At 38.0% G+C, this 121,896-nt stretch overlaps 1 protein-coding gene, 1 non-coding gene and 3 pseudogenes across 7 annotated transcripts; 3 read left to right on the forward strand and 2 right to left on the reverse strand.

Annotated features, from left to right (window-relative positions):
• The first annotated feature begins 13,205 nt into the window (after nucleotides 1-13,205).
• LOC110194208 (large ribosomal subunit protein eL20 pseudogene) lies at nucleotides 13,206-13,718 on the forward strand (annotated as a pseudogene).
• A 4,563-nt stretch (nucleotides 13,719-18,281) lies between these two features.
• Nucleotides 18,282-121,498, forward strand: NDEL1 (nudE neurodevelopment protein 1 like 1). Of its 6 annotated transcripts, XM_078155672.1 has the most exons (12): nucleotides 18,285-18,658; nucleotides 32,452-32,542; nucleotides 36,001-36,053; nucleotides 36,559-36,873; nucleotides 66,581-66,678; nucleotides 83,569-83,722; nucleotides 85,620-85,768; nucleotides 95,965-96,101; nucleotides 98,235-98,408; nucleotides 102,294-102,385; nucleotides 104,036-104,187; nucleotides 118,654-121,498. In XM_078155672.1, exons 5-12 carry the CDS (start codon nucleotides 66,593-66,595, stop codon nucleotides 118,742-118,744), a joined length of 1,035 nt encoding a protein of 344 aa, XP_078011798.1. In that variant the 5' UTR covers nucleotides 18,285-18,658; nucleotides 32,452-32,542; nucleotides 36,001-36,053; nucleotides 36,559-36,873; nucleotides 66,581-66,592; the 3' UTR covers nucleotides 118,745-121,498. The 6 variants fall into 6 exon arrangements, with proteins under 6 accessions (XP_020822096.1, XP_078011798.1, XP_020822095.1 ...); XM_020966437.2 differs by lacking the exons at nucleotides 32,452-32,542; nucleotides 36,559-36,873 and adding an exon at nucleotides 110,230-110,264 and having other exon boundaries at nucleotides 18,282-18,658; nucleotides 118,654-118,747; XM_020966436.2 differs by lacking the exon at nucleotides 36,559-36,873.
• LOC144458080 (small nucleolar RNA SNORA68) lies at nucleotides 24,147-24,233 on the reverse strand. The gene has a single exon (XR_013487632.1). It is a non-coding gene; the product is annotated as a small nucleolar RNA SNORA68 (small nucleolar RNA).
• On the reverse strand, nucleotides 87,895-89,430 carry LOC144457962 (kinase suppressor of Ras 1 pseudogene; annotated as a pseudogene).
• LOC110194250 (large ribosomal subunit protein eL19 pseudogene) lies at nucleotides 89,681-90,392 on the forward strand (annotated as a pseudogene).
• Nucleotides 121,499-121,896: the final 398 nt, after the last annotated feature.

The raw sequence follows: 121,896 nt of genomic DNA on the forward strand, positions 1-121,896 counted from the left end.
GCGCAGCTGACAGATGACCTTTTGCACGGAGCTTTTCCTGATACCATCAACTGCTAGTGTTTTCCTGCCCTGCTTCCTCCCACACACCAGTTACCTCCTATATAGCACACTGTAGTATATTCTGGATTTACTTATATATGTATAACATTGTGGGTCCACAAAGACTAGGGTACTGCATCTATTCCTTCTTTTGTATCTTACCATATAGTTTGGACCAGGTTCAATCCCAGGAATCCTAGCACCTAATGAAAGGGGTGGGGCTAGGCTTCTTTCTTGTTCTAACACTCTTTGGCTCATTAAAACTTCCACCCCAGTTCCTCAGGGATAAATTTACTTATAATTTTGGCTATCGCTTGTATTTATAGCTCCCTCCCAGAGGGAAGGTGGAGACTATGTACACTATGAATCAGGCATGAAACAGGCCATTTATTCCTACCCACACAGGAAATGCTAAGCATAAAAGACTGACTGACAACATGCATCAACCAATTGACTTAAAACAGAATTCAATAATCTTTAATTACTGCTACAATTTACTGGCAGGCTGATACTTAAACCTCATCAGAACATGAAGTAGTTTCTCAAAAACGGCCTCAGACACTAGACACTTACTAGCTGTGTGACCCTGGGCAAGTCACTTAACCCCATCGCCTAAAATAACAACAACAAAAAAAAGAACAGAAATGTTCTTAAGTATCCAAAGAACTCTCAGTATGTTTGCTGGTAAAATAGCCAGCCTTTGGCAAATTCTTTTATTGGTGGCCATTATTTTCAAGAATTCTGGAGTAGTTGCCGGGGGACTATTTCCCCTCCCTGCCTTCTAGCTTCCATTCAGCTCCAATCCAATGGGAATCAGGACCTGTCATATCTCATATTCACACAATTGGCTCCAAGCTTGGTCCATCTCTAGACAGATATTCATTCACCTGAGATCAGGTGAATCAGGAAAGAACAGACAAAAAAATGGGGGGAAACCATCCAGGGTCCCAGTTGCAGTCTTGCCCATTTGAATCTCTCTGTACTAGCTGTCATGTGGTCATGGTCATCATTCTGCTAGGGTGGAGAAAGGCCAATCCTTCCCTACCTTTAAAGTCCAGGGTAGGGACCTTGAAAGTCCCAGGACTAGCGGCATCCTGAGTGCTAGGGCAGCACTCAGACAGGAATAGCCCAGGCAAAGGGAATTCAAGAGTCTCTAGCACTCCGGCCTAAGATGTCATGGAAGATCTTGAAGATCCAAGTCTCTGAACTTCAAAGACCTAGGAAGGCCTAATTCTTGGGCCTCAGTATCTAGTTTGTGGTACATGTATGGGGGGATCATTTACTTTGGGACAGGATCTACAACTAAATGGTGTGAGCAGAGCCTATCTGGTCCTAAGGACAGTGTCTAAAATTAGGTCCCTCTTTCAAGGGTTTCTGGGGCTGCTCCAAGGCATCCAGGTAGAGATCAAGCAAGGCCAGCCACCCTGCCCAAAAGAACAGCAAGAGGTAGAGTCTGGCTCTGGCATGAAACGCTCATTAAGAAATTAAAGCCAGAGAAATGAGCGACTCAAAAGAAATATAGACCCCCATAAAAAGCTGTAGATCTAGCAATCCCTAAAGAGGAGTAACTCTATAATGATTCTACTTCAGACTTGTCAAATTGGTAAACTGGACCAAAAAAGGAAAATGACGGATGTTGGAGGAAATACAGGGAACGGTTTCCATGATGTGGGAAAAACACAAATACTGATGCACTGTTGGAGTTGCGAACTCGTCCCATCATTCTGAAATGCAATTTGGAATTATGCACAAAAAATTTACTAAACTGTGCCTATCCTTTGACCCAACAATATCACTAATAGATCTATATCCCAAAAGAGGAAAAGGATCCATCCATACAAAAATATTTATGTCAGCTGGCAAAGAACTGGAAATTAAGTTTGCCCATCTATTGGGAATGGCTGAACAAATCTCACCTTCTCCAGGAAGTCTTTACTGGTCCCCTTTCTCTCTGAGATTACCTTCAATCTACCTTGTATGTATTTTGTTTGTATATAATTGTTTTCATGTTGTCTCCCCCATTAAAATAAAACTTATTGAGGTCAAGGGCTGGTTGTTTTTGTTTTTGTTTTTCAACTTTCTTTATATCCTCAGAGTTCAGTACAGTGCCTGGAATATAGTAAATATTTGATAAATGCTTATTGATTAGAACTGACTGGAATATTCTTGTGCTGTAAGAAAAGATAAATGAGACAGTCTCAGAGAAACCTGGGAACTGACACAGAGAACAGTGAGCAAAACTAGCAAATAATTTATACAACAATGGCAATATTGTAAAGACAAAAAACATTGAAAAAAATTAAGAAGGCTGATCAGGGAAGAAGGCAGCACGTTAGGATGTAGAGAAGCCCAGATTCTCTGTGGGGTTTAGAAATGCACCAGTTTAAAAAGAAATTTAGATACCATACTGAAGACGAAGCAAGCTCTGCTCATTCAGTTGTAGATCCTGTCCTAAGCAAAATGGAAATAGAAGGAGACGGGGACAAAGGAGGGGCAGAGAGTAGCTTAAGATGGAGTGTTAAGCTAAGTAAGGAAATAGTCATAGACAAAACAAACTTAAATATCTGAGAGAGAAAGGTGAAGGAGAATTAAAAGGAAAAAAAGAAAGGGTAAAAAACCTGGGTCAAGGATGAAGAAAGGGGAAGATAAGAGCTGTAACAGAAAAAATAGGCCATTTCATGTATAGGTACGAGGCAAACTTTTGCTATATTTTTTATTGTAAAGTTGGTGATGATAGGAAAGAGAGGAAACTCTTTTTTTTTTTACTACATTTCTCTCCCTTATATTTCTTATTGTAAAGTTGGTGCTGATAGCAAAGGAGGAAACTTTTATTTTTACTATATTTCTCTCCTTTATTATATTTCTTATTGTAAAGTTGGTGATGGTAGCAAAGAGAGGAAACAGTACTAGAGGACAAGATGGAGAAAATATACATTTAATAATCATAATTATGAATATCAATGAAATGAATGCACTCATAAATAGCAGAATGGGTTAAAAAACAGAACCTGACAATGCGTTGTTTATAAGAAATACATTTGAAAGACAAAAATTCGTATAAAGTTTAAATGAGAGACTGTAGTAAAATCTAGTATGCTTTCACTGAACTTGCGGTCATATATATATGACATATATGTATATATATGTGATAAAGAGATAAGGAGGGAAATAAGCTTAAAGTGATGCTTAAAGACACAATAGATATATCAAATTTCAATGCTTAATATTTATGTATCTAAAAGCATAGCATCTAAATAATTAAGGGGAAATTAGAGGAAAAAATAGATAGTAAAACTCCAATAGTGGAAGACATTAATGTAACTCTTTTAGAATTAGACAAATCTAATAAAAATAAAAACCATAAAAAAGAAATTAAAGATCCAAATAGGACTTTCAAAAAAATTGAGATACCTCTTTAATTATTACTAAATGAGGATAGAAAAAAATTTATATAATGAACTGCTGAGTCAAAGAACCAAATTATGGAAAAATAGAAAATTTAATCAAAGAAAATGATAATAATGAGATAGCATATCAAAATTTATATGATGTAGCTAAAGCAGTTTCTAGGAGGAAATTTATATCTCTAAATGCTTTCATTAACAAAAAAACAAGTCAATGAGTTAGGCAACTAAAAAAACTTGAACAACTAGCAACAAAGTAAAAGTTCTGAAAATTAGAGAAAAGATTAATAAAATTGGAAACTCCAGAACTAGAATGTGTTTACAAGTAAATTCTATCACAGAACAATTAATTCCAACACTACATAAACTGTAATAATAAGAGGGCCACCTTCAATCTCATTCTATGATAGAAATATGATCTTGATATCTAAACCAGGGAGAGATAAGACAGAGAAAGTTACAGATATCCTTAGTGAACATTGATGAAAAAATTTAAATAAAATATTAGGAGGCAGACTACAACAACACATTAGATTATACACTATGACCATATTGGCTTTATAAGCAGGGTTAGTTCAACATAAATACAATAAGACACGTTAATAATATAAATAAAAATTATGGGAGTGTGAAATAGTTTACCTGTCAGATCTATGGATAATGGAATAACTTATTATCAAACAAGAGATATCAAGCATTATGGGATGTAAAATGGATAATTTCTGATTATATTAAATTTAAAAGTTTTTGCACAAACAAAACTAATGCAGTTAAAGGAAAGCAGAAAACTGAGAACAATTTTTTACAATAAATTTTTCTGATAAAGGCCTCTTTTGAGTCAAATTTATAAGAATATGAGTCATTCCCCAATTGAAAAATGATCAAACTACATGAACAGGCAGTTTTCATATGAAGAAATCAAAGCTATCTATAGTCATATGAAAAAATGTTTTAAATCTCTACTGCTTAGAGATTAAATTAAAACAACTCTGAGATACCACTCCGCACCTATCAAAGGAAAATGATAAATGTTGGAGAGGACATGGGAAAATTGCGACCCTCGTGTATTGTTGGTGGAGTTGTGAACTGATCCAACCATTCTGGAGAGCAATTTGGAACTATTCCCAAAGAGCTATAAAACTGTTTTTTACCATTTAGTTTGTTTGTTTGTTTGTTTTACCCTTTGACCCAGCAATACCACTACTAGGTCTGTATCCTAAAGAGGAAAAAAAAAGGAAAAGGATTTGTATGTATAAAACTATTTATAGCAGTTCTTTCTGTGGTGGTAAAGAATTAGAAATTGAGGGGATGCCCATTGATTGAGGAGTCGCTGAACAAATTGTGGTATATGATTGTGACGAAATATTATTATGTTATAAGAAATGATGAGCAAGATGCTTTCAGAAAAACTTGGACTTACATGAACTGATGCAAAGTGAAGTGAACAGAACCAGGAGAACATTGTACAAAGTAACAGCAATATTGTGCAATGATCAACTGTGAATAACAGCTATTTTCAGCAACATAAAGACCCAAGACAGTTTTGAAGGACCTATGATGAAAAATGCTATCCACCTTCAGAGAAGAACTGATGGTATCTGAATGCAGATCAAACCATACTGCTATTTTACTTTCTCTATTTTTCTAGTTTGTTTTTTTTTTTTGGTCTGTGTTTTCTTTAACAACATGACTAATATGGAAATGTTTTGCATGACTGCACATGTATAAGCTTTATCAAATTGCTTGTCTTTTCAATGACAGAAAGGGGAGGAGGGATGGGAGAGAATTTGGAACTTAAAATTGTAAAAAACAAAAGTTAAAAATTGTTTTACATATAATTGGGAAAAAATAAAATATTGAATTTTTAAAAAGAAAGTTGTGCCCAAAAGGGAGGGGTGGGGGGAAGCATTGTAGGTTTTACAACCCCCACCAGTCCCACCCCCTCTGATCTTCAAAGTCTATTTCATGACTGAATGGCAGTGGGAGGAATTCTTTTTTTTTTAAATTAATTAATTTATTTTTAGTTTTCAACAATCACTTCCATAAGCTTTTGAGTTTTAAATTTTCTCTCTCTCCCTTCCCATCTCACTCTCCAAGGTGGCACATGATCTGATATAGGCTCTACAAATACATTCCAATTAAACATATTTTCATATTAGTCATGTTGTAAAGAAGAATTAGAACCAATAGGAGGAACCACAAGGAAGAAGAAACAAAACAAAACAGAAGAAAAAAAGAGCAAATAGTATACTTCAAACTTCATAGTTCTTTCTCTGGATGTGGATAGCATTTTCCATCAAGGGACTTTTGGAAATGTCTTAGATCCTTACCTTGCTGAGAAGAGCTAACTCTATCAAAATTAATCATCACACAACATGGCTGTTACTCTGTACAATGCTCTCCTGGTTCTGCCCACTTCACTCAGCATCAGACCATACAAGTCTTTCCAGGTTTTTTTGAAGTCCACTTGCTCATCATTTCTTATAGTACAATAATATTCCATTACATTCATATACCACAACTTGTTCAGCCATTGCCCAATTGATGGGCATCCCCTCAATTTCCGATTCTTTGCCACCACCAAAAGAGTAGTTATAAATATTTTTGCACATGTGGGTCCTTTTCCCATTTTTATGATCTCTTTGGGATACAGCCCTAGAAGTACTATTGCTGGGTCAAAGGGGAGGAGGAATTTCTTGTATCAGAGAGAATGACAATTGACAGGAAGAGGAACCCAAACCAGACCCTGCTGGTCAGAACACCTTGGAGTTGCCTGACTTTTCTGTGTGGTCTTTTTTCACTTTATCAGTGTTGTAGATCAGCCAAGGGCAGTGACATTCTGGCCTAAGATATGGGGCAATATGCATTCAACACTAGTGAGGGATGGGGGCAGGGGAGAGGTATGTAGCACCAGGCCTGCCTAGCCCAGGGAACATTGATAGCATGAGGGATAGAGATCAGGCTCCAGAAATAGGTACTATGGTCCTCCTGACTGGGGAGAAGTGGCATGAGTCCCCTCAGCCGGGTTCAGGACCTAGCATGAGAGGAGGGAGAATTGCTTAGATTCTAGTATAGGAGAATATCACTTACTCAGTCCAGGAAAGGGAGACAAAGTCAGGCCCTAGCAGTGGCAGTTCCTGGTGCAAGGAAGCAGTTGCAGTATCCAAAGCCGTGCTGGCCTGGCACAGGAGGTCGGTGCTATGACCTGTATGAAATAGGGAGAAGAGTCAGGTTCTACATGGTGACACCTGCCCAGCAAAAGAAGGCAGTGGCAGTGCCCCTGTCAGTGCTCAGGGCTATAGTGCTAGGCACAGGTGGCAAAGGCAGTGTGTGTGTGTGTGTGTGTGTGTGTGTGTGTGTGTGTGTGTTGAAGAGGGGAGCCCAGAAGGAAACACCACAGGCTGCAATAGCAGTGGGCAGCAGCAAAGCTCCAGCAGCAGTGGCAGCAGCGAGCAGTGGGTCAGGCCCTGGTGGCAGTGGGCAGTGGGCAGTGTACAGGCCTCAGAGGCAATTGGTAGAAAAAGCAGGCCATATATAGGGCATACCCTAACAGCAGCAGAATGGTCAGAAGTGTGGGCCCTAGAAGAGTAGGCCAAGTGGCAAAAGACAAGCCCAATATAATCTTTTTGCTTAGGGTGATCCAGAAATGATGAGGCCCCTCTATGTTGTTACCAGTACACTATCCAGTGGCCATTGGACCCCTTCTTCCCCAGGGAGAGCTTGAGGACCAAGGGGCTGGCATTCATTGTTGGGAAGTGACTTACTTTCTTGGTGAAGGGGAATCTGAAACTTTTTGCCCAGCCCCAACAGAAGAATGGAAGTTATCTTCTTATTCATCCTCCAAGGAGGTCACATTTTTTCCCTTCCTATCCCCACGTCCCCTTGCCCCTCCCCTTTCTCCCAGAGAGAAAGGAGTCCTGGTTGATGGGCCAGGGAATACTGGGTAGTATTACAGGGTGATCCCTAATTATAGACCCTCTGGTACATGATGCATAAAGGAGGGAAACTGCAAAAGACTGGCATCAACCACCACACATAGTAGCCAGAATGTTTTGATCTGAAACTCTGTCTTTTCAAAACATGTTGTTTGGGGGTAGGAGGAGGGGAGGAATGCAGGGATTGATGTTTCTGGTCTTTTAAGATTCTCCCATAGTTGGCCACAATTAAGCTGATATTTCATTTCTTGTCTTTTGTTTCTGCTATCTTTCTAGTTTTATTTTTCTTTTCCAGGGCTGCCTATGCCAGGTTTCTTGCATTCCTTAGATTAAGGTTGTCTAGTAAAAGACCTAAGGCCATTTAAGTGGAAGTGTCAAACACGTGACCAGTTGGCAGTAGAAGATCCCTCAATAGTAGAGTGAACCAGATTACAATGTAATTGGGGAATATTTAACAGAATGAAAAATACAATAAAATATAGATAACGTTAATACTTGGTTTTCTAAGTCAATATATAGGACAGCTAGGTGGCACAGTGAAGAGTGTGCTGGGCCTGGAGTCAGAAAGACCTGAGTTCAAATCTGGCCTCAGACATTTATTAGCTATGTGACCTTGGTCAAGTCACTATATTTGCCTCAGTCTCCTCATTTGTAAAATGAGCTGGAGAAGGAAATGGCAAACTATTCCAGTATCTTTGCTAAGAAAAAGCCAAATGGGTTCAGAAAGAGTTGGACATGACTGACATGACTGGCATATGGCCTGGAGGGATCCTTATGTGGGGTTTCCATTTTAGTTTGACATCATTGCTCTAGACAACTTTTAAGAACTTGCCACCAAGGGGTGGGATTAATAGAAAGCTCTCTACTGAGATGGGCAAGGCTCACTTTTCTTTCTTTCTTTCTTTCTTTCTTTCTTTCTTTCTTTCTTTCTTTCTTTCTTTCTTTCTTTCTTTCTTTTTTTCTTTCTTTCTTTCTTTCTTTTTGTTGTTCTGTTTTTATTTCATAATCATAAACTTAACTCTGAAGTCTAGCCAGACTTATAGAAGGAAAAGGGAAATGAAATCCAAAGAGAACTGCATCAAGTGAGATCACAAAGACTATAGGATATAAAGAAGACAAGATTTGGAAGTGCTGTCCCCAGCTACAGAAGCTAATGGTTTGGTGGTTAAGACAAAAATCAAACCAAAACAAAACAAAATTTCACAGTCAGCAATGCTGATCTTGTTGGTCGTGTCATCTTGCGATCTGAAATGCTTGAGGACTTCCATGATGTTCATGCCTTTTTTCACTTGGTCAAAGATCAAGATACTTGCCGTCCAATCAGTCTGAGCAGTTCAGATGAAAAATTGAGAGTTACTTGTTTTGGGCCCAGGATTTGCCATTTGCCAAGATTCCAGGACCAGCGTACTTCAGGATGAAGGTCTAGTCAACAAATTTCTCTATAAAAGTCTGTAGACGGTCTTGCCAAGAGCACCATTATGATGAATGAAGTTACCATCCTAGCATATGAACCCAGCAATGTGAAAGTAGGATCCTTTGTATCCAAATCTTTTCTCTTCATTGCTCTCATAACATGGAAGTTGTCTGTTGTTTTCAGACCTTTGTCTTCAAATAGCTCAAAAGAAATTTGGTCTAGGGGCTTATTATTTCACACAGGTGTCAAAAGACATGATGGAGTTTGCCATGGCCATGGCCATGGCTGGGCTAGGGGTTGCAATGTAGACAGCAAGGGAAGGGGGAAAGGAGGGGGATGGTGGCAATCAGCACACTGACCAAGTGAAGCTGAGGGCTCCCAGTTGCAGTGTCTGTGAAACTAAGCTAGCTTTTCCTAAGGCTCTATCCCACAAAGGCTAAAAGTGGAAACTTAAAAGGCATTGAAACTGTCCCAGAGAACTGATTGGCTAAGATGACTAAGGCTTAGCTTCCTGGTCTCTTTAGTATGTAAGTGAAGAGTTGCTTCCTGAGACTTCGGAATAGCAAGCTCAGATGAATCAATGCTATGTCCTACCTAGATATCCTTTTCCTTCTATGGCTAAGTAAACCTTCTGTTAACTTCTTAGCAAGGACTATGAAGTGTTTAATTTTGTTAAAATCTGGGCTCTAAGAAGTGGTTTTTTGCCTTATCTCACCAGGAACCAGGCTTCTTCCTCACTTCCCAGGCAACAGTTCCAAATCATGCTGCTTTTTGGGTATTCCTCCCTCAGCCCCTTATGTGCATCCACACTATTGCTTGCTTGTATTTGTCTACTCAGTGCTTAGTACAGTATCTGGCCCCTAAGTGCTTAATTAGTGTTCTGTCTGTCTAAGAACTCTAGATGTAGGGATGAGAAGGACATGAAACTAGGTAGAATGATAGAAGATTAATACTATCTGCTGGAGAACTATGGTCAAAGATTGATGCTGCATGATATAATGGAAGCAGAATGACTGAGGATAAAGAGAGAGAGCGATGGTGACACCCTCATCTGGTGGGAGCTCCAGATAATTCCAGGCAATTTGATGGACGATAGCCATATGAACATGCCTTAGTAGGAGAGAGACTAAGAGTGTGTCTGAGGAATGTACTGAAGAGTCACACTAGACAGAGCACTTGCTGGGGTCCTTCTGAAAGGACATTAGTGGTGAGGTTGCTCAGTAGCTAGGTGTTGTCTTTTCCCATAATCACTACATACATTTATTTGTCTGGTAGACAAACTGGTTCATTCTCTGAGCTTTATGAACTAAGCATGAGCTTGTAAAGGTTACACCCTGGGTGGTTTTCAAGTAATGAAATACTCAGACTGTCTGGGTGGGGACAAGGAGCCTGAGGTTTGAGAAACATCTCAAAGTATACGAGGAGGTTGGGGAAGACTTTTGTTTCAACTTTTGATTTTGTTGGGGAAGACACAAGGGTTACATAATCAATACTTACCAGCTTACTAAGGAACTATCAGTCAACGTTAGAGGGTGGGCTTACCTGATATCAGCACCCTCTAAGTTCAAGGTTGCGTTTGGGATGAAATGAAACAACTATTAAGTCATTGAACAATTGAATGAACAAAAGGAGGTTCACTTTGCCCTAAAACAGAAGGGGTATGTAACAGGGATACAGTGGCACTTAGCTTTGTAATGACAAAGTTCCCTGTGTCTTTCTTTGGAAACATATTTGATCATCTGGGCAGGTCCTGGTAACTTGAGTGTTCCTCAGATATCTACCAAATTGGAGAGGCCCTGACTCCATCTGGGTAAGACTTTTTATGCCCTTGAATGACCAGGAAGCTGCATCAAGGGAGACAGGGGCCAATCAGGTCCCAGGGAAAGTTTTGTGGCCTTTTTGGGCAAGTTAGGTGGCATAGTGGATAAAGTGCTAGATCTGGAGTTAGACTTGATTTTGGATTCAGTCTAAAACAGTAAGCTGTGTGACCTGGGCAAATCACTTAACCTCTGTTTGCCTCAGTTTTCTCATCTGTAAAATTAGGATAATAATAACACCTACCTTCCAAAGTTGTTATGAGGATGAAATAATATGATTGTAAAATGTTTTACAAATCTTAAAGTGCTATGTAAGTGTTAGTTATTATTAGGGTAAATTAATCCCTGTTGTGGGGAAATAAGAGGATCCCTTCTGTCATGTGCCATATCAGGCTGGACTCTGAACCAAGCAAGCTAAATGGATGCTGCCCTTTGGAACAATGTATAATCTTGTGGGAATTGTGGGAATGGAGTGAACCACATTGTCTCCAAGCTTGGGGGGAAAAGTGCTGGAAAAATCCAGGGAAACTTGAGTTACATTCCAATTTCAGAAATTTATTAGCTATGTGATCTTAAGCAAGTTGCCTTATCTCTGTTGACCTCAGTTTCCTGATCTGCAAAGAGGAAAATAATAATGGTGTCCTTTCCCAGGGCTGTTGTGAGGATCAAAATGATATAATGATTGTGAAGTGCTTAACACAGTGACTGGCATGTGGTAAGCACCATACAGATGTTTGTTATTATTTCTTTAATTGGACTCTATAATGGAATTTTTTATGTGATTAGTATAAAATGCCAAAGGGGTTAAGATTAATCATTTTATATTATATTAATAAGACAATTTGGAAATGCATTAGGCTGAATGGATGTTATCTGACTGGCAATAAGTTTTATTTCATGCTTTAAACATATGATTTTGTTTATATTATTATTGTGTTTCTAAATTCTCTTACATTGTGAAAATTGGAAAATTATTGTATCAGAAATGCTGTTAGAAAAACAATTTTTGTTGGTCTGGGTGCTGTTAGATTATGAATTGAGCTGTTAAAAGAATGTGGTAGCTATATTTGAAAATTGTTAAATATTTAATGGGGTATATTTTGTTCCAAAATATATAATAATAACAAAAATTTACTGTTTGGGTAAAAAGCTGCATAGACCCTTTAAGATATTCTTGTCTGTGAGGACCCTTGAGACTTTGTATGCAGGCAGGGTCACGAGATCTTATCAAACTTACTGACTTTATGTTGCAAAATCCAAAATACTGAAGTTTGAGGATCTACAGTTGAGAAAATAGGATCCCCTTTCCCATTTCTTGTTAAAGGAGGGGAATTTACAAGTTTACTACAATCAGGAGTTTTCATTTGAAAAATTTTGGCTACCATTTATAAAAATAATGCAAATATATAGGGCGGTTTAAAGATATAACTTCAATACACTAATATGAGTCAGGTATTTGTTCTATGTTTGAAACCCCAGAATGTGGTTAGTTTTGATTTATAAAGGATAGGGAAACATGAGAAAATTAATAATATCCAAACCACAAGCTGTGATTAGTGAAGTTTTGCTATTTGAGGTAAAACCTCTTAGGACTATAATTTGATAGTGTTTTGAGTTTTTGGTTACAGAAGCCAATAGTAGAAAAAGTCATGTACTGCAGTCTGAGAATAGCTACAGGTGGATGTCTGTCCCTGGGTAAAGTTGAGGGGAGAACCTTCATGTGGCCTAAGATAAAAGCCTCTTGACTCAGTTTCCCCACTGTGCTATTTCCTTTCTAAACAGGAAATTTCCCCACCTGAGCCTGGTTTTTGATACTCCGCAAAATGTGGAACTTTACTACATGATTGGCTGTCAGATATGACTACTGTTTGGAATCAAACACAGCTAAGGGAACTTTTCCCATGTTATGATACGTGTCAGGGCAGTCTACAAGCTTGAGAGGATGAATCTTGACATTGTTATAACTATGTCCCTACTTTTCTATAATCAGGGCAGGTGAGCAGTAGAAGTTTTATAAATATAATACTAAATCCACTAAATAATAGATTATACTGGAATATTTCTAAATTATGAACAGAATGCTAGTATAAAAAAACTTGCAATTATAATCAGTATTTGTGGTCAAATTATAATATAGGGATGATATCCTCCTGGGCAGGGGGGAAGGGGGGATTAGACAAAGTAATAAGACAAAGAGATAATGTAAAAGTTTTCTAATTAAATGGGATAGTAAAATTTGAGAAAGCAACAGGATTAGACTGTTTTCTCTAAGAACTACACACACACACACACACACACACACACACACACATATGTATATGATTGGCTTCTAAATGTCTGGTATGGAAATTCAGGCTTTGATTATGTTTTAGTAATTAAGTTTTCAAAATTGGATTAAGGATTTTTGCATGTAAAATTGCATTGATAATTGTAAAGAAGGTGAAATTACTTTCTTGTTTTAAAGTATTTGTCTGATAATTTTAAAAGACAGAAGTGTTCATTTTACAAGTTAGACACTCATGATGTATTTAAGATTCTTATATCAGGAGAGCATTACTTCCTTTTGCAGGTTGGCAGGGAATGAGGTGGCAGCACCATGAGAGAATATAAGGCAGTTGGACACTGCCTGCCTACTCCCAAGAGTCCAGTGCTGCCTCTTTATCAGCTGCGGATCTTTGCTCCTAATCATGTTGTAGCAAAGTCCTGATTCTGGTACTTTGTTTCCCAGCTGAAAAGATGAAAAAGTCTCCTGGAGACATTGTATATTGTGGACAGGTCTTTGAAAAGTCCCTTCTTGGGGTGAAAAACTTTGGCATCTGGCTGCACTACAATTCCAGGAGTGGAACCCACAACATGTACAGGGAGTACAGGGACCTGATCACTGCTAGTGCTATCACTCAGTCCTATCTAGATATGGGAGCCCGTCACAGTGCCTGGGCCCACTCTACCCAGATCATGAAAGTGGAAGAAATTCCTGCCAGCAAGTGCTACCTGGACTGCAGTCAAGCAGTTTCATGACTCCAAAATCAAGTTCCCTCTGTCCCAGAGAGTTCTGCATGGCCAGCACAAACCATGCTTTACTACCAAGAGGCCCAATACATTCTTCTAAGTGCAGAGAGAAGGAGGTACCTGCTTTATTTGATCTGTTTAAATAAATTTCTCAATTGGAAACCCTCCTCCAAAAAAAAAGATTCTTATATCAGGTATAGGGTTTAAAGATTAGAAACAGCAAGTGGTTATATAAAAAACTGAAATTCTCTAAAAACTCAGGTGAATTATGGTTTCTAATTTGATGTCCTTCTCATAGCTCTGTGGTTAATAAGATCAGAACCATAAGACTTGAGCTGGTTTTCACCATATGAACTAGTTATTGGAAAATCAAGTTTAAGAGATTGTACTAAATTGTATTACGGTGGTCATATATATTGTATATTGTAGTCTCGTTTGTTGTTCGGTCATTCAGTTGTGTCCAACTCTTCATGACCCTGTGAACCACACTCTTTCCATGGGATTTTCTTGGCAAAGATACTAGAGTGGCTTGCCATTTCCTTCTCCAGTGGATTAAAGCAAACAGAAGCTAAGTGACTTGTGAAGTGTCTGAGGCTGCAGTTCAACTCAGGTCTTCATAACTGTAGGCCTAGTTTGAGCCACCTAGTTGTCTTTTCCAGTCTTGTTACTGACAGATTTTAGCAGAATTAGCTAGGAATCTCTACAAGGGATTTAGAACAAGAGAAGCAGAGCCTTCTTCAGAACTGTTCTGAAAATGAGGCCTACTCCAGAATGTCCAGAAGACATTTCCAGGGATCAGATGACTACATGGGAAAACTGGGACTTAAGACAATATATGATGCTTAAATGGACATTGGAAGTGGATTACTAGGATACAAGAAAAGGGTATTATTTAATATTGACAATCATTATTGTATTACTTTGGCCTTTTATTTCATGGTGTTTAGATCTGCTGAAGTCATGTCAATGATGCAAATCTCTCCTTTCAAAAATTAGTCCATCGTGAGCCCTCTTTGTAGTCTGATCTGTAGCCTGACTTATATAATTCTGATTATGTATATATGGAAAACTTTATAGATTTGGCTTATAGATAAATGATTCATAGGGGAGGGTGCCAGCCCCCTCCCCCAGGAATCAGAGGAGGAGAATTGTGGGAATTGAGTGAACCAAACTGACTCCATCTTGTGACACAATTCTGGATCTACCTTAGCTTCCTTTCTATTCAATTATGGATCTAGTCCAATTTCTGTCTTGTGAGAAAATTTTATTCAATTATGAGAATGGTGAGAAAACATTACTTCATTGTTTGAAATTAGCTCTGCATGGTTAGGAAGCTGGACTACCCCTGCCTGTGGCTGGCTTAGAGACCTTTAACTAAGGACCTAGGTCATGCTGATCAGAAACCAAGTCAGATCCAAGGATTGATCAAGGAGTTTTCTCACAATTCTTCATCTTAAGCAACCCACGTGTCTTAACTGAAAACTGGCCTGTACTGGGCAATCAGTTACTGTTCTCTGGTTCCTTTGATTGAATACAGACACTTGGGGGGGAGTGGGACACCTCTTTTTTCTCTGATTTCAGGGAATTGCACCTGTTCATTCTACCCCTCCCAACTCAGAAGCCTTTGATCTTTCCTTCAGTTAGAAATCAGATTATCTAATCTTGTATCCTGGCTTGTATCCTGTTGTTTTCTTTTAATGCATAAAGATGTCTCCCCCTGTATTCGGGGTCCAGTGCCAAGCTGAGGAGGCCTGGTTCCATGGAGGCATGTATTGCTCAATAAATCAATATGCTTGAAACCTTGAACTTTTGTTTCCTCTGTTATTTCAGATTTCACCCATCACAATATGGAGGTGGCCAAATTTCCATGAACTTGTGAATGATGCATGCTCATCTTCAGTAGTTCAGTGTAACTTCTGCATGTCACTTCCAAGTGGATGACTCCTGAATTTCTTTTTTTTTCTTTTTTAGGCAGTTGGAGTTAAGTGACTTGCCTGTGGTCACACAGCTAGTAAGTGTCAGGTGTTTGGTCTGAGGCTGGATTTGAACTCAGGTCCTCCTGACTTCAGGGCCGGTGCTGTATCCACTGTGCCACCTGGCTGCCCCTGAATCTCTTTTTCTTGAAGGTTTTTTTTTGTTGTTATTTTTTATTGTGTTGTTTTGTTGCAATAGGGGTTAAGTGACTTGCCCAGGGTCACACAGCTAGTAAGCTGAATTTCTTTTTCTAGTTCTTATCTTTCATCTACAGTCCTATAATCAATAGTTGTCTAATAGATGTTCTGCTCTCTCTACTCAAATTCAGTCTTTTCTGATAACTGGCTTTGCTACTTATCAGCTGTGTGGCCTTGGCAAGGTAATGTCTCTCAAAGTCTCAGTTTCTTCTTCTATAGAATTAGGGGGTTGGCTCAGACCTTAAGGTTCATTACAGCTGTAAATTCTATGTCCCCAATTAAACTCATTATCTCCCACCCAGACAAGTTATCCCATTCAGCTTCCTGATTTCTTGTCAATGAGTCACTGTTGTGTCACCCAGATTTAAAACCTTGGAGTCATCATTGGACTCCTTCCTTTTTCTGTCATTCAAAAGTCCCCATAATCTTGCTGTACCCTTCCTCTCTCATATCTAATCTTGAATTCCATCCAGTCAACCTGATCTCACTGTCCCAGAGGACACACCAAACTCATTCTTATCTATTGCTTCCCCTGCCACATACTAGTACTATCTTCTGTGTGGTCCAGAGGAAAGAGGACTGGAATTAGAACAAAGCCCAAGGTTCCTCATGTATAAAATGTGGAGGTTGGACTAGAGTCTCTTTTAGCTGCATGATGAACAAACTGAGGCCCAAAGAGGACCAGTGAAGTGAAGTAATTTTTTTTCCCCCTTTGCCCTAAAAGTCTACTGCTCTTAAAAGAGAAAGACAGACTCTGAGGGGGAGAGAGTGGTTTCCAGATAACTTCCACACAGGGGGGTTGGGGAAGCAGACTTGAGCACTTAATCAGATGGTCAGGGAATAACTGACAGCTCAGCTTGCTGGTCTGGTAGTAAAGGGCATATTTCACTTCCTCTATGATAACTTTTTTTTCCTAGCCACCATAGCCTATCTTAATGTCTCTCTCTCTTTCTCTTTTTTTTTTAACTCCGATAGTACGTAGAGTACTTGATTATATGCTGCCTTGCATTATCTCCTTCTTGTTATTTCATATTAACTATTATCTTTCCTGCCAGGTGTGTAAGTTCTTTTGGGTCAAGGAGTCCCACTCCTGCATCTAACTATACAGCCAGAAATGAAGTAGGCATTTAACAAATCCTGCTTTATTTTTTTATTGGCCTGTCCTACTGAAAAGTGACAGCTAATTCACTGATTCATTTAATTTATTTTGTACCTACTATATTGGAAGCTAATATTTTGCATAGTGAAATTACAAGATTCCCCACTGCTCTGGATAGGTTACAACCTATCTTAGGAAGATAGGACAAGCTAGACATTTTTCAGGAGTTGAGACAGATTATGGATGTTATAAATCATTGTCAAGCCTAGAAGCAAGGCAGTCCTCTGCAAAATTTCATGGATATTATAGATATCAGCACTTATAATGAAAACTGTTCCTCTGATAGTGTTTTCTAGTTAAATAGCTTAATTTACACATTAGTCTCGTAAAAGTATTTTACCTTGGGTTTGATGGAGGGAAACATCTTTAAGGCCCAAGTCCTCTTTGCTCCTAAATGCCTTCTTTTCTCCCACACCCATTTTCTTCCCTTTTTGTTAAATGCCCATTATTCCTTACATCTAAATAGTAACCACATTCTGCTGCTGTCTTCCTTTGAAATGTCCCTTGCATCCATTTCTCTCATTCTAATAATCCCATTGCACGGATAAATCGAGTCCCTCTGTTCGTCCTCTCCAGCTTTTCTAAATCAGGTTAAAATTAGCTTCAAGGGCCGCTTTGAAAGTGAAAAGAAACTATAAAAGAACGCAGCATGAAGAAGAGAGTTTTTGGGTGACAGGCGGGGTGCACTTTTAGGCTTCTGTGATTTGCAGGACAAGGAAACCCTACACAGAACGGGCTAGCTCAGGAGTGGGGAAACTGCGGCCTCGAGGCTGCACGGGGCCCTCTAGGTCCTCAAGTGCGGCCCTTTGACGGAATCCAAACTTCACGGGTTCCCCAGCCGTGGGCAGCTGTAAAGGGCCATACGGTCCAGCGGTTCTCGTAGCGTGGTTCCTGCGGGTCCCATAGATCCTATTTTCATAACAATACAAAGACGTCTTAATTTCGAATACGGTAAATATCATAAATAAATAATTCACATAAACAAAAGCTCTATTTTTTTGGGGGGGATATCCCCAGTAATTTTTAAGAGCGTAAAGAGGTTTTAAGATTAAAAAAAAAGTTGAAGAACCACTGATCTAGATTCTAGGATAACTCCCTCCTTTTACAGATGAGGGAACTGAGGCCGGGGACTTGAAAAGGGCTTTGTCAAGGTTACATAGCAGGTGAGCCAGGAGGGAGGACCGAGCTCGTTCACCGTGCCCACGCAGCGGGGGGCCAACTCTTCCCCAGGAACCGCGGCAAAGGGCGGAGGAACGGGGCGGGGCTCCTGCGCTTAGATCTGTGCGGCGACCCTCCGCGCTTGCGCAAGAACTCCGCCACGCTCTCCCACTCCTGCGTGGCTAAGGAAGAGAACGCCCCGGCTGGCCAGCCCCTCACCTTCTTCCTCCCCTCCCCATGACGCCATCCTTCCCCTCCTCCCTTCGGTACGGGGAGCCGGGACGCTCCGAACCCACACCCCCCACTCCGCCTTGCGTCACAGAGAGGCTTGTGACGGCCCCGCCCGCCAGAAGTATCGCGCGCGGAGGTCGGTGCTGCGCGTGACGCGGCACTGGGGAGGAGGAAAAGAGGGCGAGCGCGAGCGCGGGGGAGCGCGAGCGCGAGAGCGAGCTCGCTGGGGAAGGCTGGAGAGGAGGCGGAATCGAGGAGCTGAGGAGTGGGTCCGGTCCGGTCCTGGCTGGTCCGCAAACATGTCCGTTTGACACTGTCCAGGTGAGACTGACGCGCCGAAGGGACCGGAAGGGCCCGGGCTGGGCCGGGGTGTTTGGGTCCCGGCTAAATTCCATTTCAGCCGGCCTGCGGCCTCGGGACTTCGGGCGGGGCCGGGCCGGGCCGGGCTGCGCTGAGCTCCCTTGGGCCGCCGGCCCATCGAGCTCACCTGCAGGGGCCGCGCCCGGGCCGGCTTGGCGCTGTCAGTCAGTCAGCCCTGCGCCCGCGCTGCGGGAGTGGCCGCGCCCACCCCGTGCTCCGCACCCCGCTCGGGAGATGGCGGCCCGGGCGGGGAAGACGGTGCGGGAGGGCCGCGCGCCGGGGACTATCCGGGACGTGGCACGGCGGGCACCGGGGCTCCGGCTGGACTTAGAGGGTGGGGACGCGGATGTGGCTATGCCACCCCTCGCCCGTGCTCGCCCTTCCTTAGGGGGAGGCCTTGGGGTCCGTTAAATGTCACCCAGCTGTTTTCAGGTTGCTTCTGGAGGGTGACAAATGAAGCATTGACATAGCACCCGTATTTTTTTCCTAGAGTTAGAAGGGACCTCAGGCTGTCTAAGTCCAGTTTTTACAGATGAGAAAACTAAGGTCCAGGGAGGTTAAGTGATTTGCCCAAGGAGACACAGGTAGTATCAGAGGTAGAATTTGGCCTAGGTCCTTTGACTCCAGGGCTAGTGCTCTTCCCACTGTGCTAAGCTGCAGGTTACTTATTCTTTTTCCCAAGTATGTAATTGAATGATGATACTATTTTGCAATTCAGTGACTCTTCCAAAGCACTTTGACATGTATTCTGTTTATACCTTTAAGTCCCAGCAAAAATCCCACCACGGACAGGAAGCCTTCCCCCAGTCCCCCTTAATTCTGTTGCCTTCCCTGTATTATTTCCTGTTTATCCTGTTTGTAGTTTGCTTTGTATGTATTTGTTTGCATGTTGTCTCCCCCATTATATTGTAAACTCCTTGAGGGCAGGGCTCCTCTTTTCCCTCTTTTTGTATCCTCAGTGCTTAACACTGTGCCTGGCACGTAGTAGGCACTTAATAAATATTTATTGAATTGAATTGAATTCGAACCTGAAAGTGGAGCTGGGACTCCATCCTTGGTTGCCATACCTTTCTCACTAGATTGAATGATCAGCTGCTTCAGTTAGAGTCAGTCTGATTAGCTTTCTTCCATTCTAATTTCTGACTTAAACTCTGGGGGAAAATTGAAGTCAAATTAGGGAACTTTCAAAAATAAATAACAACTTAGAATATTTTTGTTTTAACAAGAAGGTTTAAAAGAATATATGACAGACATGTTGGCTGCTAGAGTGTAGTTAGTGACAACTATAGTTACAGTAGCATAAAGCTTTTCTAAATATTGTACTCAGATACAAAAATAAATTTAGGCTAGGATGAGGTGATTTGATAAGCTGACTGTTGCAAGAGATGTCTACTGATTCAACTTCTTAGTCAGTAGCTATAACGGTATGCCATGTGCAATATGATAGTGCTTGGGTCAGATTTGTGGTAATACATCCAGTCCAGTATTCGGTCTCTGATCATGGTGTTCAGGGATCCAACCTTGAGCCTTAGGCTTAACTGATCCAGACTTTTTATTGAACCTTAGGGCATTTACTTTTTACCACATTCTAAATCTTCCAGGTCACGAACCCTCACTAAAGGCACTGTGCCACTTTTTTGTACCTTCCTGGGTCACTGAAGCAAAGGTTGGTCATTTGGGTTCATAGATCTGCTGCAGCTGATCCCTTATTTGTCGTTATTAAGGTGTTGCCACCAAGAACCAATTGTTCTCTCTTTTACATCAGCTTCTTTTTCTCTTTTTATCCTGTTTCCACTTGATCATGTGACTTTTTTTAAGGATTTGTTTACAAGGGAAAAGAGAACATGGGAATTCACAAATGATTCCAGGACAAGGTAATTAGAAATATATTAATTTCAGACTGAGTGACACCTAAACTTTTTAACCTAAGCCTTAAATAAAATCCTCCCAGCCATTTGGCCAGTAACCCTCTTCTGGCCTGGTAATGTCACGCTGCCGTGGCTGGCTCTCTCATGGCTGCATAAAAGAGTATTATCTTTGCTACTAGAATGCTCCCAAGATGATTTTGAGGTTCCTCACTTGGGTGTGCTGGATCAAGCTCTTTTGCCCATTATATATTCCCTGGATCTCTCTCAGCCAATACGAGAGTGACTTGATGGCATGACTTTTGGTCCTTCCTCCCACTTCCTATCTAATCACTTTCTATCTCCTCCCCCTCCAGATAAATACAAACAGACAAATACTGTAGTGTTTGCATCACCTCAAAAATCAGAATGATTCAACCCAACAAATAAGTTACTCCAAAATATACAAAAGACAACTCCTTTCCTTAAATTGTGGTACCAGAGAATAGTTTATGGGAGGAAATGTTTGATTTCCCTTATGCCAACCCCAAAAGTTTGGAGAGACCATTCTTCCCTAATCCTTGTGTCCTTTGGCAACACTTTAGTATCTGTCAGTACCCGTGCTCTTTTTTCTATTATCTTTTGAGAATCCAAAATCAAAGAATATTGGAACTGGAAGTGAACTTAGAGATCATCTAGTCCAAATTCCCCACCCCCTTATTTTACTGTTAGCCTTTTTGGCTGCAGTAGCACACTGGAACTTCAGGAAGCACTCTACAATGACTCTTAGATACCTTTCTTGGATTACAGTTGATAGTTTGGAAACCACCGTCTTAATAAATGGAATTTGCATTATTTTCCTTGCTTTCCCTGCTGTGAAACTCATTTTCCATTTTTCTGCCTATTCTGACAACATCCAAAGATCTATTGCTTCCTTGAAAAGTTTAATTTTAGCTGCATATTAGTAAAAATTTCAGATAAGATCTATCTAAGCACTGATACCCTGGGGGAATTTCAGTTCTCCGTGTGGGAAAGTTGTGCATTTATCCCAAACTGATATTTCCTGACATTAATTTTGACAACCTCACTTTCCACCTTTCCTTCCATCATAGGATCTTAGGTTTAGAGCTGGAAAAAAGGACCCTTAGAGGTGCTTGAGGCCAACACCACTCATTTTACAGATGAAGAAATGAGCCCAGAGAGGTTAAGTGAATTGTCCTACTAGGTCATGCAACTAATAAATGTTTGGAGTGGGATTTGAACCTAGGTCTTCCTTATTCTATCTGTCTAGCATTCTGTCCACTGCACCTTGGTGACTTAAAAAATGGTCTCTATTTTGTGTAACTTTTATTAATTAAATAAGTTATATTGCTTTCTTTTTCCTTGTCTTCATGCTTTTTTTTCTTTTATCCCTTTAAAAAAACTTCATTAATCAAGCTTTGATTTCTTTTACAAAAAAAGGTTACTTTTAATAAGTTGTTTGCTTGAGTGTTTTGATCTTATGTTTTCTTGGAGATCTCTGTTATATTTCATTTTGCTCAGCATGAGTCTATTGTTCCCATAGGGTCCTTTTGAAGCATTTTTTATGGATGGGAGTTTAAAGCATAACTTTCTCCACTTTTGCATTCCTAACTTCTTGAAGAATTGTAAGCAAACTTTTCATCTCCTGAGGATCCTAGGTCTTGCCTGCCTGCTTCTCTGTACAGCCACTATCCACTTTAAAAAAAATTGAATTCTGTTTTTCTGTAAACTGGTGGTGTCATTTCAGTAATGTTCCTAGGAATGAGCTATATTTATTAAGGAAGAAGTCAGTTTGAGATTGGCATTAGTGCTTGGCTTGTAGGTAAATGTCTGAGTTGAGTGTGTGTGTGTGTAAGTTTGTTGATGATTTTTGGCATTATTGTCGGTTTTCAATACTCCCACTTCACATAGAGCCCTTTCTTCCAACAAAGAGAAAGAGTTAAGCAAAACAAATGGACACATGGACCATGTCTGAGAGAATGTGTAGCATTCTCTGTGTTTCTAGACTGGAAGGAGATTTATTATTTCTTCTCTAGGACCAAGATTGGTTATTAATCAATTTAGCTGCTTTTTTTTTTTTGGTGAGGCAATTGGAGTTAAGTGACTTGCCCAGAGTCACATGGTTAGTGAGTGTTATGTGAGTGAGGCTGGATTTGAACTCAGGACCTCCTGACTCTGGGGCTGGTGCTCTGTGCACTGCACCACCTAGCTGCCCCCAATTTAGCTGCTTTTTTAGTGTTTCATTTGTATTTTTGTAGTCATTGCTTATATTTTTCTCTTCATTCTATTTTCTTTATTCTGTATCAGATAATCTCCCAAGTTTCTCTGAATTCTTCATATTTGTACATCTGTAAGTATCTTACAGCATATGTACACAAAGTATTTCTGGATAACAGTAGAGGGTAAGGAAAGCTTGGAAAGGCCTCTTGCAGAGAGTAGGATTTGAAGGAAATCAGAGATTTCAAGAGTTTGAGGTGAAAGCAAAGAGCTTTCCAGGCATGATGGGACAGCCAGTGAAAAGGCAGACAGGAGATGGAACATCATATATGAGGAACATATAAATAGTCTAGTATGTTTGGACCATAGAGTGTGGAGAGAGTTAATATCTAAGTAGACTGGAAGGGTAGGAAAGAGCTATCTTACAAAAAGCTTCAGATGCCAAACTGAAGTGTTTTTATTTAATCCTAGAGGTAATAGGGGATCTCTGGAATTTTTATGTGTGAGGGTAACATGGTCACATCTCTACTTCAGAAATCACCTTGTTGATTGAAGTGGGAGAGGCCTGAGGTAGAGGAACCAAATAGGAGGTTGTTGGACCTCTCTCCCTCCTCATCTCTGCCTCTTCACTTTCCTGTCTTCCTTCAAGTATCAGCTCAAGTCGTTCATCCTGCAAGAGGTCCTTCACAGTCGTCCTTAATCTTAGAGCCTTCCCTCCAAGATAATCTCCAGTTTATACTGTATATTTCTATATCTGTTGTCCATAGTTGTTTGCATTTTGTCTCACATTAGACTTTGAGTACTTTTTTGGGGGGGGGCGGTTTCCAATTGAGAAATTTATTTAAATAGATCAAATAAAACAGGTGCCTCCTTGTGTCTGCACTTAGAAGGTGTCGGCCTCTTGGTAGTAAAACGTGGTTTGTGCTGGCAATGCAGAACTTTTGTGGGGCAGAGGGAACTTGATTTTGGAATCGTGAAACTGCTTGACTGTAGGCCGGTGGTACTTGCTGGCAGCAACTTTTTCCATTTTCATGAACTGGATGAAGTGGGCCCGGGGCACGGTGATGGGGTCCCATATCTCAGTCTGCACTTATTTCTTTTGCCTCGCTCCCCCGCTCCAACCACTTGCCAGACTGTCAACTATATAAGGACACAGACTAGGTCTGATTTTCAATTTCCCTCAGCACAGGGCTCTGCGCATAGTAGGCAATTCACAGGATTCTCAGTTGATCTGCAGGAAAGATCTTTCCAGTTCTTCCTTCTTGGAGATGGATGCAGGAACCAAATTTCCAACAATCTTGACTGGGACAAATGCTGCCTGTGTGCCACAACCCTGGGGTCAGCCCCAAAGTGCTATGGCCTCTTAAGAGTGTAGAACCACCATTTCACTTTCTGGAGCACTTTCATCAGCTCGAGAAAGGTGATGAGGCCCATTTACTGTCAGTATAGACTTAGAGCACCTTGAGAGGCATGGACTATTCCCCCCCCCCCCCCCACCTTTCTTTGTATTCTCAGCACTTAGCATAGTGTCTGGGGCACGTTGAATGTGCTTAATAAATGCATGTTGACTGACTTGACACACTCTATATAAGCCAGTGAAATTGGCTGTGCCTCATATGTGACATTCCATCTCTGTGTGTTTTCAACCCCACTCCCCCCTCCTTACCAATGCCTGGAGTATATTCTTTACTCATTTCTTCATCTTAGAATACCTTCAAAACTCAGGTCAGAATCTGTCTTCTTTATGAAGCTTTCTTTCATCTCCTTCGTTCCACATTCCCCTAGCCACTAGTACCTTCTCTGCCCCTATTACCTTCTGTTTATCTTGCATGTACTTAAGTGTGCATGCTTAAGGGACTGTTTCATTTTTGTTTTTATATCTCTAGCACCTAGTACAATGCCTAGCACATAGTAAGCTTTTAATAATTGCTTTTAATTGATTGCCAATTTGGGTATGAGATGAAACTTCAGGTTGTTTTAATTTGCCCCTTCTCTTTAATGATTTGGAGCATTTCCTTGATGTCAGTCAAATTCCTTTTATGTTCCAGGTGCTCTGGTAGGGATACAAATACAAGTATGTATTAAGTGCTGGGGCTGTAGTTCCTTGCCTTTAAGGAGCTTTACATTCTATTTGGAGGATGTATGTTCATGGATATGAGTGTACCAGGTGCACTAAACAAAAATACAGTGATTGGAGTGGGGTGTTGGATAGAGATAATTATGAGGACAGCTAGAATCAGGAGAAGCCTCCTGAAGGAGGTTGCATTTGAGAAAAGAGCTAGGCATTGTAATATCTGTAGGCAGAAAGGATAGTTGTGCAAAAACATGAAGGTGGCAGGATATTGTGTATGGGGAAACAGTAAATAGGTCAGTTTGAATGGAACATAGTTTATGAGAGGAGTAGTGTGTAATCAGCCTGGAAAGGTAGTCTGCTTTAATTTTTATAATGTACCGTTTTTACATTTAGGTCAGGTATTCATTTGAAGCTTATGTGGAGGTATGTGATATAAGATGCTGGGCATATGAGCCTAATTCCTGCAACACTACTTTTTAGTTTTCTCAGAGTCCTGTCCAGTAGGGACTCCTGTCAGTAGTGTTCTTGAGTTTATCGAACACTGGGCTACTGTGTTCATTTACTTCTAGGTCTTATATTGTCTTTTCTACTGATTTACTTTAAGCATTTTTAAATCAGTACCAAATAGTTATAAAGTTTCTTTTCCACTAACCTATGTTTCATATATCACAAAACTTACTGAACTTCGTTCCCATCTTCTACCTCTGTTTTTTTCTACCTTTGTCTATCTGGAGGCATTTGTAGATATATGAGAGTTAGTGGTTCTCTTGTCAGATTGGGTAGTAATAGTTGTTTTCCTTTGAATAGTTACTATATTAGCCATATGATAAGACTGCTGGCTCCAAGTGAAATTTCTTTCATTTCATTTTATTTAAAGAAAATTTTTTTTAAGGCAATTGGGGCTAAGTGACTTGCCTAGGATCACATAGCTAGTAAATGTTGAGTATTTGGTCTGAGGTTGGTTTTGAAGTTGGGGTCCTTCTGACTCCAGGGCCGGTGCTCTATCCACTGCACCACTTAGCTGCCCCTGAAATTTCTTTCAAAAGAAAATATAAATATAGGTAAAGACTGAAAAATAAACACTAAGTATAGGCCATAGGTTTTGTACAAGTGAGATTTTCAAGGGAAAGTGTGTGATCTGTATTTGGACCAATATTCTGTGAAGGGCGATTTATTTGTAAGAGTATTGGATGAAAAGTCAGAAGATTTCAGTTTTGGTACTTGCTCTTTAGCTTTGTGGCCCTAGGTAAGTCACTCAGCTTCTGTTTTTCTCACTTGCTATATCTGTAAAAGGTAGGGCTTGATGATCTCTAATATTTCCAAGTTCTGAAATTCTGTGATGCTGTGTTAATGGTATCTACCTTTCTCTGTATATATCTTTTCCCTGATTATTTTTTGTTTCAGTTTAGCTATGTGTAAGGTACTATGCTAGGCATTGGGGAGATCTACCAGTAAATGTTTGTTAAGCACCTACTATGTGTCAGGCTTGTCCTCAAGGAGCTTATGTTCTGTTGGGCGAAATAGCATGTACACATAAAAGGATGTGCAAAATATATACAGAGTAATTTCAGGGTAGAATGAGACACTAGCAATGCAGAATCAGAAAAGGCCTCCCACAAAAGCTGTCATTTGAATTGAACTTTAAAGAAAAATGAGAGATTCTAAGAAGCATGAGTGCTCTTCTGTCTTAAGAGAGAACATCTTATGTAAGGCAAAAGAAGGCTGGATATTTTGGCTACACTATAGAATTTGTGAAGGGGATTAACACATCTCTTGCATCTGCCCCCTACCTCAGGTCTCCACCTGTCCAATCTATCCTTCACAGAGCTTCCAGTGATATTACTACAGCACAGATCTATGTCACTTGTCAACTCAGAAAACTTGAATGGCTCCTTATCTCTAGAATAAAATATAAGCTTCTCTGTTAAACATTTTGAGCTCTTCATAAGTGGGCTCCAGACAATTTTTCCAGGTTTATTATGCATTAATCCAGGAATTTGGGCAGCTAGGTGGCACAGTGGATAGATAGAATGGCAGGCCTGGAGTTAGGAACACCTAAGTTCAAATTCAGCCTCAGATACTTACTAGCTGTGTGACTTTGGGCAAGTCACTCAACCTTGTTTGCTTCATCTGTAAAATGAGCTAGAGAAGGAAATGGCAGACCATTCCAGTATCTTTGCCAAGAAAACCCCATTGGGGTCATGAAGAGCTGGACACTATTAAAACGACCTAACAGCAGCAAAGACAACAACACAGGGGATTAATGTACTGGAACTGTATAGTACTCTGATTACTCTAAATGTGGCATTAGACAAACTGGAAGCTGCAAGGTTAGGAGCCTGTTTGATATAGCCTTGAGAGGCTGTAGGGTAGTTAGTGGCTGTGGGGAATCAAAAGATCATAACTCTAGAATTGGAAGGAACCCTAGAAGAGGAAATTGAGGCTCAAAGTCATGTAACTTGCCCCTTATCTAGTGTCATAGAGGTATTAAGCATCAGAATTGGAGTTGATTTGGCAGGCTATGACCCCAAAGATAGTGCTCTTGCCATTACATTATTCACTGAAAAGAGGGGTAAAGGATGCAAAGATAGTGCAGGAAGATATCTGTTGGAACTTGGCCAGGTAAATAAGTTAACTGGGTTTGTAGCCTATGTATATGTAGGTTTTAGGTCAGAAATTGGAACAAATTAAGACTCCTGTAATCTATCTACTGGTTTAAAAAAAAGAAATTTTACTTAGCCATATCAAAAGAAGGCTGTTGAGATCAGGGAAGGAGAATGGCCGGGATTTTCAGCTGAACACAGGTTCCTATTCTAGCTCTTGTTTCTGGTCTGTTGTCCGAAGCCTTAGGGAGGGGCTGGATGTCATGCTATTTTTTGTACTTAGGTGACCAGAAAGCTATGTCAGCGGCCTGAGCTCTAGTACCCTGAGCCAATCAAATCTCAAGGACATTTTTAAAAGAAAAACTAGCCTAGGTTTTTTTTTTTTTTATTGAGGTGGGGTAAGAGGGTTTAGGATAGAGGTTCTAGTACACCACACTACTTGGTGGTAAGTCCTTAAGGCCTTTTAGAGCAGAGGTATCACACTCACCGGTAATGGCTGGCAAAATTCCCAAATGTTGCCTGAATCAAATTAAAATGTAATTGGGAAATATTTTTAAAAATTAATAAAATACAGGGCAGCTAAGTGGCACAGTGGATAGAGCACCGGCCCTGGATTCAGGAGGACCTGAGTTCAAATTTGGCATCAGACACATAATACTAGCTGTGTGACCCTGGGCAAGTCACTTAACCCCATTGCTTAGCCCCCCCCCAAATTTAATAAAATACAGTACAACATAGATAATGTTAATGTATGTGTGTGTGTATTTTAAGTCATTATGCTGCCCACAGGGATTCTTTTCTATTTGAGTTTGACATCACTGTTCCTCCTCTGCTTAACTTTAGTGTTGTTACAGGTCAACTCTGACTTGGGGATAGGAGAAGCCACACGTGAATGATTTCCATTGTCACCTTTGCCAGTTTTCTGGGTGTGATGTTAGTCCTCAGAACTGTTTTGATATTTGTTTCTCTTGTTAGTGTTTTGGAGCATTCTTTCATTTGGTTATTAAAAGTTTACAATTCTTTTTTTGAGAATTTTTTCTTTATCTCCCCTGACCACTTGTTTATTTGCAAATGGTTTTTGGTTTTCTTTATTTCTTTATGGATACCTTGGATATCAGACCCTTATCAGAAAATAGCAAAAACAAAACAATGATCAATAGCCCCTTGAAGGGGGTGACTCTGAGTATGAGAGAGCCAAGACCAGAGAGAAACCCAAGATTTCATCCTGCCGTTCCGATTGGAAGGACTGAATCCTGGATCTAAATAATACGGTTTGTGTAGTGAATGTTGCCAACTCTTTACAATTCACAATGGATCTCTTGATGTAAAGAAATGACCAATGCAAGAACAATACAAAGAACCATCAGGACTACAATGAATATAATGATACTTTTCCTGTTTGATCAGGATCATCATCACAAGTCAGGAAGAATTGTCCTATACCACCATTCACTTAGTGTTCTGTGACCCACCATCCAGAACTTTCTGCTCCCTCACAGTTCCATGGAGGGTCCGGGGTGGGGAATACCAAGTCTTTGCCCCATAAGAAGCCTCTGAAGGACTGCTCCCCCCCCATTCTGTGTTTGCTGGATTTTTACTTTTTCCTCCCACTTGTCAGAAAACAAGTTGCCTCCTAACAGTGCCACCTCTTGGTTTTCCAAGTCCTTCCTGGGGAGCAATCTAGAAATTGAGCTCCATATTATAGTAAGCAAATGACTCCGTTGGACTTTCTTTGCCATTGCTCACCCCAGTGTCTGTGTTGCTGAGACCAGTATTTCTACCTGTTCTTCTGCTGCCCCAGCACGGCTTTTTAGTCTTCTTCCTCTACATTCAGCATCTGTCTCAGTTCCCATTGCTGCTAGAGCCCAAGGTACTGTCCACTGCATCCCTGTCCCATTGCTTCTGCCTCTACCTCTGCCTTGGGGGCCTCATTTCAGCACACCCCAGTAGGCAGTCACTAACCACCACTAATTTTCTCTTCTCCTGACCCGTGAATTCTCTTCTGACAACTCATGGACTCATAGCATCATTCTTTGGAGGACAAATAGCTGCCACTTCTTCAGAATGTACAGGCTCCCTCTTTTCAAATAACTTTGTTTTTTTAGCTCCAGATGTCCAGTTCCAGGGGTCCTTCCCTTTTACTCTTGTTTAATATTCAATCCTTTAATAATCTGATACAGGTCAAGATTCCTTTCTGTTTTTCTTCTTTATTTTTACACTGAAGCCCTTCCTGGTTTTTGTCATTTGTTTTGTTTTGTTTTTGGAGCATTCTTTTTTTAATATCTTAGAGAATAGAGAGGCTTTCCTTAAGTCTCTTTATGTTCTCATTTGGAAGGGATAGCAGCCTCCATATTGAAAACAGATGAACAGTCATTTGGCCATGAAATATGAGCATTGCATATTCATTGTTGATTACTGCAAGCATCTTCCTTCCTTCTCTGACCTACTGGAAGTGACAGCCTCAGTACTTACCTTTCTTCCTAGTAGCTGCCCTGTACCCTCATCCTGTTAACCTATGTTCAGGTTCATGAATCCTAGGCACTGCTTGGGCAGTATTCTTATTTTATCATAAGCCTATTCTTGTTTTATTGATAATTTTCCACTGTCATATTAGTAAGATAGATCTATAGATATGTAAAATGCTTTTGGGACTCAAAGTTGTTTGCATGCTTAAATTCAGTATCAGAAGTCAACAAATACAACTTGGTAATTGATTAGATGTGAGGTATGGGAGATGTCGAAGATGAGAGCCTGAGAGAATTTTGGTACCATTATTTTATCCTAAGGAAGACAGGAAATAGGGCAATCTTGAAGAAAAAATGGTAAGTTTAGTTTGGTATATTTAGCAGTTTCAGGTGCTAATGAGATGTCTGTTCCAAGAGAAATGCTCAAAAGGCAGTTGAAAGTGGAGCTCAGGGGAATTGGGGCTGGAAAAGGAATACTTCCCCTTTCTTCCTTAACTTACTTCAATATGAAGAAAAATTAATTTGGATGTAAGTTCAACTTTAGTGGCTCATCCATAGTATGGAGATAATGGTAGGTTTTTGAAAGTTATATCAATGAAGCATAATCTCTGGTAGGTAGGTTCTGCCAACCTTGAAAGGTTTTGAGCATGTTCCTAGTGAGAGACTGAATTTACTGTCTGAGGACCAACCTAGAAAAATATGGAGAAACTTAGCGGTGGAATTTTTTAAGCACCTTTGTGCTTAGGACACTGTACCAGGTGCTGTGGTGATGAATTCTTTACCACTTACTGAGTAGAGTTTTATGTTCTCTGTTCTTAATTGAAAAAGTAGGTGATTTCCTGCAAAGATTGTAATGTGTAAGGTTCCAACTATTCCCATCTCCCCATAGAAACTCCCTACCAAAGCTGAAAAAGAACACCATATGAAGCAGTGATTCATTAAAACAAAAGGGAAATAACATCCAATCTAGGACTTTACAAGAAGCCCAGATGCAGCTGATATTCTTGTTTTGGGGACCCTTCAGAGGACCTGAAGTCAGTGGAATCATAACCGCAGCTTGTCAGAGCAACTTCAGGAAACAAAGCCAACTTCAAGTGGATTACTTACTGCACAAAGAGACTAAAGGACTTAGGAGCCCAGGTAGTGCCCATCTTGGGTACTTCAGGAATTCTACAGCCACCCTTATCTCCACAGTCTGCTTTCTGCTGAATTAAACAATCAAGTTAGAGAACTACAGAAGCTGAGGAGTGGTTCTATTTGCTAATCTGGACATTGGGGTGGGTGATGCAATATTGTGCTGGATGCAGGACCATATGATTCCCCTAACTAAAGATCAGAGAGCTATTCTAGTCCACTTGGGTTCCATGTACCGGTTGCAACACCCACCTAATGCAAGTGGCTCTCGACCTGTTCCTCAGTTGGCAAAATTTCACTTTTATCCCATCTCAGGGCAAGAAGTTTGCCTCTAGTGATCATCAGGTACATCATCATGCATCTGACTGCTCAGGTTAGGTGTCCAGTTGCTAAGAAACCATGTCCATGATGAATCATTGCCACCATAGGAAGAGAAAGGGTTCTCTGGCCCAGCAGTTTCTTGGTTTTGGCCTCCAGGAAGACTTACCTGGTTAGAATGAATTGCTTTTGGATATAATCACCCTTCCTTATTTCTTCCCCTGGAGCAGAGATCCTGCACCTTAGAGCCTTTACTCTTCTCAAAGGGCTTCATAATGCCCTGGAGAAATAGCTTAAGTTTCTCTCATTTGGAAGGCTTTGTTTCCTCTGGGATGATTCAGACAATTTCTTTCCAGAAGAGGCTTGGAGCAACCAAAGGGTAGTATTGTTGGGAGGTGTCTTGTTTTCTAAGAGTGTGAGGAAGTTATGTAGCTATGGCAAATGTCTGTTTACTTGGAAGAAAGGGGATCGCCCTAGTCTGATTTGGTAGTTATTCTGAATCTCTGGATAAAGGTTAGGGAAGAGTCCTTATTTAGTTCCCATGGGAAAATGGGGCAACCTTTCTTCAGAGACTTCTAAAGGGGCAGAGTTTTACTATCATCCTCCTGATATGGTTTTCAGGGAGAGAGATGTTTTGGTTGGGTGAGCAAGGCAGTACTGGGGGGAGGATTTTATTTGGAGAGCTTCAATATCAACATAGATCCTGGAACAGAATCTGTGTAAAGGGTCTGCCACCTCTTAGTCACTTTACTACAGCTGATCCTGATGTGTGATAAAAAATTATTGATTGTGTTAGAGGTGTCTTCATTTGTTCTGTGACCCTGATGTTCCTGTTGCTGCTTCTGCTAATGATCACTACCTTGCCTTGTAAACTGATTTGGTATCTCCCAACACATGGATTAGATTGTTGAGACCTAAGACTTGGTCCTTCTGAAAGGAGGAGGAAAATCTTAGGATTTCTGCTTTTGTTCTCCTTGGGATTTTTTTTCTTTTTTTTCTGTATGGTGACTTTGTCATTGTTGTTCTGTGGCTGTTTTGGTTTTGCTTTTTTTGATTTATTTTTTCATTTTTACCATAGGAAGATTGTCCAGTAATTTAAAAGCATTTAAAGCTTTTAAATGCTAGAAGGTCTTCTAGAAGAGCCATAGGATCTTGCCCACCATAAAATGGTATGTGATAGAACCAATGTCTTACCAGGTTAATCCTCTTCTTAAAAGACAATAACCCTGTCCCTAGGACTTGACTGGCTTATACTATGCTGCTTCCTGGTAGCTTCTGGTAATGTTGATGTGGCTTCCTGGTCACCATTGGGCATAAAAGTTCCACCCCTGTGGGGGGTTCAGGCTCTTAAGACTTGGTTGTCCTAAGATACCTTCTCCTGCTGACCAGTTTCTATATGGAGATGGGGTGGGATGTCTGCCTGAGCTAAGTACTGCTATATCTTTTTTGAGATCTTTTCTATGTTATGGCCAATTAAATCTTCCTTTTCAACTGTTAAATGACCTATGAGTATCTCATTTTGTCCCATCACTAAACTAGAACTAACAGAGTGTCAGTGTAGATTAGATCTGTCCTGAACAAGGGGGATTAAAAGGAAGGAAAGAAAGGGGAAAAAACAGTGATCTAGGTCTGGGCTTTGTGAAGAGAGGAAGTGCAGAGGAGTGAGATTACATTTCAGTTATGATTGTTGTCCTTCATTCTGTAAGGGGACTAAAATGACTGTCACTGTGGTTGAGTTCAGAAGGCTCTACCACAGTTTGGGCACAAATAGTCATATTTGGAGTGAAGATGTCTCTAAATTTGCACATTGCACATTTCTTTTCAGCTACTGCAAGGTAATGGTGGGTTTTTGACAGCAACTCTCCCTCTACTTTAGTCTTGGCTTGTAACCTTTTCAAGTTAAATAATTTAACCTCAGTGTGTAGCTGACTTTGATACTGTTTTTGTCCTCATTGAAGGCATCTGACAACATTACTGAAAATATAATGCTAAAAATTAGTATGGGAGCAAGTATACACCCTTACTTTGCTCCATTGGTGACTGGGAAAGTGTGAGAGCAGCTTCATCCATTATCTGGAACCTGTATGGGCATGCTGTCATGAGACTGATGTACAGTACTGATGAACTTCTCTGGACATCCAAATTTTAATTTTCCACAAGCCCTCGTGACTGACAGTATCAAAGGCCTTGGACAGATTGGTGAACTGGTTCTGCTGCTGGCACTTCTGGAGTTATCAGGCAGCAAACACTGTTATCACCTGTTCCTTAGCCTTTTTTGAAGCCACACTGTCTCTTAGGTAGATGACCATCTTGCAAGGTGAAGGATCGGCCTATTTTTTAAAAAAATATTTTATTTTTCCCCAGTTACATGTAAAAATATTTTCTAACATTGACTTAAAAATTTTTGAGTTCCAAACTTTCTCTCTCTCCCTCACCTCCCCCTTCTCTGGGAAAGTAAGCAATTTGATATAGGTTATACATGTTTAATCGTGCAAAACATATTACCATATTAGTTATGTTGTGAGAGAAGACACAGAAACAAAGGAAGAAAAACCCATAGGAAAAAATACAGAAAGTGAAAAATAATATGTTTTGATCTTCCTTCAGGTTCCATCAGTTCTTTCTGTGGAGGTGGATAGCATTTTTCATCATAAGTCCTTTGGAATTGTCTTGGATCATTGTATTGCTGAGAATAGCTAAATCATTCATAGTTGATCATTGTTCAGTATTGCTGTTACTATGTACAGTGTTCTCCTAACTTTGCGTCAGTTCATGTAAGTCTTTCCAGTTTTCTGAAATTATCCTGCTCATCATTTTTTATAATACAGTAATAATCCATTCCCATCATATACCACCACTTATTCAGCCATTCCCCAATTGATGGGCTTCCTCTCAATTTCCAATTCTTTGCTACTAGAAAAAGAGCTGCTATGTATATTTTTGTACAAATAGGTGAAGGATCAGTCTATGAAGGAGGACTCTGGTAAGAATCTTGCCAGCAATGACTAAGAAAGACATTCCCCCAGCCCCACTTGTGATTGTCATAGGACAGTCTATTTCCTTTACCTTTATAGAGTTAGACAATGGAGGCATTCTTGAACTCCTGGGAGAATAACCTCCTCTTGCCACATAACCTGGAAAATTTCAGTCAGCTTTTGTATGAGCAGTGGACCCCCTGCCTTGTCAATCTCAGCTGAAATAGAAGAAGCACCAGGTACTTTGCCACATGAGAGGAGCTTAATGGTATCTAAAACCCCCTTCTTCAGTTGGAAGTTCAGCTAGAGAGGGATTAACTTCAACTTGAGGTATACAGTCAATGGTTTTAACATTGATTGATGGATGACATTGAGAACATTGTGAAGTGTTCAGCCCATCTCTCCAGGATCATGTCCTTATCACTAATCAATGTGGCTCCATCAGCACTGAGTAGTTGACATGCATCATAGGTCTTTGGCCAATAAATAGCATTCAGGAGGGCATCATAAAAGTGCTGTGGATTGTTACTATCACTGTACAACTGTTTTTCTTCTGCCTTCTCACTGCATCTCTCTGAGTTTTGCTTGCACTTTCCTTTTGATGGAGATAAATGCTGCCTTCCTAGAGATGGATGGATAGTAATCTCTGTGGAGTTCTCATTTTTCATTTATCAACTTCAAAATTTCCCCATCATTTTCATCAAACCAGTCTTGATGTTTGTGAGAGTTCTGGCCCAGATGAGTAAATGCAATGCTGTACACCATATTTCTGAAAGCTGCCCATTCCTTTTCTGATCCACTATGGCCAACTGTGTGTTGGCTCAGCTTTACCTCCAAGTTAGTAATGAACTGTTCCTTCTTGGAGAAGCACTCTAATCTGTTGACATTGTCTTCTGGTAGTCATCTTGCCTGGGGCCCCTGCTTTTGTTGAATGTGAATATTTAGTTTGGAAAGGATAAGTCTGTGATCAGTCCAGCACTTTGCATCACATGTCGCCTTTGTCACTCTCACATCCTGTGGGTCTCTTCTCCTTACAGTCACATAGTCTGTTAAATGCCAATGTTTGCTGCCAGGGTGCATCCACAAAGTTGTATTGTGTTTAAGCAAACAGAAGACAGTGTTGGTGATGAGAAGGTTATGAGATGCACAAATCTTAAGTATTAAGTGACTATTATCGTTGCTGTTTCAATCTGCATTCCTCCCAAGGACTCCCTACCATGTCTGGTAGTCTGTGTCTGCTCTTACATTAAAGTCACCCAGAATTATAAGCTTGTCCTTTTTCTAGCATATTGATGATGAGGGTCTCCAGGTCTTCCCAAAATTTTTCTTTGACCTTATCAGGGTTCGTCGTGGTAGGAACATAAGCACTGGTGATGGTGGCATGACACTTTCCTCAAGTGGCAGTCTCATCATGAGCCTGTTGTTCACTCCTTTTGGTAGACATACAAGCTTGTTGACTAGATTATTTTTGATTGCAAAAGTTATGCCAGCTTTATGGCACTCCCTTTCAGTGTGGCCACTCCAGAAAAACATGTATCCAGCTCTGTCTTGAATAAGCTGGCCTTCATTTGCTAGCCTTATTTCACTCATGGCTGCTATTTGGATGTGATACCTGTTGAGTTCTCTTGCAACAAAAGCTGTTCGTCTTTCAGGTCTACTGGATTTCGTGTTGTCCATAAGCGTGTGCACATTCCACGTATCAATGGTGAGTGGAATCATCTTTGCAAAAATTTTTGTACATCTTGTGTGTGTGTGTGTGTGTGTGTGTGTGTGTGTGTGTGTGTGTGTGTTTCTACCGCAGGGTGGGATCCTTGCCTGCCGTGGTGAGCAGGCCAGGGTTGGGTGAAGCAGACAATTTTTAGGGCCCCTTTCTAGGCCCTTCCTCACAGCAGGAGGTGAGCAGCATGAGCCTTTGAAAAGGCTGCTTAGACACCCAGGGGGCTGTCAAATCCCACTGCTGCTTCAGTCTAGTGAGAAGATAACTCTTTGGCTGGGGCTGCCTGTGTGCAGGGTTGTGACTACAGCTCCCAGTATATCTATCAGCTCCCAGTGTATCTGCACCTGCTGCTTCGTCACTTGCCTGTTGCCACAGGACTTTGAGGTAGGTAAAAATGATAAAATGGTGTAGATAATGTCTTTAGCTTTGCACATAAATTGGATTTAAGTGAGGCAGAGTTGCTTGACTTCTTAGGCCTCACTCTCTCTTCCAGAGTCATCAAAGTCCAGTGACAAGACAAAAGTCAAGACGACTGACGATGGTTCAGGATTCGGTGGATGACCTTGGTGTCTTTGATGTCTAACCAAGCTCTAAGCACTTTACAGCACCTGCATGGCCTGTTGGAACAAATTTGTTCTCGTCTGCCCATTCCACTGGACGAAGTCTTCACATGCTTAGGGTAGACATCACCCTAACTTACCAAAGGGTTTGAGACCCCTCTGTTACCCTCAACCTGGTTTAGCCTCTCTGCAAAAAAGGTTTACCAGGGTGTGGCCGCTGTGCATGCTATTGCTTCTTGGAGCCACAGGTGAGAGTTTGGTGAAGCAGGTAGACACCAAAGGTGGAAAGCAGACCTGAAGAGGGCTTGGCAGCCCTTACACCAGAGCTGCTAGTCCTCCCTGAACACACCCTACACCCTCACCCTGCTTCAGTTGTATTTTACTAGTATTGAATCTGTTCCTTTTATCTCTTCACCTTCTTTGTGAAAGTACAAGAAGCAAAGAGAGGGAAAAAAATATAAGATATAATGGAGGAAAAATGGTGATCATAACTGTGAATGTGAGCTGAATGAACTCACATAAAATAGGAGGGTAGCAGAATCAACAATAACATGTTTACAGGAAACAAACTAGAAAAATATTTGGAGCTTACATTATGGGCTGGAGTCATATTATTGCTTCAGATGAATCAGAAAAAGCAGGGTGCGAATCATATGATAAAGCGGTAGTAAAAAAAAGAAATGCTTAAAAGAGACACACAGGAAAAAGGTATAATAAACTGCAGAAATTTCCCCCAGTATCAAATTTAAAATCCTGTTTGGCTTTATCTGTCTATCTATCTATCTATCTATCTATCTATCTATCTATCTGTCTGTCTGTCTGTCTGTCTGTCTGTCTGTCTATCTATCTATCTATCTATCTATCTATCTAGTTAGCTAACTAGCTATTTTTAGTTTTCAGCATTTACTTCCACAAGATTTTGAGTTCCAAATTTTCTCCCCATCTCTTCCCTCCACCCACCTTTTGGCAGCAGGCATTCTGATTACCCCTTTCCCTAATCTGCCTCCCCTTCTCTCAGTCTCCCCCTTCCCCCCCTTTGTCTTATCCTATTCCCCTTCTATTGTCCTGAAGAGTAAGGTAGATTTCTATACCCTATTGCCCGTGTATCTTATTTCCCAGTTGTACGTAAAAACAGTTTTAACATCTGTTTTTAAAACTTTAAGTTCCAAATTCTCACCCTTCCTCCCTCTCAATCCACCTTCATTGAGAAGGCAAGCAATTTGCTGTAGGTTTTACATGTGTAGTCATGTAAAACACTTCCATAATAGTCACGTTGTGAAAGACTAACTATATTTCCCCCCCCCACCCTGTTTAATTTATTCTTTCCTTTGACCTTGTCCTGCCTCAAAAGTGTTTGCTTCTGATTACCTCCTCCACTAATCTGCCTTCCCTTCTATCACCACCCCCCCCATTCCTTTTCCCCCCTACTTTCCTAGGGGGGTAAGGTTGGGTAAGATAGATTTCCATACCCGATTGAGTGTGTATGTTATTCCCTCCTTAAGCCAAATCTGATGAGAGTAAGGTTCACTCATTCCCTCTCACCTCCCCCCTCCTTCCCTCCTCTGTAAAAGGTTTTCTTGCCTCTTTTATGTGAATTAATTTACCCCATTCTACCTCTCCCTTTCTCCTTCTCCCAGTACATTCCTCTCTCACCCCTTAATTTTATCTTTTAGATATCATCCCTTCATATTCATCTCACCCTGTGTCCTCTGTCTATATATATATATATATATATATATATATATATATATATAGTGTGTGTATATATATATATTGTGTGTGTATATATATATATATATGTGTGTGTGTGTGTGTGTGTTGTATATATATAATGAGAAGGGTCTCATGAGTTACAAATATCATCTTTCCATTTAGGAATGTAAACAGTTATACTTTAGTAAGTCCGTTATGATTTCTCTTTCCTGTTTACTTTTTCATGCTTCTCTTGAGTCTTGTATTTGAAAGTCAGTTTTTCTATTTAGCTCTGGTCAAGAATGCATTAAATTTCTGTACATCATTGAATATCAATTTTGTTCCATCATTGATTACACTCAGTTTTGCTGGGTAGGGGATTCTTGGTTTTAATTCTAGTTCTTTTGACCTCTGGAATATCATATTCCAAGCCCTCTAATCCCTTAATGTAGAAGCTGCTAAATCTTGTGTTATACTGATTGTGTTTCCACAATACTTGAATTGTTTTCTTTCTAGCTGCTTTCAATATTTTCTCCTTGACCTGGGAACTCTGGAATTTGGCTGTAATATTCCTGAGAGTTTTTATTTTGGGGTCTCTTTCAGGAGGTAATAGGTGGATTCTTTCAATTTCTATTTTAGCCTCTGGTTCTAGAATATCAGGGCAGTTTTCCTTGATAATTTCTTGAAAGATGATGTCTAGGCTCTTTTTTTGATTGTGGCTTTCAGGTAGTCTACTACTTTTAAAATTATCTCTCCTGGATCTATTTTCTAGGTAAATTGTTTTTTCAATGAGATATTTCACATTATCTTCTTTTTTTTTCATTCTTTTGGTTTTGTTTTATAATTTTTTGATTTCTCATAATCATTAGCTTCCATTTGCTCCATTCTAATTTTTAAGGAATAATTTTCTTCAGTGAGCTTTTGGACCTCCTTTTCCATTTGGCCAATTCTACTTTTTAAGGCATTCTTCTCCTCATTGGCTTTTTGGACCTCTTTTTTCATTTGGTCTAGTCTATTTTTTAAAGGTGTTATTTTCTTCAGTATGTTTTTGAGTCTCTTTTAGCAGGCTATTGACTAATTTTTCATGATTTTCTTGGATCACTCTCACTTCTCTTCCTAGTTTTTCCTCTTATTCTCTTACTTGATTTTCAGAATTCTTTTTAAGCTCTTCTGTAGCCTGAGACCAATTCATATTTGTCTTGGAGGCTTTGGATGTAGGAGCTTTGACTTTGTTGTCTTCTTCTGAGTGTATGTTTTGATCTTCCTTGTTACTAAAGCAAATTTCTTTAGTCTGAGTTTTTTTTCCCATTGTTTGCTTATTTTCCCAGCCAGTTACTTGACTTTTTAACTCTTTGTTAAGGTAGGGCTTTGCTTCCATTGTGGAGGGTGTATTGTCACAAGCTTCAGGGGTTTTGTGCAGCTGTTTTCAGAGATACTTCCAAAGACCTGTAAGTTTTTAGTTCTTCCAGAGTGATGTGATCTAAGGAGAGGTGTTTACTACTCTCCTGGCCTGTCCTCTAATCTGTGAGTGACCACAGGCAATCTTTTCTGCCCTGGAACTGTGAGGAGGATTCCCACTGCTGCCACAAACTCTGCTATGCCAGTGCTCTTACTCACCCCGGGACTGTGACCCAGATCCAAGTATGGGCAAAGCAACAGAATCCTGCCTCAGTGCCAGCAAAGAGACCCCTGTAATCTCCTTCTGATCAGTAGTTTGATCTCTTTACCCTCTGTGGGCTGAGAGCTCTGGAAGCAGGTGCTGCTGCTGCAGCTGCCACCACACCAGAACTGTACTGGGGCCAGGGCTTGACTGTGCTGCTCTCTCACTCAGGTCCAACAGACCTTTCCTACTGACCTTCTAAGTTATCTTTAGAATTTGTGAGTTCAAAAGGCTGTAAACCACTATAGCTGTCATGATTTAGTCCTCCGAGGCCTGCACCAGGTTCACCAGGCCTCTTTCTGTACCGGTATGGCTTATGCTGGACTGTGCTCCTCTCTCGCCCTGGTGCAACAGACCTCTCCCGTTGATCTTCCAGGTTGTATTGGACTAGAAATTTGTTTCACTCTGTCTTTTTGTGGGTTCTGCCACTCTAGAATTTGTTTAGAGTCATTTTTCGAAGGTGTTTGGGGGGAGAACTTGAGCAAATCCCTGTCTTTACTCCACCATCTTGGCACTGCCTCCCCACACCCCTTTTTGACTCTTAAAGCCTTTCATAACCTGACCCTGGGAATTTGTTCCATGAAGTTTGGATTCAGTCAAAGGGCTGAACTTGAGGACCTACAGGGCCACATGTGGTCTTGAGGCCTCAGGTTCCCCATCCCTGTTGGCCCCTTCCTACATTTCCAGTCTGATTACACTTTATTGCCTTCCACGTAACTCTGTGATCCAGTGTCACTGGTCTCCTTGTTGTTTCTCACACATGACACTCCATCTCCCAACTCCCAGCATTTTCACTGGCTGTCCTCTATTCCTGTAACACTTTCTGTTCTCATCTCTGCCTTCTAACTTCCCTGGCTTCTTTCAAGTTCCAGTTAAAATCCTACCTTCTACAAGAAATTTATCCTAATCCCCTTTACTGATAGTGTCCTCCCTCTGAGATTACCTCCAAGTTGTCCTGCTCAGGTCCTGATTACTGCAAATAATGAATCCTGCAAAGTATTTGCATATTTGAATTTGCATTTTTCAAAGTTATAAATATCTGTAAATTGGGCAGTTGGTTTTAGCCCAATGGAAGTATGCAATGAAGATTTTTAGAAAATAAGTTTTAAAAATATTTTCTTAACATAAGAGTATAATAAAAATGTATTTCTGATTCAGGTTTATTACAAACAAGGTAATAAAGTAGTTATAGAAAGCAAAATTTAAAAAAAATAATTACTGAATATTATATCCAAAGGGAGGAAACAAGTACCTACCATGTTTCAGGCACTATGCTAAGAGCCTTACAAATATTATCTTACTTGATCTTCACAACAACCCTGGGAGATAGGTTAAAGATAAGCCTGTACTGATATGTGATGAAAATATCTTTATTGTTTAAAATATTTTGGTGATGTACTCTAGCTATTTTCTAGTTCTTTAAATTTTCATACCTTTGCTGGTAGGTGCAGAGAGCTTTATTTAGATCTTCGCAGACTTACATGCTCCATTCTCGTACCATAAACCAAGTTACCAGGGGCATTATCAAAAATTAATAATTCTTTAAAAAGATATTGTCCTTGAAGTATTTTTCAGCAGTATTAGAAAATAGCTTTAGTTACTTATGCTTTATTTGACCACCAAAGAACTGGAAGCAATAGATGATTGTAGTTTCTCAGAGTACAAGGATTTCAATATATAAACAAGCATTGGTTTTAATTTAAATCCCCTAATTAAAATATAAAATATAAATACCACAATATTAATTATAATAATAATAAATATAAAAAATAAAATCCCTTAAATTACCTCTTAATAAAAGTGTTGGGTGATCCTTAGACACTTTAAATTAAGGTGAGTTTTTCTTTCTTAGAATTGTAAGTTCTGGAAGGCATCCTTTTCACAGAATAAGTCTATTTCATCCACCAAATTAAAAATTTATTGATTAATGTAACCTTATTTGATTATTTTCTTCAAAAAATCAAGACAACTAACTGCCATATCCTCATCTGTACTCTGGCCACCTCTCTGGTAGTTTTAACGTTATGTATTATTTCCTCATTATCTACTTTATTTCCATTTTCTTTTACTATCATATATTTGATACTTTTATCTGAATGGGTGCTAAAAGCAATGTGTTTTGATTATGGTTTTCAATTCACACAGCTAAAAGATGTGCCGTTTCCATCAGTGTAACACTCTTGTTCCTTGTAGTTGTTTGCAGAGTGCAAAAAACTGATGCCCCTTTTTTTACTTACATGTTATATAATATTCCATACCATAGATTCAGACATTACAAAATTTCATTCTGTTGTAGTGTTACCATAGGACCATATTCATACCATTCAGTTACATCAGATTTTTGTTCTAATGCAATAACAAGCTTATTTTTTGTGAAGGCAGTGTTTCCACCTGAAGTATTCTTCCTTTTGTTCATTTTATTAAAGCTGCCACTCCTCCTTCCCCCCAACTTTACCCCTTTCTCATATCTAGCCTGGTTGTACTCTCCTTGATTTCATTATGCTTTCTGGAATTTCATTGTATTGTAATATAACGTCAGTCCTGAAACTCACATTTCTTCAGTGGTCCATGCCCCTGGGGTCCCTTCCTCCCTTTGACTGGGGAAGGCCACACTCTTTTAGACTTGATGATGCCCTTTCCTATACCTGGTAATGCTCTTCCTTACCACCCCCACTTCAGTTTCTTTTATGTGTTGTCTTCCTTTATTAGATTGTGAGTTCCTTGAGGGCAAGGACTGTCTTTTGCTTTTCCTTATATTCCCAAAGCTTAGCCAGGTAGCTAGCACATAGTAGGTACTTAATGTTTATTGACTGACCACTTTGAAACTGGCATTTTTTTTATTGATGTCGTTATCATGGATTTCTTTAGTATCTCTTCTTCTCCCAGGGGACCACTCCGTATACAAATAGTATTTTTTTAAAGACAAAAAAAAGGAAAGAAAAAGTAGAAAAAATAACTACAATTGATCAATACATTAAAAAAGTCTAAAAAATATGATGTGTAACACCTGTGGACCTCCCACCTCCTTAAAGGAGTGGATTGAAAATGTCCTCTTAAAAAAAATGTCCTTTTAATATCATTTCTTTAAGGGCTCTTTAAAAAAAAACTCCCAACAACACAATTCTTGTTAAATAGTACACAGTAGCACATCATATCCACGATCCACTATAGGCAGGTGTAGACTGACAAGTTAGTGGCATGTTAAAACCCTTGACTAGCTTGCTTCTATCACATTAATTGAATTTTGACTTACATTAAATGTGATCTGGTATTGTTTTATAATTCTCACTAAATTGGATTTTGCATTATTTGAACTTAAATTAATTGTGACCTGTGTATATCTTGCCTATACATAGTTTGCATGTCGTTTTCCCCTTTAGACTGTCAGTTCCTTGAGAGCAGAGACTATTTGCCTTTTATCCTCAGCATTTAGCACACTGCCAGGTATATAATAGGTAATTAATAAATGCTATATGACTGACTGACAGTACTCAATATATATGCCCTGAATGGCATAGTGTTTAAAGATAAAGCTAATTGAAATATAGGGAGAAACAAAGCAAACCTATAAAACTTGAAGAACTCATTGTGTTCTTTTTAGACCTAGACAAAGCTAATAAAAACATAAATAAGAAAAACTTAAGGAACTGAGTAGAATTTTATAGATATTAGCTGTCATAGACTTCTGGTGATTATTGAATGGGAATCAAAAGAAGTATGCATATCTTTTAACTTTGTATCACACACTTTACAAAAGTGACCATGTTCTAATGCATTGCAAACAAATGCGGAAAAGCAGAAACTAATATCTTTTGCTGCCGACTATACACACACACACACAAAAATGCAATTAAGGGTATTTGAGGAAAGGATTAAAAATTAAATGTAGCCTGATACCCTAAAGAATGTATGGGTCAAACAATTATAGAAATAATAGAAACAATAATTTTATCAAAATGACAACAGTGAGGCAACATACCAAAACTTTTGAAATACAACCAAAAGGATCCTTGTTGGAAATTTGTGTTTCTAAATATTCATCCATAAAAGATAAAAAGAACAAATAAATGATTTAGAACAAATCACCTCCCAAATAAAAATCAGAATAGAAATTCTGAAAAATAAAAGACGAGAGAGAAGCAAAAAAAATGAAAAAATGATTTACAGCTGATGAAGAAATGAAATTATTTTTAAAACCATGTATATTGTTTTCCTGGTTATGCTTATTGTGTTTCTCTAGTTTTTGTCATAGCCATCTTTTCCTGTGGTATAGTAATATTCCATTCCATACCACAATTTATTAGCTGTGCCCCAGTCAGTGGGCATCTACTTTATTTCCAATTCTTTGCCACTACAAAAAGTGCTGCTTTGGTGTAAAAGAGCTTTTCTTTTTGTCATTGTCGTCCTCGGGGTATATGCCTAGTAGTGGAGTCACTGGGACAAAGGGTATGGATAGGTCATTTTCTTTGCATAATTCCATATTGCTTTCCAGAATGGTTATACCAATTTATAGCTCCACTAGCCATGCATTAATATACCTGTCTTTCTATAGCTTCTTTAGCATTGACTGCTGCCATCATTTGTCTTTTTTTGCCACTGGTTTTCTAGCTTCAGAATTGTTTTTCTGTGCTCTTAGTAGTGTTTTTGAGAATGGCTTTTGATTTTACATATTTATCGTAGTTGTCTGTATGTCAAAAATAGTGATACAAAGGAGTTTTCCTCCGATTGACCACTTCCGTTTTTATGCTGAATGAATTAATTTTGTTTATACAAAAGCTTTTAATTTAATGTAATCAAAATTATCTATTTTATCTTTTGTAATTGCTTCTATCCCTTGTTAGCTACGTATTCATCCCCTACCCATATCTGTGAAAGGTTTATGATCTTCTCTTCTAATTTTTTTAATAGTATGATATAATTTTTTTTATGGTATGGATATTTAGGTCAGTGTCTATTTTGCATTTATTGTGGAATATGGTGGAAAGTGTTGGTCTAAGCCTAATTTCTCTTTGACTACTTACCTTTTCTCAGGTGTTCTTTTCAAATAAGTTCCTTCCTAAATAACTTACATAGTTTATTAACAAACTGTTAGTTTATTTGATTTTTTAAAAACAAGGAAAGGCTAAATCTAAAAAATAAAAAGAATTTATAACAAATAAGAGGAAAGTGTTAAGACTTTTTGCCTAATTGTGTGGCAACAAAACTGAAAAATGAAATGAATGAATAAATACAAAAATGTTAAATACCCAGATTAACAAGACGAGAAATAGAGACTCTAGGTGACTTGATATCAAAAAAGAAATTGTGTAAGATCCATGTATATTTACAATGATCAGATAATACGTGAGCAGTAATTCCAGTATTGCATTAACTTGCTTACAAAGATAGCAAAAGATGATGTCATCCTGTTTGTCTCTTTTTATACAAACCTGGGAAAAACAAAGCGGAGAAAGAAAATTATAGAGTATTGTCTAATAAATATCCATACAAAAAGCTGAATAAAATATTAGTAAAACTGATACAGCAACACATTAAAAATTATACAGTATAGCTAGGATGGATTTATACCAAGAATATAGGGTTGGTTTAGCATTAAGGAAACTAAACATGAGACTTTGCTAATTAAAAAAAAAACCCCATATAAATCACATGATTATGTCAATAGATGCAAAAAAAAACCCCTTTTGACAAAATATGCCTTCCACTTATATACATTTAATCACCTAAAGAACATAGGAATAAATGGACTTTTATTTAATATGGTAAATAGTATTTGTGTAATAGTAAGAGCAAGAATTATATGTAATAAAGAAATGCTAGAGGTCTTTTGAAAAAGATCTGAAGTAAAGCAAGGATGTTCATTTTTATCACTTATGTGATGTCATCTTGAAGTAGTGGCTTTTGTAACATGTAGGATAAAGAAATTGTAGGAATAAAGATAAACAAAAATTATTTTTTGCAAGTCTAGTTTACTTAGAGAACCCTAGAGATTTGACTAAAAATCAATTGAAACAATTTCAGTAAAGGAGCAGCATATAAAATAAAGTCATAAAAATAATGTTTTTCTTTTTATCATTAATAAAACTCAATAGGAACATCATAGAGAAAGAAATTCATTTAAAATCATCTCAAAATGAAAAAATATCTGGGAATTCATCTCTCAAAACACATTCAGGATTTCCATGAATTCAGTGCTAAATGTTCTTTACTAAATGAAGACCTAAATATTAATTGCTCCTGGTTGGACTATGTTAATATAATGATTAGCTAAATTAATTTATGAATTTAGTGCCATGCTAATCATACTGCCAAAGGATTACTTTATAGAACTTGAAAAAATTTAATTCATATGGAGGAACAAAAGGTCTAGAATCTCAAGGGAAGCCACAGGAAAAAGTAGGATTGAAGGGGGCCTGCCAGTATCAGATCTCAAACTATATTTAAAAAAATCATTGTGGAATAAAAACCTCAATACTCTGTATTTTGGCACAAGCTTCTCAGAGACAAATTTGTTAATTAAAATGATTTTAAGTCTTAGTATCTTAGCAAAGAGATAGAAAAAGAGAGAGACATTCAGAAATCCAAAGGAAGAGAGAGATCCAACATCTCTTGGAAAATCTCTCCAAACCAAGCCTTTTACTTTGTAAAATCTATAGGTTTCAAAACCAGAGACTAAACAAAATTAAACTTGAGTATGAAGATTAGGAAACAGTTTCAGTTTAGAAAAAAATAAAACAACTTTTGGTGTACCTTGGAGAATCATCTTCCCAAAATTATGTAATTCTTCTTTAACTTTCTCAAAAGTCTGTCTTCTTTCGAAGGTAAATTTATAAATATTTCTATTAAGTAAAATAAATACTTCTATTAATTAAATTAATCAAAGACTTTTCTTTGAGTTGGATAATGTCCTAATCAGTTTTGGGGAGGAATCTTTCCTGGAATGATTTGTCCTCTTCCTTTAGAGAATGGATAGGTTTTTAGTAAGAATGATGCAATAAAACCAAAACTCACTACTATTTGTAGTGGTAGCAGCAGCATGTTTCACAAGAAGTTCTCTGCTTCCTGCCTCAGAAGCAAAAAAGCAGACGCAAGAAAAAGGTGAAGAGATAACCCTACTAAGCCCATCTACCTCACAGCCTTGGAAGGGGGTGTGTACTACAAGGTCACGTACTACATGTTCAGAAATTGGACAGGACTGGCTCCAAGGTGAACAAGAGAGAAATTGTTGAAATGGACACCATAGAAACCTACACCTTTCCTCTCATGGTCATTGAAGGCATTGTGGGCAATGTACAAATCCCTGTGGCCTCCATATATTCAATACTGTATTTGTCGAGCACATCACTCCTGAGTATAAAAGGTGATTCTACAAGAACTGGTACAAATCCAAAAAGGCCTTTATCAAGAACTGCAAGAAATGGCAGAATGATGGTAAGAAACAATTGGTCAGAGACTTGAGCAGTATGAAAAAACACTGCTAGATTATTTGGGTCATTGCCTACATCCAGTTGCATTTGTTCTTTCAAGGCAGAAGAAACCTCACCTGCTGGAGATCCAGGTAAAGTGGTAGTGTTTCTGAAAAACTGGATTGGGCCCAGGAGAAGCTGGAACAGCAAGTACCTGTTTTTACTGTGTGTGGGCAGGAGGCAGTGATTGTTGTCATTAGGAAAACAAAGGGGATGGTAGAGAAAATGCAGCAACTCAACTGAGCTCTCCCCCAGACCCTTCCAAATACCTTTAAATAATGCCATAAAGCAATTCCTGGAGCAGCAGAACCTACAAAAAGACAGGGTGAAATAATTTCCAGCCAGAGACAGCTTAGAAGGTTAGCAGGAAAAGTTTGTTGCATTTGGGTAGGAGTGGAGCACTGTCCAGTGCAGGCTGCACCAGCACAGACTTGGCCCCAGCAAAGATCTTGGAGCAGGCCTTTAGAGTCACTGAATCCGCAGCAGCAGCAGCAGTTGCTTCTGGAGCTCTCAGCTCACAGATGGTAAGGGGGTTGAACAACTGGTCAGATGGAGATTACAGGGATCTCTTTGCCAGCACTGAGGCAAAACTCTGTTGCTTTGCCAATTCTTGGATCTGGGTGGCAGTCCCAGGGTGAGGAGGAGCACTAGCACACTAAAGCTTTTGGCTGCAGTGGGGCACAGACCCTTGTCACAGTTTCAGGGCCGAAAAGAGTGCTTGTGGTTACTCACAGACCAGAGCACAGGCCAGGAGAGTAGTAAACACACTTCTTCTTAGAAGAACTGAAAACTTACGGGTTCCTAGAAATATCTCTGAAAACAGCCACACAAAACCCCTGAAGCTTGGGACAGTGCATCCTGCACCCTGGAAGCAGAGCCCTACTTTAGCAAAGAGTTAAAAGTCAAGAAATAGGCTGGGAAAATGAGCAAGCAACAGAAAAAAAAATCTGACCATAGAAAGTTACTGTGGTGACAGGGAAGATCAAAACACACTCAGAAGAAGATAACAAAGCTCCTACTTCTAAAGCCTCCAAGAAAAATATGAAATGGTCTCAGGCCATAAAAGAGCTCAAAATGGATTTTGAAAATCAGGTAAAAGAGGTAGAAGAAAAATTGGGAAGAGAAATGAAAGTGATACAAGAAAATCGTGAAAAAAGAGTCAATAGCTTGGTGAAGGAGACCCCAAAAAAAATTGAAGAAAATAACACCTTAAAAAACAGACTAGGCAAAATGGTAAAAGAGGCACAAAAAGGCCTTGAGGAAAAGAATACCTTAAAAAGTAGAATTGGCCAAGTGGAAAAAGAGGCACAAAAATTCACTGAAGGGAAAAAAAAAGACTTCTTAAAAAATAGAATTGGCCAAATGGAAAAGGAGGTACAAAAGTTCACTGAAGAAAATAATTCTTTAAAAATTAGAATTGAACAAACGGAAACTAATGACTTTATTAGAAATCAAGAAGCAATAAAACAAAACCAAAAGAATGAAAAAAATAGAAGACAATGTGAAATATCTCTCTGGAAAAACAACTGACCTGGAAAATAGATCCAGGAGATATAATTTAAGACTTATTGGACTACCTGGAAACCAGGATCCCCCCCCCCCAAAAAAAAAGGGTCTACACATCACCTTTCAAGAAATTGTTGTGGGGCAGCTAGGTGGTGCAGTGGATAGAGCACCGTCCCTGAAGTCAGGAGGACCTGAGTTCAAATCCAGCCTCAGACCAAACACTTGACACTTACTAGCTGTGTGACCCTGGGCAAGTCACTTAATCTCAATTGCCTAAAAATGAAAAAAAAAAAAGAAATTATTAAGGAAAATTGCCCTGATAGTATAGAAACAGAGGGCAAAATAGAAATTTAAAGAATCCACCCATCACCTCCTGAAAGAGATCCCAAAATGAAAACTCTCAGGAATAAATAGGCAAATTCTAGAGTTCCCAGGTCAAGGAGAAAATATTGAAAGCAGTTAGAAAGAAACAGTTCAAGTATTGTGGAAACACAATCAGGATAACACAAGATTTAGCAGCTTCTACATTAAGGGATTGGAGGGCTTGTAATATGATATTCCAGAGGTCAAAGGAGCTAGAATTAAAACCAAGAATCACCTGCCCAGCAAAATTGAGTGTAATCAGTGAGGGGGCAAAAATGATATTCAGTGATGTAGAGGTCTTTCAAGAATTTTGATTACAAGACCAGAGCTGAATAGAAAATTTGACTTTAAATATAAGACTCAAAAAAAGCATACAGAGGTAAGCAGGAAAGGGAAATTATGAAGGACTTAATAAGGTTAAACTGTTTACATTCCTACATGGGAAAATGATATTTGTGACTCATTATTAGGGCAGGTGGAAGGAGTGTATATATAGACAAAGGCACAGGTGTGAGTTGAATATAAAGGCATGATATTTAAAAAAAACCTAAGGGGTGAGAGAGAGGAATGTACTGTGAGAAAGGGAAAGGGAGAGGTAGAATAGGGTGAATTATCTCACATAAAAGAGATAAGAAAAAAATTTTTACAGTAGAGGGAAGGGGGGGATAGGTGCATAGAACTCTATCTTATCCTACAAGAAAGTAGGAGAGGAATGTGATAAGAGAAGAGAGGGAGGTGATAAAAAGGAGGGCAGATTGAGGGAGAGGATATTTAGAAACAAAATGTTTTTGAGTAGGGACAGAGTGAAAGGAGAGAGAGAATAGAATAAATGGGGGGAATAAGATGGAAGGAAATACAGTTAGTAATAATAACTGAAAAAAAACACTTTGAAGCAAGTTACTCTGATAAAGGCCTCATTTCTCAACATACAGAGAACTGAATCATATTTATAAAAATAAGAGCCATTCCCCAATTGATAAATGATCAAAAGATACGAAGTTTTCAGATGAAGTAATGGAAGCTATCTGTAGCCATATGAAAAAATATTCTCATTGTTGATTGGAGAAATGCAAATTAAAGCAATTCTGAGGTACTGCCTCATACCTATTAGTTTAGCTAATAGGACAGAAAAGGAAAATGACCAGTGTTGGAGGGAATGTGGGAAAAATGACATATTAATGCATTGTTGGGGGAGTTGTGAACTGATTCAACCATTCTGTAGAGCAATTTGGAGCTATGCCCAAAGAGCTATGAGACCATGCATACTCTAACCTAGTAATACCACTACTAGGTCTGCATCCCCAAAGAGATAAAAAACAAAAAGGAAAAGGACCTATATGTACAAAAATATAGATAGTTTTTTCTGGTGGCAAAGAATTGGAAATTGAGAGGATGTCCATCAATTGGGGAATGTTTGAAAAAGTTGTGATATGTGATTATGATGGAATACTATTTTGCTGTAAGAAGTGATGATCTCGGAAAAACCTGGAAAGACTTACATGAGCTGATGCAAAGTGAAATGTACTGTGTACAAAGTACAGTAAGATGATTGGCTGTGAATGACTTAGCTATTCTCAGCAAAACAATATTCGAAAACAACTTTGAAGGACTTATGATGAAAAATGCTATCCATCCTCAGAGATAGAACTGATAGTGTCTGAATACAGATCGAAGCATTAAAAAAAAAGGATAACAAAGGACAAGGGTTGCAGAGGCATCTCTAGCCATGAACACACTCAAAGCCCCCCCATAATGCACACCAATGCTTGTGCAAAGTGGTCTATATTGGAGATTGATATCCTGCCCATCTGTGGCCTGAGCTGATCTGAAGGGCTACCACCAGTACACTAAGATCTTCAAAAAGATCCAGAAGACTGGCTAAGTGGTACCATATTAAGGGTGATCCAGAACAATATAGCTCCTGATTATGATCTGTCTGATAACAGGGTTTGTCACTGTGGTGAGAAGACTGGTAACTTTTTCATGCTGTGTTTTAGGGACCAACATGTTGTTTCTCACCCTGTTAAAATCTGCCAATACTGCTGAAATATCATACCCTAAAGATTGACTTGAAGTTTATCAGTACTACCTGCAGATTTGACCGTGGCTGCTTGTAGATCATAGAGGAGAAGAAAGTGTTCATGGGACATACTTAAGAAGGATTATATTGCTGAAGAGAAGGCTGTTTAATATAATGCCTAGCCAGTCAGCTGGGAGCTGCTAAACTCTTAGTAAAATTGAAGTTATTTTTGAAAAATGATATAGAAAGGACTTCATTGTTCCAAAATTGATAGTTCATGAAAGACTGATATGTTTCCTCGTTCAGATTAGACCAGAGACCAAGACTAAAGTATTGTCCTAATATTATTTTGTAATATGTACTCTAAAGCAAGAATAGATATTTGGGGTGTGGGCTAGTATGATGATTATAGCAGTTGTTACAAAATTTGTTTAGTACTGCTTAAAAAATGGAAAAGTTAATCACTAAAACAGATTAATAAACAAGACTCAGAAACAGTCAAATAAAATAGCATAGGGTTTTGTAAGCCCAAGGACTCCCTATTAGACAAAAACTACTGGAAAATAGACTCTCAGAAGTTGAATTTAGACAAACATCTCATGTTTTGTACCACATTAAGCTCCAAATGGATAGATATGTCATCTACATAAAGATTATATATAAACTAGAGGAGCAGGGAAGGAGGTGATACCTTTCACAAATATGGATAGGGGAAAGGGCAAACAAGGAATAGAGATGATCATAAAATATAAAATGGACAAGTTGGATTATATAAAATTGAAAAACTTATGCACAAGAGAAACCAATAGTTAAAATTAGAAAGGAACCCTTAGTTAACCTGGGGGAAAAATTGTTGCAGCAAGTTACTCTGATAAAAGTCTAGTATTCAAGTTCATAGGGAATTAGTGTGAATCTATAAGAATAAGCCATTCCAAAGTAAGATAAATAAAGGCAGTTCTCAATGGAAGAAATCCAAGCTATTATCATATGAGAAAATGCTTTAACTCACTAATAATGAAAAATATAAATTGAAATTGTATTGGCACAAATAAAAGGACAATTGTTGTGAGGTTATAAGACAGGTACACTAAAAAGCATTGTTGGTGGAGCTGTGAATTAGGCCAGCCATCCTTTAAAGCAATTGGAGCTATGTTTCAGAGGTTACTAAAGTGTGGATGCCTTTTGCCTCATTGACACCATTATTAGGCATCTAAGAGATTAAAAAAAGATTAAAAAAACAAAAACAAAAACGGAGGGAAAGGATCCCTATATGCAGAACTCTGTATAGTAGTACTTTTTGTTGTAGCAAAGAACTGCTAGTTGTATAATCAAAGTGGGTGCCTCCAGGGTTCAGCTAAACATATTAATATAGCATAGTAAAAAATGTTGAACATTACAGATTCAGAGAAATTGTATGAGCTAGAGTGAAATGAGCAGTACTAAGGGAATAATTTACACGATGACTACAATAATGTAGAGGAAAATAACTTTGAAAAACTAAAGAACTTAAGGACCAGTCATGACTTCAGAAGACCTAGTTGAAGCATGCCTCCCAGCACTTGGTAGAGGGGTGTTGAACCAGACATTTAAAATGAGACAGTGCATTTACAGACAAAGGTTAATATAGTTTTTTCCTACTAGCTGAGCCTATTTTGGTAGGAAGGGCCATTTGAGGGGGCAGTGAGTGATGTAAAAAAGAGGAGAAACAATAAAAAACATGAAAGGAGACATAGAAAAACACAGTTTTATAACTTTTGACACATTTTTAATACATACAAAAAAAAGGCACAACATAATTGACACTCACATTTTCATATACCAAAACCTCTCAAAACAGAAAGGTATATATTTCCCCTTAAAAACAAAACTAGATTGAATTGTGTTTCTTTTTAATTGATATTTTCTTTCACTTGATTTTCCCCCTTTCTCACCCTGCAACGGTTAATGAATATTAATTTTAAAAGATTTCTAGACCTTCTTTTGATGTTGACCATTTTCATTATATTAGGCACATTTGATTATTTTAGGTGTTTGTGAATTGTAACATGACTCTAGTAGACTTATTTCACAATGAATATATGTTACACTTGAATGAAGACACCCTGAACATGTTGCCATATTCTTCTTGTACCTGAGTTTCCTCATGCCTCATGTCTGAGTAATTGTTACTTAGCTACCTTCTGAGAGCAACAGTGTCTAGTTTCTAGTTTTATGCTTAAAGCAAAGAGCTTATAAATTCCTTTAAAATTAGATATACAAATAAATTCATCTGATTGTTTCCCCATCCTGCAGAGGTAAACTCCCATTCATTCTATTCCTATGATTCAGAGTTGCTGTCTGTGAAGCTGAAAATTCTTTCATTTGCTCCCTTTCGTCCTTGTCTACTATGTCTTACCCTCCCCATAGCCCATATCCTCCTTTGTCCTTTATTTTTGTAGAACAGATGATATAACAGATCCCTTTTCTCAAACAGGTGAGGGACTGTAGGTATAGAATGTTGCATATACTGTCATATTTGATCCTTTTTGTCTTTTGCTTTTGCCTGTCTTTGTTGCAGTCTTTTGCTTTCCAGCATTTCTTGTTGCATGTGATCATTGATTTATATTTATTTGGTTTACTTAATTTCTAGGGAGCACACTACTTTGGTACATTTTAACACTTTAAACTTTTTTTTTTGCCTTCTAGTTCTTTCAGGTCTTTTATTTCACTAAAAATTCTCAGGTACTCATATAGTTCTTATGGAAAATCCATGTTTTCCTTCAAATTTATGCTTGATACTTCTTGTGGACTATCTTCTAGGTTAGATTTTTTATTATCTTTGGATTTGTAATAATTGTCTGGATCTGTAATAATTATAATTCTAGTGGTTGGTATCTTAGTGGTTTTTTTAAAAATTTTTAAATTTTTTTTATATCTTCGTTTTTTATGTGCTATCTCCAGCCTTGGTTCCTGAAGTAGGACATTGTGCCAAGGGGAGGTGTATGCATCAATACGTTTTTGGATGATTAATCAGTTTCCTTATTCTGAATCTACCTGCTGACCTTCACCCCTCAGAAATGTCTGTGATAAAAATGCTGGTAGGTTTTAGGTCCTCCTGGATCTTTGAGATTTAGAACACTGGATTTCAGAACCTTCTGTGGCATCTTAGGACAGAATGCTATGGAACTCAGAACCCCTAGGCCTGAGATGTCCCAAACTGAGTGCTACTACATTTGTACTGGTTGCTGTGGTTTACTTACAGCATTCATCCTGTGGGTTTCCAACCACTTTGGGACTTTGTTTTAGGAACTCTATGCTTTTGCTTTCTCAAAATTCAGAACCCTTCAGATTGTTGATGTGCCTGACCCGTTTCTAGTTGTGCTGAGAGACTTTCCTCTTGTTTGCTTGCATTGGTACTGGCTTTTCTGTTGGACCCCTTTTACTATTGTACTGTGAGCTTTTGTTGTTTTGTATGGTGGTGGGATGGATTAAGTCGTTCACTGTAGTTAATTGTGTTTCTTGGTCATTATTTGGTCTGACGCAATATTTAGATTATTGTTGGAGTGGATGTATGGGAGCTGGGCTTCCAGCATTCTGTTCAGGCAGTTATCTTAGCTAGAAGTCTTTTTTTTGGGCTGGGGGAAATAGTTAAAAGGGAGGTGGGAGGAAGAGGAGGCATATTGGAAATCAATTGTGATTCTAAGGATACTCTTATGGTGTATGTAGATGTTTCTTATAAAATTTTAATAGACTTAGAAAGTATGTATAAGGGTCGGTAATTATTAATATTCTCTGTTGCCTTTTTTTTGTACTCATAAAGATGTAACTTCTTTGCAAATACTTGGTCTAGTCCAGCTGCATTTCCCATCTTTGTTTTCTTCACTATTTCTACTTTGTTAAGAAGCACATTTAGGACACTGGTATTTGAGTCCAAATATGGTACTTCCACTGTCAATGAAGAAAAGAATTTTTTATAAAAATATAGATACAGCATTTATATTTTCATCTCTTTGCCCTTCCAGTTTCACTCCTAAGTACCCTTGGAATAATTTTTGCTTTGTCATGTCTCTAACTAGATTTTCTTTTAACTTAATTTCTGTTCCATTGCATGTATGAGGCAACTACTGCTCACAATCTTCCCAGTCAGTCAGACAACAAGCGTTTATTAAGTTCCTTGTATGTGCTTGGTGCTGTGCTAAGTGTTGAGGAAGCCAAGGCTAAAATGTAATAGCCCCTGCCTTCAGTTAGTTTGCATCAGAAAAATAGCGTGTAAGATTTTACAAATGAGTTTATATTTTAAAGCATTGGTGTCAAACTCAAATAGAAATGAGGGGATGGGGTGCTACTAAACAGTACATGAGGATCTTTTCAGGCCACATATTGACTTATAAAATGACATATTAACATTATCTATGTTCTATTTTATTTTGTTAAATATTTCCCAATTATATTTTATTCAGGTTCCGCCACACTCAAGAGTGTTGCCACTGTCATTGTTGACATCTCAATTCCAGACCATTATTACCTTTCACTTCCATATACCTTTGTTTGACAAATAAATAGTTTGTTGGTGAGGTAGTTTTTAGGTGATCTCATTGTGGTAATTAATTTACATGGGTTAAGCTTCTTGTGAGTAGGCATTGTTTCATTCATTGTATTTGTGTTACCATTTCCTAACATAGTAGTGGCACATAGTTGATACCTTAATAAATGCCTATTTATTGAAAGGTTATCTTTCCTCAGGAAATATATGTCTGTGTTAGTGTCTATTTTATCCATTTCACATTTTGGAACATCAACAGCCAGTTTAAATAGGTTGGATTTGTCTCAATTAAGTGACAATAAATATATTATTTTAGTTTGATTTTGATTTTGATTTTTGCCTGAAAATGTCCATGGTCTGATTGTACATGGATGGATGGTTTAGAAATGACTTCAGTGTCATACAGTAAATGTTGTGGAAGCAAAATTTATTTCTGTCTGTTATGTCAGTTTCATTTCTGTGTGATTTTATTCAGTGCTCACTATGTCTAGCATCTCCTGAATGTTTTCTAGAAGAAAGGTATTGAAGCTATCTAAGAATGAGGCCTGTATATTCTAGAAGTTGTTGCCCTTAATCATTTTTTAATCCTGAGGGGTGTGTGTGTGTATTTATTTTTTTTTGGTAAGGCAGTTGGGGTTAAGTGACTTGCCCAGAGTCACACAGCTAGTGAGTGTTATGTGCCTGAGGCCGTATTTGAACTCAGGTCCTCCTGACTTCAGAGCCGGTGCTTTATCCACTGCACCACCTAGCTGCCCCCTGAGTTATATTTTCAAACAATTTTTTCATTGTGCTGTTACCTTTGTATGTTACATTTTCTTATTGGAGATATTTCCCAAGGCTCTGCTCTGTCTTCTGTCCTTTTTTTTCCTCCCTCTCTGTCTCTCTGTCTCTGTCTCTGTCTCTCTCTCTCCCCCCACTCTTGGTGATCTCATTATCATGGGCTTAATTATTTATCATCTCTATGCAGATAACCCCAAAATCTACACATCCAGGCCCAGCCTCTTCCCTGAGCTTTTGTCTTATATTAGTAACTGCCTATCAGGCATTTCTGATTGGATGTTCTGAAAACATCTCATGCTCAATATGCCCCAAAGAGAACTTACTGTCTTTCTCTGCCAAACCTAGTTCTTTTCCAGACCTTTCTATTTCTATTGAAAACACCACAGTTCTTCCGGTCTTCCAGATTTATAACTTGAGTGTTATCCTTGACTTTACTGTTACTCACCTCACATATCCAGTCATTTGCCAGATTTTGCTTCCACAACATTTATTGTATTCAGCATAGGCACCACCTTAATTCAGGCCCCCATCACCTCTCGTCAAGACTATTGCAGTGACTTCCTAATTGATTTTCCTGCTTCAGATACCTCCCCCATTCCAGTCCATTCTCCACACAGTTGCCAAAGTGGTTTTTAAAAAAATACCAATATGGCCATGCCACTGCAATGCCTTCCTGTTGCCTCTTGGATAAAATATTGGTTTTTAAAGTTCTTCATCACCTGGTCCCCAGCTTTACTTTCCAGCTTCTTTATTTATTTCTCCCCATCTTATACTTTACAAGGCAGCCAAGCTGGCCTCATCTGTTTCTGACACAGTACACTCCATCTCCAGTCTCTGCGCTTTTGCACTAGCTGTCTCTAATGCCTTGAATAAACTCACTTCATCACTTCCATCTCATAAAACCTCTTGTTTCCTTCAGGACTTAATTCAATCACTACTTTTTAACATTTAAAAAAAATTTGTTTCATTATGAATGTAAATAACATCCCTCCACCAAGAGTTCTATACACACAACAGGATTCTCTATGAAACCATAATTCTCCATTTCATATCACTTGCCGTCTGCACATTTCAAAATTATCTTGCCTGTCTTTGCTTTCTTCTGAACTCTTTTTGGTTCTCTTCTGTGAATTAAAAAAAAAATTTCAATGACCCTCTATTTTGGCTTCATTATTGCTAACTTCCATCCTCCTTAGCCCTTTATCCCCTGATTAATCAAGTGAGGAAAAAAAGCTGCCTCTACCCCCCCCAAAAAAAAGAAAAGAAGATCCTTGTAACAAGCATTGTCAAGCAAAACAAATCCATATGGTTTCTATGTCACTGTTCCTGTACCATATGTCCATCTACTCTCTATCAGACAGTAATTATTATGTTTTATCATAGGTCCTTTGAAGATGGATGGTTATTACATTTAGCTGAATTCTTAAGTCTTTCAAAGTTGTTTTCTTTACGGTGTTGCTGTCCTTATGTAAATTGTTCTCCTAGTTCAGCTCACTTCACTTTGTATCATTTCATACTACCCAGTATTCTCTGAAGTCATCTCTTTTGTCATTTCATGTGGCCCAATTATATTTCATTATGTTGATGTGCCACCCTTGTTAAGCCATCCCCTAGTCTGAGTCACCTCCTTAGATTCTAGTTCTTTCTTTTGTTTCCCTTTTATTCCCTTGTAATTTTTGCTCCTGCTAACTGTGGGTGTTCCTTAAGATTCCATCCTGGGCCCCCTTCTCTTTTCCCTCTAGACTATTTCACTTGGTGGTCTAATCAGCTCTATGGAATCAATGACCTTCTCTGTGTAGATGATTCTCAGATAGATTTGTCAGCCCTAACCTCCTGACCCCCGACCTTGAACCGGATGTCCTGTCAACTACTTAAACTGAGCATTGTCAAAACTGAACTCATCTTCCTCCCCACCCCATCACACTCAAGTTCTCCCCTCTTCCCAACTTCCCTACTACTGTTGAAAGTACCACTATCCTTCCAGTCACCTAGGTGTCATCAACTCCTTTCTCTCACCCCTTATATTCAGTCAGTTGGTAAGTACTGTCTATCTACTTTCATAATAAATCTAGTATATATTTCCTTTCCCTTTCTGGTTACTCACAGGTCTAATCCTACTCTGATTAGTTTTATTTGCTCTGTATTATGACCTGGACCAATTATCCCCTGACCCCCCCCACTCCCTGCTCATAGGGCTCACCATTAGTGCCAGACTTAGTGTGCACTACTCTATTGGCTTAGCTCACTTCAGTGCAGAATTCCTAAGCTTAAGAGATCTACCAGTCTTAGCCTTCTTGTTAGCTGGGATTATAGGCATATGCAAGCACACTGAGCTACTCCATGCATTTTCACTGGCTGGCCCCCTTGCCCAACTCTCTCTCTCCTCTTTTTTTTAAAATAATTTTTAAATTTAATTTATTTTGAATTATCAACAATCACTTCCATAAGCTTTTGAGTTTTAAATTTTTCTCCCTTCTCTCTCCACCTCCCTCCCCAAGACGGCACACAATCTGATACAGTCTATATATATATACATTCCCATTAAACATTTTTTTACATTAGTGATGTTGTAAGTAAGAATTAGAACTAATACCTCCTCATCTTTGCCTCCTGGTTTCTTTAGTTTCCTTTAGGTCCCAGCTAAAATCCCATATTCTGCAAGGTCTTTCTTCATCCAGTTAATCCTGTATATATCTTGTCTGTACATAGTTGACTATGATCATTTATAGCTTACTAACAGTACATTAATGTACCTGTTTTTCTATAGCCTCTCTAGCATTTGTTATTTTCCTTTTTTATTGGCTTTGCCAATTCAGTGGGTATGTGGTAGAATCTCAAAGCTGCTTCAGTTTACATTTCTCTCATTATTAGTGATTTGAAGCATTTTTATTTTCATATAGCTACTGGTAGCTTGGCTTTATTCCATATATTTCATTTTTATATACTTTCATTTTGAATAGTTCCCTTTAACATCTTTGTTTTATTTTAATGTGTTTTGGTTTGAATTTGATTTGTCTCATTTTTGTAAATTGGTGGTGGCATGATAAATTTCAGAAGATCCTTTCAGTTTCAGTCTTTCTGGGTTAAATATATTTCCAATAAATAATGTATTGCTGAAATCTCTTTTAAAATTCGTTATATTGCTCCTTTTATTTTAATGTAGCTTTTATCCCATTTACATTGTGTTATTATTTTCTTCAAAAAGCCCCCATTACTTTTTTAAAAAAATTATTCATTTTATTAGAATGTGAACAAATTTTCTAACACATTTTTTATTCTGGTTTCTGTTTTTAAACTAAACTTAAATCCACACTAAATAAAATTCTTCTGCCTTATTAATCTTCAAGTATCTATTAATGCTATTTGATATGCTGGGTATTGGGAATACAGATAAAAAAATAGAGATAATTCTTGCCCTTTGGAGCTTACATTCTAATAACAGGATATGCCAGGTTCTCACATGGGTGCTTAAAGGATATATAAAAAACAAATACACCTTGATTTGAGGGATAACAAATTGGGGGAATCAGGAAAGGACTCTTAAAGGAGTTGACTCTTGAGCTGAGCCTTGCTAGGGGTTCTGAAGATAGATTTGTAGAGGAAGAACATTCCAGATTTGAGGAATAGCTTATGCAGAGTTATGGAGGCCGAAGATGGAATGTTTTCTATGGAGGAACACCAGTGACTTTGATCAGAGCATGGAGTGCCTAAGGGGGAGTAATATGTAATTAGGCTGGAAGGATAGGCTGGAGCCAGTTTATGAAGGGTTCAAATGGCAAACAGAAGAGTTTGGTTTTAGCCTAAGAGCAATGAGAAGCCACAGAAGCTTCTAGATCAGAGAAATTAGATGGTCATATCCATGCTTTCAATGTCAGTTTGGAGTTGGGTGGAGAATGGATTATAGAGGGGAGAGATTAGATGTAGGAGATGAATTAGGAAGCTATCGTAGTAGTTCAGGTGAGAGAAGATGAAAGCCTGTAGAGTTGTTATTGAGTTAATAGAGAAAAGTTGACAGATGTGAAAAATGTATTAGATGAAATAAATGAGTCTTGCCCACTGAATGGACATGGGAGCAAGGAGGTGTAGGGTGAGAGTCTGAAGAGTCAGGAAAAGCTTCCAGGTTGCAAACCCAGGTGTTTGGAAGAATGGTGCTCTCAACAGAGATATGGAAGTTATGAAAAGGAGTGGGTTCAGGGGGAAAGATAATGAATTTTGTTTTGTACCTGTTTAGCTTGAGATGACCACGATCCAGGTACATGTAAGAGTAGGAATTGTTTCATTCTTTGTATTTGTACATATAGTGCCTAATATAATGTCTAGCCTATGGTAGGCACTTAAATAAATACTTATTAATTGATTGTAAAGTCTGGAGCTCAGGCAAGAATAGAATCTGATATTTAGATTTGGGACATTGTATAGAGCTGATAGTTGAATCCTTGGGAGCTGATGAGATCACCAGGAGAGAGAATAGAGAGGAGAGGGCTGGGAAAAGAGCACTAGGAAACACTCATAGGTAGGGGGTAGAATATGGCTGATGTACTGCCAAGGAGACTTGAGTAGGTTCAATTGGCTCTGTCAAATGGGTATGAAGAAAACGCCATAGATATGACAAAATTGTGATCGAAAAGTGAGGGAGGAGAAAGTATATAGGAAGAAAGAGTGATCAGCACTATCAGATTATAAATAGGAGTTAAGAACGATGAGGACTGAGAAAGTGACCTCGAAATAAGAAGTAAAGAGATCATTGGTGGTTTTGAAAACAGTCCTGTCAGTGGAGACAGAAGCCTCATGGCAAGGGTTGAAGGAGTGGAAGGTGACAAAGTTGAGGCAATAAAGATGGCTTTTTCTAGGAGTTAGGTTGTGAAAGAAAGGATATAGGATTATAGATTTTAGGTAGTACTCAGGTAAAGTGAATATTTAATAATTGATAATATCTAGGTATTTATATAGCTTTTAAGCTGTGCAAAGCTCTTCACGAATATTTTATCCTCACAACAACTTTGGGAGGTAGGTGCTATTATTGTCCCTATTTTACGGATGAGGAGGGTGAGACAAACAAGTTAAGTGATTTGCCCACAATTTTCTGAGAGTTCTCACATTTTGTTAAACGTTTTATTTTGATTTAAGAAATGTGATTTTTTGTGCCTAAACAAGATTTTAAAAACACTTATTAATAATATCTTTTGTTTTTTATCACCTTCATTTACAAATTTCTTCCTCCCCTCCCCACCTACCTAGAGTCATCTCATGACAAAAAAAAAAGCAGAGCAGTTCAGCAAAAGTAACCATCAACACAGACTGATAGTTTACACACCTATACCAATCTCCGCCCCCAAAGAAGAGGGAGAAATAATTTTTTTCATATCTTTTTTGAGGCCACATTTGATCACTATAATAATAATAATTTTTAAATTCAATTTTATTTTTAGTTCAAAATTCTCTCCTTTCCCCCTACTTATTGAAAAGACAAGAAGAACAAAACATAACAATTATGACAGTTATGTATAGTCAGGTCTTTATAATTAGTCTTTTTTATTTTTGGAGGCAGTTGGAGTTAAGTGATTTGCCTAAGGTCACACAGTTAGTGTCTGAGGCCAGATTTGAACAGATCCTTCTGACTCCAGGGCTGTTACTCTATCCATTGTGTCGCCTAGCTGTGCCCAGATAGTTTTTTGATTGTTGCTGTTGCTATTGTTCTTTCATTTCCATTGTATATATGTATTATTTTCCTAGTTCTACTTATATCAATTTGCACTAATTCCTGTGTTTTCCTGTGGTTCTCTGAATTTTTCATATTCATTCTTATGGTGCAGTAATGCTTTGTTGTATTTGTGTGCCAGTTGTTTAGCTGGTCCCCATTCAGTGAGCATCCAGTTTGCTTCCAGTTCTTTTTCACTACAAAACATACTGTTATGAAAATTTTGGTATAAATGGGACCTTTCTTTTTGTCTTTAATTTCCTTGGGTATATGCCTACCAAAATGGTATTGGTATTTTAGTCACTTTCTTAGCATAATTCTAAATTTCTTTCTGGATTATTTAGACTACCATGAATTGTTTTAAATACCCTTTAGAGTTGGAGGCTAGACTGTTGTTCAGAGACTTTATCGAAGTATATAGGGCCTTTAAATTTTTCAGAGTCTAAATGGTTCTTGAGAATGTGCTCTCTCTGTGTTCTTCCAGCATACTTAGTTTTGCTGATTAACTAAATTGAAGTTCATGACCAAAGCTGCATAATTTCCTATACATTATATTCTGGTTTCTTCAATTATAACTTACCTTCTTTGGGAAGTCCACTGTAATCTTGATTGTTGTAACTTAGTGTATTATCTGTCTGCTTGTAGCTTGTGGTATTTTTTCATTATCATGTACAAGTTTAATGTGTCTAGGAAAATTGAATCTTGAGTTCTTCCTTGTAGGGGTCCATAAAATCGTAGAATTAGAGCTGAAAAGAGACGTTAGAGGTTTTTCTCAGTTAGATTGCTAGAAAAAGCTGTACCCTTACTTGTCCTCCCTTCTCACTTTTCAGTTCTTTGCAGTCTGGCTTCCAACTCATCTCTGAACTGAAACCTTTCTCTTCAAAGTTACCAGATATTTTAATTGTCGGATATAATCATCTCTTCTCAGTCCTCATCCTTCTCTACATGTCCACTGCATTTGACACTGTTGATTATTCTCTCTGCCTGGGTATGCTCTCTTTGGTTTTTGTGATACTGTTCTCTCCTGTCAAATCACTTCTTCTTTATCTCCTTGACTGGTTCATCATCCATGTCATGCCCTCAAACTGTGGATGTTCTCCAAGGCTCTTCTCTTTTCTCTCTATATTCTCTTGCTGACCTCATCCTCTTCTGTGGGTTTAATTATTATCACTATACAGATGACTCACAGATCCATGTATCCAGTTCCGCTCTCTCTGAGCTTCAGTCCAATGTCACCAGTTGCATATTGTACATAGCACACTGAATGCAGACATCTATCCCAAACTGAACTCTATCTTTGCCCCTAAACCCACTCCTCTTCCAAACTTCCTTATTTCTGATAATGTAGCCTTCGTTTTTCTGGATGTCCTGTAGTCATCTCAAACTTAATACGGCCAAAAACAATTCAGTTTTCTCTCCCTAACTCTTTCAGTCCTAACTCTTCTGAATTTGCCGATTTCTGTTGAGAGCACTACCATCTTTCTAATCACCCAGGTTTCCAAACTTGGCATTATCATTGACCCCTTTCTCACTCACCCTGTGTAGCTAGTTAGTTGCCAAACCTTGTTGTTTCTTCTACCTCTGCAACAACTTTGGTGTTCATCTTTTTCTTTTTAACCACCCTTCTAGAAGACCTTGTCATCACCTCTTGCCTGGACTTTTTCTGTAGCCTTCTTATTGGTCTCCCCTGCCTCATCTATCTGCACTCTACACCATTTTCCACACAGCTCCTGAAATAAAATTTAAATTCTTCTATTTGACACTTAAACCCCTTTGCAACCTGACTCTAACATATATTTTGAACCTTATTACATATTATTCCATTTCATATATTTTGTATTGAGGTCATTCTGACCTTTTTAAAAAGGATCTTTTTTTCATACACATCTTTCTCATACATATCACTCAATTTCCCATCTGTCCTTTTGTACTGGCTATCTCCCATGTCATGTGGCACTGTCTCCTCATGATAGCTGCTTTTTTTTTTTAAGGCAATGGGGTTAAGTGACTTGCCCAGGGTCACACAGCTAGTAAGTGTCAAACATTTGGTCTGAGGCCGGATTTGAACTTAGGTCCTCCTGACTTCAGGGCCGGTGCTCTATCCACTGCGCCACCTAGCTGGCCCCATGATAGCCTCTTAAAATATACTTGGTTTCCTTCAAAATTAACCTTAACTGACACCTACATTAAGCCTTTCTTCATACCCCTAGCTGCTAATGTTCTTCTCATTATCTTCTATCTATTTTGCATACATCTAATGCACACATTTTCTCCTTGATAGAATAGAAGCAAGCAAAGTCTGTTTCTTTTTTGCTTTTATGTCTATCACAGTGCCGGCCATGTAGTAGATACTTAATAACTAGCTACTTGTTGATTGATCAAAGATGTCATCCATTCTGATGGTTTTATAGGGACTTCATCTTTATGAAAATTGTTTCTAAATCTGTTTATCCAGTTCTTACCTCTTACTTAAGCCCCAGACCCATGTCTCGAACTGCCTCTTAGACAATTTTACTTCATATGTTTTGGTATCTACTCAAAGGACACACCAGAGGTTATCTTCCCCTCCAAATAGTATCCCCTCCCAGCTTCCCTGTGCTTATATTGGTAGTGGTGCTATTCTCTTGTCCTCCAAGTTTGAAATCTTGAATACTCGTTTACTTCTTTCTCTTTCATCACTTATATCCATGCAGCTAAATCTCTCTTGTACATACTTCTTCTCTTTTAACAGTGTACTACTCTGATTCAGGCCTTTAACATTTCATGTTTTAGTTATTGCAGCAGTAAAAAATTGGTCAAAACATTTGTGAGAAACTGCCTTTGTTTATTGATTATTTCATAATGTTCCTAGTTCCATGATTTTCATGTAGATGAAAGATGAGACTATGTTTATGTTTAATGCTAGACAATCAGGCAGTTGATTTGTAGAGGCATAATGAAAAGAAATCTGGGAGTGCCATGAAGACCTGAGTTTGAATTCCATTTATGACATTTACTATGTAACCATTTTGATAACACCTTTAATATCTAATAGGCCTCATAAGAGATCAGAGGATGTTTAAAAGACTATCTGCTTCAGCTCTTATTATTGATGTTTCCCAGAAATTTAGTTGTTCAGTTTCTAGAAAGGATAACAAAACAAAGTTAAATTGAGTGTATTTTAGTAAAGTTCAATTTAATTTTAATTTTTGAATTGGTAACCTCTCTTAGACCTCTTCAATGTGCATTTGTTATCTAAGCTGTAGCTTAATTTGAGACTTTTCATTTTCTGAGTTGGCCTTAATAACTGACTTGCCTGTTGTAGGTTAATTTGTGTATTTACCCTAAGTATTTGCCTCCAAGTTTGATTGACTTGATTGGGAATTCCAAAAAGTGGTTTGAGTCCCAGGTTAGGCTCAGTCAAGTCAATGACTAAAATTTTTTCCTTCTGTCTACCTGTCAGATCTTCCATTGGGGTAAAGAAAACCTTTGTTCAAGTCCTGCCTTTGATACATACTTGTTGTGTGACCTTGGGCACAAGTTACTTAACATCAATGACCCAGTCACCCCTCTAAGATTGTATGTTACAGAAATGTTGCTGGTCTACATTGGTAGAGGGAATGCACTAATGTTGAGTTCCCAAAACCAATGAAATCACAAGTCCAAAAAAGAAAAGAAAAGAGAGAGCTTGGTTAAAACAAGGTTTACTAAAGTAAAGAGAAGGCTGTGTGGCAGAGCACATTGTGAAGCACAGACGTACATTTTACTGCAAATCTAGAAGTAAAACCCAGAGAAACAATGGGCTATTATTTACTACAGTTATGTGTAGCTGTCCCTGAGGTGCTCCTTGGGTGGCAGGTGGTTTCAGAGGAGTTAACTGTTTGCTATTCTAGCAGGAGCTACCATGATATTCTTTTGTTGTTACCTTTGACCCAAAAAGCAATATTTTCAGGGGTTCTTGTTCCTATCACAGTAGAGTGCTCTCTACAACCTGTTAACTACAACTAAAAGGACTTTCTGTGCCTTGTTTTATAATTACTTTTGATCTTGTCAGTCTCTGAATAGCACTAGGCAGAGGGAAGCAAGGATAAAAATAGATGACTCTACCTAAAGAAGTAACAATTCCAGTTGCCTAGAATCTTTGATATTCAGTTTTCCCTAGAGCATGTTTTACTGTTCTAGAATTTATTAAAAAAAATATTTGTTTACATGGTTCCTATTTATCATGTCCAATTCTTAAAACTTTTTCATATGTTATTGTTTTTACAGACTGTTTTGACCATGGATGGTGAGGAAATACCAGACTTTTCAAGTTTAAAGGAGGAAACTGCTTATTGGAAGGAACTTTCCTTGAAATACAAACAAAGGTAAATGTTGAAAAGAGCAGTGGGAAGTAGTATAACAGTTAGAATATTTGCCTAAGCCCTGTTTTTTACTGTTATGTTAAAATAGTATATTAATTCTAAAGTTAAATTTCTGGAGTTAGGAGGGACGGGGGATTTTGGTCTATATTACATAATAAAATAGTCTATTTTTAGCTGAGGCTTGTATTATTTGTTGGGTGCTTATATTATTCTGACTTTGTTATTTATTGTTTGTGTGACCTTGGACTGTTATTTATTGTTTGTGTGACCTTGGACAAGTCCCTTAATCTGGGCTCTGTTTACTCATCTATAAAATAAATCTGTAATTCTGTGAATAATAGTAATAATGAAAATATTAAACTTGGTTGAAAAAGCACTAATTGTAGTTCCCCTACAATTTTTGTGTTTTCTTGTCATTTCTTGTTTGTTGAGTGAATATTGAGTAATGGACATGGCTGTGTTTTCTTTTTTCTTTTGTTATTGACGTATTTTTGATATATTTTGTTTTGAAACAGCAGATACATCTTAATTACTCAAACAGACCATCATACAAGCTACTCTTTTCCGAAGGATTGAGTAAAATCTCCTAATTGACTGCCATTTTCCACTTTTGTAGCTTACAGATTTGTTAACAGACAGGGATGATATGTGCTTTAATTTGAACAGTTTGGTTCCAACAATATCCATTGTAATTGATGTGAATTTTGTTGCCTTTTAATATTGTCTTTATTTACATGGTTATCGTCTTTGCATTTGTTTTAGCTCTGCTTTACTTCATACAAATCTTCTCGAATTTCTCTGATCTCTTCATATTTATCACTCCTTACAGTACCAAAAATATTCCATTGCATTCATCTACCACATTTTATTGAGCCATTCTCTACTTTTTGGACACACTGGTTTGTTTCCAAATATTTATTACTATAGATAGTGCTGCTGTGAATGTTGGGGGATTTTTTTGCTTTTGTATATGGGTTCTTTCTTACTCATGCCTGCATATTCACTGAGAGCTGGGTTTGTATCCATTCTGGGTTTATGTCTGCAGTACACTAATAGACCTCATCCAGTAAATCTGTTTAGTGCTCGTCGAGTTGACCAGTTGTTCTCTACCTTTGAATCTTTTGCACCCTTGTGTTACTGTTCTGGTCCTGCCAGTCCTCAGTCTACTTTCATCTACTTTATCCTTTTGCTTCTTCAGTGCTAAACATTGCTGGGAGAAGTTATAGAACCATGTCAGCCCTTTTGAATTTTCTTCTGCTTTCATCTGTTTTTTTAAATGATTCATTAATGATCTTTTCTTAATTTTTTTAAGCTATCGTCACTATCCCCAATGACTTCCCTGACCAAAACGGAACAAAAGTTTTCTCTTGTAACAAATAAGTATAGTCACACAGAACAGGATGCACACATTGGCAGTAATCTGAAAATGTATGTCTCAGTCTGCACCTGTAGTCTGTTATTTAGGTGGTGTAATAGATAGAGTGCTGGGCTTAGAATATGGAAGACCTGAGTTCAAGTACAGTCTCAGATTAGTACTATCTGTATGACCCTGGGCAAGTCATTTAACCTTTGTTTGCCTTAGTTTCCTCAACTGTAAAATAGGGTGGTCTTCCTGGATTTTTCTGAATCTGTTCTTATTGTCATTCTTATGGCACAATAATGTTTGATTACATTTACGTGCCCTGATTTGTTCAGCCATTTTCCATTTAATGGCCCCTTATTTTGTTTCTAGTTCTTTGCCTCCTTGGCTTCCCTTGACTTCTTTGTTTCTGTTTCAAGGACAAGCTCTGGTCTTTTTATCATTAGTCTTTTATTTTTCCCTGTAGAATTATGCTGTTTGGAACTATGCCCAAAGGGCTACAAAAATGTGCATACCCTTTGATCCAGCAATAGAACTTCTAGGGCTATATCCCAAAGAGATCAAACAAATGGGAAAAGGACCCACATGTACAAAAATATTCATAGCAGCTCTTTTTGTGGTGGCAAAAAATTGGAAATTGAGAGGATGCCCATCAATTGGGGAATGGCTGAGCAAGTTGTGGTATATGAATGTAATGGAATACTATTGTGCTATAAGAAATGATGAACAGGCTGACTTCAGAAAAACCTGGATAGACTTATATGGTCTGATGCTGAGTGAAGTGAGCAGAACCAAGAGGACTTTGTACACAATAACAGCCACGTTATGCAATGACTATGATTGTTAAACTGAACCCTTCTCAGCATTACGAGGATCTAAGATATCTCCAGAGGCCTCGGGATGGAAAAGGCTGTCCACATCCAAAGAAAGAACTATGGAAGTCGAATCGCTATCACTTATTTTTACCTTCTGTTGAGTTTTGTTTCATCTTTCTGATGGTTCCTCGTATTGGTTTTAATTTTTACTTACAACTTCACTAATGTGAAAATATGTTTAATGGGTATGTAAATGTAAAGCCTATACCAGATTGTGCACAGTCTTGGGGAGGGTGGTGGGGAGGAAGGGGGAGAAAAATTTTCAACTCAAAAGCACATGGAAGTGATTGTTGATAAATCAAAATAAATTAATTAAAAAAAGTGTTTTATAATATAAAAAAAAGAATTATGCTGTTTGCAAGAGAAGTTATTCTTTGTCTTAAGCCTTTTCTTTTGGAATATTGATTTCCAAGATTTCCTCTCTTTATATGATCCTGACTGTCATTACTTGGTACTCAGACTTTTTCTTCTTGTGTGCTTGTAGTACTTTTTTTTTGTCCTAGAAGTGTTGGATTTTGGCTGAGACATTCCTAGGTATTTTAGGCTGAGATTTCTTTCAGAAGCTGATTCTTTCTACTTTTATATAGTCCTCTGATTATTATAGATTTGAACAAGTTTTCTTTTATGGAAGTTATAATTTTTTTTTGTTTGTTGGTGGTTTTCAAAGATTCTACTGGTTTTTAAATGATCTCTCCTCAACCTTTTTTTCAGGTCAGTTTTTGGTAGTAGACACATTTTACAAATAATAATAATTACTAATACTAATTTACTAATTAATAAGTTAAATTTACTAATACTGAGATAAATTTACTCATTTACTACTAAAAATAATAATATTTCAGTCCTGTGACCTCCTTTGGATATTTCTTGTTGTCTGATTTAAGTGTTGGCTTCTATTAACTCTGTTTTATTTTTCTGGGAGTCCACTACATGAGCAGTATTTTCCACCTATTCTGAGTTGTTTTTTCTCTTTCCAGTGTTTTTCTTAAGTACTCTCAGTTCATTTTTAAAATCTTCATTTACCCTTGAAGTCTTTATGTCCAAACCATTTGTTTCTGTGAGGCTTACTTTTGTACTTAATAAGTGACTTTGTCTTTCTGGATTTGCCTCTTGGGCTTCTTTTAACCCATAATATTTCTGTGTTGTATTTGGAGTTTTCTTCTGTTGACTCATGTCTTCAGTATTATCCTAGATTAGGATTTTGTGCTAGGGTCAGGCTCTACTCCTTGGGTGGAATGGACCCATCCTCTTTGGACCTGTCCCTTCTGTAGTCTAGAAGCTGCTTTGAGTACAGTTCTGGATGAAGTGGATGGAGCTAGGCTCCACCTATTTCTATAATCTCTGGCTTTCTCCTCTTTCCTCTGGTGGCCCAATGCAGGTAATAGCCTCAACCAGTCTCCTTGTCCTTGTGTTTCCAGCTAGAGACAGGCTCTACCATGCTGTACAGCACTCAGAGTGGTTAGGGAAGTGAGGGTTAGGGAGCCAGGAGGTGGCTAACAGGAATTCTGAGAACTGTCTTCTTCAGTGGCTCTAAAAGGAGCCTTAACTCTAGGCATCTTGGATAGCCCCGTGGTGCCTGACCCCATCTCCCTAAGCAATAAAGGCTGGCTCCTCTCCCACCATGACTCTGACAGGAAAGGGCAGAGGTTCTGATGGCTTCAGGCTCTGTTTGTTAGAGGTCAGGCTAGCTTTCCTTCTCTACCTCATGGATTGTTCTTGCTAAGAGTACCTATACACTTCTGTTCATCTTCTTGGGCATTCCTGTACTGGATAGAAAAACTTTCTGTAATCTCTCTTTGGTTTTCTTGATAATTGTTTCTTTTGGTAAGCTTTTACATTTTTTCTGTGGTGTTTACTAGGCAATGTAAGACTGGCCACAACATTTCACGTTGCCATCTTAACTGGAAACCTATCCACTTCTCAAACCTGTACAAATGGACTTATGAAACTCTTTCCAAGGTTATCAGTAGTATTTTAATTGTTAAAAATCCAGTGGCTTTTACATAGCCCTCATTCTGCTTGACCTTTCTGTCGTTTAGGGCATTTATTGATCCCTGCTTTTTCTTGGTGTTCTCACCTCCTTTAGCTTTTGTGACATTGTTTTCTATTGGTTCTTGGTTCTCCTATCTGGCTCATTGTCGGTATCCTTTGACTCTTCACTCACTATCTCTGTCACACCCTGTTGATGTTAGTCTGGATCTCTCTTCTTTTTTATCTGACTTGGTAATATCACATATCAATGCCTAACATAGTTGTATGTGAATCGCTAGTGTTTCACCAGCGGTATCATTGGTCATTCTGCTGAATTCCAGAAGGATCAGAGCTTCAGAGACTAGGCCTCACAAAAAGCTGAATACATGATCCACGTGTCCACATGTAGGATATCTTTTAGATGTGCCTGGTGCCATGAGTGAATATGGTTTGGTCCCTGAGGACCCAGAACCCCTTTTCACAGCCATTGTTGTTTTAACCATCTAATCTCTTTTTAGATCAGCCTTTTTCTTCTGGATATTTTCCCTTTTATTGATATTAGTGATGAAAACGCTACCTTTGTCTGTGAAGTGTTCAGTTTCTTGTGTCTGTAGTATCATTTACTCCCATGTGAATTACCAAAATTAAACAGAATTTAGATTTCTAAACCATAGTTTAAAAGATAGAAATATAAGGCCCTGTAATTTAATAAAAAATGCTTTAAGCTGAAAAAGAAGGGGGAGGAATAAAGCTTCCTATTATATAGTTATCAAACGTGATAGACAGCTAGAAATTCATAGGAAAAGAATTCAACAAAGGAATCAGTAACTTATGACCTGAAATGTCTATACCAACATACACAGAAAATGCACAGAAAATAAGTAAGGGGATTAGGGATTCTCATGCAAGGAGGTAAATTTGACCTCATTAAGTATCACTTAGACTTCATGGAATCAGATGCACACTTGGAATTTGGTTCTAGGAAGGTATAACTTATTTAAGAGAAGCAGGATAGGAGGGAGGAACAGAGTTGCTTTGTTTATTAGGAAGGAAATCCTGGAACCAGACAGGGGAAGGTGCATGGGGTGATTTGAACCTTTTGAGAACAACAAGGTGCTCTCACTCTGCCTCCCGACCTATCTTTGGTTTCAGCTTCCTATTTGATATTTTTGTTCTGCTTCTTCCACTCCACAGATCATTCTCCTTGGACTAGAAAACAGAGGCAAAATAAGAACCGAACATCACTTCTTTCTCTCTATTGTTTGTTATAATAGTTCATTTTATGCCTAAGAGTGTACCATTTTCCCCCTCCAATGTTGTTTAAAAAAATAACAAAAACAAAACAAAACCCTGTTATCCCTGAGGACTTATGTGAATAAAGTAGAGAAGACAAATACATTGAGCATGTAATTAATAAAAGTAGAAAACCAACAAAATCTTAATCTCCAAACAAATACAAATGAGATTTTGGAAAGGAAGGGCAAAATAAATGGAAGTGAAAATTTGTGGAAAATTGAGTTATTAAAACAGCTGATTTTGCTTAAAAGACTAACAAAATTGAGTAAACTATTAGCTAATTTAGTTTTTTTTTAAAGAGGAAGACCAAATTGTCAAAAAATGAAAAAGGTGAATTCACAACAAATAGAAGAAAGGAAGGAAGCATTTATTAATGCTTCTATCTATTAATTATTAATGCTACTGTCACAAGCACTTTTTATGCTAAGTGCTTTACAAATATTATTTGATTCTTCCAATAACCCTTACAGGAGGCAGGAGCTATTGTTATCTTCATTTTACAATTGAGAGGACTGAGTCAGTGATTAAAGGACTTGGCTAGAGTCATACAGCCAGTAGGTGTCTGAGGCCAAATTTGAACTCAGGTCATTCTGACTAAGTTGAGTTTCTGTCAGGAGTGCAAAAGATGCTTTAATATTAAGAAAACTGCAGAAAATCATTAGTAAAATTCATAAAAAGTATATGACTATATCAGTAAAGACAGGAGAAAACATTTAGTCAAATACAGCACTCATTTGTGTTAAAGCTTCTAAAAGATATAGCACAAAATTCAGCATTTCCCCCTTTTTATCAGCATGTTTGATTTTTAAAAAACTCTGAGACACATTTGCTAAAACAGAAGGAAAAGTAGGAATAATTGCATTGTAACTTATTCTGCATCTAACTCTGGGACATATTTTTTCACTAATGTATGCTGTGTCTTTGGGGGAGAGTGGTCACAAAACTTAAAAATGATGGTTGTCCTTTGTTTTTGAAGAGGACCAACATGACATCACTATGTTGTAGTCAAGTTACAGTGTGTTCGACTGGCTGATTAGACCAATACAAGATCATAATACTCTATCACAGGTTGGCCACAAATAGTTCGTATGCATGTTTGGGGTGGAGCTGTCTCTAAATTTGCACATCTCACATTTCTTTTAAGCTACTGTAATTCTGCTTTTGTTCATAGAGCACAGTTTCTTGGGATGTGGGCACACCATGCTTGGCATTCCTTTGCTAGCATCTCCCAAGTAACACAATCAGTTCCAAAGTTCTTCAGAGAGACCTTGAGAAGTGTCCTTGTATTGCTTTTTCTGACCACCATGTAAAGCGCTTACCTTGAATGAATTCTCTGTAAAATAGTCTTTTAAGCAAATGTACTTTTGGCTTTTGAACAGCATGACCAAGCCCATTGGAGTTGTGCTCTCTGCAGTATAGTTTAAATGCTTGGTGGTTTAGTTCAAGCAAGGGCCTCAATGTCCTTCCTAAGACAATTCAAATGGAAGTAATTCAGTTGCCTGGCATGGCGCTGGTACAGGTTTCACAGGCTCTTTTGACCTTCATTTTGGTAGGCAATCTAGTATCTTCTCTCCCACACTTTCCAAATTTAAAAAACACATGATTGTGTCTAGAGCAACTTAGAACACTAGCTTACTGGCCTCAATGTCCTTGTTCTTTCTGAGGGACAGTCTGCACCATGATTCATTGTTGGGTAGAGACACTCCTCTTCTATGCATTTCTGCTTCTCTGCCAGACATGAGGTTGATTTTTAATAATGCTCTCTAAGGCATAGCCACCTTGCCTAACAAGGCAGCAAGTTACAATAGAAAGGGCACTTGATCTTAAGTTAAAAGCGCTGGGATCTTGTGTAGTTTCCAGGAATGTAGCATTCAAATTCTTTATTCACACATTTTCGGGGAAACTATTAATTCTCAGATTGTCTTGCAAAGCCTTGTCATCTCTATTGCTTCGGTTTACAGAGTTCTGAATACTCTTCTAATCCTGCCATTTTTTCACTTTTGTTCTGTGGTTTTATTATTGCTTTTTCCCTAATTATTTGAGCCACTTTGATCCTCAAATTATACACTGTTTCGCTGAAATTTTGAATGTCTTTTCTATGTTTTCATTTTTAGTGTTCTTTTTGAATTCTTCCCTTCATTATGTTTTCTATTTTTAGACACATTATTAACTGTCATGGTAATTGCCGTTGGAGGTTCTCGCACCATGTCCATTCTTCTAAAGGTGTGGTTTGTTCTTGTTGCAGTTTGGTTTTTCTTTTCTAGTGACTTCTTCCTTTCCTTGATGTTATAATGTTTACTTAATGATGTAAGGATGAAAATGAATGCATAAACATGATGAACAAACAAATCAGAACAGAAAGGAGGGAGAGACATTTTACAGATAGAGAAAAGTGTTTTTGACTAAATTTATAGGGATAGATGATCATAAAAGATAAAATGTACAGTTTCAATTACATAAAACTAAAAAGTATTTGCATAAGCAAAATTAGTAGTTAGAATTAGAAAGTAAACAACTGGAAAAAATCTCTGCAGCAAATTTCTCTAATTAGATCTGATAATCAAGATATATAAAGGATTGATACAAATATATAAGAACAAGAGCCATTTCTGCAACAGAAAAATGGTTAAAGAATATCAATAAGTAGTTGTCAAAAGAAGAAATGCAACCACAAATAACTGTATAGGTATAGCCACAGATAACTGATATTAAGAGAACTGCAAAGAGAAACAGCTTCTACCAAGTTACATTTTACCCACAGTGCATTAATATGCCTATTTCCCCAGATCCCTCCAATATCTGTCATTTTCTTTTTCTTCAACTTTTCCAGGCTAATGTATGTGAGCAGAACCTTAAATTTTCTTTAAATTATATTTTTCTAATTATTAGTGATTTGGGACATTTTTTCATATGATTATTGGTAATTTGAATTTGTTCTATGCAGAACTACATGTTCATGTCCTTAAAACTGTTGATCTTTTCTAGTAACCAGTTTGAATCTAATAGTAAACATTAGAAGCTTTTACCTACTAATAGTCAGTGTTGGAGGGGTTTTGGAAATATAGGCACATTAATGCGTTGTTGGTGTTAGCACAACCATTTTGTAAAGCAATTTAGAATTATATAATTAAAGGAGCTAAAATGTCTATATCCTTTGACCCAGAGATTCCACTGCTAGGCATATACCCCAATGAAGTCATTGATTAAAAAGGCCCTGTATACACCAAAATATTTGTAGAAGCACTTTTTGTGATGGGAAAAGCTGGAAACAAAGTAGGTGCCCATTGATTGGGGAATGGCTAAACAAATTGTGGTCTATCAATGTGATGGATATTACTATTAAATATTACTGCCATAGAAGATGACAAATACAACAGAGAGAAACATGGAAAGACTTAAATGAACTAATGCAAAATGAAATATGTAGAGCTAAGAAAACAGTATAATATAAATATGCAATATAAAAATACAATATAAAGTTATAAATGGAAAGAATAACCACACAACAATTAAAATGAATGTTATAAAATTATAAAGAATGAACTTCATCTTAAAGAAAAGATATGAGAAGGTATCTCTCCTTCACTACTTTGCAGAAGTTGAGGGAGGGAGATGGGTGGTGATCCACAAGTGTGAAATATTGCATATGCTATCAGAATTTTTTGATGTATTGATTGCTTTTGCAGATTAAAATAAAATCTTCCTCTTTTTTCCTTTAAAAAATAATAGAATGACTCTGAGAGAAAGAGGAAGGATATATGAAAAAATTTAAGCAATATAAAAACAAAAATAGACATGAGTTTTATTTTTGAAAAGCACTTTACCTAATTTTTAAAAAGCTATTTGCTTTAATTATTAAATGAATTGTTTTAAAAAATTTATATCTTGCCAAATTCTTTGATTTTTGTTTTTTGCTTTCTTTTGAAATATTTGGTTTCTAACTTTTTAATTGTAGACTAAATTATATTTTTCATTCCCTTTTCCTCATGTATTCTCTTCTGAGTACTGCTTTGGCTACATTCCATAAATTTTGATCTGTAATATTCATATTATATGTAGTATCATTTAGTATAATTTTTAATCTCTTTAATTTGACCTTAACTCTTAATTATTCATCAAATTATTTTTAATTTCCATCTAAGCTAGCATCTTTTGATCATGTTTCTCTTGTTGATAACTATTTTATTACATTATCATTTACAAAATGTTATTTGAAATTTCTGCCTTTTTGAATTATCCTTGAATTTGGTCAATTTTTGTGAATGTTTTCTATGTTTTTGGGGAAAAAACTTTCTTTCATTTCCTCTTTGGTCTTTCTGTACATTCAATTTCTCCAACACTTTAATAGTTTGTAACCTTTTAATTTCTCTTTCTCACAAAATAACCAGATAACCTCCTTCTACCTTATTCCCTGCACACAATGTCACTTGAGTCATTTATATTTTCAATTGAGTCATCATATTCCATTAATAGAGTATTGAAATCTCCTAATTCTCTTTGCGGCTTAATTAGTTTTCTTTTATAAAGGCTTGGTATTCATTCACTCACATTGATACCTTTAAAAAGTGTAATACTTCCTAGTTTATTTCAGTGATTTCTGCCTTCTTATTTAGTACTATAGTAGCTTATTGTTTTATAGTCATCTGGAAGCATAGTAAGTTTGAATCGGTGTTATCATTTTCATTTCAGGATATATTTCCTTTAGGCAAATTATTTTGAGTTATGATTTTTAATTTATTTGGTAACTTTATTTAGAGAAATTAATTGTTTACAGTTAAGGATATAATTGTCAAATTTGACATTCTCCACTGTACATTGTCACCTTGCTTATTTTGCTAACATTTATTCTGTTCTGATGTTTAACACATAAAATGCTGAATGGATTTCCGTTTTCCACTATAATTTTTAAAAATTGAACTTTTCCTTCCCTTCCCCCCAGTTGAGACGAGATTATCAAATTGACTGATTTCCCTCGTAAAACCACAGAAGTGGGTTCTTAAATGACCCTTCTATTTGTCTTTGAAAAGTATGTTTGTTTTTATGGGACAGCTGATGTGAAACGAAGTCCATTTTCTTTTGATTAAAAAAAAATATCCTAGCTGTTTCCTTTGGCTTGGCGAAAGATCCTATGAAATTGGAATTGAGGGTTTTATGTATTATCTGCATATAAAATATTTTTCTTTTGGATTGGAAATTTATTATTTAATTTTATGCAAAGCAGTATGCTTAGCACTGGGAATGCACATAAAAAGTGGAGACAGTCCCTGCTCTTACTCATTCTGATGGAGGAGATAACACAATTAACTGGGTTCTTAGGGTGCAGCAGTGAAGTAGATGAAGTGATGCATATTCTTTAATGTTGTTTCCATTAATGAAATTGTATCCCCTTCTGATTTTTAACCATTTAGACTTTGGTGTCAACAATTGTCTTTTCTGGGTCTTCAGTAGCTTTAGTTACTGAGGAGGTGAGGCCTGTAGCACCTGCAGAAACAGTTGGTCAAGCCATATCATCAAGATAGCATTGTGTGATATAGCCCTGTCAAGAAGAGCTGAGTTCAGATCCATCGTTAGACACTTACTAGCTGAGTATCCCTAGGCAAGTCATCCTGCTTCTTGCATACTCAGTTTCCTCGTTTTTATAATGGAAATAATAATAGCACCTACCTCCTAGGCTTCTTGTGAGGATAAAATGAGATAACATTTGCAAAATGCTTTGCAAACCTTAAATCAATATGTAAGTCTCCCCTCTCCTCTCCTCTTCTCTCCTCACTCTCCCTCTCTTCCCCCTCCCTGTCCTCTCTTCTCTCCCCCCCTTTCCTTCCTCTCATCTTGTCTCCTCCCCTCCCCTTGTCCCCTCCCTGCCCTGTCCTGTCTTCTCCTCTCCTGTCCTCTCTTTGAACTTTACTGTCATTGGAATTGGTTCAAAGAGGGAATAACATACACACTCAGTTGGGTGTATAAATCTATATTACCCTACAGGAAAGTAGGAAGAGAAGGAGATAAGAGAAGAGTAGGGGGGAGGACACCAGATAGACGGGAGGACAGGTGGGAGAGATCCTCTCCCTCCTTGATCTAGATTGTTTTTCCAGCCCCTAATAGTTTCATGACATTAAGTCTGGACTTTGAATCTAGCATTCATTCTTATTAATAACTTTTGATTTATTTCAAGCTACAGTCAAGTCCATTGATTTTGATATTTTGAGGAAATTTTTTGATTCCCTGAAATAGGATCATGAAATTAATTTTTTTAAAATATGTATTTAACTGGATATTCCCTCCCTCCCATTCCCCCCCGTTTATCCTGCTCTCCTTTCACCTTGTTTATCCTCAAAAGTGTTTTGCTTCTGACTACCACTCCTCCAATCTGTCCTCCCTTCTATCTGGTGCCCTCCTCCCTACCCTTCCCGTATCTCCTTCTCTTCCTACTTTCCTGCAGGGTAATACAGATTTATATACCCAACTGAGTGTGTATGTTATTCCCTCTTTGAACCAGTTCAAATGAGAGTTAAAGTTCAAGCATTCCTTCCACTTCCCCTATCTTCCCCTCTACTGTAAAAGGTCTTTCATGCCTCTTTTATGTGAGATAATTTACCTCATTCTGCCTCTCCCTTTCCCCTTCTACCAGTGCATTCTTCTTTTTCACTCCTTGATTTAATTTTATTTTTTTTTAGTTATCCCATCATATTCAACTCACATCCATGTTCTCTGTCTAGATATACTCTTCTTATCTGCCCTAATAATGAGAAATTTTTTAGGAGTTATAAGTATTACCTTTCCATAAAGGAATGTAAACAGTTTAACCTTATTGAATCTCTTATGATTTCTCTTTCCTGTTTATCTTTTTATGCTTCTCTTGAATCTTACATTTGAAAGTCAGATTTTCTGTTTAGCTCTGGTCTTTTCATCAGGAATGCTTGAAAGTCCTCTATTTGACTGAATGTCTGTTTTATTTATCACCTGAAGTATTACACTTAATTTTGCCTGGTAGGTGACTCTTGGTTATAATCCTAGCTCCTTTACCCTTTTGGATTATCATATTCTAAGCCCTTCAGTCCTTTAATGTAGAAGCTGCTCAATTTTGTGTTATCCTGCCTGTGGTTGCATGATATTTGAATTGTTTATTTCTGGCTGTTTGCAATATTTCTCTTTGACCTGGGACCTCTGGAATTTGGCTATAGTATTCCTGGGAGTTTTCATTTTGAGATTTCTTTCAGGAGGTGATAGGTGGATTCTTTCAATTTTTATTTTACTTTCTGCTTCTAGAATATCAGGGGAGTTTTCCTCAATAATTTCTTTTCTTTTCTTTTTTTAAAAATTTATTTATTTTTAGTTTTCAACATTTACCTGCACAAGATTTCGAGTTCCAAATTTTCTTCCCTTCTCATCTCTCCCCCCTCATGAAGATGGCATGCATTCTGAATACCCCTTCCCCTAATCTGCCCTCCCTTCTATCTCTCCCCCTCTTCTCTTATCCCCTTCCCTTTCTGTTTTCCTATAGGGTAGGATAGATTTCTATACCTCATTTCCTATATTTCTTTTTTCCCTGTTGCATGTGAAAACAAATTTTTTTTATAATGTGTTTTTAAAATTTTGGGTTCCAGATTTTCTCCCTTCCTCCCCCCCACCCACCCTCATTGAAAAGGCGAGCAACTTGATACAGGTTCTACATGTGTAGTTATGCAAAACACTTCCATAGTAGTCATGTTGTGAAAAACTATATTTCACTTCATCCTATCCTGCCCCCCGTTTATTCTGTTCTCTCTTTTGACCCTGTCCCTCCTTAGAAGTGTTTGCTTTTGATTACCCCTCCCAATCTGCCCTCCCTCTATCATCCCCCTGCTCTCTTGTCCCCTTGCCCCCCTGTTTTCCTGTAAGGTAAGATAGATTTCCATACCCAGTTGAGTGTGTATGTTATTCCCTCCTTAAGCCAAATCCTATGAGAATAAGATTCACTTGTTCCCTCTCACCTTCCCCCACTTCCCCTCCACTGTAAAAGCCTTTTCTTGTTTATTTTATGTGAGATAATTTACCCCATTCTACCTCTCCCTTTCTCCTTCTCCCAGTATGATCCTCTCTCACCCCTTAATTTTATTCTCCAGATATCACCCCTTCATCTTTAACTCACCCTGTACCATCTATCTATCTATCTGTCTGTCTGTCTATCTATCTATCTATCTATCTATCTATCTATCTATCTATCTATCTATCTATCTATATCTATCAGTCTGTCTACATATAATTTTTTCCCTCCAACTACCCTAATACTGCCAAAGGTCTCGAGAGTTACAAATATTATCTTTCCATGCAGGAATGTAAACAGTTCAACCTTAATAAATCTCTTGTGATTTCTCTTTCCTGTTTACCTCTTCTTGTTCCACTTGAATCTTGTATTTGAAAGTCAGATTTTCTATTCATCAAGAATGCTTGAAAGTTCTCTATTTCACTGAATATCCATTTTTTCCCCTGAAGTGTTATATTCAGTTTTGCTGGGTAGGTGATTCTTGGTTGTAATCCTATCTCCTTTGACCTTTGGAATATTATATTCCATGCCCTGTGGTCCCTTAATGTAGAAGCTGCTAAATCTTGTGCTATCCTGATTGTGTTTCCACAATACTTGAATTGTTTCTTTCTGGAAGCTTGCAATATTTTCTCCTTGACCTGGGAACTCTGGAATTTGGCTACAATATTCCCAGGAGTTTTCCCTTGGGGATCTCTTTCAGGAGGTGAACAGTGGGTTCTTTCCATTTCTATTTTGCCCTCTGGTTCTAAAATATCAGGGCAGTTTTCCTTGATAATTTCTTGAAAGATGATGTCTGGGCTCTTTTTTTGATCATGGCTTTCAGATAGTCCAATAATTTTTAAATTTTCTTTCTTGGATCTATTTTCCAGGTCATTGTTTTTCCAATGAGATATTTCACATTGTTTTCTATTTTTTCATTCTTGTGAATTTGTTTTGAGTGTCTTGATTTCTCATGAAGTCACTATCTTCCAATTGCTGTATTCTAATTTTTAAGGAAGTATTTTCTTCAGGAAGCTTTTGGACTTCCTTTTCCATTTGGCCAATTTTGCTTTTGAGGCATTCTCCTCATTGGCTTTTTGGACCTCTTTTGCCATTTGGGTTAGGCTATTTTTTAAGGTGTTTTTTTCTTCAGTATTTTTTTGGGTCTCCTTTAGCAAGCTGTTGACTTGTTTTTCATGATTTTCTTGTATCACTCTCATTTCTTTTCAGATTTTTCCTCTGCTTCTCATACTTGTTACTCAAAATCCTTTTTGAGCTCTTCCGTGGCCTGGAACTGATTCATATTTTTCTTGGAGGCTTTGGATGTAGGAGCTTTGACTTTGTTATCGTCTTCTGGTTGTATGGTTTGATCTTCCTTGTTATTAAAGTAAATTTCTTTAGTCTGAGGTTTATTTTCCCATTGTTTGCTTATTTTCCCAGCCAGTTACTTGACTTTTTAACTCTTTGTTAAGGTAGGGCTCTGCTTCCAGTATGGAGGGTGTATTGTCACAAGCTTCAGGGGTTTTGTGCTGCTGTTTTCAGAGATACTTCTAGGGACCTATAAATTTTCAGTTCTTCCAAGGTGGTGTGATAAGGGGCAAGGTGTTTATTCCTTTCCTGGTCTGTGAGTGACCACAAGCACTCTTTTCTGCCTTGAAGCTGTGAGGAGGATTGCCTTTTCATCACCACTGCAAGCTTCACCACACCAGCACTCTTCCTCGCCCCAGGACTGCCACCCAGAACTGTGACCCAGATCCAAGCATGGGCAAGGCAAGAGATTCCTTCCTCAGCACTGGCAAAGAGATCCCTGCAGTCCCCCCTCTGATCAGCCACCCAATTCCCCCTCAGTCTGTGGGCTAGAAGCTCTGGAGGCAGCCACCGCTCTCAGGGACTGGGGCCGGGACCAAGCTTCTCTCTCTCACTGTAGTCACAGACCTTTCCCACTGACCTTCTAAGTTGTCTTTGGCATTTGTGGGTTGAGAAGTTTGAAATCTGCCTCAACTGCCCACGATTCAGTCCTCTGAGGCCTGTTTTGCCAGCGCGCCCCTGTCAAACTGCTTTCCTCTCCCCCCCCTGGCGTGATACACCTTTCCAATGAACCGTCCAGGCTGTCTTGGCCTCAAAATATATTTCACTCTGTCTTTTTGTGGGTTCTGCTGCTTTAGAATTTGTTTAGAGCCATTTTTTACAGGTATTTGGAGGGGTTTGGGGGAGAACTCAAGCAAGTCACTGCTTTCACTCTGCCCTGCCCCCCCCCCATAATTTCTTAAAAGATGATGTTTAGGCTCTTTTTTTTATTATGGCTTTCAGGTAGTCCAATAATTCTTAAATTATCTCTCCTGGATCTATTTTCCAGGTCAGTTGTTTTTCCAATGATATATTTCATATTGTCTTCTATTTTTTCATTCTTTGGATTTTGTTTCATTGTTTGTTTGTTTGTTTTTGTTTTTTAATGCAATTTGGGTTAAGTGACTTGCCCAGGGTCACACAGCTAGTAAGTGTCAAGTGTTTGGTCTGAGGCTGGATTTGAACTCAGGTCCTCCTGACTTCAGGGCCAGTGCTCTATCCACTGCGCCACCTAGCTGCCCCTATAGTCACATTTTTTAGGGAGCCTTATTACTCTTTGGTTAACTCTCAGAGCTTTCTCCTCCAAATTTGTCAGTTTTGTTTGTTTTGAGCTTTCATTGTGGTTTCCTTCCTTGATTTCACCATTCTAATTTTCATTTCAGCAGTTGTATTTCTCAGTGAATCTGTTGTTTGTTTTTTTCCCCCACAGATATTTCCAAGTAGATTTCCATCATCTTCTCATCTTCACTAATTTCATTTCTTCCTTCATTTCCATTAGTACAAGTACTTTACGCATTGATGTTCCTGCTGTGTTATTGTGGATAGCATTGCTGTAATTTATTATATATTTTTTTCTTATATGTTTGTTGCAGGTTTATATCATATTATATCCATCTTATTGGAGTTTTTTTTATTTGCTTATTTATTTGATCTTCCTTAGAGATTATTTTCTTTGGAGGTTTTTTTTTTTGTACCACCACACTTTTTTTTGTTTGTTTTGCTGTTTCTGTTGCTCTTTCTGAAGAGGATATGGGTTCTCTTGTGCCATCTCATTCTGCCACCTTCATTTATAATGTGCTTATATTGTAATTTATATATTTGTGTTCTTATCTCTACTAGGTTTAATCCCTCCTTGAGGGTAGGGATATGTCTTAATTTGTCTTGTCTCTCCCCAGTGCCTATTAAAATATATTGCACATACCAATCACTTAATATGTTTGTTGAGTGTATGTTGTTTTTTCTTAAATAAAATTGTCTTCAAGTGGTTAAATCTTTGTGATGATGCAACAAAAAAATTTAACTCTTCCTTCTCTATTCTCACACAGTTTTCGGGAAGCACAGGAAGAGCTGGTTGAATTCCAAGAAGGAAGCAGAGAATTAGAAGCAGAATTGGAAGCTCAGCTAGTTCAGGCTGAACAAAGAAATAGAGACTTACAAGCTGATAACCAAAGATTGAAATATGAAGTGGAAGCATTAAAGGTATTTGAAAGTCTCATTATAAGATCTACTTTATATAGTTATTTAATTTTTAATTGAAATTTTAATTAATTTTATTTATTTATTTACATTTAATTTATATAATATATTTTATATAATACATTTATTTATTATTAATATAAATTAATTAAATTAAAATTTTAATTTAGTAAGAAACATAACAGATTGTGCTTACTGGCTTTTAAAACATATCTGTAATCAGTAAATGAAAATGAATGAATAAATGAATTTATTGTGTTTATTTAGTAAGTGGCAGGTGGGTGGCACAGGGAATAGAGCTTTGAGCCTGGAGTTAGGAAGACCTGAGTTCAAATGCAGCCTCAGATACCTATTTGCAGTACAACCCTGGGCAAGTCACTTAATCCTGTTTGCCTCAGTTTCCTTATCTGAAAAATGAACTGGAGAAGGAAATGGCAAACCCTGTCAATATCTTTGCCAAGAAAACCCTAAATGGGGTCACCATGAAGAATGACTGAAATGACTGAACAACAACAATGTATTTAGTGTGTTTGTGTGCTTTTAAATACTGCTTTCATTGTCCTGTCTTATTAAGAAAGTAAGAAGAACTAAAATGAAAGATAAGAGGAAAGGAGAAAGACTAAGCAGTAGAAAAATTATGGTTGGATTAATGTGGAGAGCTCCATCCATTAACAATACAGGCTAAGTCTGTTACTTAGTAGTTGAAGCTTAGAGAGTTATTTGGCCATAGAATAATATATGAAGAAGCTGGAAGTGCTTCCAGTCTAACCTCCTCATTTTACAGATGTGGAAACTTAAACTTGGAGAGAGTTTTAATGATTTGTCCAGGATTACACAGCTAGTAAGTAACATAGACAGGAGTTGAACCTAGGTCTTCCTGCCTCCAAGCCCAGGACTCTTATCTGTATTGCTTCTATAATAGAGCATGGGGAAGGGAACTAAAAATTGATTTTTAAAATAGTTTTTCCCCCCATAGGATTGTGAAGATTTTTATATTAGATCTTTAAGAGGCAGCATGGTTTATTGGATAAATGGCTGCCCTTGGATTGGAATTAAGAGGAACTGAGCCCATTCTTGTTTCTGAGATATACTAGCTGTGTGAATAGGGGCAGTGCCCCCAGGCAGCTTTCTAAAATATAAATTATGGATAAGGTTGGTTGAGAGTATTTACATTATGAGTTCCCTATATTAATGAAATCTTAAGTTTGAACTAAAACTAAAACAATTGGAAATATCTCATCTTTTAGAAATGTAATTCTTCATTTTAGAAGTAGGTATCAATTTCCTAGCTATACCTGTAAGTCTCTTTTGATATTTAAAAGCTGTTTGATTATAGGATTATTCTTGAGAGATTAGTGTACCTTTTTCCATAGTACTTAAAAGTACTTAAACTTACATTCATGTTCTGAGTCCTTTGTTTTGAAAGAAATTCAATTATTTGGTAGTAGTCTGTTCTGGATTTACCATAGACTGGATAAAGTTAAACTCATGTTCAGATTCAGCCTGTAGATTGAATTTATATAAAGTTTTCTATCAGTCATCTACAGTTGCTGTCATTTAGGAGATTGTCAATGTCCTAAATTTTTGAGTCAATAGAATCACATTACTTGACTTTTACTCTTCAGAGAGCTTATTGTTAGGCTTCCTTTTTGGGTGGGAGTCAGGATAGTTGATGGCAATGTCAGGGGATCTGATTTAGTTGGTTACACAGGTACAGTTGGAATTTATATTTAAATTTTTATGAATCAGTGCATCCAAAATGTATGTATGTTTTGATTTTTAAATATTGGAAAGGTGACATCAAAATTATGTTCAAATTTAATTTTTTCCCCAACCAAATTATATGAAAACTAAATACCAATGACACAGTACTAGTCCCTACACTTACTCTTACTTTTAGGAGAAACTAGAACATCAGTATGCACAGAGTTATAAGCAGGTCTCTGTTTTGGAAGATGATTTGAGTCAGACACGAGCCATTAAAGAACAATTACATAAGTATGTAAGAGAGCTGGAGCAGGCCAATGATGACCTGGAGAGAGCAAAAAGGTAGGTAATATACATTTTAATTTTTTTTACCAAAATATGGATATATACATATACATACATACATACATGTTTTTTCCCCCTACTGTCTAGAAGGGAGTTACAGCATTTGCTCATTTAATTTGCTCAAATCCAACAATCTGTGAATAGCAGAAAGATAACAATTTAAACAGTGTCCACAATTGCATTTTCTATTAATGAGTATATTTCTTTGTGAGCAGGTAGCACCTGGTTTGGTTGGTTCAGCCCCAGCCTTCAGGGTACATATATGTAGGCTTAACTGACCCAATAATCTGGCGTCTCCAGTCCCTCTCCCCTCTAGTCATTTTTATGCTGACACAATTAGAATTAAGTTTCCTGGCTCCCTTCCCCTCTCATTTTTCATTTCCTTTTAGGCAGTTTAGAGAATACCCTCATTTCAGTGGTCCACCCTATCACACTGTACCCCACTGCTTTATCCACTGGTTATGATGGGACGGTCTCTTATTAATGCCATGTCAGGTCTTTGTCTAAAAATTCTATAGAAGTTTGAACCCTGAGTGGCTCTGAGCTTTTGATTGGCATGCACATCCTGTTGCACATTTGAACCACCAACCTGTGCTGCCTGTGGAACTAGAGACAATGGGGTCCATACACCTGTACTGTTACATGATGGCATCTGTTCTCCTCCTGTAATAGCTGTCTTTCACTGTGCCACAATGTCATCTTTAAGAACAACTCCCTCCCTGCTTGCACTGCTCTCTTGGAATGGCTATGACATGGGGGCTCGGAATCTGCTGTTCTCTTAATCAGCCTCAGTTCCCACATACTTCTTATGGTGAATGCCTGTCTTTGTCTGGAGTGTGATTCTAGAATTTCCTTAATCATACCCATAATAAGCTTATTCATTTTGCTTAATGTGGTAGAGCTAATGAGGACAAGTCTAGTAGACTTTCTTAGCATTCTAGGTCACTTTCTTTTTGTCTTTTTTTTTTCTTGCTTCTTAGTAAAGCTGGTATTATAAAGTGGTATTATAACCTTCTTAATACCTTTTGTTTTTATATCACTTTAAATTTCCAATGTATCTCTCTTTTCTCCTCTTTGTGGAAAGCCAAAAGCCACTTATTATAATGAAAAATTAAAAAAAGAAAAAAAAGTTCAGTGAAACTAACCAACAGATAAAGAAAGGTCTTACATTATATGCAGTGTTGCATACCCATAGCTGTCCCTCTCTTCCTCCATCTCAGAATTAGGGTTAGAATTGGTTATCAGACTCATAATAGAAATATTTGATGCAAGGATTTTTTTTTCTCAATTCAGTTGACTACTTTCCTTAATGTCTTAGGTGAATTGATTTTGTTCATATAACAGCTTTTCAATTTCACTTAATTGAAATCATCTTTTCATCTTTTGTTATTGTCTCTATCCCTTGTTTGGTTAAGAGTCCACCCCCTAGACCAGGACCTTAATTTTTTTTGTATCATAGACCCTTTTGACAGTCTGATGAAGTCTATGAACCCCTTTTTTTGGATTATTTTTAAATACATAAAATGCACAAGATTACAAAAGAAACCAATTATACTTAAATAAAAATGGAAGTTTTTTTCCCATCCAAGTTCAGGAACCCTCTGAAATCTATCTGTGGACACCTTGGGAGTTGGGACCTGAGGCTAAGAACCCCTGCCATAGACATAGCTGTGTTTAAATTTGTATGTGTACCTGATTTAGTTCTCTTCTAACTTTTTAAAATAGCATAACATATATTCAGGTCACATAGTCATTTGTAGTTTAATTGTGTTATGTGGTATAAGGTATTGATCTCACCCTAATTTCTATTAGATTGCTTTCTACTTTGCCCTAACAATTCTTGTCAGATAGGGAGTTTTTTCTAGGTAACTTATATTTTGTTTATCATACCCTGGTTATTGAATTCATTTATTTCTGATTCTTTTTTTTTAAAGGAAGGATTAAAAAATATTTTCAGAGAAAAGGATAGTAGGTGGAGATTAGATTCCCCCTGGTTAATGCAAAAAATCCAGGTTTGCATTTTAGTAGACAACTGTTTTGAGTTGAGAAGTTAATTAGAAGAGGGGGGAAAAGCTAGGGAGACGTACCTGGTAGCCCCAAGAGTTACCAGGTAGCCCCAAGAATTACAATTCAGCCAATTTTCAGAAGTAGCCTGGGTGAGAGAGGCTCTGGTTCAGTTTGGGCAATTTTTCCAGCATTTCCATCAGCAGGGGAAAGGTAGGTCTCTTCTCAAAGTTGAAGGACCAACAAACTGACAAGATCTCACTGACTTCTTTCTCCAACCTGATTTATGCCAGGACTACTCAATACGTTCCCTGATTCCATTCTGCCAGATCAGGGCCTCTGCAGCTGGGGTCCTAAAAGGCCAGTCTTTTGCTTGTAGCTCATACCAAACCTTCCCAAAGGCATAAACATCAACTGTGCTAGAAAAGGGTAGCTTGTCTTCATCTTTCCCAGGGATCATCTCCCAAACAGTTTCTGGGACCAGATAGCATCATCAATCATGTGGCAGCTTCAGTTTGTTTTCCTGCCTGCCTTCCTGGACCTTACCAGAGATCCTCAATAGCCTGAAGTCTGTGATGCCACTTTGCCATTGTCGTAGAAGATATTCTTACATTTCAGGTCTTTGTGCACGATGCCCTTGGTGTACAAGATACTCTATGCCTTTAGTAATTTCCTGAGCAATCTGCATGGTTTTGTTTATGCAGGCTTATCTTCAGGATCCCTCACAAATGAGTGAAGCATCTGTCCTTTATAGAAACTGGTGGTGATGATAAGGGGGATTAGGAATTCATGCATAACCCCATGAAGAGCATGATGTTCTTGTGCCACATGTGCTATACATCTGCCTGTTAATTCATCACCTCCTTTCTAAACTGCTTGAGATGGTCTTGGTTGTTGCCATCCAATCTTCAGAGAACAGATTGTCACCTCCATGTGCTCTTTGCCCCACTAGACTTTCCCCCACTGTCCCTGCCCAATGGGCTCTCCTTTTGAGATTGTGCCACACCTGCAGGTAGACTCTGATCTTGCTGCCTTTGCAAGAGATCATCCCTTTCCACAGCTTCTGGAAGTTAGAATGTCCATCTCATCCTTGTTTTCTTCCATCTGTGATTTACTTGCCTCTTGTTCTTTTATCTTTGCGTCATGGTTTTCAGCCATAGTGGCTTTCAGTTGGTCATTGAGTCAGCTGAATCAGGGACTTGGGGTAGAGTGGAAACATTTGGGACTTAAACCTGCCGAACCATTGGGAAGGGGTTTGGTGGTGGTGTTACACTGGGGAGAGTTGGAAGGCTTGAAGGGCATGAGGGAGGATGGTGTGGAAGAGATGGTAGAAGACAGTGAAGTGGTTTATGGCTGGGGGGGCGTTCCTTCTTTGTTGGGGCTTTTGAGAAGGTCATGAAATGGGGTTCTGTTGATCTCTCCACTGGGTTGTTGTCTAAAGGCACAAATTCTAACCTCTGTAGATTAGATAATGGTAGGAACAATATGCTACAAACAAGGGTTTCTTTTATGCTTTTCTTATGACACTTTAACCTGCATTTCTTCCCCTTCTCCCCAAATATCACGCTCTGCTGCCACACATGACAAACTCAGGACAGCCAAGACTTTGTGGAGAAGCTGTGGGTCATCTCTTCATATTGTCTGTAGGGATCCATGGGGGAGAACAAAATTGATAGAAGGTACCTCACTGATTCTGTTTCCAATTTGGGACTCATGAAGTTTGCTCCTGATAAGAGTCGAGAAGTTGGTCAGCAACTGGAAAAATTTGTGGCTGGGTAGGGGTGGCAAACTGAACCACTGGAAAGACTACTTCAGATCACTGATACTGAGAAAAATGCAAGTCAGAACTACTCTGTGGAAAGAGGATGGATATATTGGGAAATGTAGGTGACATAAAAACAATATCTTTAAAATTTTATTTTCTCCTTTTCCGTGCTGTGGCTGCAGCTATGAGTATGCTCAGGCTTCAGAAGAGGCTTGCCTCTAGTGTCCTTAGATGTGGAAAGAAGAAGGTATGGCTTGACCCCAGTGAGACTAATGAAATTGCCAACGCCAATTCCCGTCAGCAGATCCGGAAGCTGATTAAAGATGGGCTGATCATCCGGAAACCTGTTACTGTGCACTCTCGGGCTAGATGCCGGAAAAATACCCTGGCTCGACGGAAGGGCAGGCACATGGGCATTGGTAAGAGAAAGGGTACTGCCAATGCTCGTATGCCTGAGAATGTGACCTGGATGAGGCGAATGAGGATTCTTCGCTGTCTGCTCCAAAGATATCGTGAATCCAAAAAGATTGACCGACATATGTACCACAGCCTGTACTTGAAGGTAAAGGGAAATGTGTTCAAGAATAAGCAGATCCTCGTGGAGCACATTCATAAGCTGAAGGCAGACAAGGCCCGGAAGAAGCTCTTGGCTGACCAGGCTGAAGCTCGCCGGTCCAAGACTAAGGAAGCACGAAAGTGTCGGGAAGAGCGTCTGCAGGCTAAGAAAGAGGAGATCATCAAGACTTTGTCCAAGGAGGAGGAGACTAAGAAATGATCCTCCCCTGTCTCCTCTGTACATAGTACTCTTCTATTTGGCTTATACAATAAATCTTGACAGATTGTCCAAAAAAAGTTATTTTTAAAGTTATTGTTAAACTTAATAAGTATTGTAAGTAAGTTCCAAAAATGATTGCATTCTCCCTAGGAAGTTATTTGTCAATATTTCTTCTACTGCTTATTCCACTGGACTTATGTTTACTTAATAACTAGATTCCCTGTGTTTGTATACCTGAGGGAAAAGTTTAGTATGAGGGTTTACCTCTGGATGTTCTTTTGGTGCTTGGTAGCAGTGATTGATTATTTCTACTTGTCAAAACAAAATCCACAAAACAGTTTCCCTAGCCTGAACTCAGACTTGGATTTCTTTTCTGATTTGTTCCCTCATGTTACGAAATAAACTGAGTTGGAAGCACAGACCAAGTATAGGCCTGCCATTTAGACCTGAGTGTGTTGTTCAGGGAAACCAGTCTGTTACTAATCAAGTCTTACACATATGTGAAGCAGTGTGGTACAGTGGAGAGAGCCCTGGATTTGTAGGACTTCAGATCCTGGCTTTGTCACTTACTACCTGCTTGTCTATGGAGAAGTCACTTAATCTTTCTGGATTCAGTTCCTCATCTATAAAATGAGAGAATTGATTAGATGAACTTTAAGGTCCGTTTCAGGTAGATCTTGTGATTTGCTTCATGAAACTGTCATATTAAGTGTGACTTCTGTGCTTTCTAGTGAACCATTGAAAATATGAGTTAAAAAAAAAAAAGAAAATATGAGTCCACATAGGCTTGGTTTCTAGTCCTTTTTTGAGGGCAGACTTTCTTTATATGACCCATGGGTCCTTTGGGATAGGTTCCTCTATTTTGAGGGCTTAACTTTCCCATCCAGAGAGAGGAACTGGGTATTTTCTGAGCGGAAGAATGCCATATCTCAAAGATACGGCTGTCCCTAGAGAGATATAAGGACTTTGAGACAGCTGAGGGGCACGGTCGATAGAGCATTGGAGTCAGGAAGACTTGAGTTCAAATCTTGCCTCAGCTGTGTGACCGTGGGCAAGTCACTTAACTTTGGCACTTAGCACAATGCCTAGAATGAAATGGGCACTATGTAAGCACTGTATAAATGCTGATTCCTTTATCTTTGCAAAACATATCAGTTCTTCTGTTCCCCAACCCTTTTTACCCCTATTCAGTTTAACACGAATCAGGTTAAACTGAATCCTAGGGACAGCTTTGAAGGCAAATAAAAGTGAAGGATGAATGTAAAACTGACACAGATATCTGTGGTAGTAAGAGAGAACTTCAGTAGTCCCTCCTTTCAATAGCTGGTGAAAGTACAATTCTGCAGTTATTAAATTCTTGATTGGTATTACCTACGATTTTGTCTGGTGATAAAGGAAAGAACTTAATCCCAGACTTAAATCTGACATGTAAGGAAAAATGAGTTGTTAGGGGCAGCTAAGTGGTGCAGTGGATAGAGCACCGGCCCTGAAGTCAGGAGGACCTGAGTTCAAATGTGGCCTTAGACCAAACACTCGACACGTACTACCTGTGTGACTGTAGGCAAGTCACTTAACTCCAATTGCCTAATAAATAAATAAACAAACAAACAAACAAACAAACAAACAAATAAATAAATAAATGAAAAATGAGTTGTTGATGGGCATATGTCAGGAATCTTAGGAATAAGTGTTGATTATCTTGTAGTTCTGTAATATCAAGGAAAATGAGAATATAGTTTAGTCAACCTCTGGAATCCAAGAAAGCTGATTTAAAGAAGTTCAGAGAAAAGACAACATTATTCTCATGGCTAAAGACTCTAAAATGACTCAGAAAGGACAAGAAATTCTAAAAGTTCAAATTTTGACAGTGCAAACTTTAATAATCATAGTAATGTAGCTCTACAAGAGTTTCTCTGAGAACAGATTTTTAAAAGGATACATATAATACAAGGAAGGAATGTCACTTAACCAAGATGAATATAATTGAGTACCATGAACTTCTGTGAATGGTGTCAAAAGGATAAAATCTTGAAATTGACTGAGTCTAGTGAAAAGTGTTCAGAACAGAGATATATTAAAAGTAAGGAGTAGACTGGCCCAGGGTTTAGGGACTGTAATTGTGACAGTTGAGAAAGAAAGCTTAGGTTCCTAGTATTTAGAGCTTGAATAGACCTTAGAAGTCATTTAGTCCAACCCTCTCATTTTATAGATGAAGTGAAGATGTAGTCATACAGGTAGTAAGTAGCAAAGCTAAGATTTGAACACATACCTTTTGCTCCTAAGTCCAAGTTTTTCCATAACAATACATTGCTTCTTGTTTAATGTATACCTTATTTCAGAAGTGTGTTTTTTTTTTTTACAAGCAATGAGAGTGGTCTTCTCACTGGAAAGAGTAGAAGAAAGAGGAAATTTTAGCCTGGTTTGGTAAGGTTGTAAGGGAATACCCTATTTAAAAAGAGATCAGGTCTCCAGAACTGGACGGATTTCATTCCAGGGTGCTGAAAGAACTTAAAAATGTTATCTTTGTCCTTTGTCAGTAAGTGTAAAGAAATCTGAAAGTGCAGGAGATGTGCCAAAAGACTTAAGAAGGGCAAGTGTCCTGTTTATTCTTTTTCTTTCCCTCAGAATTTTGTTTGTGCATTGCCTTCGTGTGTGTGTGTTTCCCTTCCCCTCCCTCACTCAGAGGGTTGTCCCTTACAGCAAGAAATAGGAAAAAAAATAGTTCTATGAAATTAGTCAATACATTAACTGATGTATATTTAGGATTCCACAATCGTAGTCTTCCACCTTTCTAGTGGAGAGAGGTACATTTTCTCATCCCTTCTTTAGTAACAAAGTTGGCCAGTTCTAAGTAGAAGGCATTTAATTTCATTTTTCTTTTGTTTTTTCTAAACCCCTAATCTTGTCCTTCATCCTTACCATAGTTTCTATTCCCTCCACCCCTTAGCTCCTTACCAGGCCATCACCCTACTTTAACTATTATGACATCTTGGTGAAGTAGTTCATCTCTACACTATTTTCTTCTCTCTAATTTCTTTTCCCTTTGTTCTGTCATTTATCATGCCTTACCAAAACACAACTCTGGGTTACTCTCACAGTCTGTCTCCTTTTCTGTAATAACTCCTGGGCCCTCACTGCAATGAGGCAATCATTCTATTCTACTCTAATAGATTTGTTCTTCCCCTCCGCAGTGCCTGTTCTGGATGTCATCCCAAATTTCCCCCAGAACTCCCTTTCTACACCCTTTCCTCTGGAGACTTTCCCTTGTATGTCACAGAAAAAAAAAATTGTGGCATACATTCACTAAGAACTCCCTGCTTCATGTTTCTCTCCACTCAGATTTATCCTGTACTCATCTCCTAAGGTGATTTTCCTCAAGCACAGGTCTGATCCTGTCATTTCTCTTTTCTCTGCCCTTGGCCCCACTAAAGGTTCGAATATAAAGTCCTCTGATACTTAAAGTCTTCACAATGTGACCCCTTCATCCCTTTCTTGTCTATACTTTTTTTTTTTTTGGTGAGGCAATCGGGGTTAAATGGTTTGCCCAGGGTCACACAACTAAAAATATGTGTCTGAGGCCATATTTGAACATGGGTCCTTCTGACTCCAGGGCTGGTGCTCTATCCGTTGTACCACCTTGCTGCCCCTCTTCTCTATACTTTTTATGCTTCTCTGAACAATCTACGGTCTAATCTAAAGGCTTCTTTGCTGTTTCCTGCACACAGCACGCTATCCCCCATCTCTCTGCCTTTGCACTGCTGTCCTTTATGCCTGGAATCCTCTCCCTCCTCAGTTATGCCTTAGTTTATCTGGTTTTTTCCAAGACTCAACTTGAGGGCCCCTCCCACCTTTACCATAGGCCTTTCGTGGTCCCTCTAGGCCAGGGGTGGGGAATCTGTGGTCTCAAGGCCACACGTTGCCCTCTAGGTCCTCAAGCGTGGCCCTCTAGGTCCTCTGGGGTGGCCCTTGGAATCCAAATTTCACAGAACAAATCCTCTTAATAAAAGGAACCAATAACTAGAGAGTTTTAGTTCAGTTCTGAGCACCTAACCTAAGGCCTGAGCTGTGCTGTGCTATTACAACCCCAGCTCACCACCAGCAACAAGGGAGCAGTAAAATCCAAAGAGACCCTCATAAACCCCTGTCCATAAATTTTAGTTACTTTCTTTGCTTAATTCCAGATTTCTTCCCAGAGTGGTTTGATCTTTTCACAGTTCACAACAGTGTATTAATGTGCCTGTCTTTCCACAACTGTCCAAACATGGAGTGTTCTCATCTTTTGTCATAGTTGCCTATTTCCTGAGTATAATGTGAAACTTTAGAATTGTTTTGATTTCCATTTTTCTTATTAATGATTTGGAATTCATTCATATGGTTTTTAATAACTTCCAATTACGCTTTGTAGAACTATTTGTCCTTAAACTTTGATCACTTATCCATTGGGAAAATATCCTATTTTTCAAAACAAGGGAAGATTCAACTAGAGCAGGGTAAATAGATGATTCAGGTAATGCCATGATTTGACCAAAGTCAGTGGCATTAAAGATTCCAACAAGACACCAGGCAAAAAATAGGGAATCTCAGGTTAGAAACATAACTAGAGATAGTCCCATGTGGACTTCTCCAATGAAGAACTCAGACCTTTTGAGGCTTTTTATCCTTAGGCATTTTGGGATTATTTGGTTAGCATTAGTATCTTAGAATGAATGATAGGACTTTCACTGACTTTTTAAAGGAGGAGAATTCTCTGCATTTATCTTGTGAGTCTTTAGTATCTGTGATAAAAGTCAGGTCACTTTCTTCAGCTGAATTTTGAGACCGAAATAGGACTAGAGTTCTCATAGTGACCTGCTGTGTTCCATCTTGAGGGTCAGAGACAGCCCAGGCTCTTCCTTGTCAGAACTTCTATCTCCATTATAGGGACAAGAATCCTTAGAAAAGGGTTCTTCCTGACAGAGCAAACAGTGAAGCTTAAAAACTACAGTGGGCATCTGATACTTCTCTTACAAGTCAATCAGGTATTTTTTGAGCATATATTCTAAGTTGTGTTCATTTTAAAGTCGTTAGCCATGTGAATACTCACACCACCTGCATAGACACATAAGTTTAATGTCCCCAGGATGGTGGGAAGGGGGGAAGGTGAAGAATAAAAAGAGATCTCAGAAATTCTTCTTCTCAAATTGGAGAGAGAAAAATAGAAAAATTCACAGTTCAAGTCATTAATAAAAAAACACATTAAGGGTAATAGTAATCACTTGCCTTTATGTAATACTTGAAGGCTTGCAGAGTACTTTTTCACAACAGCACTGTGGGATTGGTAGTATACTTGTTATTATCTTCTTTTTACAGATGAGAAAACAGAGTCTATGAGAATCTCAGTGACTTTCTTTTGATCATGTAGCTAATGAGCTTCTGAGGCAACACTTCAGTCCAAGTTTCATAACTACTTCCATTGCTTTATCTGCTATGCCATGTTACCGTATGACAGTAAGGGCTGTCTGAATTCAGAGGGAGAGGAAAAGAAATCATTTTGGCTGGAATAATCTTAAAAAAAGTAAAAAATGGAATAATTTTGTCTTTACTGTTTGCATATGTTGCATGTAAATACTTTATTTCATGAAAATCTAATATTTTGGCTTTTATTTTTAGGGCTACAATAGTTTCGCTGGAAGACTTTGAACAAAGGCTGAATCAAGCCATTGAACGAAATGCATTTTTGGAAAGTGAACTTGATGAAAAGGAATCTTTGCTGGTTTCTGTACAGAGGCTAAAGGATGAAGCAAGAGGTACAGTTTGTTCTTTCCTGCAGTGATTGGTCTGAAACACTTATTCACATTCCATGTGGCATCTATGTGGCAAAGTGAACAGAGCTTTAGACTTGCAGGCAGGAAGATCTGAATTTGAATCCTGGCTCAGAGATTTACTAGCTGTCTGATCTTGGGCAAATCACCTAACCTTACTCAGTCGCAGATTGTTTATTTGTAAAATGGGGGTAATAATAGGCCTACCTCACAGGGTTATTGTAAGGATCAAATAAGACAACATATGTTTTGTAAAGCACTTTGCAAATTTTCAAGGGCTGTGTAGATAATGTTAGCTGCTATTGTTACTTTTATTATTACATTTGCTGTTAACTTCCTGATCTTGACATTTTCCTGTGAATATTTAATGGTTCTTTGCTCCCTTAGAGTACTCATCCAATTCTCAGGAACTTTAGATGCACCTTTGTGTGTTCTACATCTATATTCCTATCCTGTAGCTTGTACTTGAACTCTAGTTTTGTTTTCAAGTGTTTGCAGTTCATTTCCATTTGAAAGTCTTACCATTACCTCCTTGGAAGTAGCTGTCCTTTCCCATCCTACAGAATTTTTTCCATGCCTCAATCAATACCTACAACTTACAGCTCCCCTTCTCTAACTTCCTTTTTCCTTAAGGAGCCCCTGGCTTCAAACCCTTCATTAGCTTCTAAGTGACTTGATAGGGTTTTGGGAGTTATTAGCCAAAAGATAGCTGTTGAATTCATAAGAGAATATGAATTAATTCTTAGAGGGAGAAGAGCTGAAGTTCAAGCCTTGAAAGATGAACAGAGGAGGTTAGAGGATAAAGAAAAAGTCAATGGAGTGAACAGAAGGAATTGTAGACATAGGAAGAGCACCAGGAAGTATCCTTGTCATTGAAGTAAAGGAGAAAAATTAAGGAACAAAGTGAATGTCAAATGGCCTAGAGAGGTCATCAAGGAGGAGGATTTTAAAAATATCTAGTGGGTTCCATAAAGAGAGATCACTGTTGACACTAGTGTCTCCTTTGACCAGAGAATTTGAAGTCTTTAGATTTTAATCTAGTGGAGGAATTCAGGTCCTTTGTTATAATTTTCAGGAAGTCATTAAAAACATTTGATATTTTAAAAAAATCATTGCTTCCTGCTTGCTCTTTTCTTCATTGGGTTTCTTTTTTTTCTTTCCCTGTTAGTATGTTAAGGGAATACATCACCTGCTAGTAGTAGAATATAAATTCCATTACTCTTTCAGGAAAGCTATTAGGAAGGAATAAAGTATATTAAATTTCTTTTCAGCCCATCACCTGATATGTTTTTGGCTCATCTTGATTTTTTTTTTAACCTGGGTATGCAATGGCACAAGTAATTATTCTCAAGACTTCACATAGTAGGCACTTAACAGTTTTTGAATAAATGGAAAAGCATTTAAGTGCTTACTATGTGTAAAGCACTGTGTTAAGCAGTGGGGATGCTTAAACAACTTCTGCTCTCATGGAGTTCATATCCTATTAGGGGGACACACATATAGAAGGTTTCAGAAATAAGGCAGATGGTAACACTTCGTTAGTATTGTTTCCATTAATAAAACCTTGTCACTTTCTGATGTCAAATCAGGTGTTAAGAATTTTTTTTTCTGAGTCTGGTAATTGTGGCTGTCAGGGAGGTGGCAGCTTCAGCACCTACACAGGTCACATTTCCACAAGGGTTGCTCGCTTTGGGGCAGATTAGAAGTAGTGATGTGAGGTAGTACTGCTATTTCTAGGGCTCTTAGGCTTACCTCCCTGATAGTAGCAGTTGGTCACCAGTGGATATTGATAGGAATGGGCATGGCAGGCTCTTTCTCCACAGGCCTTGCTCCTCTGGGTGATAGTGGTGGGGCCAGTCTGGAAGCAGAGCTGAATAAACGTTTTTAAAGATCTAAGACATCATTTAAACACTTGAGTCATTATGTTAACTCAGTAGACACCTTGTGATATATAAATAAGAGAAATTGAATAGTTTGGAAAATGTATAATTGAGATACTATCGAAAGAATGTGATGGGCTACATGGGCTACCATTCAGGTATGGCTTCCTGAATGATATGCTATGCTTTGTCTCTTACTTCCAATAAGTGTTATTACCTAAATATTTTTAAATTGTAGATTTAAGACAAGAACTAGCAGTACGTGAAAGGCAACAAGAAGTAACCAGAAAGTCGGCTCCTAGTTCTCCAACTCTAGATTGTGAAAAAATGGATTCTGCTGTACAGGCATCCCTTTCCTTGCCAGCCACTCCTGTGGGGAAAGGGACAGAGAACAGCTTTCCTTCACCAAAAGGTTTGTAATTTCTTTTCTCTTCCCAGCTGTAGAATGTCAACTTAAAATAGTTTTACGATTAAGCAGGATATTTGGGGATACTGGTGAACCTAAGCCTATGATATCTTTGGCATAGTGATACCCCTGTGGGAACTCTTGATTGGAAAACTACTTTTATCAGTGCAGATTGACCCCTTGCTCTGCAAATTGTAATCTTAGAGAGTTGCTTTGGGGCACTTAGAGATTAATTAGCTTTCTAGGATCACATAGTCATAGTTAGGGGTTGAAAACTAGACCTTCCTGACTTGGAAGCTAGTTCTCTATTAAGTATGTCACATTTAAATGAGCCTTTATTAAAAGGGCAGAACACTTCTAATTAGTTAGTGAACCAGCATTATTAAGTGCCTAGTATGGGCCAGGTACTGTGCTGAGTGCTAGGTATACCAAGAAAGACAAAAAACAAAAAACCAGCTCTCAGAACTCCCATTGTAATGGGAGTGACAACATATAAACAACTATGTCGAAACAAGATATAGATAGGAAAATTTCAGGGTAGTCTCAGAGGGAAGGAACTAAGATCAAGTAAAACTGGGAAAAAGCCGCCTTGCAAAAGGTTGGAATTTAGTTGAGACGTGAAAGAAGTCAGGAGGCGGAGATGAGGAGTGAGAGGCTTCAGGCATTGGGGACAGTGAAAATGCTTAGAGGCTGGAGGAGTGTCATGTTCGAAAAACAGCACCAGTGTCATTGGATCGCAGAGCATATGGAGAGGAATAAGGAATAAGACTGGAAAAGTAGGAAGGGCTGGGTTAAGAAGGACTTTAAAAGCTAAAAAGAGTGTTTTTATATATAGCAGGTATATAAACCATTTTTTTGGATGGATGACTTGCCAAAAGAAAACACTGAGGAAATGTACAAATTAAAAAACATTTTGAGAGAAAAAAATGACATTTAACTAACTTGTTTTTAAATTAAGCACAGAGTATATAAAATTTTATTATATAACAAATTATATAACAACAACATACTTTAGTTGCAGGTAGAGGAACATCCAGGGAAAAGAGGAAGAGGAATTACATTCAAACCAGAAAGAGTGTCTAAAAGAGAAAAATACATCCAAACAAAGAAAAGCAGAGAGACTTTTGGGGTGGGGGAAAAGCAGAATGGTAAAGTTATTAAGAGTGAAGTAGAAGAATGAAGAGAGATAAGAGAAAGGAACAAATATTTCACCTTGCCCTAAATCCTGTGTCTCTCCACCCTGCCATAGGCCATTGTTCTAACCTGCTTTGAAAGGCATTGACCCCCCAGTCAGCCAAAGCAGCTTTGATTCCTTTCAGGAACTTGTTATCTTTTTTTCTTTCCTATCATTTGTTTATGGATTGGGGCAAATCTGACTGGGGTTTATGAGGTTCTGTTTGGATTTTGCTGCTCCCTTGTTTCTGGTGGTGAGTTGGGGTTGTAATAGCATAGCGGAGCTCAGGCCTTAGGTTAGGTGCTCAGAACTGAACTAAAACTCTGAGTAACTGCCATACCAGCATGTCATTATGTGAATATAAGCATTTATTTAGAGTAACCAAATGAAAAATAGCTAATGCAGTTTTAAATTAATAAAACAAGCAGCACCAAATTTATAATAAAGGAAAAGAAAATACAAAGGCAGTTCTAAACATTGAAATGTCTTTTTCTGAACTTGTAGCCAGTAAGTTTTAACTTGTTCCTTCTTTAAGAATTTCCTTAGTCATTATCATGAAAGGCATATAATCTACTTTTTTTTGGTATGATTTTTAATATTCAGGTTGCATAGCCCTTTTTGTATTTATTATAGTGTATAATGGGTTGTTGGTCTAAAGCTAATTTCTGGCAGACTATTTTCCAGTTTGTCTAGTAATTTTCATCAAATAGGGAATTCTTTCCTAGATACATTTTTGAGTTCTTTTGACTCTGTTATTGAATTAAATTATTTCTGATTCTTCCTTGTCTTTTCTGGTCTTTTGATCTACTTTTATGTTTTCAGCCAGTACCAAAATAGTTTTGATAACTTGACTTTATAATATAGTTTAAGGTCAGGAATACCATTCATTTTTTTAAAAAATAAGTATTCTAGATCTATCTTCTCTCCAGATACATTCTGTTATTATTTTGTCTAGCTTTGTGAAGAGTTGTCCCTTTGCAGTTTGATTTCTGTAGCATTAAATCTTAAATTTAGGTGGTACTATCATAGCTTTGAGTACCAAATATCCCTCCAGTTATTTAAGTTGTTTTTTATTTCTTTAAGGAATTTTGTGTAGTTTTTTCTTTAATGGGTATTGAGTGTACTTTGGTAGGTTGATTCCCTGGTATTTTACACATTTTTTTGAGTGGAACTTTCTGTTATTGCTTCTCATATGTTGTTATTGTTACCAAGAAACACTGGTACTTGTTGGTTTATTTTGTAGTCTTCAACTTGACTGAAACTTAATTGTCTCAATTAGTTTCTTTGGTGATTCCCTAATATTTTTAAAGCATACCATCATAAGAACAGGTATAGGGACTAGACCTGTAATTTCACTGGTATAGAGAATTACTAGATGCAGAAGGCCCCTCTAACCAATGCAGATGAGCACCAACTCTGCAATTTTAAATCTTAGAGAGTTTAAAATCTCTAAAGTCTCTCACATACAGATAGTAACATTCCCAGGGTCATGTAGTCAGTACAGTGCTTGAAGCAAGACTGGAATTTAGGTCTTCCTGCCTCCAGAGCCAGCTCTGTTGTGCTCACTAAACCTTGCTGCCTCTAGTAGTAAAGCATTATGTCATCAGTACAAAGGGATAGTCTCATCTCTGCTTGTGTTTATACCTTTTATTTTTTCTCTTTGTTTTATTGCAAAGCATTTTTAGAACTGTGTCACATAACATCAGGGAAAAAGGCAGTCCTTTACTCCTGTAGGTACTAGTAAAGTTTCTAGTGTTTTCCCATTGCATATAAGAATAGCTTTTGATTTTATGTGATCCATCTATGCCGGTACTTTGTAGAATTTTTGGTATAAATAAGTTTTCTACTACGTTTTATAGTTTTTGGTGTTTAAACAATTATATAAAATTTGAGATAAAAAATGTGATTATTAGCATGCTTTTGCCCTTTTTTCTAGCATTCTGTAATCAACATGGGAGGGTAGGGTGGATTTAAGAACATAGGGTCAAATCCATACTATAATGAAGCATTGGAGTAGAACTTTGTGGAGAATTTTTTTTTTATTTTACTAATGTTGTGACTTTTTTGGGAGTGTAGACATGTTCCCCTTTCTCATCTTCATAACATTTCAACTTGGTAGCCTTGGCTAAAGAAATAAAAATTAGTATATAATTTAGAACAGATTTTCACTCAGATTTTCCTGTGCCTACTCAATCTAGCATTTTCTTTTGTGCTTGGCAAAGGTTCTTAAATCTCTATATTTTGTGTCCAAAATGATCTTTCTGTGTTTTCAAATGAGACAATATATTTAAAGTGTTTGGGGGAGCAGAAAATACTTCAGTTAGTATTTCATGAGCAAAATTCATTTTTGAAATTGGTAGTTGCATGTTGTACTTATTACCATAGATGAGGGCACAAGCTAAATGTGCATTTATAAATGGTGTCAACAGCTATAGAATCTATTCTCTATATCTTGGTATTTACTTTTACTTTCAGTGGAGAACAAAGTCTGTGGTAAATCCGGAATTGGCTATGGCTTCGTGTCAGTGCTGAATCCATTTTGCTTTGTTTTCTTTGAAGCAGGAGACATGAAGGAGAGGAGGATGTGTGTACATTTAGAATTAATTTAATCATTAAAAAGTAGAGGTAGGAGTTAATGAAACAGGTTATGCTTATGATGAATAAATGTAATATGTGCAAAACTTAGAGAATTATAAACACATCTTTATTTCCTATAGGTATACCAAATGGTTTTGGTACGAGCCCACTAACTCCTTCTGCAAGGATATCAGCATTAAACATTGTGGGGGATCTCTTGCGGAAAGTAGGGGTGAGCACTCAGCTATTTATCCCTTTAAGTTTCAGTTACCATATGATTGCTCTCTATTGTGTTGAAAGCAAAGAATAGAAGGGAACCCTTCTTACTATTAAGAAAATGTTTAAACTGAGAAACCATAGGATGTAGTGTCTAGAAGACTTTTTAATAGAAAACCAACTTCACATTTCTGTTTTTTGTGTTTTAGCAAGGCATGATCAGTCCAACTTAATTACTCATTTGATTGAGTTTTTTTAATCTTTCCTCCCTTCCTGCCTTGATGGTGGTTCATAATAAATCTCTAAGGGTAAATGGAAAAGGGGAAGGAGTTCAGGTTTCAGCCTCTTAGTCTCCTTACTTGTTGAAAGTTCTCTTTCAACTATGGAAACTGTGAATGACTTAGCTGTTCTCAGCAATACAGAATCCAAGACAATTCTGAAAGACTCATGATGAAAAATTCTGTAGACATCCAGAGAAAGAACTAATGGGGTCTGAATGCAGATCGTAGCATAATATTTTTCACTTCCTTTTTTTTTCCATGGTTCTTTTTTTCTTTTGGTCTCTGTTTTCTTTTGCAGCATAACTAATATGGAAGTATGTTTTATGTAATTGCACATGTATAACCTATATCAAATTGCTTACAGTCTCAGGGAGGGGGAAGGTGAGGGAGAGGTTTGGAACTTAAAAAAAAATTTTAAGTGAATGTTAAAAATTGTCTTTATGTGTAATTGGGGAAAAATAAAATATTATTTAAAATATGGAGAAGTTCAAATTAATTTCTCAAATCAATTGTTTAATTATTTTTATGAATAAGATGCCTTTCTCACAATAGTTGTGCATGCTTTATAAACCTTAAAGTGTTATATAATTGTGAACTAATAATATACTAGGTAGGTACCCCTAGTCCCTTATAGTCATATTGTTTATTATAAGAATTATTCTTTTTTTTTTCCCCTGTGCCATATTTGTCCATCTACTAAACTGGAGTAATGAGATGGATCATGTAGTTAACATGCTAATTTGGCTTCTCCAGTTTGGCAAAAAGCCATAGGAGGTTTTTAGGGGGCTATATGAGAAGTCACCAGTATTTACTTTTTTGTGAACATTTTAATTATAGACATGAAGTGTAAGAGATTATATGATAAAGTTGTACTTTAAAGAGCACCAGATCTGGAGTCAGAAGACTTGGGTTTAAATTCCAGCTCTTTTACCATCTGTATAATCTAAAAAGTTAGTCAGATTTAGAAGAGCTCAAAGGAGATGTTTGGATATAGTTAAAATTTTTATTATCATTCCCATGTAAAAAGTATGTATTGTGTTGAGTTGAAGAGTGGATAGAGAACTAGGAGACCTGAAATCCATCCCTGGCTTTACCACTTTTGTGTTAGAATTTTTATTAACTGTTAGGGTAGAATGATATCTTCCTTCAGAGAATTCTTAAGTAATAATTCATTAAGTTTATAAAGTGTTTTGAGTTCCTTACAAAGAAACTTATTTTATTAGTTGATTATTGTTTGATTATAGCTCTAGTTTTCTAAGTTATTTAGATAGCCTGTAGCCTTTATTATAAAATGGGTGAGTGGCATCAGTTATCTGTGAGAATACAGAAGTGGTTTGAAATATAGATTACTGTATGTAAGCAAATTTTCTTTTTTCTTTATTTAGGCCTTAGAATCCAAATTAGCTGCTTGCAGGAATTTTGCAAAGGATCAAGCATCACGGAAATCCTATATTTCAGGGAATGTTAATTGTGGCCTGGTGAATAGCAGCAGCACAAAGTTCTCTCGTTCAGGGCATACATCTTTCTTTGATAAGGGGTAAGTTCTAAAGCACATGAGAATTAATTTTTTTTGAGTAAGACATCAGAAGAAGTTACTAATTGACCAGTTGTGTTTAGTGAAACGTGATGCACTTGAACATATAATACATAAATATACTTAGTTGCACAAATCCAGAAAGTATAAACCAGTGGAAACTTGTTGAATTTAATCCAGGTCCCTTGAGATCTGCATTATATGTCATTATCAACCAGATTACAGCAGAATCAATTCTATTCTAATTCACTCTCCTCTTGTTGACCCACAAAGGAAAAAACTTTGGGCTAACTGAAAGAAGTAAATACTTCTAAAGGTACCTCTGATTCAGTAGCTTTTGAGCCATTTCCTCTCTGTCGCTAATATTACTAACATAGGGAGTTCTTTTCTGCCATTTTCACTGTGAAAGCAAACATTAGTTACTAGAATATTTCATAGACTTTTAAGGGAGCCCACATTTCTTGTTTTGCTTATTAGCTATAACAAACATATGAAGGGTGTTAATGCCAGGTATATTTAAGCCCAGTGTAAAAGTAGCTTTTTATTCTATTTGCGTAAACATATATAACTGAGTATCTTCATTATGTTTACCTTAGAAAGTTTGACTCTGGAGCCAGGTAAGTATTACTACTAATTAATGCTTTTTGATTAAAGGGCATTTTACTTACTTTTTTTTTTTTAGTGAGGCAATCGGGGTTAAGTGACTTGCCCAAGGTCACACAGCTAGCACATGTCAAGTGTTTGGTCTGAGGCCAGATTTGAACTCAGGTCCTCCTGACTTCAGGGCCGGTGCTCTATCCACTGTGCCACCTAGCTGAAAGGGCATTTTTCTTTCAGACCACACATCATTAGATCTAATAACCCTAACTATATCGCTGAAATCTTAAGTAATTTTTCTCCATCTCCTGGAGTTTCTTGGTGGATATACTCTCCCTGATAAGATGTAGGTAATTTTTCAGACAGACTTGAAGAATGGGCATATTTTACTCTGATTTAAAGGGAACAGATAAGATAAAATTTTGTGTGAAGGCTTCTGTTTGCCTCAAGTGCTGTGGAGAAAATAAAGGGACATCCTTTATATAAGATTTGGGTGTTGGAACAACATCTAGAAGATACATTAGATTTTTATCAAGTAACTACTGATTGTCTCTAATGTATTAGTTATTTTTTCTCCTTTTTGAGTCATGTTTTCTAGGAAATCTATCAAACCTGTTAATGCCATTCCAGGGGAACTGAGATAAACTATAATTTCAGTGATCAAATGCATTATTATCTTAGAGGCATACTAATATGTATTGCCTTAAATTACATTCAGTTCAGAATCCCCTGTTGTTCCATTCTCATTTACAGTTCAGAATGTCTGAAGTTCTTTTTAGTTGTATGAAGCCTATTAACAACTTGATGGGAGTAGGAGGAGAAGGAATGGGTAGATGATGAGAGAATGAAGGAAGATTTTAAGTTGGAATATATTTTCACATAGAAACAATGTCTTAAGTGTTGGTTTGGGATGATCGATACAATACTAATTGTGTGTACTAGCATAGTATAGTATAATACTACTGTAGTCATGTTATGGATTGAGGATATTTTTGTGAATTGGCCTAGGAATCTAGCCGCCAGTTAAAATACTTCCTGTGAGAAAATGTGCTTCTGGCTTTAAACATCTGACCTATAGATAAATTTTTGAAGCTCTAACCCTTTTGTAGGTTGGGAACTTTATTTGCTTATGTTCTGTCCCTTTTTGAGGTCACTGAATTATGGCTAAAAAAATAAGGCTAGTTAGAAACGTGAAGAAAGATAAATCTATGGTCATTGTTTCCTGGTAGATGGGAGGGTTCATGTGGAGGCCAGATGGTACCCTGATGCTTCTTTTGGGTAAGGGGACACCATGTCTCTTTAACCTGAGGTTCATTTATTGACATTTAATATATGTCAGCATATACAAGCTTTGGAACAGTATTTAAAAACCTTTTTATTTGAATTGCTTGTGATTTAAAAAAAAACCCAAGAGATTTAAAAACTTTATTGTATGTCTACATCTCAATGGAAAAAGATATTGAATTATCAAAATAATCTGTGCCAACCTATTTAGAGGGCATTTCTCCAGAGATGACTCTTGATGCCTGTCTCTGTAGGTGGCATTTTGATTAAACTGAATGATTTCTAAGGCCTACCATTCTGTAACATTTCTAACATATATGCTTCCATGTTCCATTGTTCAGGCCTGCTCTCCATTTCCTGCAGCTGTTAAGATTCCTTTCTTTTTCCTGGTTCATGAATTAGGTACCTTTCTAAGGGCTTACTTCTTTGAAGTTACTTTTTTTGTTACTTTCTAACAGCTTCCTTCTATTCTCATGTGTCATTGTGAGCTGAAGAAACCCTAGACAACAGCATAGGGATAAGGGTCGTTTGAAAGGACAGGGGCTTAGTCCCTCAGTCAGTGGCACATGTGGAACTGTGGACATATAGAAGCTCTTCAACACCTAGCACAGTGTGTGGCATGTTATTGAATAAATGCTTGTTGACTGATTGACATCTGTGGTAATACAAGGAAGCGTTTCTGGAAACTTTAAGGTAGCATGCCTGCCAGGGGCAGTCTTTAGAGAAACAAGCTTACAAGTAATTGGGTTTTATCTCTGGGAATTAGATTCTTAGTTGTCTTATTCAAAAGGAGACAAATATGTAACACTTTTAGGCCTTGTTGTTAGTATTGTTCCTTGGTGAATTTTTTTTCAACTATATAAAACCTTAGCACTAGTTGATTAGAATTTTTTTCCTTTGTCACAGCTCTTTAAATGGATCAACTAGTGATGTATGATCTTCTGTCCAATCTAGTCCTCTGTACTTGTTTAGATGAAGGAACTAATGAACAGCAGTTCATTTTGTCATTTGGCCTATCCAAGGAGTGGACTTGAGTCTACTTCTACCACTACTTTGCTGTGTATTGAAGGCATATCTCTCTGGGACTCACATTACTCATTGAGCAAATTAGATGGTCTCTACAGTGTATGACTTTAGTTCAGGCTTTGTTCTCAAAAAGTGGGTAGAAGTAGGGAAGGAGAAGTAGTATTTCAAAAAGAAAACAAAAAGTGAATTATTTTGATGGGGAAAATTGGGTTGTTATTAACAATTCTTTTGCTTAAGGTACCCTATTTAATATTCACAACTTTGACCCATAGTCAGAGATTACTATGCTTTTTCGGGGCTTCTGAAAATTAGGAGAAGTTTGGTAAAGGATCTGAAAAACACAACCATTTTTAAGAAAGTTTTAGTGTAAACTCAAAAATGTCCATGAAAATATTATGTACAAATAAGATAGGCAGAATAAATTCCAGATAATCTTCAGAGGGACAACAAGTCACTATCTCACCCCCTGCTTCCCTTAAACTTGATGAGCAGTAAGGTCTTCCATCTTTGGCATTCAATGATTCTGTAATTTGTGGGGTTTTTAAAAAGCATTGTCTATCCATTTTAGAGCAGGCTCTGCAATGAGCCTGTCTTCTTTCTTTCTTTTCATCTTCACTATTCCTTCTATCCTTTTAAACAGAGTGCATACTTCTTAAGGGCAGGGACTGTGTTTTTGCCTTTTTTTAAAAAAAATATATCACCAGTGCTTAGTACAGTGCCTGGCACATGGGTAAGCACTTTCCAAACTCTTTCTTACTGTCTACCTGACAATAGGCAAGGTCTATTTGCAAAGAAGGTTGAGCCTTGTAAATTGCAGCTCTGTTAGAGAAAATCTGTTGTAGTCAAGCCTTTCTTGCTCTGTTCCACTCTTAAAGAAATACCACTTTGCCAACATCAGGAAGAAACCAGTGATATATCATTTGAGGAAATTATTCATAGAGAAGAATTAGAAGCAATTCAGATGGCTGTCTTTTATTTTTATTTTTTTAACTTTTGATAATTTTAGAGTGAATAGAGTGCTGGCCGTGAAGTCCAGAAGACCTAGGTTCAGGTCCTTCCTTTCATAAGTACTGTTAAGTGTGACCTTGCACAAATGACTTAGCCTTTCAGTCCTGGCAGCTCTGAGGCTCTGAGTTGCAGAAAAAGTGCAGACCAGTATTGGGAGAAGGGTTTTCCTTGTCTGGGAATTCCTATCCCTAATTTTGTTGTTCAGTCATTTTTCAGTTGTGTCCGACTCTTTGTGACCCCATTTGGGGTTTTCTTGGCAAAGATACTGGAATGGTTTGCTTTTCCTTCTCTAGCTCTAGATTTTACAGATGAGAAAACTGAGGCAAACAGGGTTAAGTGACCTGTTCAGGGTCACACAGATAGTAAGTGTCTGAGGCTAGATTTGAAATTGGGAAGATGAGTCTGACTCCAGGCCCAGATCCACTATACCACCTAGCTGCCCCATCCCTAATTTTAGTAGACCAAAAAGTCTTAAAAGCACTTCCAGTATGATGAGACCTTTTATTTCCCACTGGCAGTCAACAGCATTCAGGTACATCATTTTCTATTAAGTATTTGACTTAATGGATATTTAAAAACAATAATTAGAACACAGTTTTTTATTTGAAAATATGTATTCTTATTGTTAAATATATAATTTTAAAACTTTTTCTTGATTCTTAGATGATTTTTTTTGGTGACATCTGAGTGCTAAGAGTTTTCCTGAAGGCAGTTGAGAATGTGTTTCTGAAATTATGCATCATTGGGAAATTTTCAAATTAAGTTTTCAGATATTTACTTGTTACTCTTTGCAGAAAAAAGCACATGTGTGTAAAGTCTAAGTTATCCTGTCTAAATAATCTCTTACAAACAAATTAGAAGTAGGATATATTAGTTATATCCTGATAAGTAGAGTGTTTTGCTAATTGAATGTTCTGGTTAATTTAACATAACAAGGAACCCCTTTTAATTTCAGCATCTGCTGTTAAACATTTGTAAAAACAAATTAATACAATCTGCCAACAGCATGGTATATGGGTGATAATGGGACCTTTTTAATTTGATGATTCAGTATTATGTAGTGTTTCAGGGCATCTTCATCAAGGTTGTTGTTTTGCAATGTGGTTAGATACAGAAGGTTTAAAAAAGTAGGCTGTATTTATGCCGATGCTGGAACACATTCTGGAAGCAAACTTAAAAGTCTCCATTAGGTTATAGATTGTAGAAAAATTCTGGTTATTTGAAGGTTCGAAGGCTTCACTATTATTAATTCATAAATCCACAAAATGTGTATTGCCATATTCACATTAACCAATGTTTGTTCCCCCAGTGTCCTCTTCCTGCCAACAGCTCTTAGTTTTTCTCTATTGCATCACTCAATTAAAAGAGTATATGTTCTGCCACTGAGTTCTCTCCCAAAAACAAATTGCCAGGTGTTCCAGGCTTTCACTTACATAAGTAGACTAGCCTTAGAACATCCCTGGAGTTTTGCTCTGCCCTTGGCTTGGGTTATACAACTACTCAGTGAAATCAGCAATTAAAACAGTTCACTGTGAAATAGAAAAAAATAAATGACCACATCCATTGTGTAGATTTGTTTTGCTTGACTATATTTGTTACAAGGGAGAGCTTTTTTTTTGGGAGGGAGGGAGTTTTTGGGTCATGGGTCATGGTGGTCCCCTAAAAGGAAAGTGTGAAACATTTTAAAAAGAACACAAGAGAGCTGAAGGAAGTTCAGAAAGAGATACATTAGCAGAGCAGTTTTGGAACTACTGTATTATTATATGCTTTTATATACTGTGTTGGTTATATACTTTTTAAAACTCAAGCTGTACATAGAGAGTCAGGGTTTCCCTGAGAATCATCATTTTCTGGTTTTTTTGACTCTGAAAATGATAGTTTGTCAAGTTCATAAAAATACAAAAGATAATTTAATTAAAATAAAAATGAAACAAAATCAGATTGCCATTTGATACCTGCTAAAGTGTAATGCTAGAAAGGAAAGACAATGCATTATGTTGGTCAGTAGCCTTTAAACAATCTAATTTCTTGTGGGCCTTGTGCACATTTGCTTGAGTTAATTTTTCATGAATAGTGTGAAAATAGTCTGTGTTGCTGTTTACATAAATTGTTTCCTTTTTTTTTTCTTAGGCAAGAAAAAGTCATATTCCCCACCTTGTTCATGGGTAATTGAATTATTTTGCTGTGGTGGGGCGCATTCCTTGAATCCTGGTGTCTGATTTAGAGACATTAACTAAAATTCAGCATACTAACTGCATGGGCCTGACTCAATTCAGTTTATCAAATAAGACTTGCTCTGTGCCAGCACTGTGCTGGGGATACAAAGAAAAAAACCACCCTTAAGGAACTTCTGTTCTTTTCCCAGTTTTAACCAGCTTATAGTCCATTAGTGACCTGTTTTGAGCTGGCTACATATTGCTAGTTACATTTACTTTTAGGAAGAGCTGAAAGAGCTTCAGTTCTGGTTCTAATACCATTGAACAGCTCTTGTCTCCTCTCACTCACCCCACAAATCCATTCTATCGCTAAATCTTTTCATTTCTACAAACATCTCTTACATGTTCCCTTTTTTCTATTCACATGTCCCACCCTGGTGAAGGCCCATATTACCTTATACCTGGACTAGTACAAAAACTTTCTAACTGGTATCTGGGCCTCAAGTCTCTCTCCATACCAGTCAATCTTCCACTCAGCTGCCAAGCTCATATTTCTAAAGTGTAGGTCTAACCATGTCACACACACAGTGAGTTTCAGTGACTCCCTACCACTGCCATGATCAAATATAAAGTCTTTGACATTTAAAACTCTTCATAGCCTGAACAGCCCTCTTCTATCTTTCCAGTCCTCTTATACTTTATTCACCTTCATACAATTCTATGTACAATTCAGCAACACTGGCCTACTTGGAAATCCTTTAACACGATGCCCCATATCCCATCTCTCTTCCTTTGATGTTCCCCATGCCTGGAATACTCTGTTCTCACCTTGCGTCTTTGTTTTCTTGATTTCTGAACTCAGCTTAAAGCGTACCTTCTGTAGGAGGCTTTCCGTGTGCCCAGCTGCTAATGCCTTCTTCTTTCAGATTACCATTATCTACTCTGTGTATATATATATATATATATATATGAACCTAGTTATATACATGTTGTCTTCCCCATCAGAATATACAGTCTTTGAGGGCAAGGATTATGGGTTGTTTGGTTTTTTTTTTTGTCCTTTGTGTCAGCACAGCTTAGCACAGCACCTAGCTCATAGTAAGTCCTTAATAAATGCTTGTTGATTGACTGGCTGACTGATTAGAGGTTCTTTCTTTCTTTTGAGGGATCAGCAACTATTTTTAAACTTTCTGTTTATGTTACACTAGGTGAATGGGGATTTGTTTTTTAGTACTTTGATAATGAGACCTAGATTCAACTCTTTCCTCCGATGGAAACCTCCAGAAAGACCTGAGTAGAAATATACCCTAGGAGTAAAGTCCATGGTTATGTTTTCAATTCTCCCTTCTCTTCTTCACTTCTTCTCCCCCCTCCTCCCTAATAGCTTTTCCATTTGTCTTATAGACAGAGCCTAAGTTATTGATTCTCACAAAACCCTCTTGGAAGGTAGTGGTGAGCTTTGACACTAGTGACTAGTGTGGTCAGGGCTGTAGGTAAAGTGAAGGCCAGGAGTCACTTCATCATAATCTAATGTGATTTTGTGGATTTCATGTTGTTACATAATATTTTTTGCATTCCCAAATCATAACTTATATGTGTTCCCTTATTCTTGCCTACTTTAGGAAGCAGGAGTTGGACCCTAGAGTGAGTGAGAGTAACATATACAGAAATTAATTTGATATAATTTCTTTAGTGATTTCCCATTTTCAAAACACCAGGGATGATAACAATATGAAAACTGCAACTGTTCCTGAGCAGCAGCTTTTCTTTCCATTAAACTCCATTCAGAGCAGTTGTGGTTAGCTTTAATGGCATCTAGGCATTCTCGACTTTGCAGAGTCAGGGGGAAGCATCTTGTAAAGCGTGAAGTACTGTAGAAATGTGGCTAGTAGTCATAGTTACACAATATTTTTATTTTGTGCAGGACGTTTCCATTCTAGTTGCCATTGTCTTCTCCCATTGAAACTATTCATAGTGAGACCTAAGGCAACTTTTTCATGATTATAGACCTAAAGTTCTCTTTTATCTTTTCTTTTACTCCATTCGAGTCATACAACATTATACAGTGGAAAGACTGCTGAGAGACCTAGGTTCTACTTTAGCCTCTGACACTGCAAGATCTTTGCCAAATAACCATATAAGTACAACTCTTATGGAGAGACAGCATGATATATAGTTCATTGGTTTTCTATATGTGGTCCAAGGTTCCTAGGGATCCCCATCACCATTTCAGAAGTCCTTGAGGTCAAAACAGTTTTCATAATAATAAGACTTTATTTGCCTATTAAGATACTCATCACTTTTTCAAGGTAGCTAGGTGGCACAGTAGTTAGAGCCTGGAATCAGAAGACCTGAATTCAAAAGTGGCCTCAGACACATACTAGTTGTGTTACCCTGGGCAAGTCACTTAACCCATTTGCCTCAGTTTCCTCAGCTGTAAATGGGGATAACAGTACCTAACTCAGGTTCCCCTCCCTTCCCTCTGTGTGAGACTAGCTTTGTTTTTGGAAAATACTGATTTTTTTATAAAAGTTATTTATGTTAACATGAAATGGGTGTGTTATTTTTAATGAATTAATAAATATTTTAAAAATTTATCAGTTTTAATTTCCAGTAGATAAAACCCACATAAACAAAGCTGAATAATTTTTAAGAGTGTAAAGGGTCCTGAGACCAAAAAATATGAGACCCTCTGGTCTAGTGGAAAGTATGCTGGATTTAAGAGCAACTTGAGAATCAAGCCAGGCCAGCCTTTAAACCATTACCAGCTCTGTAACAATGGGGGCTCACCTCTTTGACCCTCAGTTTCTTTATTTGTCAAATGGTGATAATACCTGAAGTACCTATCTCATTTGTTCATTATGAGGCTGAAATAACATAATATGTATAAAGTGCTTTTCCAGTCTTAAAGCCTTATGCAAGTACCGGCTACTATTATCAGCTATTTTTCAGTTGGTAGAGCGTGACGGACACCTCTGAGGCTGTACTTATGCCTAATTTTCTCTCCTTTTATCATTTGATTTCACTTTACCCATGTCTATCCCCACAGCTAAATCTTGTTTGAATTCCTGATCTCTGCCAGGAGTGCTGTTATGGTTGTTGAATAATAGTATGACTGAAATAGTTTTCAGCTTTGGGAAAGTGTGGGAGGCCTGAGTTGTAGACCTGGCTCTTCTACTTACTACTTGTTTGACCTTATGTTAATCACTTCCTCTCAGTGTCTGTGTGTATGTGTGTGTGTTTATTTTTCCTGTGAAATGAATTTGAGCTAGATGATCTTTAAAGTTCCTTTTAGCTTTGGATGCTTCTAGTACTACATCAGTAGCACTTACTGTTTAGAGGCCTCCTAGAAGCCTTTGACTAAGTTCATCTTAGAGCTTACACTGTATTATTTTCTTCTAGAAAAAGTCCCCTTTTGCCAGCAAGCGGTTTTTAAAATTGCTGTCCTTGTTACTCAGAATGGGCATTTATTTTTTAGTATCTTGGTAACTGGACTTTCTGTGAGGTCTGGATTTAATTCCTTTTCTCTTAATGGAAACTGGAAGTCCCAGGTATTGTTTTTCCCAGGGGCACAAAGTATGTATGTATATATGTATGTATGTGTGTGTCTATGTGTATCTCTCTTTCATCTATTTCCCTCCAGTTCTCTCCCCCCACCATCTTTGATACCTGCCTTTTCATTTGTTATTTATTGTTAGAGAAATAAGGCATATGTTATGTCATCTGATCCTCATAAGAGTTTCTGAGGTAAAGTTATCTCCATTATCTCCATAAAGTATTATCTCCATTTTACAGATTCAAAAACCTGAGATTCTGAGACATGAAATTGACATGACTAATAGGAGGTAGAGCTGAGACTCAATCCCTGGTCTTTTTTATTCCAAGTTGAGTGCTCTCTTCATTCACTTGCTGCCCTGTGTAGAAAAGGAATTGAGGTGACTTCTGGGCAAGAAAAGGGGTCCATTAGTACATGTTATTGAGATAGTTATTTGTCTCCCTCTGTGAAATTATTTTCAGCAGCAAAAATCTGTTGAGCACTAAAACAGCTGGTCATGAAGATATGTTTTGAGGAATACTGAATCTGCCAAAGGGCATCAGAATCTGAGATTTTAACCCAAATCTAGGATTATGCACAAGACAGCCTTACAGGCCTTATTGTTTCTCACACTGGGGAAATGGTAAGAATTATGAGTATGGACTCCAATAGAATAGTTGGGACTTGAAGTGAACCATAAAGTATGGGTAGGATTAGAAATCTTTTGGTTCTCTGAGATCTTGTTTCTTATGCCTTTGTACTCATGCAGAGAAGTGGAGAAAAGGTAGAAGGGAAATTTATTGAAATCCTGGTGCTCTGCCATGAAGTGTAAAATCTCAGAGCTGGAAGGGTTTTCTGAGGTCATCTAACCTAATATGTACCTGAACAAGATACCCCTCTACAACATGACTGGCAATTAGTCATCTAACCTTTGCTTGAAGAAGGGATTTCTCCCTCTAATGTGGGGGAATCTATTTTCCCAAAGCAGTTCTTTCCATTTTTAGAGAGCTCTAGTTGTTGGCTTTCCTTATGTTATGCTGAACTCTCTTTTTATTATTTATTTTATCATAGCATTTAGAACTGATTTAGAACTGAAAGGAACCTTAGGGGTCATGTAGTCCGCCCCTGCATTTTGCTGGTGAGGAAGCTAAGGCCCTGAAAAGGGAATTGAGTTGTCTATTATCACACAGGGCCAAGATTTGAACACAGGCCTTCTGCCTTCATATCTAGTAGTTTCCCCTTTGTTTCAACCATTACTCCATGGACTTTTCTCTTGGGCCAAACAGAACAAATTCAGACCCATTTAAATACTTGGATTTATTATGTCTCATAATTGCTAAATCTAATTACCTCTTTATCCTAATTGCCTTCTTGATCTCTGCAACCTTTGACAATATTAGTCACCCTCTTCTGATCCTCTTTACTCTCTAGGTTTTCATGAAACTATCCTCTCTGGTCCCACTATCTGTCTGACTGATCCTTCTCAGTCTTTTATTGGATGTCTCTAAGAGTCTTTCCTGTACCCTCTTCTCTTTTCTCTCTATACCAGTGATTCTGAACCTTCTAGCGTCAACCCCCTTGGTCTGGTAAACACTATGGATTTCTCAGAATAATGTTTTTAAACAATTGAAAGAAATTTTATATATGTATACATATATATATATACACACACACATATGTATATATATACACACAACATACACATACATATTTTTTATGTGAGGCAATTGGGGTTAAGTGACTTGCCCAAAGTCACACAGCTAGTAAGTGTTATGTGTCTGAGATTGGATTTGAACTCAGATCCTCCTGTCTGTGCTCTATCCACTGCGCCACCTAGCTGCCCCTAGAAATGCTATATTTCAGCTAGATGTCAGCAAAGATAAAGATGGTAATTTTTTTCCTTATCCAAGTTCATGGACCTCTGAGATCTCAGCTAAAAAACTCTGCTCTTTATTTTCTCATTAGATGATCTTATCCTGTGGGATTCAGTTCTGATCAGATGATTTGCAGTTGAATTTATCCAGCTCTCTTCTGATTTTCAAATACCTATTAGACATCTTGAACTGGATGGCCTTTCTTGCAAACTCAACATGATCAAAACAGAAATCATCATTTTTTTCCTCCCAAAGCCGCCTCTCTTCCAAACTTTCCTATTATTACAGTCAAGGATACCACCATGTAGCTGTCTAGGCCCACAACCTCAGTGTCAGCCTTGACTCCTCAGTAATACTCACCTCACACATCCAGTCTTGTCATTTCAGCTTTCATAGAATTTCACCCATGTCTCCTCTCCACCTACAAAGCCATCACCCTGGTGCAGGATTTCATCACCTCACACCTGGACTTTTGCAGTAGGTTCTTTTTTGGCCTCCTGCCTTCTCTCTCACTAATCCAGTACATCTTCCATTCAGCTGTCAAAGTGAGTGGAACTTTCTAAAGTGCAGGCCTGACCATTTCCCCCTCGCCCCCAAATATCAGTAAATTCCAGTGGCTCCCTATTGCCTCAGGGAGCAAATATAAATTACTCTGTTTGGCTTTTAATAATACCCTTACACAACCTGGCTCCTTCCTGCCTTCGCGTTCTACTTATTACATACTCCACAACCACGTAACACTGACCTTCTTACTATACTTGAGCGCAACGTTCCAGCTTCTGTCTGTGTGCCTTTGCACTGGTTGAGTCTCATGCTTGGACTGCTTTCCCTTCTCACCTCTGCCTCTTGGCTTCCCCTTATAGCTTCCTTTGAGCCTCAACTCAAATCCCATCTTCTTCTAGAGGTTGATTCCCTTTCCTGTGAGATATACATTGTATATTTCTACTGTATGTCTCATGTATGTTCAGTTGTTTGCATTTTGTCTCCCCTTTTAGTATGTGAACCCCTAGAGGGCCTAGATTGTGTTTTTAAGCGATTCTTTGTATACTTAGCACTTAGCATAATGCCTGGCACTTAGTAAGCATTTAATTGCTTGTTGACTGAGAAGGTCTTTAGCTTGACCCTTCATGTTGAGACTCTTTACTATCTTGCTCACCTTCTTCTGTAATCTTTCTAACTTTTACTTACTGGATTTCAAACAGCCATCCCCAGGTTGTCTGTGTCATTTAAGCCAACGCACAGTGAATAAAAATAAGGAAGTCCACCGTAGTAGGGTGGGTCTACCTGCAGCTGGTACTTGGCATTCAGCACTTTGAAGCAGCATCTGTATTTGGGCCTTTATCTTCATTTTATACTACTGGTGGCAATATGCCACTTTTTTGCTTTGCTTATAGTCAGTGAATGACTATTTTTAGTATTTAAGCTGAATTTGTACTGAATTTGAGGTTTTTGTTTTATTTTTAATTCTAGATGTTTTAATATCCATCCCATCCCTCCTCATTGATGCCTTTCTTGTAACAAAAACAATTCATGACCCTGCCTCTTAATGGTAGTCCATTTGATTAATTGCCTCTGTATGCTTATTCTCATACTGAATTGCATGTTCTGCATTTCTCTGCATGAAGCATTTCTCTTTGCTGAAGTCACTCTGGATATAGTTTTATGATCTAGTAGATCTCAGGACTGGATCCTAATAAGATTACTCCCACTGTATGTTCATTGCCTTGGTTCACTCAGTTTTCGCACTGAAGTCACTGACCCCTTAATTCACTTTTGCAGTTATCCTTTCTTCTTTAAACATGCTGTTAACTGTATATTTTGCTTCCTAGAGTGTTTGGCTTATGATGTTGAAATGCTCCCTCTGAACTCTTTGGGATCTTATTCACTCCTGATACCTTTACATAGAGAGTTTTCTACTTCTCAGGAGAGGCCCTTAGATCCATGGGGGTGGGAGAGCGAATCCTTCTGAGCATCAGACAAAGTCAGCCCTGGATTCACCCATCATCCTCCTGTCTTGATGTTGGCAGTTTCTGAAACCTGCCACAGGCCTGACTGCTTTGGGGGTTGGGAGGGAGGTAGCAGAAAAGGAGTAATTGTGGCTCCTTGTGGACTTGGGGTGAGAGATGGAAAACTTGGAAATTAATCATTTTGAGAATTTCTTTTTTGTTCCTCCCTCCATGCAAGAAAAGAGCCACACTGATCCTCCTTTCCTATCTGTTTTAAAATAAAATTTTAAAATCAGTTTTAAAATAAATTTCCAGGCCACTATCTCTCTAAAATGCTAAATGTTCATTTTGAGCAGAATAGGTTATTCCATATATATTGTTTTTCTTCTTAAACTACACATTGACTTTAGTTAAATTTCTGGGACTTGTACAATCTCTGCTTGTAAAGGAGTTTGGAATTCCTCTTTCTCAAACCCTGCAGTTTGCTGTTTTTCTTTGTGCCTTGGCCCCTTGTTCACTAAGGGATGAAAGGAGGAAGAGAGAGAGAGAAAGCCCCTGGTAGTTTGAACTGAGACTCCCAGTTGGCTACTAGGGGGTTTTCCTAGAGAGGGGGAAAAGTTCCTTCTATGATAGAGCTGTTTATTGTGTTAAAACATTGAAGTAATCCCCATGGTCTGGAACATTTCTGATGCCTGCAGCTTATTCTGCCAGGTTTTGGAATTGTTCTTTCATCTTTGTGTTGGAGGTGTGGCTTGGAAGGAGCTGCAGGTAAATGTGCTGCAGTTGTCGTGCATTATTAACTGACAGGGTGTGCACCAGGGCCAGTAACTCAGTTATCCAAGTTCTCTTTGTTTATTCTAATCTCCAGTGTCTAGAATAGGATACATAGTCCTTAAGCAAAACAAAATTAGTCCTTTGTGCAGTTAGGGAATCATTGCTAGAGAGGAGAGGCGGGTTTGGGGATGAAAAGGGAATTTCATGTTTGCACAATGATTTTTAAAAGGTGCTATGTCTTTGTTTCTCTCTCTTCTGTCACTTTCCAGGACAGTAAATGGCCTTGACCAAGTTCCTCCAACTGGTCTGGGCTCCTCCAGACCATCATCTGCGCCAGGTATGCTGCCTTTGAGCGTGTGAGCACCCAGTGTCCAGGTGGAGGACTCGGCCCTCCACTGATGAACAAGGATATACCTATGCCTCACCTGTCTGTGCCCACACCTGCAAGGCCCAGCTCATGTCCTTCTATCCACCTGCCTTCCCGTAGCCAGCAGATGGCATGTCACCTGCATGCCATGGCAAACACCGTGCCCACTGCCCTGCAGGACTCTGCTCGATGTTAACCCTGGTTATTTTCTCTTCTCACCATAGTGCCCATTGGTTTCACATGATTGCACTTTCGTGGGTCACAAGCTGATACGTGTATTACTTGGTTTCTCTGGATACAGAAGTTCCCCCTCACCCCACTCAGCCCCTGCAGCCCTTCCTTGCTGTTCCAGTAGGAGTCATTTGAGTGTAGGACCAGTGCAAATCTTGGAGTTCTCTAAAACCTCATCAGTGTGTCCTTCACCACAGCTGTTCCACCCCCACCCCCCACCCCACAGCATCTTTCCTCCTGCCCCCCAAAAGAGTCTTTTATAGCAAAAAGACTTTTGTATTTTGGGGGCCTCATTTCTGTTTCATATTCATGGTAGTCATGGACACAGGGCACGTTTTTCCTGTACCTTCTGAAGTCTTTTGAGCAGTTAGCATTTCTCTAGGCTCCTATCACCAAGAGCAGTATTCAGTCCTGGGTCATGGACAGCAATGAACAGGGTCCCCAGGAAGTCCTAGAGGCCGTGTTTTGGAGGACTTTGCAGCTGTGAGGTGTGTCTTCTTCTCTCTGTGCCTCAGACTTGGTGGGGTTGACCACCTCCTCACCAGCTTTCTGGATCCTTCAGTTAAAAACACTATCTTCAGAGCACTTTTGTTTTACTCTCAGTGGGCCTAACCAGTTGAATTGGGAGGAGTTGAGTGGCCCGTCTCCAAGGGGCAAAGAGAAGACTGCCCCTCAGAAGGGTAGGACTTTACGTGTTTTTCCTGTGCATCCTTTGATTATTCACATGCTGCATTTACTGTTTACATTTTTTTTGTATATAGGTTTGTAAACATACTTGCCTGAGATATTTGTGCATAACTTGGGCTTTGTAGCTTTATTTATTCAGAATCCATTTGGCATGTTTAATGACTTAGGATGGTGTCCTACAGGGCAGCTGTACAAGATCATCATGTGGTTTAAAAAAATAACAAAACACTTCTCATCAAAATAAAGATCTTTTTTTGTGGAAACAGTGAATTTTACAGAAAAAGAAGACTGAAGTTGATTTATTGCCTGTATGGGAGAAAACAAAAATTGGAGAATACTAATGACTCAAGAAGTTCAAATCCATGACCCCATAAATCAGAAAGAGGAATTGATTTTTACTGTGCAGTGGTCTTCCCTAAGGGTGTTACGGGCAGGTATCGCAGAAGGAAGAGGCCCCGATTTTGCTTTGAGGGGCATATTCCTTGTTCCCTTTTTCTCTTTTTGCCACCTATGCCGATGAAATGAGTGATCCTTAACCTCAAGATCAGAAGCAGGTGGAGGATGACCATGAAGCCTAGTGAGCAGATTCCTACCATGTGCTTGTTAGGGTTAGTTTATGGCGTAGATAGAGTGGATGTTACCATCATTTTTCATCAAGTGAGGTGTTACTCACTTTTGTCATTCTTTAATTTGAGGTCATTTCAAACTAGGCTTCTTAATTTTCAACTCAGAATTTTCAGTTCATCTCTCAGGCTTGCTGATTAACACCAGGTGAGAGAAGGTTCCAGGTATTTGATAGCATGACAAGAACAGCTTTAGACACCTGCAGACTGGATGCTCAACAGCTCTCATTGGACAGGCTTTGAATACTACTTTTGTTACAACAGATGAACTCAGCATTAAGAGCAAGCAGAAACTAAAATGCTAAATAAGCAATATCAAGTAATATTTCACATTTGTAAAAAAATAAAATATTATGCAAGTAGTCTCTGCTTTTAGACATACTGCATTCTTTTGGAGTCTGTGTTTTAAACAAGTTCTCCACAAGACTGAATCCTGATGTCTTTTGCATAGGTATCTTCCTCTACAGCAGCAAGGGAAGCTGGTATACTATTAAGGCATCAGTGAAAAATGAGGCCTACCTATTTTCATGGATGAAATCTTACTCATTTAAAGTTGCAACCTAGCTAGTGAAGGAATATTATCTTCCAACTTACAATTTTTAGGGGTTGGATCCTATTTTAGATACCTACTAGGTGCTACCATGAGCAAATTTTGTGAAGAGTTTTGTGAAGAAAGTACTTTGTAAACATCAGTATATACATGTGAATTATTATTAGGCTTGGTGATCATGGGATAGTGGAAACAACTATTTGGAATCGGAAGACCCGGGTTCTAAATTAATTGTATGACTTTGGTCAAATCAGGTTCTTCGTCTATAAAATGGAGAGGTCAGACTAGTCAATTTCTAAGGGTCCTTCCAGTTCTAAAATTTATTGTGAGGTTACTTCCACCTTTGATCTTCTGTGATTCCCAGTAGCCTTTTATAGTTTTAGCTGTATTCATTAACTTTTTTTTATAGCTAAGGCCCCTTCATTTTCCTAGAGCAGAAATGATAAACATCAACCTGTTCCACACACAGATATGTCCTCTCTGCCCATGATGGTCATTTCTTCTTTCCCTCCTGCTTCACACTTCTGTTTCTCTCCATATCATTAGATTCTGCCTTTCTGTTCATGTCAGCCTTTTAAAGTACCTGCATAGTTCTCTTTGCTTTCTAAGGAGTCAATTTGGTAACTTCAGTCAATAAAAAGTAAATGTTTATTAAACACCTAAAAACTCAGTTGGTTTCATTCCCTCTCATCCTGCCACCAAGACATCATTAGCTGTCACAGCCATGAGTTCCTGTTCATTTCTCTGCTACGTGTACTCTTTTGTAAAGTGCAGCGTTCAATTCCATCACCAGGTAGTTCTACTTGCTGATGTAATGCAAGAGCAAACTGATGTTATGAGCACTGGGTTGGGAGTCAGAGGTTTTGAGTTTAAATCCCAGCTCAGCCGCTTACTACCTTTACAACCACGGGCAGATCATTAAGGAGGGCTATTTTCCTCATCTCTATAGTGAGGGGGATGGGCTAGGTGACTTTTAAGGTCCAGAAGTTTTAAATCTATGTGTGAATCTGGTATTTGTGGCCCCAAAACACAGCCTTGCAAGGGGGTAAACTAA

This window comes from Phascolarctos cinereus, unplaced genomic scaffold (genome assembly GCF_003287225.1).
Source record: "Phascolarctos cinereus isolate Bilbo 61053 unplaced genomic scaffold, phaCin_HiC Scaffold_5;HRSCAF=322, whole genome shotgun sequence".
NCBI classification, from domain to species: domain Eukaryota; kingdom Metazoa; phylum Chordata; class Mammalia; order Diprotodontia; family Phascolarctidae; genus Phascolarctos; species Phascolarctos cinereus.

Bases quoted from the DNA above. Each gene is read 5' to 3' on its own strand.
- NDEL1 (XM_020966436.2), top strand. The intron at 85,769-95,964 runs GTAGGTAATATA...TTTTATTTTTAG, and splicing joins GACCTGGAGAGAGCAAAAAG to GGCTACAATAGTTTCGCTGG. The intron at 102,386-104,035 runs GTGAGCACTCAG...TTCTTTATTTAG, and splicing joins ATCTCTTGCGGAAAGTAGGG to GCCTTAGAATCCAAATTAGC.